Genomic DNA, 144,179 nt, shown 5'->3' on the forward strand with positions numbered 1-144,179 from the left:
TGCTTGCAAGAGAGGAAGAGGCATACAAGGGGTGGTGTGTAATTGTTCCAGGCTACTGGGATGTGCTTGTGAGGGTACTGACCCAGGGATCCCGGATGAGCCCCCCAAAATGTTACTCTTCTGCCAGTCAGAGTTAGCAGACGCCAGACTCAACCCTGAGGACGAGGTCATGGATGAGGTGGTACAGACAACAGGATCATCTGGTGCTGTGGGGAGCCAGAACCTCTTCTCGACCCCAGAGGGCTCAGTCCAGTCCCAGCCCTCCATCTCTGGCGTGCAGGATGCAGGAGAGGGGAGCTCTGGTAGGTGATCTTTTTTGAGTTGATACTGCTTGATCATATGAGGTAGAGCTTTTCTTTTCTTTGTTATATTCTACAAGTGGGTGAAGGGATAGAAATGTACAAGCTGTGTTTGCATGTGCTTCACATTCCCCTGTACAGCTAAGCAGTGCAGCGGAAAAGTGTGTTAATGCACACCGAGATTTCATGGGAATCCTCCAGAGAGATCTCAGAGAAACTTTCCTGGAGGTATTTGCCAATCCTCCACCAAAGGTTCCTTGACAGAGCTGCTTTGCTTCTTCCCGCATTGTAGGAAACTTTCCCATGCCAATCGGCAATCACTTATGCAGGGACCAAAGCAGCACACAGGCAGACAGCATATGGACCCAGTCTGAAGCCACTCGCATGGAGAAGATGCACCCTAGCATCAGTGTTTACTTTCAGGACTGAGATATTGTCTTCTATGACCCCCACCTATAGAAAATGGTGGTAGAATTTACAGTTTTGTCCCAGTTTTGCCTGCAGTGATCCCCTTACACAACCACAAGACCCTTTTCCCCATCTTAAACACCTCCCACAACACCCGAGCCGAACTCACCATGTTCAGGGCATTCGGTGAGCTGTGTGCTTGCCAGGAAACAGTGAGAAAGAGGTGTATTTTACTGAACGCTTGCGATAATGTAGCCCCAGCGGTGGACTTCCTGACTCTAAACAGATTTGCAAGCGACCGGTAGCAGTCTGGAGTTGCCAGTTTCCACGTGGTGATTGCCACGTGCTTTCTCCATTGAGAGGGCAGCTCTCATGTTGGTGTCCTTGCGCTGTAATGCTCGGGCAAGCTCTGCACACAGTTCCAGGAAGGTGGCTTTCTGCATCTGAAAATTCTGCACCCACTGCTTGTCATTCCAGACCTGCATAATGATGCGATTCCACCACTCAGTGCTTGTTTCCCACATCCGAATGCAGTGGTCCACCATATGCAGATGCTCTGTGAATGCCAAAAATAATCTGACATTGTTTCTTTCCATGGCACACTGCAGGTCAGGTGCCTCAAACTCCTGTTCAGATTGGGAGCTCATGATATACTGAGTGACCATCCGCGATGTGCTCATAACAGTGGAGACCAGCGCAGGATACAGGCTTTCAGACAGAGATGTTGGGTGCTTAGCAAACAGAGGCCTTTGAAAAATGCTGGAAACACAATGGGAAACCCATGGACTGATGGGAAGTAAAAAACTGCATCATGAGACATTGAGCCCACACCCATGAGGCATTGTGATCCACTCCAACTACCCACAACTCCCAGCTGCATAAGGTGGTGAGTTGCACAGTGGGATAGCCAGTGCTAGAGCACCAATTATGGACATGTTCTGCCGATAGAAGGAATGTTGTGTGAACAGGCACAAGTTCTGTGATTACAGTGCATTTTGATGGTCAGTGTAACGTGCTTTGACAAAACTCTGTAGTGTAGACAAGGCCTTAAAAGGTGCATGGATATACATGGGGACAGAGGGCAGGGCAAAAGCATGTGGACTAGAAGTCTACATAGAGGCCAGGGTGGCATTGTTTTTTGACAGACCTGGGAATAGTCCCTGAAATGCATCAATCAATCAGTCACTGTGGGTAAGTAAGAACATTTTGGAGGTGAAGGGGCAGAGGGAGGAAGGGTAAGACAGGAATCACTAGTATTTGGGGTGGGGGGTAGAGAGTAGGATGCTGATAGCAAAATGTTTTGCAGGCTGGACAAAAACATGCTAAGGCCAGCCCTGCTGGGGTTATGTATCTGTGCAGTTCATCTTATTGTTGCGTGCCATTTAATGAATTGGGAACACATCTGTGTTGTTTCCTATGAATATTGCATGAGATTCAGTGTCCTTGTTTGATTTAGTATTGCTGCCTGCCTGTCTGCATAGAGTTAAGTCAAAGGAGACTGTAAAGGAATTGTTAATACGGGGAAGGTATTTACCTGAGATAAGACAGAGATAAGACCACTTCAGTACATACCTTCAAAGCAGCTAATAAAACAATCCAGAGGGGTAGCCGTGTTAGTCTGTATACAGCAAAAACGAGAATCCTATAGCACCTTAAAGACTAACACATTTCTGTGGGCATAAGCTTTCGTGGGCTGCAACCCACTTTGTCAGATGCTTATGCCCATAGAAATGTGTTAGTCTTTAAGGTGCTACAGGACTCTGTTGTTTAAGAAAACAATGGGATCATGCCCCAGGGTACCTCTGTTGCTCCCCAGGTACTTCATTGTCTTTCACTCTTACATGGTCTCACAGTCATAAACACACACCAGGTGGATCTTCCATCAAGTGTGTTTATTCTTTCCTTATGAAGTATCACAGAGTAATACAGGCTTACAAGAAGATGAGGCTTCTCCCCCACCTCAGTCCAGCCTCACCCTTTCAGCTTTCCTTCTGAGCTGTCCCCTGCTTCTTGCTCCTTCTACTTATATCCTCGCAATTACATTGTTAGCCCAGTGATAACCACCCAGGTACTCATAAATCCCCCAATAGAAAGTGTTTAATTGCTCATAGCTGAGCCTGCAGCGTCTTCATGCTGCAGCAACAGCAATGATCAGGATGCTTACTCGTAGTACCCTGTCAGAGGCCATTACATGGAGATTCTACTTGCAGGCACCAGCAAAGCCTTGTTTTGTTAAGGCTAAAAGTCCAAAAGATTGAAAGGTGCTGACTAGTTAGAAAAGTGTCCCCAGCAGAAAGGGAGGGGGAAGAGGTCAGAGAGGCTGGCCAGGATGTGAAAGGCTGGTGAGGTAATATCTTTTATTGGACTAACTGCTACACAGAGCTCTTCTTCAGGTCTCAAAAAAACAAAACAAAACAAAACAAAAAAAAGCTGACTGACTGAGAAGGAGGGAGGAGACTGAAAGCAGTGTAGACTGTTTCTCCCAACTCAGAAACAGGAAATAAGCCAGACTTGTTTGAGCGGAGTATAGAGAGGCTAAGCGTCAGTAAGGGAATATGCATGTTGGAATCTTTGTATGCAGTGTTGTTGTACATGTGTTGGTCTCACAATGTTAGCAAGACAAGATGAGTGAGGTCATATCTTTTACTGGACCAACTTCTGTTGGTCAGAGAGACAAGCTTTTGATCTTACACAGAGCTGAAGAAGAGCTGACTTGAAGAAGAGCTCTGTGTAAGCTCGGAAGCTTGTCTCTCTCACCAACAGAAGTTGGTCCAGTGAAAGATATTACCTCACCCACCTTTTTTTTTTTTTTTGTAGGAATCTTTATGTTAAAATCCACTTCTCTAAGTGCTGTGTGCCTTTGGGGCAAAATGCTTTGTTTTGAAGAAGCTGTTTCTCTCTCACTGCAAACATGCTGCCAGAGGTGCCTGCAGGAAAACTTTTGCAGGTGCCAAATCCATTGGATCTGCTGAAAAATGCAGTTGGCAGCCTGGGGGGTGTAATCCGGAGACCAAGTCAGGGAGTGGTTGGATTGCAGGATCCCACCCCAAAAAAGTAGAGGCACTGGCCAGACAATAGAAAGGGGTGCACTCAAGGGACTGGAAAAGGCTGTCAGCAAAGGCAGTCTGCCCAGGGATTATGACAGCCTTTATTTATGTTGTATAATTCTGTGTAGGACTAAAATTGGCTAGACCGCTAAGTACTAGTTTCTGTTTTCGTCAGCTAGAGAACATGATGTTATGAACATTAGGCATGCATGAGATTTTCAGCATGCGGCTGGGTGTGCACAGAACTTCTGCGTGCTAAAGGACAGGTATTGGCAAATGTACTGGCCTATTTCAGAATTGCTTGGGGCTCATGTAAATTAGGCATGGTTCAGGAAAGAGCAAGCCAAGAGGTGCAGCTGGAGAGGGTTTTTCATCAGCTCTCCACGAGTACTGGGATACTCACTGCAGTCTAACACAGCAGCTACTGAGGTACCTTCTGTTATGTCCACAGTGTACACACAGATAAACTAGATAAGAACGTAAATCCTCTCACTGGAAGATTGCAATGTAACATTATTTTATTTCTTAGAATTCCAAAAGATAACACAGAAGAAACCAAAACCAGAGAGAGAGAAAACAGGTTGCTCCCTTAGATAGTGAGGCTCAATTCACCCCACCTTGCTTTAAGCTCATTCTTTCCAGACTGACTCTGCTCCAGTGCCACCAACCTCAAAGCTCGAGTAAAGCACATGTAAAAATTAGTCCAAAAATCATTCAATGGCACTTCACTTCAAAAAAGTCTGACTTTGCAGCAGCCAGTGGGGCTTTGTTCCCAGTGGCATATGCGCAGCATCTGCTGGCTAGAGGAGGTGGATTTGGTCCAGCTACACGTGCCTTGGTGGCTGCTCATTTGAAAGGCCACCAGATGGCAGCAAAGAGACAGGGACTAGGTATCATAGACTCATACTGAAAAGCTCCAGAGGGGTAGCCGTGTGAGTCTGTATACAGCAAAAACAACGAGAGTCCTGCAGCACCTTAAAGACTAACAAATTTAATTTCTGCAGGCATAAGCTTTCGTGGGCTGCAACCCACTTAGTCAGATGCAAGAAATAGAAATCAGATAGGGGGTATATATATACATCCAAGGGTAAGGAACAATAATGGGGAGGGTAGGTGTTAGCAAAGTCCATTCAGTTAGAGTAGATGAGGCCTATTCACAACCATTGATTAGAAGGTAAGAATGTGTGAACAGTAACAATTACTTCTTGTAATGAGAGAACCATTCCAAGTCCCTGTTCAGACCCAGTCTGATTGTGTCAAGTTTGTATATGAGTTCCAGCTCTGCAGTTTCTCCCTGAAGTCTATTTCTGAAGTTTTTTTGTTGAAGTATGGCAACTTTCAAGTCAGCTACAGCATGTCCTGGGAGGTTGAAGTGCTCTCCGACTGGTTTATGGATGTTACCATTTTTTATGTCTGATTTGTGTCCATTTATTCATTTGCGTAGTGACAGTCCGGTTTGGCCAATGCACATGGCAGAGGGGCATTGCTGGCACATGATGGCATATATTACATTAGTAGATGTGCAGGTGAATGAGCTCCTGATGGTGTGGTTGATGTGGTTAGGACCTGTGATGGTGTCACTAGAGTCGATGTGCAGGCAGAGCTGGCAACGGGGTTTGTTGCAGGAATAGGTTCCTGGGTTAGTGTTCTTGTTGTATGGTGTACGGTTGCTGTTGAGTATTTGCTTCAGGTTGGGGGGCTGTCTGTAAGCAAGGATAGGTCTGCCTCCCACTGCCTGAGCGAGTGAGGGATCATCTGCTAGGATAGGTTGTAGATCCTTAATGATGTGTTGGAGAGATTTTAGCTGGGGGCTGTAGGTGATGGCCAGTGGTGTTCTGTTGTTTTCTTTGTTGGGTCTGTCCTGTAGTAGATGACTTCTGGGTACCAGTCTGGCTCTGTCAATTTGTTTCTTCACCTCTCCAGGTGGGTATTGTAGTTTTAAGAATGTTTTATGGAGTTCCTGTAGGTGTTTGTCTCTGTCTGAGGGATCGGAGCAAATCCGGTTGTATCTTAGGGTTTGGCTGTAGACAATGGATCATGTAATGTGTCTAGGGTGGAAGCTGGAGACATGAAGATATGTATTGCAGTCAATTCGTTTTTGGTATAGGGTGGTGTTAGTGTGACCAGCCTTTATTTGTACTGTAGTGTCCAGGAAGTGGATTTCTTGTGTGGTGACCTGGAATCCTACTTTCTGGATGGACTCCTCCTGATGGTCGAAACAACAGACGAGACTTTTACAGAGTGTATCCGCCAACGTGCACAAGCTGATTGTAGACAAGCAACATCGCTTGCCCCATAACCTCAACCGTGCAGAACGCAACGCCATCCACAGCCTCAATAACAACTCTGACATTATAATCAAAGAGGCAGACAAAGGAGGTGCCATAGTCATCATGAATAGGTCGGATTACGAACAGGAGGCTGCCAGACAACTCTCCAACACCACATTCTACAAGTCACTACCGTCCAATCCCACTGAGGAATACCAAAAGAAACTACAACATCTACTTAAGAAACTCCCTAAAGAAACACAGGAACAAATCTACACAGTGTGACAGGGCCAGACCTATGGAAGGGTGCTGTAAGGCATATATATTAGCCCCAGGCTCCATAAAGCCCTATTCCCTGGGTAATCAAGCTGGGGTTAATTCAAGGCAATTGGGCCAATTAGGCCACCTGGGGCCTATCAAAGAAACCGCCCCAGTAGTTAAAAGCCTCCATTTCAGGCAGGCCAGGGCAGCTGAAAAGGGAGTTGCCTGCCGGAGCTGAAGAAGCAGAGCACAGCAGAGTAGAGCAGAGCAGAGCTGCCCTGCCTTGCCCTGCCCTGCCCTGCCCTGCCCTGCCCTATTGCAGCTGCAGAGCTTGGGACTATTGCCCGTTGCTGCCACTATTCCAGAGACTGAAAGGTTCCAGCCGGGGAAGGCAGAACAACCCTTCACACCAGTACCAGGGAGTGGGCCACAAGCAGTGGGGCCACGGACAGGTGACCCAGGGAAGGTAGTTGGTCTCAGGGACTAAGCAGTGTGAGACCACTCCTCGCAGGGTCCTAGGTCAGGGCCCGGGGTAGAGGACGGGACCGGGGCCCTCCCCCCCCGCTCCCCTCCCAGCCGCACCAGCGGCGTGGCCGAAAAAGCGCAGGACCCACAGGGTGGAATAGGCCCACCCCGCCACAACAGACACACCCCCTGAGCCCCAACCAGGGTTATTCTATCTGCTACCCAAGGTCCACAAACCTGGGAATCCTGGACGCCCCATCATCTCAGTCATTGGCACTCTCACAGCAGGACTGTCAGGCTATGTGGACTCTCTCCTCAGGCCCTATGCCACCAGCACCCCTAGCTATCTTCGTAATACCACTGACTTCCTGAGAAAACGACAATCCATCGGTGATCTCCCAGAAAACACCATCTTAGCCACTATGGATGTAGAAGCTCTCTACACCAACATTCCACACAAAGATGGACTACAAGCCATCAGGAACATTTTCCCTGATGATGATCTGGCACACCTGGTAGCTAAACTTTGTGACTTTGTCCTGACCCACAACTACTTCAGATTTGGAGACAATCTATACCTTCAAGTCAGTGGCACAGCTATAGGCACCCGCATGGCCCCACAGTATGCCAACATTTTTATGGCTGACCTAGAACACCACTTCCTCAAAACTCATCCCCAAGCACCTCTCCTTTACCTACGCTACATTGATGACAGTTTCATCATCTGGACCCACGTGAAAGTGTCCATCGAAGAATTCCACTGGCATTTCAATAATTTCCACCCCACCCCACCATCAACCTCAGCCTGGATCAGTCCACACAAGAAATCCACTTCCTGGACACTACAGTACAAATAAAGGATGGTCACATTAATACCACCTTATACTGAAAACCAACTGACCGCAATACATATCTTCATGCCTCCAGCTTCCACCCTGGACACATTGTGAATATCCAACCTAGACCTCCCTGACTACAACTTGAGACCATTGCTCCTAGTTCTGTTGTCTGCCACCACTGAGAACAGCCTCCCTGGAACCAGGTAGTTAAGGCTGCTATCAAATCCCCCCCCCCCCCCCTCTTCTCTTCTGCAGACTAAACAAGCCCAGTTCCCTCAGCCTCTCCTCATAAGTCCTGTGCTTCAACCCTCTAATCATTTTCATTGCCCTCCACTGGACTCTTTCCAGTTTGTCCACATCCTTTCTGTAGTGGGGGACCCAAAACTGGACACAATACTCCAGATGTGGCCTCACCAGTGCCGAATAGAGGGGAATAATCATTTACCTTGATCTGCTGGCAATGCTTCTACTAGAAACAACAGGACTCAAAGTAAAATCACCCAAATTTCTCCAAAAGAAAGTGATTTGTATTCCAAAAAATCGCCTGCTATCGATTCAAGTTTTTTTGGTCACCAAGGCCTTTCAAATGAAGTCCAGTTGGCTAAAAATCATGGCAACACTGCGCGGTGCTGCTCACACACTTTGCTATGGAAACTGTTAGCTTGCGTGCATGATGACTAGGAAACCTTGCACTCTTAAAAGTGATAGCTTGCAATTCCAGCACAGTCCTCAATACACCACACCTTGGTGCATATAGTGTTTGTTAATTTACATTGTCTCTGGCAGCTCATTATTATCACTCAGGTGTCCAGACCATTGATCTCAGAGATAGTTTTAGTCATGAGTCTGGGTCTCCTGCTGAATCAGACACTGCTCTCCTTCACCTTGGATAGCTGCCCTTTCTTCAACTGCCCTTTTAGTGTCTAGTTTGTCCTTTGCATGCAGGCAGAGGTCCCTCCTCCCCCTTCTTCTTGGTCTCCCTGGTCCTTCTGTGAATCTGACAGCTATTGGTTCCCTCATTTTTTCCCACTGAACAGGATTCATTTCTTGGGAATAGAATCACCTGGCACTTTGGCTTGTGCATCAACATTTCTTGAATGAGCAAATTCACCATTCAAATGTTTTACCTTTTTGAGATACAAGTTCTTTTGGCAGTAGAGTTATTCAAGATGTTTCTCTTACTGTTCATATATAGTTGGGGTCGGTCCTGTTTTGAGCAGGAGGTTGGACTACATGACCTTGTGAAGTCCCTTCTAATCCTAATCTTCTATGATTGTATTATTCAAATGTTTCTTTCCAAGTGGAAGGATTTTTTCTGTACTCTTCCTGCACGAGCTACACAAACTGATCACAATATTAAAGCCACTCAAAATCTCTTGATTTTTTTAATGCAGAAGTGAAGAAAGCACAATCTGTTTGCAGTACTAAGAATGCGAAAAGAATATTTTATAACTAATTTTTAAACATGTAGCTGAAATTTAAGGTTGAAAATCTGAAAATATTTTTTTTTGTGGCAAGTATAGTCAGATGCTGAATTGCGTGAGACATTTTTTTAAAAAGTGATAGCGCTAAGCTGTGTCAGGAAACAAATATGATGAAAGTTGGATACATTCTGCTCAAAATAAAAACCTAGAGAAAATATGGAGAATAATTTTTACCAAGATATTTGTTTTTAATTATTACCAATCATCCATGTACATTGCAAGATAATGCGACATTACAATAAAGGGTGACATTTTTATCAAGATGCAGAAACAGAAAATCCTGCTTAGGTCATCAATGGGGTTTGAATCCAGAACCTTCAGAGCTAAAAAACATGAGTTGAGCTAAAGGTAGATTCCTTAAGGAGCTTCTAAACCAGCTCTAGGGCTCAGCCTTTAGATGGAAACAAGCCCCACGCATGCTTATGACTGTTTAATAGAGTACCAAAGCAAGGTGAAACACCTTAAATGGGAAGAAGTAAAGGCCCCAAACTTGTCCTATATTTAAATTCCCAGATAAACTAAATTAAGATGGTGTTAGATGTTGGGAATACATATTAATCACTTCAGGGTAAAAATGTGATTTTTAAAGATTGTTTCCATATTTTCCCTCTCATGGTGGCTTGCCTTACTTCACCCTTATCAATCTAATTTTCATTTCATGAGGGAATGGTGACTCATAACACTGAAAAAAATTCCTAAGAATTAAAGCCAGAAGGCAAACTAAATCAGGCTGAACATCAGTAAAATGACAGATCTGGTGCACTCAGTGCAGTGAGTGATACAGACAGCCCTTTGGAGAGCAGTCATATAGTGAGCACATGTTGATGACTACACAAAGAACACAAAGGTGTGGTTGTCAAGAGCAATGAGAGGCAAAGGGAAGATAAAGTACAAGGCTGTGAAAATAAAATGACAAATAGCTACCAATCCTATATGTGCAGTCTCAACCCTCCTCCACTACCCACTGTGAAGTCTGGTGAGCTCCCCCTGCTGGCTCTCACAGCAGAAAACAAATTAATGAAGCACTAGGAATAATGTAACAAGATAACACATATTATTCCTGGAGTTTCACTAATGATACTAATGCAGGAAAAGACTATAAATAAACAGAGCTCAGTTGGCTTCTGCGCCAACAAAAATAAGAGAAATAAACGCTTGGTGGTTTTCATTAGATTGTTGTTTCTATATGTTTATTTTATTATGGAACAATTGTACAGTATCCAGAAGGATTATGGGATTTCATTAAGGCTATGATTTGATCACAGGGGTCACAGCAATTGTGAATTTGAATAACGTTCATGAAATCTTGGACATGGCTATGAAAGCACCTTTGACAGCCCCAAACTGAGTGGCGTTACGACCTGGAGAATTGGTCACAGTGCCACTCAGATAGATTTGGCCTGTTTGCCCCTCTGTCTCCATCTACAGTGGGGCAGACTAGCCAAATGTGAGTGGCACTGCAACCCATGCGCCAGTCTAATGCCTGGAGCTGCAGCCAGGCCCAGCCCTGCCGGACAGAAGCCACAGCTATGGGGTGAGTGCAGGGTTGGTTTGCTGTCCAACCCCATCCCTGGGCCTCCTCTTTTAGCACCCGGGTTATGCTCTTGTGTATGTTGATGTAATGAAGGATACATTATTTGGTGACCTTTCCATGACTATTTTTCCCACATCTCTGCCATAAAATTTAATAACATTTCTGTGCCAAAATCATAACTTTAGGTATAGGGCCCTACCAAATTCATGGTCCATTTTGGTCAATGTCATGGTCACAGGATTTTTTGAATAGTCAGTTTCATGGTTTCAGATGTTTACATCTGAAATGTCACCGTATTGTAACCGTGGAGGTCCCTACCCCAAAACGGAGTGGTTTGGGGGCGGGGTTACAAGCTATTGTACGGGAGTTATGGGATTGCCATCCTTACTTCTGCGCTGCTACTGGCAGGGGTGCAGCCTTCAGAGTTGGGCAGTCGGAAAGCAGTGCCCGCTGGCTGGGCACCAAGCTCTAAAGCCAGCGCCACCACCAACAGCAGCGCAGAAGTGAGGGTCGCAGGGTAGGGGGCAGGTTACCATATGTCCAGGTTTTCCAGGCAGCCTCCTACCTGGGTCGGGGGCTGAGAGCTGGAGCTGCAGCCTCCCGCCTGGGTGAGGGGCTGTCCCAGCCAGCAGCTGCAGAGATTCCTATAGCTGGAGGAGGTTCCCAAGCAGTCCCTGCAGGGGAAGAGGAAGTCCCGTCCCTCCCCAGCCTGGGCTGAAACTATCAGCTTCAGCCTGGCCCATAGTAGGAGCCCCCAGCTGGGGCACCCCCAACCTGTCCTTTCCCTACAATAGCCATATTTCACAGGGGAGATCAGATTTCATGGTCTGTGATGCGTTTTTCACAGGCATGAATTTGGTAGGGCCTGAGGCATAATATAATCTCTCTATCCCTGCGTTTCACTTACGAATAATTCATTTTTAATGTTATTCGTACTTTTAAATGGGAAAGGAAAATCTGTTTACTGTTCAGAATCTAACAGAGTAAAAAAAAAAAAAAAGGCAAAACTCTAAACTAGGTTCTCGTGATGGTTTGTGTTCATGGGGTGTGTTGCCTAGTGGTCAGGGCTTAAGCCCTTCAACAGTGCTTCAGTGAAAGTAAGTGTGATGCTGGCAGATCCAGTGCCAACTCAGGCCAGAACCCTAGGCCTCAACTAAACACTGACAAATGCATAGCTGGAAGGCAGTCTGGCTTGCCTGTGTGTTAGTATTGGTAAAATAGGTATTAGAGTTATAAAAATGTGTTTAGACTTTGTGAAATGATCATAAATTGCTGCATGTATTAATCTCACTTATAATATCTGTATCCCATGTTAGAAGATTATCTTAAGTGTTTGCATTGTAAACCTCTAACTGTGAAACTGACCAATAGTCAGGAAAGAATCATTACCAGGTGTGAAATATTAGTGTGCTGCAAGAGACGTTATATCTTGCCTAAGAAAGAAAGAAAGAAAGGCCCATAGACCCAGACAAACCATTGTGGAACATCAGAGGACAAAAGACTTCGTTGATTGCTCTCACCTATAGCCAGGAATAGGAGATGTGCATGTGGACTCATCCCATCACTTTGAATTCTGAGAGAAGGGAATAAAAATCCCCAACAAGAAGAAACTGTATCTTTATGGTTCTTGGACTCTGAGGGGCAAGGATTACTAAGAATAAGCAAAAGATCCCCAGTATTTGGTCTGGGTTAGCACTAAAGAAAATAAAGAGCCTGCTTATTACAGAAGCTTCTATTACTTTTTGGAACCTAAGATTGTGTGTGTATGTTTATTGGCTTTAATCTTGTAAATAACTCTCATTTCTTTTTCTCAGTGAATAAATCTTTAGTTAGTTTATTATAGGATTGGCTACAAATGTTGTCTTTGTTCTTAGGTGCAATTGACCTAGGGTAAGTGACTGGTCCTTTGGGACTGGGAGTAACCTGAATATTGTTGTGATTTTTTTTGTGTAAGGGACTATCTATTTTGAAGGCAAACTTGCCTGGGTGGCAAGATAGTTTGGAGTATCCAAAGGAACTATCTGTGACTCCATGGTTAGGATGTTGTAGTGCCTGATACTTGTTTGGTGAAATCTAAGCATGGAACTCAGTCAGTTTGGGTTTGTGTGTTGCTTCTTAACAGTATTCCCTGAGACTGGAACTCATGCTCGTGAGCCACTCCAGACAGCATGATAACAAGATATAAGATGGGTACAGTTTTTCTTGATACCAATCCTATAAGAACATAGGTGTGAACAATTTCCATATAGCTGACATGCAGCTTCTTTGTTTTACTTCATTGTAAATAAAACTTCATTGTAATTAGTTGAAATTATTTCAGTGTCTGTGTAAAATGCAAGTTTGACAAAGCCTCTTGCTTCACTAAATTCTGCAGGTACACCAACATTAAAATGAATGTCTAATAAGTAGAGCAGTCCTGTATTCCCATGTACTAGTGTGATCAAAACAGAGCGGGTCTAAGGAGAAAAGCTCTTTCCTTAGATTAAGAAGATATCATTTTAGAGCAAATCTACTGTAAAATGAGTACAAATGGAAGGAGGTCAATTTTGCTTCAGTGCTATTGGCTTCAGAATGTTACCTGTGCTTCACTGTGTTTGTCCCCTATTCTAGCAACACTAAAAATCATATATATATACAAAGAAAAGCCCCATGTAAATGTAACTGGATGCCAAAATATGTCCTACATAAACATGCCTAGCTAGACATCAGGTAGCTTACACTTCATTTACTGTAGTCCATATTTTTATCAGTTTAAGTACAAATTAGTTTATTATGTTAGAAATCGTTCTTTCTTGTGTAATTCAGTTGTTACCCAGTTATTAACTTGCAGCAATAATGAAAATTGAAATACACTGCAATTACTAGACTTTAATTTTGGGGTCTTAAATAATGAGTTATCATTTTGTTCAGACAGTGATTTAAGTGACTTGTTTTCATTTAAGTCAATGGAGGTTTTGCTATTGACTTTAATAGGAGCAAGATCAGGCTCTTTTCTGCATCAGAATTAAGCATCCTGCTCTAGCCTTCAAGATCCTACACAATTTAGCCTTCAGATCCCTCTTTTCATTTCCCTGCTTCCTTACCACTTAGTCATAGTTTGGATGGGGCAAACTTTCTCTCAATCTCATCTTCATGCTTTTGTCCCACAAAACCCCTTCTTCCTAGAACCTCACTGCTTACTAAGTTCATCATGCCTTCATTCTTACTTCCTTCATGTCCCTCCTTGAATTGCACTTGCTCTTTGGGCTTATCTACACACAGAATTTGCACTGACTTAATGTAAAGTGGCTTAAACGGCTGAAAGTTCCGTGGGGACTCTTTATTGAATTAAAACTGGTTATATCTGTTCCTTTAAAATGTAGGCCTTGCCTATATGGGTTGAGTTGCACTAGTTTAACTTAAATTTGATTTTTAAACTGATATAATTAAAATATTGCACACCCTCTGTGGACACTTATTTCAGTTTAGCTTAAAGCTGTTCCCAATCAAGCTACACCAAAAAAAGAGACTCTTATGCCAAAATAAGTGTGTCCACACAGAGGTTTGCACAAATTTAACTAATCCCACCTTTAATTAAACTGGTACATCCTTGTGTGTAGACCAGGCCTTTTACATTTTATCCTTGAGATAAATGTTAAATAGAAAAAGCAAAAGCAAAAACTTTGACAACCAACAAAATATAAAACGAGCATATGAAATACACAAATAATGGTATATATGCTAAACAGGCAGCCCTCGATACTACAATAAGTGCTTTATAAATGCCTGCAGCCATGTATAGAGAAATCTGCTGCTTATTCACTTGTTTTTTGTTGCATTCCTTCTCCCATTCTTTGCCTGTATGTTGTTGTATCATTAGTTTGTAAGCTGCTTGGGGCAGGAACCTTGTCTTTAGTCTTGTGTTTGTGGATGGCCTGGCCTCTATAACTAATACTCTACAATTATTAATTATTTCTATTATAAAATGAACTCATCTGGTGTTCACTGAAGAGTGAAATTCACTCCCATGCAGAGGGACCACACAAGGCCTACATTCTCCTTTCAGCTCTATTTTGAGGGGTTAAGTGGGACTTGTGTACTGCATCAATATGCTTTGTCAGGCCTGCCGACCAGGGTGGGGTGGGGCAAAGGAGGCAAGTGCCCATGGGACCAGCAATTTTAAGGGGGCCTGCTTATTTTAAAGGGGTCCAGGCCATGGGGTGAAAGCTTCCCCTCAGGGAGGCCAGCTCTCTGTCCCTTCTCGTCTGCCCTTGGCCCCTACCCAAAGTCCACCCCCACTCAGCCCCAGACCTCACTCTGCTTGCCACCACATCCCTCCCCTCCAGCCTACCTCCCCGCTTGGCCTCCCTGCAGCTGTGTCTCTCCCTTTTCCCTCCCCCCACCCCACTCAGCCCACCCCACTGCTGCTCACTGCATCCCTCCTCCCTTCCTCTCCACTCAGAACTCCAGCTGTCACTCAACACCTGGGAGAAAGGGGAGTGTGCAAGAGAGGAGGGGGACCAAGCGATGGGAGGGAGGGACCAGACGGTGAGAGGGCCAAGCGGGAGTGGGGGCAGGGCCTGGGGCAGACTGTGGGCAGGGCCATGGGCAGAAGAGGCGTGGTGGGACTGTTCTGCCCTGGGGCCTGGAATTCCTGGCGGTGGGCCTGGCCTGTCTTTGTGACTTGCACCTTGAAGTGAAGTTTAAATTTCAGGCTCTTTTGACTCGCTAGGCTATGCTCATTCCTCCAGACTCCAGTGCCTTCCACTTTGTTCCTAGTTTGTTGACATTCCATACACTCTTGCCCTTGGTTATGGAAAAAAATAAAAATGCCTAGGAAAAGTCCAAGCATTTTTACAAGGGATGGGTAATTTATGTAACGATCAGGTTTGTTTAGGATATATAAGAGTGATGGAAACCAGGAGTTCTAAAGTTATATCCTGTATTTTCTTGTCATAACACACTGTCATCGGTTTACATAAGGCTCTGACTAAACCATCTGTGTTTACATAAATGCTAAAAATACAGAACCTATTCAATTTATTGTATAAAACTTCACCTGATTCTGATAGAATTTTGCTTGTGTCACAATACGGCAATGGAACTGTTTATGATTCCTTCAACGAATTATGTAAATAGGTCACGATACAGAAGTGTGATGGGCTTTTTCTTAATATGGGAATTGTCCCTTTTTTTTCTCACAAGAATAATGATAAATAATTAGTCTAGACCATCTCTGGAATGGTGGGAGAAAACATAATATTTGCCCTCCTCGCATAAAACTTTATTGTTTTATAGGTGTGAGAGAGTTGCATTGTATAAATAATGATAATAATAATAATAATAAAAAACTGGGACTGAAGATTTGTACGTTTGATTCCCAGGTCTGATGAGGAGATGATGTGTGACTTTGAGCAAAATGGATATAACAATGATTAACTCAGCTCAAACTTTATCATAACAAAATTAAGAAGGTACACTGACTGGAGTTGTCACCAGCTTGCCCAATTTTGTCCATTTCACAACTATTGTGGAGAATACTCTTATGCAATTTGATTCAGAGTCTACATATGTTTCAAGGGACAATATCTAATAGTGCCAAGAGTGTCAATAATTTCCCAAGGGAAATATTGGAAGTCTCCTCTTGAGACATTCAAAACTAAATAGCATGAAATGATACTTTAGGGGACCAATCCTGTGCTGTGTAGGGGAGGCATGGATGGAACTAGATGATCTAAAATGTCTTTCCAAACCTTAACATTTATTATACTTTTCATCTTCATTGTTGGCAATGCCCTTCTGAAAGCCTATTAAGTGTCTCTTCTGCCCAGATTTTTTTTTTCATTTCCAATTATTTATTCCCTTTTGTTTCTATTGGAGCACTAGATTAAAGTGGCTTTCCTGTTTCCTTCCTTTTTAGTGAACCAGTATGGTCAAGAATGTCAGCATAAATCTGGGAATATGGTTTGTTTGTTAACTTGTGCACCCTCTGCTGGCTCTTCCATAACAGAGCACAAAGCACCATAGAGCCTTCATATTTAGTGACAATAATATGATGGATTTTAATACAAAAATCCATATTTTGAATATACAAGTTTCACCACCAGATTATGAATTATAAGGAAGATAAAATCTGAACTGATAGTGCCTTTAAAAAAAATAATACTTAATCATGTAATGAACTCAAGAAAATAATTGTTTGGTCATTTTATTCATTTCACAAAAAAAAGAAAAAACCCAAAAACCAACCAAAAAACCAGAAGGGTTTAATCATACAAGCCCTAAGTGTTTAAATAAAAATTTAATTTAGTCAGCATCCTGTTATCACTTGCTAGTTATCTACATGATTGTCCTACAAGTGACCCAATCTGTAGTGATGAAAGTCGCTTTGGCACTGCTGCTGCTTTCACTAAGCTAGTATGATCCATCTCCACTGAAGTCATTCAGAGTCTTTGATTCCAGGAGGTGTTGGATAATTCCCTTTAAGAGCAGCTTTCAAAAAAAAATAATGAAATCTTCTTTTTCTAGCCTGCATTATCAAAATGTATGAAGTTTTTGTCTCATGTAATTCTCAGGTTACTTTTGCAGTCAGAAGACAAAATGGAAGCTCTCCGGTAACAATACACCTAAATTTTCACAAACATTATCTAAACAGTAACTAACATAACAGAATAAGAGTCTGCTTCATATTTCCAGGATATGAATTACTTTGTTGTTATGGTTGCACATTTATTAAAATGTCTATTTTCTATCTATTATCAGTAATGAGCCTTTCAGCTCTAAACTGTGTCCAATCCAGATCAGCTTTTGCTTTCAAGTCCAGACATTGTCTGTAGTAAGCACTAATTATACCATCCAGTAACAGTTTTGTCCTCTGTGAAATGAATTAATGGTTTCAATCCAGTTCTCATGAATGGATGTCCACATTACCAACACTTCACTTTTCTAACTTAACTGTTTTTGTTTATTTTCCCCCACATTTTATAGGGAAGAACTATTTTTTTTCTAATTTGTCCCTTTAAAAAACAATTATGTTGTTGGTGTTGAACACAGAAAGAATAAAACAACACAAAGGGACAGTTTAGAATACAGCAGGACAAGTGTCAGGTATCAGCAAACAAAGTTACATTGAGGCACTATGCAATGGTAAAAAGGTAGAGGTAAACAAAAGAGAAATACACATGGTATGCATATATTAGAAGTAAGGATAGATAAACCTTATTTAATAAACAGATGAGTGGTAAATAGTAACCTTTAATGAAAGGAGACAAATAAAATACATTTTTAAAACCTTGAAATCACAGTGCTAAGTTTCTCCGGGTTTCTTGGTCTTCTGTATTCGACTAGCTGACATTTTCACATTCCTGAGGAGCACTATCTGTTCTGTTTGGAGAATCGGGTTCTTTCTAAGGGTAAGTATAGCTCTCTTGGCTACAAATAAACAGTATCTGTGTTTTTTGCTGTGATACAAAGCTGTTCTACATTATACCTTATCTGTTTTTTGTGAAACATGAAATGTTTTGACTCAGACACTATAATATGCCCTGTGATATCACCTGCTCCTGTTATACTGAGTTTGTACTGCTGTCTTAAGCACTTTCTCGTAATAACAGACCTTTCTGCTTTGCTAATGTTTTCTTTCACTCCATCCCCAAAGAAACACATACTGATGTGGGTTACACAGAGTATTCATTACTTAGAAAAACAGAGAGAGACATAAAAATGCTAAGAACCCAAATTCCTGGCAACTGCAGTTCTTCTCTAAGGAGTCGATTTGATCTCAAAGCCATTTTCTGTCCACCATGCCTCTTCTGCCCAGCAGGCATTAACAATGTCTTTATTTTCAGCAGCAGTCACACCACACCAGCACAAAAATAATTAGACTAAATTTAACCTCAGCACTGTTGTTACTAGAGAAGGGCTTAGGTGGCAAAAATCCAATTCCATATTATGAAGACCCCTAAATTCAGGACTATTAAGGAGTTTTGGTATAGCCCCTTGTAAACATAGGGGCTATTTGCAAAATGTTGATAAAGGTTCAGATTTTAAATCTCTCCAAACATCGGGTGTTTGACTCCAACATTTTGGTTCCAGCCCATCTCTAGTTGTAACTGTTTAATTTATGCAAAAATTGTCTCATTAGCTGTGTTGTAGCTAAGAAGCTTGCTAAAGGAGAACAGTGATTGATTTGGTTTACATTAATGAATGTGGCAAAAAAAAAAGTGTTGGAATATACAAAGATGCCCATCAGATTCAGGTACTTAAAAAAGAAAACTAGCCATACAAGAGGCTGAACTTAGTAAGCAGAAACCTCACCCTCAATCTGTTATACTTCGGGGAATTCTTATCTTTATACAATTTTAAAGTTTCTTGCTTTAATATTAACTTATATCCAAAAAATCTGAGACGGCTGCAAGACTCTCAGTGACTCAATCTGAAGTATCCCTATGGGCCAGCAGATTTATGCAGATATCTTTAGATATGACCTAACTAGAATCTACTGAATCAATGAAATCCCTTGAGACAAACCTAGGAAGGTTGATAAAAAATGGTTGGTACTACAGACTTTTTACACCCTCAAATATCACAGTGACTACGGGCTTGATACTGCACCATTGAAATCAATAGAAACTTTGTTACTGATTTCAATGAGTGTAGGATACACGTCCTCATTTACAGACAGCTGATAGCAAATTAAATCAGTGGCTTATGTAAACCCTCATTTCTATGGCTACGGCTACACCGATGGCGGCAAAGTTGCTGCCGTCAGATCGATTTCTCTGGATCGACTGAGCGGTCAGCGAAGACCCGCTCAGTTGATCCAAAAATCGACGTACTAAGATCACCTTCTCAAATGCTGCAGTGCCGTGAAGATGGCGCGCAGAAGAGAAGCGAGAAGTCGACGGGAGTTATGCAAGTTTTTTGCGTAGCTTGCATAACTCCCGTCGATTGCTGCTGAATCTCGGAGGTAAGTGTAGACAGGGTCAAAGACACAGACACCATCAGATAAATGAAGTAAAGCTTAACATTCAAGCTGGTAAAACATGCAGGTTGTTCTGTGCTACACAGCTCTTCTTCTTGGGAAGTGGAAAAATCTTCTGACCAAAATAAAACTTCTAGCAATTGTACAGCCCAGGATGACTGGATAGCAAGTGTGAGAAATTGGGAGAGAGGGTGGAGGGGTTATAGGCACCTATATAAGACAAAGCCCAAATATCAGGACTGTCCCTATAAAATCAGGACATCCAGTCATCCTAGTACAGCCAAGCATTACAAATGCTCATCAGTGAGAGTTCAGCATTCTGACAATCCTGGAAAATAGTATACATCCTTTTGTACCTGAAAGAGAAGCAGAAAGACAGCAGGTTAAAAAAGTAGCATTGTACACTGAGTTTATCCCATCCTCTTTAGTACAGAGCTTCTAAATCCACCTAAACTGTTGAATAGTGTTGTTTTCAAATGCTATAGAAGCGCAGCAGAAATTGAGCAGGCAAAGGTAGGTTTAAAATACAGTGAAGAATAAGGGAGAAGTTAGACAGGAAAGTACAGCCCAGGTGGAATTGTGGGATAGGATGGGAGGACTAAGAGCACCCCAGCTTGATTAGCCTGCATTCACACAGCAAAGTTGGTGGGTTGCCAGCTTAGGCTGAAGCGAAACCTATACCTGAAGTTCAAGCCTATACCCTCAGCCATGCCTGCTAGCCCAGGCTTAAAGCACTCTCAAGCCCAGAGCAGAGGTTTCTCTGTGTGGCTGGGAGGACGTTAAAGTGCAACACCTGGGCTAGGTGGGCAAACCCAACGTTGAAGACTTCCTCTTTGTGGGCCTGGGGGGCAGATAGTTCAATCTGTGGAGCATTTGATGTCTACCAATAAAGGAGCCGTTGTGGTGGGATTTTTTTGTGTGTGATGGGCTCTTGTCTAGGAAAAGGATGGAGACTGACAATTTATTTCAGAGTGGCCGCGCTAGATAGCTGTCCAGTGACAATGATTTTTGGTCACTATTAGCTTGTACCATTATTAGAAAAGATAATATAGAGGGGGGAAAGTACTCTCTTTCCTTGCTCCTTCTGTGAGATAGGTGGCATATTCAAAAGCATGTGGGTTTTTTTTCTGTTTTTAATTGGATTCTGCCTGCTATGTTCTCCAATGAAGTGGAACATGGATGCCTTCCAATAAATTCCTCTCCCATGCTGCCAGTTGGCCAAAAGCTGACACCAGCCATGTGGTAAAGCTGTGGTGTGACATTCAAAAGACCCATAAGAGCACTTCCACAGTAGCCCAGGAAGGACAGACAGGTTCTCCCACAACACACCGTGAATGAATTCGTAGAATGGCCCAATTCAATGTACTACTAAGAACTGTGGGTCATCCTGCTAGAAATCCAGCCTGGCTAGTTCAACACCATCGTGAACACAGCCACATGGGTCTGGCACAAGTAGGGCTTTGCAGTGGGAATGCTCCACTCATGCTAGGCTAGCCCAAGCTAACACTACAGTGAAGACATCCTAAAAGTGGCCCCTCCAGAACACAGTAAAAGCTCACTGGCAGAGCAGTCTAAGGAAGCTTGTCCCTTCTGTACCTTTTGTAGGACTTCAGTTTCCGGGGCTATCAATCCAGCATCTTTAGCAAGCATTAGCTTAATTTTCAATAAAGGAATATTATGTTCTAGTTTTGTTATCACTACCTAACTTTTGAATCTGATATTCCTGAACTGTTGCCAAATACCAGCTAATAATTGTGACTTTGGAAAATGGGGTCCAGAGTTAGCAAATACCAAACCTGAAGTGTGATTCTCTGTAACTTTATACAAACATCCCCTATCAAAAGCAGTACTGGGTGAATGAAGAACATCCAAGACGTTCTTACCATACTTGTACTGCTTCTCATTTGCATATATGAATGTAAGTGATAAACATGATAAGTAATGGTTACTAATAACTGAAAAACCTACATATAAAAATAATGGGACAAATAAAACCAAATCAAACAACCCACCACCACTACCACCATTCTAGCATAAACCCTCTGCTGGTACAAGTCTTCAAAATAAAGGGGTTTTCCAGCCTTTTGAAATGGGATGCTTACTACATTTTTATTTTCTTGATTTTTTCCTGAGCTGTTGCTTACTTCCATCAGAAAATTTTCACTAGAGAAATTCAAACTTATAATTGATGATTACCTTCTCTCATTCACAACTAAAGATGAAACAGGGAAATTGCTTTCTGAACCTCCTACTGAATTTGTGCATAATTTGTCAGACTTAGAGTCTTAAGCTAGTGACTGCTATTCAAAAAAAAAAAAAAAGTCACTACCACTCTGCATTTTGTAGAAAAACAATTTATTGTTTTTTAAAAAAGACTAGTAAAACATAGAGCTTGACCCAGTGTGGCCAGAATGTGAGGATGTGTGTAATGCTTCTTACAATTTGTCTTGCTGATACTGTTTTTTTAACAAAGTTGGTACATTTCAAAAATGGAGAAAATGCATACTCAAACTTTCCTCAAAAAGCCAAGCTCTTTATGAAATGCTTAAAAGAGAATCAGTTTGGGTGTGGCTAAAGCACAGGCATGCACTTTTGACAATCTAAACAATCTATGGACCACATCTTCACTACTGGCATTTTATAACGTTTCCAAGTGTACAGCTGTTTCAGCAGATGCCTGCAGATATGAGCTTGCCAGGATGCTACTGAAATTACACTGATGACTGGAAGCATGTAGCATTTTGTTCCAGATGGCTTTTAAATTCCAAGACTAGATATTCCCCTATATAGAGAATATTTTGCAATCTTATGGGCATGAATGCTTCACAAGATATTTGCAGGGTCTTAGTAAAGTCAAGATCATGACACCACAAGTCATGTGTACCATTAATAAAAATGTTTTAGACATGATGCCCCTGAAATGCCAAGTGATTACTCATGCGTATGATGAGATTTAAATCTCCAGCAGAGTATGCACCTGGGCAATTCCTACTGGTGGTTGACATCTTACCAAGAACCCTGTTAATCACTCATGATTTTTAGAAGCTTGAGATGATCTAGAAGCACACCTGGGTGCCATTTTTAGTGGCCTGCCACTCTCATCATGGAAATCAGAACTGGTTAAAGTGATCACCAGTGATGATACACAACTGCAAAATGCATTCCAAGTAACATAGCGCAATTACTTATCAGTAAGTCTCACATCAGTCTGTGACTTCCATGCAATGACAGGGGAACTTTCCAAAGCTGGAGGACTGATTACCATAGATAAATTATATTGTAGTTCCACAAAGATGACATATTGAAAAGGCTACATAAAGGACACTTTGGCCTCACCAAGTGACAAGAGTCCAAATTGCAGTGTGAAGGCCCAGCATAAGGCGTCATGCAAATATTGCAGAATGACCAGAAAGATACACTCCAAAAACCTCTTGTGCCCAAAGCCTTACCCATTAGGCCTTAGAAAAGAAGAGCACTAGGTCTGTCTAAAGAAAGTAACATACTTAACTATTAGCCATTAATTATTATTCTTGTAAAAATATATATTTTCTGTTCTTATTAGAACCAAGAGCTCACAGGGAAGTTAAAATACATCTTGTCTCATTTTGGCATCCAGACCGAATAGTCACTGATTGTAGGCCAGCGTTTGTCAGCTTTTAATTCTAACCTTTTGGGATATGGCGTCATTTCAAGCATATTACTTCCAGTTCCCATCATCCACTACTGGCAGATTGGAGAAGGGACCAGTACAGATAACTAAGAGAAATCTACAACAAAAAGACCTGTAACGAAGCAGAGTGGCCTCCCTCAGAGGCTGACACTGAGGGACCGACCCACACGATCTGGTGGGCACAGCACAACTCAGCCACCAGAAGCGCAGGGGCAGGACAGGAAGAGGAAATATAAAAGCCAGGCCCTGTAGCTCAGTCAGGGGAGAGCCGCTGGAGCAGGAGGACATCCCTTGCCCACTGCAAGAGGGGCCGGAATGGACACCAACTGGCCCAACTGCCTGACCTTTGAGGAATTACCAGGACTACCGCTTGCCGAGTACCCAGGGGAGACGGAGGACAACCCTCCACCATGAATAGACTGCAAAGCGGAGGGAGAAGCAGCCCAGGGGTGGCTGACCGCAGTTTGGCTGGGTTTCCTCCCAAATACCAGTTGGTGCATTTTGGCGGAAGCACTCCGCCACTGTGAGGGCCCTGGGTTGAGACCTGGTGGAGTAGGGTTGGGTTGGGTCCTCTACCCCCTTCCCTGTTGCTGACCTCAACCCCTGGGGTGGCAGCTGCCTTGTCCCCCCTTGCCTGAGTGCCTAAACTGTGCTGGTGCTCCCTCCTGGGGTGGTTCCTGAGCCAAGACTACAGAGGTGCTCAAACCCCTGCCTCAGGGCCTGGCCTGGGCTATAGACTGTTTGCTGCCCCACCTTACCCAATGGCTTGGGCTCAGACTCCTGGAGGGATTGCCTGGTTACCGACCAGTCCCCTAACTGTTGGCTGTCCTGCCCTGCCTGAAGGGCCCTAGACTGATGTAAGCTTCCCCTGCCTTTGTCTCCAGGGGCTTTACATACTGCAGATTACAAAGAGGCGTAGCATCCCTCTGAGACAGAAACCGAGGGATGACCCCAATCCGTTAGAGACCCTTTATTTGATTTGCTGACCTGTAGTCACTGGAGCAAATCCAACTTAATTACTTTTGGATCAACAAATCAAAATGATGCCAATGTTATAGGTAAATTTGGCCCTCCTTATGTAACGTGAAGCCAGATTTAAGAGATCTCAGGCTTTCTTCTTTAACAATTGGAATGCAGCCCCAAATTTACCCGTACTTTAACCAGGACATCAAATCTAGCTAAAACTGGATGAGAAAAAATATTGGAAACCACCAACACACAGAGATTCTACCTGATTAATACTGATCAAGGTAGTCATTACAGAGGAAAGAAATGGAATCTTATGCTGGTTCCAAAACCCAGTTGAATTGCCATATGATACTAATGTAAGTGGGGGAATGGTCCCGCTATTATGGGGAACTTTCCTGACTTACACACTACCCCGGTGGAACTGGTTAGCAAAAGAATCTGAGTCCTCGTTCCCGTTCTCTTTACCCAGAGACCTGCCTGACCTTGAAGACCCTCCCACCACCATCTTCCACTCTCCTGTATGGCGGAGTCCCTATAACCCAGACAAGACTGGGTCCAGGATCCTTCAGGGGCTCGACCCCCATCTTATCATGGTCACTTAGGACATGGGCTAGGGTGTCCCCACTCCAGGGTACTCTCTCCACATTGGATGTTTCTCTGACCCACTGATTGATGCATACAGTTCAAAGCAATACAATTTATTAAACAGTAATCAATAAAAAAAAAGGAAAAATTGAGAAAGATTAAAGGAAAACACTTAACACTGTCCAGTGGGCCCAGGGAAATCACACACAGCATCTCTGGGGTGTAAGGGACATTCACAGTCTGTTTCTCACATGTTGCAGGCCTTCTGCCCAGGCCCTGGCTGCGCTGCAGGAATGCAAATAGTCCGACACTTGCTCTGGTGGTGGCCCCATGCCCCCAGGCTCTAGGTGGCAAGTCCCTTCTTCCCAGCTTCGCCTCCCCCATCGGACTCACGATCCCTCCTCCAAGTCTGGCCTGCAGGGCCACTTTGCTGGTGGTGTCTTCCTGCACTGGGCCCTCTGCCCAGGGTCCTCCTCGCTTTCCCCAGTTGCTCATCGCACTGGCTCCAGAAAGCTCCAGTCCCGGCTCCCAGCTCCAGCTCCGCTCTGCTCCAGTGTGGCTGTGGTGCTACTCAGTTTGACTCTCTGGGTTTCTTTTCTGGCCTCTCTGCCACTGGCGACTGTGTTGTAGGGTGCTCTCAGCTCGGCCCGCTCTCTTCAGGCAGCTCCAGCCTGGACGGAGGACAGGAACCCCCTTTGGCTGTCTGCCCTGTCAATCAGGCTGACCTGGAGCCTTGGCATCTCCCCACTGGCCCTGGGGGCTGTCCGTCTCAGGGTCCTGATTTCTTATCGACCCTTCCCCTGTCCTTTGGTACTGAGAGATGGCCCACTAAGATGACCCACTAAGTTTCAATAAGGGGCCAACAGTCCCCTTACATTCAATGGTATTGAAACACACTCTTAGCAAAGGGAAATAGTCTTGTTGAGAACTGTCCTAAAACTAACAAACATGATTTTACACCTTTGCAACCTGACAATCCAAGTGAATCAACTGGACATAACTCACCTAATTGCTAGTAGATAATTAATTGTGGAACAATGGTGAAGCTGACAAAGTGTCTAGATCTAGCATTTGTTAAATAATAAAGTTATAGAAGACATTTCCTTTAAAATTTTAGCAGGAAGCTAGGCAGGAGTAGGACTAGGGAAGAGGCTCTAAAAAACAGAAGCTTTACAATGAAGCAGAGAGACGGACAGATATAGTCACTTTACGGATATTTTTCTTTTTTCTTGTTCAGTGCCAAGGAACATGACTCTTTCCGAATTCACTTTTGTCATATGACATATAGTGTGGCGGAAGTTCTAACATGCTGCCTGTGGCTGCCCTGTTAATGTTGAGGTTCTGCCTCCAAAGACTCTAAGTCCCCGTAATCAACACCTCATCTTGCTCTGGGCCTCAATAGAGAATTGTGTGCTGGGAGTTGTAGTCTCTTCCGCCTACAAATAAGTAGTAAAGAAGAGTGTATTTACACTCGGCTCCATTTTATTGAAATTAGATTTGGTCCTTGAGTTTCTGGTAAACTGCTGTTGCCAACGCCAATAAAATAGGCCTGACAAACTCAAAGTTACCCTTTAAGAACGTACTTTGGTTATTTGACTCTATCCCATTTGCTGATAAAAACATATAAATAGAAAATGACAACAGCAAAACTGTACACAGGCATTCCTGCAGCTTAAATCTAGGGCAGCACTGAAAAAGCTAAACCATACTTTTGTTCAGCTTAACATTTGCTGTCACATTTAAAAAAAAATACAACTAGAAGCTGTAAATAATACTAATTCAAATCTAAACATTCATCATGATGATACATAATTCAAAGAGTTAAAATAGATTCCGCAAAGTATTGTGTGTGCACGACAGGAATGGAGCTGAAGAATTATGTGTGTTGATTTGGGGCCTTACTTTGGAGAAGTGTGTGTGTGGTTTTGGGACCAACCTTTCTACAGATATGCATAAATATGCATTTTGAAAACATGAGCATAGACGATCATTCCTTTTATTCAAGAAGCTTTGGAAAATTTCTAAGGCTTGAGCTGATTAAAAAATGGTAATAAACTGTCTGGGTAGTGTGGGGGCCCCCAAGTCTCATTGTTGGGAATATAGGAGCTAGGTGCTGACCTGTCAAAGTCCTAGCCCCATTACACCTCTCTATTCTCCCCTGAGAAATGCTCCCCCTCTAGACCCACCCCAGCCCTGAAAGTCCTCAGCCTGTGATCTAGTTGGGGACTTGGAGGAAACTGCACATGCTGCCCACACACCACTCCCCAGTAATCCCCTGGCCATGCCTTAGGCGAAAACTAACACCTCCTCCTTGGACACCTGCTGCTGTAAGTCTAGGTCGGCCTGGTTGCTCATGAGGATCATGGGAAACTCATCATGGTCTTTGATCTGCAGGATCTGGGTGTGGAACTTGTTGATCTCATGAAAGCCACTGTGGTCATTGCTAGCACAGATGAGCGGGAACCTTCGCCTGTGCACACGTTCTGCTACTGCAGGACCCCAAATTCTCCTGCCCTGCCATGCCCAGGAAATCTATCTGTGTCAGGGTTCCTTTGATATTGAAAATCTTCATGTAGGAGTCCTCAATTGTGGGGTCATGGTCAGAGACGAAGTACAACTGGATGAACTCAGGACCTACTCTCCTCACTAGTCTGCCACAAACTGGATTTCTCCCTTTTAAGCTCCCTCCAATTCTGACATCTCTCACGTGGTGCCTGGGGTAGGGCCACCTGAGCCCATATTAGCTTGTTAACCCCGTATTAGCTTGTATTGCCCAGTGTGGGGATTGTATACCTTATCAGAGAGAGTTGTTACTGGGAGTGGTGTGTGTATGTGGAGGTGTTACTGGGAGTGGTGTTCTTGTGTACGGGGGTTGTTATGGGCAGTGGTGTGTGTATGCGGAGGTGTCACTGGGCATGGTGCATGTATAATGTTGTGTGTATGTTACAGAGTACCTTCCCTGAGGGAGGAGGCAAGGTGCTTATTGAGCAGGGTGTACATATTTTGCTGTGTAGTAGTCTCTCGTCTTTTCCCCTCGGGGAAATGGGAAAGGGTTTCCCCATGCATGTTACACTCAGTCCCCAGCCATGTCCTCAAAGCAGGTCAGTGTCTTGGAGACATCAGTCTGAGCTGGTTAGATCCCGTCCTGTCTACACCACACAGCTGCACAGGTCACTAGGGCCCCCCCCTTGGTGGGGGAGGGGTACACTTTACCAAGGCCCAGAGGCCCTGGCTGCAACCCCCATTTCAGAATTTGTTCATGGCTCATGAGATTGTCTGTATGGGACGAGGGGTTGTGGTAGGCGTGTGGGAGGGGGCCCGTGACAAGTTTGTACTGGGCCCGAAAACAGTATGCTTGGGCCCTGCAGGTCACTGAACCCCTCAGGGGCAGCGTGTGTGTGTGTGTGTGTGTGTGTGTGTGTGCGCGCGCGTGTGTTTGGGGAGCAGGAGCTGCTGAGCGCACCTCCCCCATGCACTGGGCTATGGCTGGGCCCTGCACCTTATCTCCCCCCTCCCCGCATGCCAATGAGAGCATGTGGGGGTCTGGAGGGGCTCTGTGTCCTGGCTGGGAGCCCCACACACGACAGCACCGCTGTCTCTCAGCCTCCCCCGCCCAATGAGTGGGAGGAGGAGGAGGACGGTTGCCGCCCATCCCCCACGCGCAGCGTCTCTCTCACACACGACCACCACACCACACCAGCCTCCCCGCCAGAAGAACCTGGACCCAGCGCATGCGCACTAGAGGAGCGGGGAGGTGATGTAATGGCCCAGCAGCCTACTCTCCCCTCCCCCAGCGCCTCGCCGTTCTCGAATCGCTCCACTCTCAACCCAACATCCGGGCTCCTCCGCACGCTGCGCCGGAGACGGCTGCACAAGCCGTAGTCGCAGCTATCCGGGCCCAGGCTTTACCACAGAGACAGGGAGCGCGCGCTCGCTCGCTCGCTCGCGCCCGTTGGCGAGGGGAAGGCAGGGAGGGAGCGCGCGCCGCACACAGCGGGGTGGGCGGGGACTACAGGGGAGAGCAGCGGCGGCGGCGGCTCGGGAGCGCGCGCGTGTGCCGCTCGGGGGAGCGGAGCGGGGTCTGTGTAGGGCTGCGCGCGAGTCGGCGGGCGGCAGCGCGAGCGAGCGAGCGAGCGGGGTGGGGGCAGCAGGACGGAGGAGGAAGAGGCGAGGGGGGGGGATGAGCGCTTGGTTCCCCCTGGCCAGAGAGCCGCTCTCCGCAGCCGCCTGTGAATGAACTGAGGCGAGGCCGCCGGCCCGCCCGCCGCCGGCCCCCCTGCCCTGCCCTGCCCAGCCCAGCCCAGCACCGCCGCGGATCCCCGCCTGTCCCGGCCCCCTCGGAGCGCAGAGCGCGGCCCTGCCCCTCCGCTCCGCTCCCCGGAGAGCCGGTGCCGTTGGCCGCTGCCGCGGGGTAAGTGGTGCTGCGCAGAGCGGGGCTCGAGTGGGGAGGCGGGCCGGGCGGGCCGAGCGGGAGGCGGCGGGGTGGAGTACGCTAGGGCGCTGAGGCAAGGGCCGCGCCGCCGCCGCCTGGGCCCCGGGGCCTGTAAACAAGCGGGGGCGGCCCGCGCGGAGTTACGGAGAGGGGCGGGAGGGGAGTGTGACCTCCCCCGGCGGAGGCGCCATCCCCGGCAGTGGGGGGTGGTGGAGCGGCCTCTGTGAGCCAGTCTGGCCCGACTCCCCTGCCTGGGATGCTGCCCTCAAGGGGCTGAAGGTGACCAGGGGCTTGTTCCCAGCGCTGCAGCGCCACATTGCGGGGTGGGGAAGAGCAGGGTGACAGCCCCCCTTCCGCTCCCCCAAGGGGGAGAGCGGCACAGGCCTGCTGCAGGTAATAACCCAGCAGCTCTCCTAGCTAGCCGAGGTCCATTAATAATGCTCATAAACAACCCCCCCGCCGCCGCTGCCGCCAAAGCACTTGGGGCACGGCACGATTAAGAAACAAATCTATTTATAAAGCACCCCACCCCACCAAGGGTCGCTCCCAGATAGTGATTTAATTTTTAAAGCAGCCGCCTCCTCTGGGCTCGCCTTCCTAGACGAATCATTGAAACACATTTCAAATTTGAATTAGATATTAGGGTCTTTAAACAATTTTGAGAACCAAAACAAAGGTTACATAGATGAAGCATGGGCTGTCACCTTTCCCATGTTAAGAGTGGGTGGGAGGGATAGGCCCCTTTTAAAACTATTCCCCATTGATGTACTTGGTAATCTTGGCTGGTTTTTGTTTTTTAAAATGTCAGAGATGTGGGCTGAGAATTTATTTTTTTTCCTGCAACTAACATAAAATGTATTAGCCAGAGATGTTTTTAGGATGTGCTGCAAATTAATAGTTTTGAAAGAACTGGTTTGATTAGCATTTCTTTGACATACATTCTGGTGAACAATAAGAGCCCCTCAACTTTGCTGTCCTGCGTATGAGGGACTCGTTTTAGGGTTGATGTGGCCTTTGTCAAGTTAGAAAGCCTGTTGCTTGTTGAGAATCACTGTTGTGATAACATTACGGTTAGGGCTCAGTATTTCATACAAAGGAGTTATTCTTTGAAGCAGATGCCTATCTTGAAAGGAAAGACATTGAAGGCAGTAAGGCTTGAAGTTCCACACCCCATTTACCAGTGGTGAGGGGAAAAATTTCCTTGGCTTGTGTGGGACCTTAGTCACCAATGTTTTCAGAATTTAAACTTTCATTTAAAAATAAGATTTTAGATCTTACGACTGAGAGAAGAGAGGACCTTCCAAATGTGAACCAGTGCCGTATTTTTTAGGTCTTCAGACAAATTGTTCCAGTGCCTCTGCGGCTGCTGCTCCAGGCTTTGCCAAATGCTAGTAATGTGAAACTGATTGAGACCTTGCCTACACTAACACTTAACACGACAAAACTTTTGTTGCTAGGGATGTGGAAAAAACCCATAAATTTTGCTGACATAAGAACTAGTGTGGACAGCGCTATGTTGGTGGAAGACACTCCCACGACATAGCCACCGCCGTTTGTTGGGTGGTAAAATTATGTCAGTGGGAGGGCTCTCCTGTTGACAAAATGCGGCTGCACAAATGCTCTTACACTGGCACAGGAGTACCGATATAGCTGTGCCGCTATAAGATTCAAGTGCAGACTAGCCCTAACAAGTTTCACTGCTGTTAGAACCCTGGGAAGCAACTATCAAGAATTGTGTCAGTTTCACACAGCTCTTTGTCAGTTTCACACTATTCCTCCTGCCTGGGAAAACTAGGAACAGCAGCAGAGGCAAGAACTGGAGAGAGATTCAGAGGAAAGAGGAGTGAGAAAATGGGGTTTAAGTGGAGATGTATAAAAGCAGAGACCCTTCTTTCAGCTCCTGCTCCCTTTCAGCAGCTTGGGGGTGGTGGTGTAGGAGCTTCATATTTAGTATCCGCTTCTGCCTGTCAGCATCCATAAAGAAGAAAAGCATTTTGGTTTTGCCCCTGAATTTCACTTACTCTGTGGGGTCTTCTCTCACCTCCCCTCTTGTATCCAAGGCCTAGTCTGCACTCAGTTTTGTTGGCATAGTTAGCGGAATATGGGAAAAAATCATATCCCTAGCCAGCACAGTTGTGCTGGCAAAAGTCCTAGTGTGGATGCAGTTAGACTGGCCACACAAAAAGTCCTTTTGCTAGTATAGCTTATTTTGTTGTTTTGTTGGGGAACTCTTTTGCTGGTATAAGATACTTCTGGCATATTGCTATACTGGCAAACCCTTTCCAGTGTAGACAAGACCTAAGTCTTACTAATAGGTTAGTCCCGTGAAAAGATTGTCTGGTAAATTTTAGCTCTTGACTGTCATTATTCAGTGCTTTTTAAAAAAAGTGAATATATGGAAAACTTAAGTAGTTACTGAGCTTTCTATGAGGAGGTTTGTAAAGATGTTTCAGTGAAAAACTCAAGAGGGAGAATGGAGATATCAAGGGATTGGTTGAAGTTAACATGTCTAAACAGGCATTCGCTTGATAGTTTGCAAATGCCTTTACAGTAATATACTATATAAAGCATTTTTTTCTGTGAAATCAAGCCGGTTCTTTCTTAGCTAGAGTATAGTTTAAACAAAGTTAAACTGAGTAATGTTCTTGCCGAGATCAGCCTTTTAAAAACTGGCTCCAAAATACTTCTTAAAGATTTCAGTTGGGCGCAGTTTAATTTGTAAACTTATGCAATTTGTATGTTGTAGACTGCAGCTGTCAATAAAGGAGATCTTATTTCATTTTGCCATTTTAGTGGAATTCAGATTATTTGCATCTGCTTCCCAAAGTTGACTTAAATATAAACTTTTTATGTAACTATAATAACAATGATTAATCATTTTGCAGTATCTTAAATGTCAGAATTAGGCCTATTCTAATATGACATAAGATATTTGGGGTTTATCAGCTCAGCAAAAATTGTATAAGAATTGGGCAAAACAAAGGTGTGTGCAACTATTAAATAAGTAAGACATGGAGAAGTGGAGAGATGTCATAAAATAATTAGATAAAAGTTATGTGCCTTCTAACATCTTGGGAAGTATAGTTTTTTTGCAACTGAATATACAGTATTTGTAACAAATGTTCAGAAATGAGGGTAAGGGTCAGAAGTGCTATGTGTCCTAATTGAGGGTCTTTAACAATTTTGTATTATTGGACAGCTGTGGTGCTCAGTTGAAAGAGTCTCTGCCTCAAGTAGTATTCAGTCCAAAAAATAATTCCAAAATTTCTCATCCAGTAAACTGGCAATGTACATCCTTGTTTCAGCAGATATTTATAACTTACTTAACATTTATTTTATCAAGTCCCTTATCTATTGTTTTTTACAGTTCGCTGATGTATAGAAACCTGTTATTCTAACATGTTTTAGTGTTTTATCAGATCTTTACTAAAAAGGACTTTTTCTCTCTGTTTTTTGGTTAAGTCAATAATAGTTTTTAGCGGGCATTTAAATTAGTTGTTGAAATCTTCAGTGGAAAAGCACTTTATAAGTTCCTTCTAGTAGTATTAAAGGGAAACTCAGGTTTTGTAAAAATAAGCTTTTACCAAAACTAAACTTAGAGTCAAATTTGAACAAAGACAGTAGAAATATTTTCTTGAAAGATGAGAAAATAATAATTCTAATGAAAGAGTTTTTAATCAAATAAGTATTCCCATGTGTTTACAAGAAACATTGCAGGGTTTTTCTAATGAAAGAAGATCTGAAAATGAAATTTAATAAGATCTTAGTATAAACAAAGGCCATGTCTATACTGACGGCGGCAAATTCGCTGCCACCAGATCGATCTTTCTGAATTGATTGAGCGTTCAGTGTAGACCCACTCAGTCGATCAGGAAGTCGACGCTGGTAAACCACCCCTCAAGTAGTGTAGCGCTGCGTAGACGGGAATGCTGTTCCTGTCGGCACAGCGCAGTGTAGACAGTGCACAGAAGAGAAGCAGAGCAGTCGACATGAGTTACGCAAGCTACTCTGTGTAGTTTGTGTAACTCCCGTTGACTGCCGCCGAATCTCCAGGTAAGCGTAGACCAGGTCAAAAGGAACATTGACGAGTCTAGTTTCAGTGTTGGAGTTTAGAGAAATGCCAAAATTATTCAAATAGAGTGAAAAGTAAATTTGACTCTTAATTTTCAGTTTAACTTAAAGGTGTTAACAATATAGGTAAGGGGGGGGTCTTGAGTTCTAAAAATGATTTTTAAGCTAACTGTTAAAATAGTGTAGTTTTAGTTATAAAACCCAGGAAATTCAAATGTAAAGTGCTGTTACATTCTGATAAGCAAGTATTGCTTCTGTCCAGCAAAGCATATAAGCATGTGCTTAACTTTAATCATGTGAGAAATCCTGTTGACTTCTATTGAATTAGTCACATTCACAAAGTTAATTATGTATTTAAGTGCTTTACTACATTGAGACCTAGCCCTGGTCTACACTTACCTGGAGATTCAGCGGCAGTCGACAGGAGTTACGCAAACTACGCAGAGTAGCTTGCGTAACTCACGTCGACTGCTTTGCTTCCCTTCTGCGCACTGTCTACACTGCGCTGTGCCATCGACGCAGCGCTACACCACTTGAGGGGGTGGTTTACCAGCATCGATTTCCTGATCGATTGAGTGGGTCTACACTGACCGCTCAATCGATCCAGAAAGATCAATCTGGCAGCGGCAAACTTGCCGCCGTCAGTATAGACATGGACCTAGAAGATAACATATGCTTCCATGTTTGTGTCTCAGTGACTTCTGTGTTAGAAAGGAAAGATGGCTTTTTAAAAAATTGTTGATTCTGCAAATTCAATCTGGAATCTGAGGTCAAGTTGGCTCATGAATAATAATATTTAATAGAGATTAGTTAATATATCTGTATACTTATGAGACAGAAAAGAAACTATCTCATGTTCCGGTAGCTGAATTGGCTGTATATTGCTAACAGGAGTCAAAAGTAAGTGAGCTCTGAAATATGTGCAAGGAGAAGTTCATAACTACATTTTTGTACATTTTTAATTCTTGTAGAGCTTACTGTTCTGGGCACAAGCTGCAAATGTGGGCTCTTATGTCTGCCTTTTCACTGCTGGACCAGTGTATAGCTTGTAGAGTGCACAACACTGTTATTAGAATGGTGTTACTCTTGAGGCTATGGAGAAAGAGTTAGAATTTTTTTATTTCAGTATTTTAAATTTAGTTAATATAAAGTCTAAAGATGTGTAAAAGAACCAAAAGCCACAAACCAAATTTAAAGGTGATCTTCAAAAGTTTTTAAAAGGATTTTTGGGATAGTTTTTCTGATTTATAGAGAAGGCCTGAAATATTTTTTTTTTTTTTTTTTTTTTTTAAAGCTTGTATTTTTATTTCAGAAATATCAGGAACCGTGCATTCTTCCCTAGTTTTGCCAGCTGGATTGTGGGTGTCAGAGATTTTGGGATATATATTACTGTCACACATTAATTGAAGAGAACAGGGGTCTGGTATCTTTAACAAAAATATTACTTTTCCAAAAGATTAGTCATTGCACTTAAACAGTTTTCAGCTCTCAATTGCTGAACTTTCACTCCTAGTTCTTGTGTTGTCTTCAAGGTTAGACATGCCCTGAATTTCTAATGTAAAAACAAGTAGAAAGAATATAATGAAAGCCTTCTTTAGATGCCATAAAGAAGCCAAAAAGGGCATATACCCAATCATTTTCCTTCTGCAGGTTGCCTTTAAAAAGAGAATGTAACTTGACCAAAAAAAAAAAAAAACCAACTAAATTTCAAGATTATTACATCTCAGAAGTTTGCCAGTGAAGCTTTCCCAAGATCCTGTGGCTCATTGATGACTTCTTCAGAGCCATAACAGTATGTCCTAGCAAAACAGTACGCTCTTTGTCCACATATTTGGAGTAATAAGTTAAAAAGTAAGGTTATGAATGGAAAATCCTTAGGCTTTGTTATGAAAGTAACTGCAGCTCACCTGTGGGAGTGTATGTAAGCTTGAGTCTTAAAAAATAAGCCCCAAATAGCAATATTTAAGTTAAGTACTTTACCAGTTTTTTTCAAGTATTGTGGGTAGTGGGCCTCTCCGTGAGTCCACTTTTCCCTGTTTTTATCTCACTACCGCTTTCCTGAAGGTTCCACTTCAGATGTTAATACTTGGGACTGGTCAGAAACCAAAGGGGAGTCCTGTCAACATTGTCACTCAACGGAAAATGCCATTGTTCAGCTAGGCAGTGTTCTTTATTGCACTACCACTGGGCCAAATGAACTAGTCCCTGTTGTGGGATAATTACTGTAAACATTTATATATAAAAATAATCAAAGCAGTTAATGGATCAGAAAACTATCTGAAAGCAGAAAATGTTGTGCTCATACAGAAATATGGGTCAAACTGTGGAGGGGGAGGAAACAGTGGTTGCACTATCCTCTAGTTCTGACTATAATCCCAAAGTAACGGTTAATTCTGTTAATATCAGTAAAAGAGTTAAATTTGACAACTGAATTTTCTTCAGCTGGCTTCGGCATCAATACACTACTGAAAGTAGTAGAGCACAGTTCACACCTAATTTAGAGGTAGTGTTTCGGTCTATCTCTGCAGACTCTGGAAGACAGTATTCCATATGTCAGATTCAGGTAATCTTCGCAACCTTAAAGGCTATACACAGTTATTAGTGTAATGAAAGCTTAAATTCTTCAGAAACTGATAGGGCCACAAAAAGTTTAGTTACTGACCAGTAATTTTGGGTGGATTGAGCATTGTCTGTACACAATCATATACGTGGCATATTCTCTGTCCTCTGTGCCCCCTACTTCCGGCACAGTCTTTATTCATCTCATAGGTTATCTCTTTCAGGTGCTATTGCTCCTCTTGCCCCAAGTAGGTGGTGTATCTTAATGGGGCCCTGTATCCCATAGCAGTTCTGATCTATGTGAAGGTGTTCATCTGATATGTAAATGAGAAGTTCATTCATAATATACACAACTTGATTGAGCAGGAAGTTCAGATCCTTGTACGAAGAAATCAGTCCCTCTAGTCATTGTCCATACATTTAATTTTGAAAAAGTAGAAAAAAGGTAGACTGCATTACATCACTTAATAATATTAGGCATGTATATTTAATCAACTGAGAACCACTATGATTATACTTTTAAAACATCTGTAAGAAGAAATAGATTTATAATTTACAGATGAGATTTCAGAGGGCACAGCGTATTGTACTTCAAATAAAATATTTTGTGCTCTATTTTATTTCAGAATTCCTTCTTGTTCTGAAACCTTTTGGTTCAAAAGACTACTTATGCTGCATTTAAAATTCCCCAGAAGTTGGGGGTGGGGAGATTAGCTTATAATTGAAAATTTACAAACTGTTTGTCAATTAATTGTCATTGCTGCAGTATTTACTTACACATGTGTAACACAATTATGTAACTGTTTAATGTGGTGTTATAGTATGATTTGATCACATTTCATTGCATATGCAAACTCTCCTTGTAAACAAACTTATACAAGCAACATATATAAACTTATATTAAAAAGATAAATGAAAGATTAAGGAAAGGGCAGTAGCTGCCAAGAAAAGTTATCAATGATAATAGGCACATATAGGCTGCATTCTTTTTTTTTTTTTTTTGGTTCAGGCTACTCACACTACATTTCCTGCCTACATCATCTACCCCCCACATACAGTTTTTGTGCTACTGAACTTGCATTCTTTTCTCTCAATATTCTGCTGTTCTTGCCTCATAAAGGGACAGGTCAGTCATAAGTTTAGTGAGAAATAAATAATGACTTAGTTGATTTTTTGTAAGAAAGGTGTGGGTCTTCTGAAAGAGTTAAGTTGGGGAAAGATTAATTGCTATTCTCACAGGTGAGGAAGGGTTTTTCACATGTAAACCTTTATGTGGTTGTAAATAAATAGACTAATGGGGTGCAGAGGCTGGCACCACTCACAGAATGGATAGTGGTGCAGTCTGATAGACCCATCATTAGAACTTTGCACAGATAAAAACAGTACATTCAGCAGATTACCGTTCTTATAGATTGTATGTCTTGGGTCATATTACATTATATGGCTAATGTTCTGAGACTAGTTTTTTGCTGAGAACTTTCTTTATCAATGTTTGAGGCACTTTGATACTAGGCAGGTGAATACCATAGGAAAAAACTATAAATAGGTTCTGTTGGCACAGAGTGTTTGGGCCCATACCAAGAAAATAGCAACCCTAACTTTCCTTTAAAGAGAGAGGACAAGGGAAAATTGAAGGAAAGCATCATTTAAACTGTGCAACAAACCACTTATTTCACAACGTGTCCTCCACAGTACAGAAAACTTCTGTGTTGCAAGATAGCAGAACCCATTAAGCCATTAAGGTTACTGTTTGTTCTAATCTGTGCTAAAACCAAACCATATATTAGCCATGTTAAAGACTACCATCTTGTAACTGGGACCAACAGCATGGCAAATTTCTGAACCCCTACCAATAAATGAGCAACTGCAAGTATTATTTCACCTTGTTTAAGGTAAAGTTCTATGAGGAAGGCTGGGTTATAGCTCTTAGCATTCTTAACTACCAGCCATACCTAACTCAGAGGCTATCAGTGGGCCTGAGTCCCCAAATTTGGAGACCCAGAATTGATAAGCCCATACTGACCCCCTTTTCTCTCCACAAAGAGTCATACTCCAAATGCCAGTGTAACTTAAGACTATTTAACTGAAATATTGAGGAGCACAGATCATCAGCAGCTAGATCTCTAAAAAGGTCTATAGGAAAATTATTTTGTATATCAGCCAGGAAATTAAACTACAGCTTTGAAAAGAGTCTATTAAAATAGCATGTGGGACTCCGTGTTTTTCTCAGTTAATTCTGTATCAGATTTGATAAGTTCATAAATAAATTAAAACAAATTCTAACTACCAGTGCCTCAAATCTAGCCAAGGATTTGAAAATCAATCTCTGTACTTCCTGGTTTGTACGCCAGTAATAAAGCTATTTAGTATTAGAACTTGGTTAACAACTCTAATGCCCAAAAAGAATCCAGCTCACTCTCCGATAGAGTAAAAAGTAGACAAAACTTGTAGTAGTCAGCAAAGTAAGCAGATAGACTGAATGCACAGAGAATAGATCTGCAGAATGTGAAATCTTTTTTTGTCACTTTTACCGTTGCTTCACTTAGGGAGGAGAGGGAGAATGGATCCTTCCTTCCTCTGAATGAGGTTTGGGTGAAAAACAGCTTTAAAAGAAAAAAATAAATAAAGCAACAATGTCTACTGTTTTAAAATGGAAATAGAGGAATCATGGTGGAGTGGTCTTTAAGAAGGTGCCTGAAGACCTGGAATCTGCCATTTCTAGCAAGGACATCCAAGACATTGTTTCCTTCAATCTTTTGACTTAATATTTACGGTTGAAATTCAAGAAGCTAGCACTGCAGGGGTGGAAAAATATAAACAGAAGAAGAATGATTTGAGTTAGGATGCAGGATCTGTGTTCGATTCTTGAGCTTTGTCACAGGCTTCCTGCGTGCCTTTGGGCAAATCACTTCAGCCAGGCTTATGGTAGGAGCACTTTGTCAGCATAGCTATAACAGTATACTATTCCAGCAAAGAGCTCATAGTGTGGATGCAATTTATTGTGGCAAAATTGCTTTTGCTGGTATAGCTTATTCTACACCATCACCCCCATCTTTTCTGGTGCAAAATAAGTTATGCAGGCAAAAGTGCAGTTTTGCTGGTATAACTGGGTCTACAGTAATGACTTTATCAGTCAGGGATCAGACCTCATCATACTCTGACAAGCATAGCTTTGCTGCAAAAATTTGTATAGCAGACTTGGTCCTAATCTGGCTATAACTCATTTTCCATCTGTACAAGGGGGAGAATACTTCCTTTATCCCAAATGCTATCTGTCTTGTCTACTTTAGATCATAAGTTCTTTATGGCATGCATTGTCTTTTACTATAATGCCTAGTATAATTACAGGGTCCTGATTTTGGTTGTAGCTGTGTAGATGTTACTATTAATAAAGTAGATTCCTGATGCCTGCATCTTTTTTCAACCTTTAATATTTTTGAAAGAGTAAGAAAACCTTGATAAATGACGGAAACTAACCAACAAAGTGATGCAGAACTATAAAGTATGACAAGTCAGTATGGTAATGTTGCACACTTGTTAAAATTTCAAACAGGCACTTTCATGCTTTCTCCTGTGGTGCCCCTCACACTTGGGAGGATCTCCCTGTAACCATCCACAAAGCAACCTCATTATCATCGTTCAAAACCCTCCTTAAAACGTCTTTCCTGTGATGCCTACAAAAAAATTGAAAAGTTAGGCTGCTGTGTGCCAAGACCACTGACTATCATGCTGACCAATATTTTCTCTTGTGTTCTTATATTCCCCCATCTGTCTGTCTAGCCATCTCTTGTCATTTTGTTCTGTTTGTATGGTACCTAGCAAAACGGGGTCCTGGTTTATGACTAGGGCTCCTAGGTATTACAATGATACAAATAGTAACTAATAATATACACTCATAAAGTCAACAGAGCAGTTGCTTATTTGACCAAGGTTATAGTGATCCCAGAAGGAGACAGTTTCTTTCTGCTATTGAACAGCTAGTAAAATGAAAGGAACTTCACAAATAAATGTTCAGGTTACACCATCCTGTCTTCTAATTGCTGCAATAACCACTTGCTTTGCTAGAGTAACCGTACTCTGACACAGGTCAAATCAGCTATATTTTTTTCATTGAGACTTAGTATGTATGCTTGCTGAAGTTCATGTCAAGGGTGGTGGTTTCCAGTACATTAATGTAGAAGCAGCCGTTTGTTTTCTATATGGAAAGTAGATACCACTTGCAACAAATTCAACTAAATTAATAGAAACAAGGTTTTTTAGGAGGAAGAAATTGAAATTTTCTTCTGTAATTTTTACTAATAAATATCTATCATTCTTTAAATGCCAGAAGAGATTCCTAAGATTTCAGAGGATCAGACAGTTCTTTTATGGATCCTACCACCAAATCAAGTTGAAATGAGCTACTTGCACAGAAAAACAATTAAGGTAAAACACAGTTCATCTTCTAATACCAGTAGGAACCCAGCATGACTATTAAATCTCCCTCAAAGGTCACCTCTGGGGCAGAAAGGGAGTCCTTTGACGGGACAAAATATCCTATGGTCCAGCTGCCTACTCTGGGAGTTCCTACTCCGGTAGATTTGACTGCGATTGTCGAATCATCACGTTATGCTAGGTAAATAGCCACGTGCTTTTGTTAATGACTGTGTGAAACAAAATAACTTGCCAAGTTGGGGGGTAGGGCAAGAGAAGAAAATGTTTATTTTCATATAATTTAGATGGATGAAGAAGCAATTCATGCCTTTTTATACCCTTTTCCTTCAGTGTAGTTGTCATAAGCTTGCCTCTTCAGGTAGTCGACTCTCTGTTCTTTCTTTTTTCCTGTTTCTATTGGCTTTTTGTTTTGCCCTATCCTGTTATCCTTTATTCACTGTCCTGGTCTTGGTAGTGCTTTTTCCATGCTAACTCTGCTTCCTATGACCTTAGTTCCCTGACTTCTTTGATGCTGCCATTGCACTTTCTTCACTCAGCTTTCCTGTCCTCCTTACCACCTCTTCCCATTGCTCCTGCCACAGATTCTTCTGGTTTCAGGATTTCATCTCTTTCCCTGTTTGGGGGCATTATCACAAACATTTTTGCTGTTTTGAATATCAGTAGAAAGGAAAAGATTATCTCCACATGGTCACCTGTTTTACACACTGACTGGTCATCACAGCCAAGCTGATGCTAAAAACGAAAACCAGTTCCTTGTTTGTTTCCTGATAAATGCCACAGAAAAGAAGAAATGAATGATTTGCTTGTCCCTCACATTACTTTGTGGGATATATGCTCTGGCTTATATAAGCGATTTGCAGCACATACTAGCATTCAGGGTAGAGATGATAGGGCTAATCATATATGCACACTCCAACACTGGGCATAATCCTACTTGGTGAAATTTTCAAGGAAACTGTGGCATGAGGACAGGTTTAGTTCAAGCATTGAGTCAGATGTGTCAGTTAGCACCTAGAACTTAAGTGCAGATCAGATAAGCAGCTTGTCTCTAAGAGAGGAACAATGTTTAAAAAGACTAATTAAAAACAATTTCCTGTTTCGACAACCAGATATGAGATTCAGGTTTTCTTTGGACAAGACTTAAAAAACTCCTAGCCTGTGACTGAATTTCTTCAGACAAATGGGCCTCCTATAACAGGAATACATGGATATAAATCAGTAAGGGATACTGAGTAGAATTTATAAGAACCCCTGATCGCTTCATACGTTCCCCTATGTCAACAGATAAAACAAAGAGCAATACAATCTATTTCTTGTCTCATAGATCAGGATGCAGTAGACGATTGCTGTTTGCTTGACTGGCAAGATTTAGGGGAACAAATGATGGGGCAAAGAAATTTTATGAATTCTTCTGAGGTGTCCATGGCTGTCCATGGTCCAAATTAGTAACAACCCTGTTTTTTTGTGCTAGTTTGTTTTGTGCAGTGCTATTGCATCCTGCCTTAGGAGGTCTCACACGTTGATACCTTGGCTTGTTAATTATTGTTTTGGCTTTTCTGGACCATTTGCAATATTCTCTACAGTTCCGTGTGCTGCCTGCCTGCACATTGCAACTTGAATTTTGTACATATTTTTTCAGTTGTGGAATATTGTCCTTTCAGTTGACTTCTGTGAAGGAAGGAAGGAAACACAGCACTTCAGAGTCATGGCTCATGGATGAATACAATAGCCTCATCTTTGCCTTGGAATCATAGACGATTAGGTTTGGAAGGGACCTCAGGAGGTCATCTAGTCCAACCCCCTGCTCAAAGCAGGACAAACACATGAGGTATTACAGCTTGAGCTAAACCTCCATGTCAGGTCTTTCTCAAAATGTTACCAGAATTTTATACTTTGATTAAAACACCTCATATCCTTCCTGAAATCATAAACATGAGACAGGCTCCACTTCTGCAGAAAGTTCCTTCATGAAGTAGGAACTAAATGGAAGTTAAAGGCTGAAGTGGTGACAAGGGAAGCTCCATCCTAGTTAGAATTAGAACTTAGTTCTATAGACACTTGCAAAATACACATTTTCCAGCTTTGTTATCTATTTATGGCAATGTATTATCAATTTATCTTTTTTATCAATAAATACAGCATTTATATAGCAAGAGCATTGCCAAGAAGTGTTTTGGTACTAGATACCCTTCCAAAGAAAAGTTGTGCATGCTTCACATTTCACGCTGCCATTGGTCTCAGGGCAGTGGTACCTTCTTTCTGTTCAAAATCTGCCCAAATAAATTAGACATTAGAAGAATCATAAAATCTACATAACCAGAGTGCACTACTTCTTTCCTAACTGTAGGAAAAATAACAGGGATCTGTCAGTCTTAGGAATTTTGGATACTATGGTAGGATGTGTAGACCAGTGGTTCCCAACCTTTTTGGCTCGAGGGCCACAAATATCATTTTTATAATCCTGAAGGGCCACCAATCTATCAACTCTTAAAAAATTTATTGACGTATACACCATTAGGGACTACAAATCTCTACATCTTCAAAGTAAACATTTTGATGCTACTGTGTTCATTTTTACATTCACTATTTTACACCTACAAATTACTCACAGTATGTCACACACTCTCAGACAAAGCACTAGTGTAGATGAGTGACTGTCACTACACACTGAAGGACATGGTCTGGCAGCTAAGTCAAAGTGGGAGGTCTGCTAAGTGCAGGCCAAAATGTAAGGCACTGATATTTAGAGTCCTGCCCCTCCCCAAGCATGGTAGGTCCTGGCTGCTCCACCAGCAGTGTCCCCCACCTCACTGCAGGCAGATGGCAGGAGTTCAACGAGGAGACTGCCTCTTTGCTGATCTCCCTCCTCCTGGCTGCAGCAAGGACCCCAGGGACTTTGCTGTGCTCCCTGCAACAGCCCAGGGGAGGGGAGTGCTGATCTTTTATCCCCTTGGCTGTAGCAAGGATCCTGCACTGGTCTTGTAGCCCTGTGGCAACAAGCTCTGCCTGAGTCCTTAGGCGGCGGCTCCCTTCTGCAGTCAGCAGGAGGGGAGTGGCAGGCCAGGCCACTTTGAAAGACCCCGTGGGCCACTTTTGGCCCCTGGACCAGCGGTTGGAAACCACTGGTGTAGACCATCTTGAGGTAGGCAGGGATAATACAATGACTGGAGAGAGGATTGCAGTTTCCTGCTGTCAGTGCTGGGTAGCAGGGCTCGGTCAAGGGTGGAGAAATAATCCTGCAAGCAACTACTTTATATAAGAGCATTGTGATGTGGAGAGTCAGGGGCTGTGTGCCCATGAGTCAGAGAGGAGTCACATCTAGAAAGGTGACTGAAGAAAAAGGAGGGCCTTCTTTCTCTGGAACTTGGCTGAATTGAGCCATGTTTTGAACCTACTTTAAAGTAAGCCATACTCTGCTTTTACTTAGAACTTTGGCAAAGGGGAAGTCTTGTGGTTTTTTTCTTTTTAAAGATGAGGGTGGATAAAAATAGAAATGTTTTTTATCATAAACCTTCATCCCCTGGATTTTTAAAAATTTATATTGAATACAGATTTATTTTTAAAAAATAGACGTAAAATTAAATTTAAAAATGACAACCTATGTTAAGGCCTAAACCACTTATATTTGTCATTTAAATTAAATACAAAAATTAAGCAATAAATGTTTGCCGTAAGTGCTAAACCATATTTAGACAGCAGTAGCCACTTCCACAGGTGCAGATAGAATATTTTTTTCCAGTGTATTCAACTTATTTCAATGATTAGTCTATTCAGAGTTGAGAAACCAATTTTCGTTTTCAACTCCCGAAAAGTTTATTTTCCCCTTCTAATCTATGAGTAAAAACTAGGTGTGAGAGTGTTAGATCTACTAGTTCTGAAATCTTGAATGACATAGTGACCAGAAACCATCAGTTCAATTCACTGACTGCAGATCATGCTTCCTTTGTTTAATAAATCAGTTAGTTTTTAAATGCAAAACATATTTTGATAAACTTTTATGTGTGCATCATTTTAAGTTAGTATTTCATTTTTTGTATTAAATAAAACTTTGAAGTTTTAATTGAATTTGAATTTCCATTCAAATAGTTTGACAGAGGATAATCACAAGTAAAGATTAATCATTATGTTGTAAATAAGAAATGCATCAGCCACCATTTTTGTAACATAATAAAAATGTAAACATTGAGAATCTGAATAAATATAAATTAAGCTATATAATTCCTTAAATAAATGTGTATAGATATAATGTATCCTTCTGTTTAGCAAAAAGGAGCACCAAATTTAGTATAAAGGCTATATTGAGTTGCAAATCAACATATTTTAATGGTTGCCCACTAATGAGAATCAACCTTTCTTTAGAAAAATAACTAAAAAGTACAAAAGCAAAACATGATTGAAATCAATTATTTAAATGGTTTTGATTTAAATCAATGTACCCTGTCTGGGCGGGGAGGCCTGCTGGTGGAGACTGTTGGCCCTTAGGATTGTAAAAATGATAACTATGTCCCTTGAGCCAGAAGGGTTGGGAGCCACTGAGCTTAGAGACTGATATTTGAATGATTAGTGGGATGTGCTGGGAAATACAATGTGGGTGGTAGAAACAGCAAAGTATGGTCAATATCTGGTGAGAAAATTACAGCTTTCTTTCTACCTCACTCCACTCCCCCGCAAAAAAGGCCTTTTGATCTTTTTTATGGTTGGAAGTGGAGAGAATCTCTGCTTCTTTAACCCTCCTCCAGATCTTTTTTTGAATTGTTGTTGTCTTCTTCTCTGCTAGCCCTCTGTAAATAGCTGGTCTGCCTCTGTTCATAAGACTTCCCAGATCAGTCAAATGAAGCTAATGTGACTTCTTGATTTAGTTTTTCCCCCATAGGGTTCTGAGTAGCAGTAGTCATACTGGCCCAGAGTCCTGTATATTTCAGACTATGCACTATGTGGGGAAACTAGGAGTGACAGCAGAGGCACTGTAGCTTTGTTTGCAGACTCAGAAAGAGAGCGAGTGCTTTGCCTGAATTTAAAGCTGTTTTGCAAACATAAGGCATAGAAATTTATTTTATTTTTAAATTAAAGCTGAAATTCTGCAGAAATTGAAGGCTTAGCACCTTGGTCCCATGTGAAAGGTTTCTAACTGCAAATCTGTTATTTTTAAAGCTCAGTTTAGAGCAGAAGTGAAGAACTTCCCTGTTTACTAAAATTTTATGTAGAGTGGCATTGTCATTAATCAAACTTCCACAAAAATGTGATACATCATATGTGCCTTCATCTAATACACCCTTCCGATTGAGGCTGCTTTATGTTGTAAGGCTCTGGATAACTAAATTTCCTAAGATGAGTTCCACAATCACATTGTGATGGTTATCATCCAGTCTGAGTACATTCAGTGCTACTTTAGATTTTGAAAATGTATTAACTAACACATGCAAACGTCTCACCTTTAAATTTTGGTTTAGACAAGGTAGCAAGAGTTTTGACAATACTAACTAGACTGGAGTGGAGGGTAGATACACTACTTCAAAAATTAACTGAACAGTTTTCTGTTGAGGATTGCTACAATTGTATATGGTCAGCCTGTCTTAATAAAAGGTCTTATGTAGTCAACGATATTGTCCTTTCAAAAAGTATACAAATAAAGTTAATGAAAGAGGAAATACCAAGTTAAAAAGCACATGTCTGAAAGTTGTGTGCCTGTTTCTGTTGAAAGTTAACTCCTAAGACTTTTGTTTAAAGATTAGAAGGAAAAAATCTGGTTTGTGTAGTTTGCATTTGTCAAGCACTTAGTATAATCAGTTTTACTCTGTTCTCTGTGTATTTGCTTTCCCTTTTTGTGCAAGTGGTTTGCACAGTAGCAAAGGTTGAGAAATACTTTACAAAACATGTAATGTGAATATAAAATAAGAATTTGGCAGGGCAATTTCAAGTCTTGAATTAAATCTTGAAATGATTGAATTGATTAAATTCCTTAATTTTTTAAATCCTTTTTTACTATTGAAGTTCATTCCAAAACATTCAAGGAATGTTATAGTGGAATAAATGGGCTGTAGTCTGCTAGAAAATAATTCCATTTTTGAATTATTGTAACGCTGTATAAATCACTGGTGTTTAGGTCAGTATATGATTTCAGTGGGATGTTATAGCTGGAGAGAGAAATGCATTAAATCAAGACAGGATGGATTGATTTAAATCAAGGCGATTTAAAACACCAAGAGAAAATCATTGATTTAAATCAAGTTTCTCACTGATACTTCTTCACATATTTCTTAAACAATGGTACAAATCTCATCACTAAAACATGTTAATTTACAACGCAGTACAGCATTTTACAACATCTAGGAGGGTATACTTTGTGTAATTTTTTAGAAAACTTGATTTTTATTAATTTAGGAAATAGTACATAGTGCTCCTTACCTGTGTCAAGCTGCAGCAGCAATTCATTAGGAATGGTAAGAATTAAATCACGCACACAAACACAGTAGCACTTATATTTTATTAAACTAAATCTTAAATGTTACATAAATGTTTCACATTTGCAATTGCAGCAGTCTCCTGAGTTACTGGCTGATGGCTGTCCTTAAATTTTTTTTTTGGTTAATTTTCAAATTTTATTAACTCTAACAGGCAAGTCATCACAATGCTAAACGTACGCTGTCCTTAAAACTTCTACAACTAGCTCTCATCTTCCCCAGTCCCACTGTCATTTTTATTCATGGACTGAAACAAATACGAGTTTTCTTCCTTTTCAACTCCCAGTCGATTTCTTAGCTTTGAGTGAATAATACCAAACGATGAAAATATTCTCTCTGTGCCTGCAGAGGAAGCTACTGCTGTGAAAAGTTGGCTTAGCAACTGAAGGAACTCTGTTTCAAGGTGCCTGGCTAATGATTTCCACCAATTCAGGGGAATGACTTTGTTCAAAACATCATCAGTAAACATACTGTTTAAATGGTTCCGCTCCAGCCCTGAAATTTATTATGATTGGCATAACTGAGGTTTGATTTTGAGATGCCCATGCCATGGCAGCATCATCTTCTTCAGAAGTTAGGCATCTACCTTTTTATATCTGGGGTCGAGAATGTTCGCAAGAAAATAAGATGGAGTTAGTGCTTGATCCATTTGCTTCTTTATTGCCTGCAGTTTAACTTTCTGATGAGGTATTTCTTTCTTCAATGTCTCTTGAAGTGCCTTCCAAATTTTGACAACATCAGCAATGCAGCAACAATTTCTCTGAAGTTTGTTTAAGGCTGTGGATATAGGCTTCAGTATACTGAGCATATCCTCCATATTCCTCTTTAATCCATTGTTAGATACTTTGGATGAGATACTTCCATCTATTTTTATCACGATTTTCTTCACAAAGTTTTATGAGAATAGGCCAGTTCTTAATAAATTGTTCAAAACAATCAACCACAGAATTCCATCGAACATCTTGAGGAAGAATTAGTTTGGATCCTCCTGCTATCTTCAGTGAAGCTGAAGCAAAATAGTTGTTATGGAAGTATTTTGCAACTTCAACAACATTTTCTTTTATTCCTGGAGAAGACGTACTTTGGCTAAAAGATGCATTAAATGGGCACTGTAGCCATATGTTGTTGAGCATCCTTTCGTTTCTTTTTCTAAGTATCTTCTCATCTTTGCGACGTTTGAAGAATTGTCTATAACAAAACTGTACATGTGACAGTTGAATTTTTATTCACAGTTTATTACAGCTTTCACTGCCACTTCTTTTAAATATTCTGTTGTGTAGGCATTTCCCGATGTATCTATTGTTTCTGAAAGATATGCAACCCCATCTTCTATTGTCACACAGGCACATATCACTGGATCATTGTGTACATTGCTCCATCCATCAAGTTTTAAACTGGCAAATTTTCCCTCAGTATTTCTTGCATACTGTTCAATTTCCTTCTCATACGCTGTATGTAGCAACCTTCCACCAATGTCTGCTCTACCAGGTGGGTGTAGCCTCGTCATAAGGGCTCAGCCATATCAGTGAAGTGTTTGTTGTTAACAATGTGAAAAGGAGAATTTGTGGCATAAATAAACCGAGCAATCTTTTCATATATAGTGTCTTTTTGGTGTTTGCTGGTCCTTACTACAAACCCATCCATGGTGGTGGTTTTACTGGATGATTGAAATTTTTTGCTTGCTACTGATACTTTCTTGTCTGAAATAGGTTTTAGTAGCAGCACTGCTGCTAAAAGTACCAATGGATGACTTTGAAGTTGTTGCAGATAGTCACAGTCAGTCTCTTATGCTTAAATGGAATCCTGAAACAAAATTAAAAAAATGATTTTGAATAGTTATTCTTCTCAGTTCTTCTCACTCTATTATTCAGTTAATCATTTACATTTTTTTCAGCAAGGGTGCAGATCTGATTCCAAATTCTCAAAAAAGCTAAGACTGATTCAGTTGTTCCACATTGTTCTTCAGACATATCCACATCTTCATCCACATAATTTTCTCCCAATAAGCAGTTTTCATTATGATGTTTCATTCTTGAAACTAGGCCCTGCATCTACTTCTTGCACTGCTTACGTTTGACATATTTTCTTTTTTTATCCAGGGAAGGAATTTCTTCAGAATATTCCCAGATAAGGTTTCTTATGTCCAGAAGCCATGACAGTTTTTCTGTAGCAGAAGTGTGGGAGAATATAGGAAGCTGTGTGTGTTCTGAATAAAGTCTTCCCTTTTTCTTTCCAGTCCACTGCACTGTTCCTTTCTACTCTGCCTCCATCCTTTGTCTCTGTCTTTTAAGACAGTGTCTTAACTAACTCCTCTGCCTTGCTTGGCCCAGCTCTACCACCACATAATCACAGAACAACAGCAATCCTATCGAGCCGGTGTCTTTCTTTGCATATGTGACTTTAGTCTGCTGAGAAACAGAAACTAAAAACCCAGAACTTTCGAGAAGCAAGAGCTGGTAGTTAGGCTGGACAGACTAGAGCCATTAATTCATTTTTATAAGATGGTAAGTGTAGGTTTAGCATGTTTGTAATGAGATTTAATTGCAACTAATTTTTCTAAACAAGAGAGAAATTTAGTATTTAATAGATGATTTTTTTAAAAAAATTAAAAAATTGGATTTTGATTTATTTTTTAAAAAAATCATTGATTTTTATCCCCCCTGAATCAAGATGGTATACTTTCTATAGCAATTGTGGCATGACCCTTTTTATGTGTAGTATTTTGTATATGCTTTTAAGACATCGATAACAGTATGTATAATGTGTGCTATAGCTACATTTATGGGAATAGTTTTTTAATTGACTATTGTGTTTAAATACATAATATTATGATAATGTAGTTTTAGCTATATTTCTTATTAAATAATAGAGAACAAAGATGCACTTTGACTACTGCATATCCAAATAAATTCAGTGTATTTTTACAAATGCATGTACTTATGCAATATTTCGTTCATAGGCAGCATATACATATATTTGAATGTGTTATCACTTTCAGATCAAATGTAAATACTTTGAGAATATAACAGCCATAGTGGGTCAAAACAGTAGTCTGTCTAGCCCAGCATCCTGTCTTCTGTCAGTGGCCAATGCTTCAGAGGAAATGAATAAAACAGACAATCATCGAGTGATCCATCCCCTGTCATTCACTCCCAGCTTCTGACAGTCAGAAGCTAAGGATATGTAGGGTATGGAGTTGCATCCTTGACCATCTTGGCTAATAGCCATTGATGGTCCTATTTTCCATGTACTTACCTAATTCTTTTTTTGGAGCCAGTTATAGTTTTGACCTTAATAACATCCCCTGGAAATTAGTTCCACAGGTTGACTATGCATTGTGTGAAGAAGTACTTCCTTTTGTTTGCTTTGAATCTGCTGCGTATTAATTTGATTGCGTGACCCCTGGTTCTTGTGTTCTTGTGAAGGAATAAATAACACTTCCTTATTCATTTTCTCCAAACCATTTGTGATTTTATAAACCTCTGTCATAGTCCTTTCCGTAGTCTCTTTTCCAAGATGAGAAGTCCCGGTCTTTTTAATCTCTCCTCATATTGAAGCTGTTCCATACCCTTAATCATTTTTGCTGCCCTTCTCTATCTTTTCTGAGATGGGGCGACCAATGCTGCATGCAGTATTCAGGGTATGGGTGTACTGTGGATTTATGTAGTGGCATTATGATATTTTCTACCTTATCTAGCCCTTTCCTAATGGTTCCTAATATTCTGTTAGCTTTTTGACTGCTGCTGCACATTGAGTGGCTTTTTTCAGAGAACTATCCATAATGACTCCAAGATCTTTCTTGAGTGGTATCAGCTTAGACCTTATCTCTATTTTGTATGTATAGTTGGAATTACATGCATTTCTTTGCATTTATCAACATTGAATTTTATCTGCCATTTTGTTGTCCAGACACCCAGTTTTGTGAGATCCCTTTGTAACTTTTCGCAGTCTATAAAGATAAGCTTTGGACTTACCTTGAGTAATTTTGTATTGTCTGCACATTTTGTCACTTCACTGTTTATTCCTTCCTCTCAGGCTGTGGGTGCTTGAGTGTGCATGTTTTGCTTCCAAAGGCATAAAGGGGGAGAAGTAATCTGGAAAGTTACCAGGAGTAATTTGTTACTTAGAGATATTTAATGATCTGCTGGAATAAAATGTTGCTGTCATCTTTAATACAGTATGGATCAGTTCCTTCATATTACCCCTTGAAAACAACACATATAAATGGAATGTTCTGCCAGTGTAGCATCCTCGTTTGGGCCTGGGGCACACTGTAGTTGGGAACTCTTTCCTGATCAGTTTTATGCTTAGCCTATCAATCATCAGATGGAATAGGACTTTGCAACTTTTTTTCTTTAGCATCATGACAGCTTGCACAGTCCAAATTGTGCAAAACTTCTGAACATGTAAAATTTGACTTGATCTGGGTGATTTAATGACTTCACAGTTACACTGGCAGGGATTAAAAGGGCAGGTTGGATGGCTAGGGTCTGAGAGTACAGAACAGTCAAGATAGACCAGTGAGTTTACTCTGTTTAAAAGTATAATCTTTGTTCTTTAGGTACAAGTATGCCTGGTTCTCTGCACCCACATAAGATTGAAAAAGGAAATATTAATAAAATTTGCCTACTGTATATATGAAATGTGAATTTCTAATACTTGTAATTTTATTTCCAAACAGATTTCTTCAAACATATCAAAGGCAATTTTCCTAATTGAAGTATAAATACACAGAAAGTTTGAAGTATTAAATAAATCTGGACCACAAAATAGACATTTGAGACATTAGTTTCTGTAAAAAAGTAACCAAAAGTCTCAGATGTTTATGGTAGTTAAAATAGTTTGAATGGTGGCTTCTGTCATACTTATTTTCACTACTAGTGTTTTGATGAAAACCACGGACACTAATATAGTGTAAACCCTTCTTCATGCATGGTTACAGCTTAAATATTTACAAAAATATACAAAGTACACTCAATTAGTAGTGAGGTCCTTTCTTAAATCAACAAAAGCAACAAGGCAGTTCAAAATTAAGGCTGATGTAGTTAACTCATTTTTTTTTTTGTATAGTGAGCAAAAGGACCAAAGTCAACCATAAATCTGAATTTCCCATCTTCATTTGTCTTACCTTAGTAGTATTGAAGTAACATTTTCTGTATTTAATAGTTTCTAGTAACACGTTTAAAGGTTACTTGTTTTGTAGAAATAGCTTAACAACAATATTCTTTTTTCCTTAGAACTGAAGGAACGAGTCATCATGGGAGCATTTTTAGACAAGCCAAAGATGGAGAAGCATAATGCCCAAGGGCAGGGTAATGGGCTGCGTTATGGGCTAAGTAGTATGCAAGGTTGGCGAGTTGAGATGGAGGATGCACATACAGCTGTTATTGGTTTGCCAAATGGACTTGATGGATGGTCATTTTTTGCTGTATATGATGGGCATGCTGGATCCCAGGTTGCCAAATACTGCTGTGAGCATTTATTAGATCACATCACAAGCAACCAGGATTTTAAAGGGTCTGATGGACCACCCTCTGTGGAAAGTGTAAAGAGTGGAATCAGAACAGGTTTTCTGCAAATTGATGAACATATGAGAGTAATTTCTGAGAAGAAACATGGTGCAGATAGAAGTGGGTCAACAGCGGTGGGTGTCATGATTTCTCCCCAACACACCTACTTCATCAACTGTGGAGACTCAAGAGGTTTACTTTGTAGAAACAGGAAGGTTCACTTCTTCACACAAGATCACAAACCAAGTAATCCACTGGAGAAAGAGCGTATACAGAATGCAGGTGGTTCCGTAATGATTCAACGTGTGAATGGCTCTCTTGCTGTGTCTAGAGCACTTGGGGACTTTGATTACAAATGTGTCCATGGGAAAGGCCCTACAGAGCAGCTTGTCTCACCTGAGCCTGAAGTTTATGAAATTGAGAGATCAGAAGAAGATGATCAGTTTATCATACTGGCTTGTGATGGTATCTGGGATGTTATGGGAAATGAAGAGCTCTGTGACTTTGTAAGATCCAGACTTGAAGTCACTGATGACCTTGAGAAAGTTTGCAATGAGATAGTCGACACCTGCTTGTACAAGGTAGCCAGAATTTTAAGAGGAGAAACCTATTATATTTTCAGTACAGTAGTAGGAGTTGCTCTTATCAACAAAATGAAAATAAATTTGTCAGTTAAGATCTATAGAGTTGCTGAAGTTTAGTTTCTTTATAATTTTGCACCAATAACTATTTGATACAATCATTCCACTATTGAGCCACTTACAAGAATGCTATTGGGGATATAATTAGGAGCAGCAAATAGTAAGTCAGGGCACATGGGTTTCAATAATGGGTCTCCTTATTTGGTCAGGAGTTTAAATCATGTAAAGAGATGATGTGCTGTATGGCAGATTGGTTAGCAGTTTTGAACAATGACCAAAGGAAATAAAACTGCCCTTTTTCTGCTTCCCAGTGTAAGAAAAAATGGATTTTAAAACATTTGTTGGAAATATCAGGTCTTATCTCACTTTTCGCATGGAGATTGAATTACTTGAGAACTGGTGGTATTGGTATGAGTGGAAAATTCAGTAACTGAGGAGAAATTTATCTATTTCTAAGATTAAAAAAAGGAAATGAAGAAAAAGCAGTTTTTATATCTTACAAAGAAGTAAATAAAGGGCACAAACAATTTTATTTTTTCCTTTTCTGTCTTTGGGAAATGTAATATTACTGGCTGAATCATGCCAAAACCATTGCAAAATGACTGAATTTTGATTTCTAAAATTAAGAACTTCCGTTAAGTGCTGAAATCTTTGATCTGATTTTTTAAATGTTCGTTACATAATTTTGTTTCTGCTTAAAAAAATCTTTTTTGGTACAGTTACTTACAAATTATTTCTTTGTTATAGCTTTTAGATGCCCAAGGGTCCAACTAATTATATCTGCTCAAGAAGACTGGCATAATTTTTACTTAACAAATATGCAATAAGTCAGAGTTTGTATGTTTCTGTAAACAAAGTGAAAGGTTTTTCTGTTGTTCAGTAGGACAGACTGAACATTAAGTTAAAATGTTGCAATTTGTTTTAACTTTCCCTAGACAAGCATTTAATCCTATTTATAAAACAACTTTGATATGCAAGTTGTAAATAAAGGCAAGAGAGCATCCTTAGTATTGGCACCATTTTCCAAAGCGGTATGAAACAATGACCATGTTAACTGTGTAATAGTTTTCTAGCGACAAGGTGGGTGAGAGAGCATCTTTTATTGGACCAACTTGTTTCGGTGAGGGAGACCGGAAAAAGCTCTGGAGTTTGAGGGCTTGTCTCTCTCACCAACAGAAGTTGGTCCAGTAAAAGTTATTACCTTACCCATCTTGTCTCGCTAATATCTTGGGACCAACACAGCTATGAGAACATGCATAAAATAGTTTTCTAACATTTTAAAAAGTTGAACTTCATACACTGTCAATTTTTCACTTATAATTTCAGCTGCGTTAATCTGGAAAATGTAAATACCACAGGACAGTACTGCTTTTCAATAGCTTGTGGTTTAGGCAACAGTCTTGCAAATAATTGCACCCATGCTTATCTTTACTCACCATGAGTAGTCTCTTTGGATTCTTTGGGACTGCTTCTGTTTAAAGTTCAGCATCTATGCAAATCTTTGCAGAATAGGGCTATTAACAATTGGAAAATCATTTGAATCAGATATTTAGTACTTTTTTCCTGCAAAGCATGGTTGTACAGTACTGCATTAAAGTATTTTCTTAAAGTTGTGCTTACTTTGCTCACTTGTATTCTAAAAGTTTGCCCAGTGAGGAATATTTCTATGTGCAAATGAAAATGTGTATGTCATATACACTAGTTCCTCTTAATGATTGGTCACTAGGCCTACTGTAAGGAACTGTCATATATAGAAAATGCACATTTGATACTAGCAATATTTTTAAATGTTGAAGTTGGTGATTTTTTTTGTTTTGCTTTATAAATGGCTTCAGATATCTTAAATGTTCCTATTTAAGCGTTTACTATATCTTCAACTTATTGTTTGGAGGGAAAGGTTACATAATAATAATTAAACAGGCTGGAAACACGTTTTATAAATCTCAATAATAAATCTCCCATATTGCTAATTTTGCAAATAATGTCAGCATTCAGCAAGACAGGAGTCATCAACTATAGGCTCATTGTAAACATCAATCATGAAAAATAGTTGATAAAGTGTATTTAAAAGCTTGTTTGTACTGAATGATAGTCAGTATGCAGACTTCTTGAACAGTGTTATTTGCAAATGATAGCATTTTTTGTTTCATGGTATGATGGAAGAAAGTGTTCTAATTTCATGGTTAGCAAAAAACATTTTAATCTGTAAACTGCTTTGATATGGACTTGGGATAAAATCCGAGTGTGTGTTACTCATTGGATACAGGATATTGTCTCAGCTGTTTTGTTTTGTTTTTTCCTCTCCACCAGGGAAGTCGAGACAACATGAGTGTGATTTTGATCTGTTTTCCAAATGCACCAAAGGTATTGCCGGAGGCGGTGAAGAGAGAGGCAGAGTTGGACAAGTACCTGGAAAGCAGAGTAGAAGGTGGATCATTTAAAAAAAAATAAGTAGCTTTGTTTCTAAACAGTCCCCCAAACAACTAAACTCTAGCACATCTAGGCTTTTTATTACACCTGTAAGTGCCCTTGGACATTTAGGCTACGTTTGGAGCTAGGAGGTGTGATTCTCAGCTTGCCTAGACGTGCTTGTTCTAGCACTCATTGAGCAGCGCTCTAAAAATAGTAGTGTAGCCGCTGTAGCATGGACTGCATTGAGCAGCAGCACAGGCGAGGCATGCCAAGTACAAAACCTCCTGGAGCCTGAGATACGTAGGTGGGACAGATAGCCCTTGCTGTCACTCACTGCTGCCCTTGTCTCTGTGGCAACAATACTGGTTGTTTGGTTTTTTTTTTTTTGGTTTTTTTTTTGAGCTAACACGAGTATGTTTAAATGAGCTGGGAATCACACCCTTAGCTCTTAAGTGTAGATGTAACCTGCATGTACATCTTTGAAAAAGGTACTCCTGTATTCCTTTGGATGTATGTTGTATGTCATGACAAAATACTAAAATAGAAATTTGCAGAAGCTTATGGCCCTGGAGATTCTATTTAGGGTGGCAAAGGAAAGTAATCTACTTATGCTCAAAGTTCTTGATGGGTCCAATTCTGATTTCTGGCATGTGTAATTAAGTGAAATCTGGCAGCATATTTATTAAGATGGTATTGTGAGTGCCATTTTTTGGTAAAGCTATGTACAGTTAAATGATTGGCCCTAATAAGTATGTTGTATGATAATTTAAGGGTCATAGCAATGTTACTGTTACCAAAATATGATATGCTAATATGTTTATATTTATGAGTACAAGCATATCAATATTTCTGCTCTAGCTAAAACTTAAACATTCATACTGAACTGAAACTGGGCATATAACATATCATTCTGCCAGTAGTGTTTTAAAAAGCAAATTATATTTAAATTTGTTTTAAATTTTAAAAGGGTAAGAGAAGGGGAACAGTTGTTTCAGGCACTTTGTGCCATATAACTAGAAATGTGTTGACTTAAAACATAATTTAATTTTTTTTGTAATCTGGACTACAGTGCCTTTGGGTATTAAAAACTGAAGCAGAGATTGGGGTTTCAGAAGTGGTTACCACAGATGTGCTCAAATCTCCTAACTATTACATTTCCTAAATATCTAAAACACTTACTTACTATACACATGCAGTTTAGTGCATAGATGAAATTAATATTTTTTTAAAATGGAAACACTTTGGAGGATATAGATTTTAATTACTCAGTTATGAATCTATCATGTTAATATGCAGACTAAAGATGCCTAATAACATGCATTGGCATGATATGCAGAGCTCTTACAGTTGTCATATCAATGTTTGATTATAGAAATGCCTCATGCACTTTTTTCCCTTTAACTGTGTGAAGCTAACAACAAAAATCTGTTTAATTTTGAAGATTTGACTTAAATTGAATATACACTGGTTTTAGAGTTTAAGGCTGTATCTCCTTTAACTGACCCTATTGGCCTATGCATATTACAGTAGATGGAATGGGAACATCACATCCAGATGTTGCTGAATGAAGAGTATTAGAACTGCATAAGGTTATGGTTTAGGGAACAATGATTTGTTTGATTGTTGAGTTTTTGTATTTTTAGAAATACCACATTTTAAGGGTAAAGTGAAACTTCGTGTGTGTGTGTGTGTGTGTGTGTGTCTAAATGTACATGATATAAAGCACTTTAATCTTAATTCAATGGAATAAAGTGTGGACACATTTAGAAAATACATTGCTGCTTCCACTTTAGAGTCCACACTTTATTTTAAAATTATTTTCCTTGGACTTAAACATCTATTCCCTTTGATAATGCACACAGAAATAGTATTTACACTTTTAAAAATAAGCAAAAGATGAACCTTATAGCAATTTATATCAACATTTCATAGTTTCTGAATTTACAGCCCTCACTAGCATGAGTGAAATTTGTAGGACTATATGTGAGAGAGGGAAGCTCAAGCCACAAAGGCACTTTATTACATTAAACTTAACCATATTTATGCAATTAAAATAAGATTGTTTCATGCTGGAAACATAATATACAGTATTGTTTACTGAAGGGGGACTAATATGGCCATTGCTGAAACTTCAACACTGTGCTGAATAATCTTACTGCTGTTATCTTGAAATGCCTTAGTAATAATGCCGTGCTTAAGATTTTAAAAGCTTCAGTTTCAGTTGAAGAAATTGGTAAATGTAAAGAAATTCTGAAAGCAGTTTTTACCAATCTGTAATGTCTAATTTAGAAAATTAAAATCCAATGAAATGGAAATTTTGTGAATGAGCACTGTAGTACATAGCAGTGATATAATAGAATATGCAGTTTGATACGCAAACATAGTCTAAGTAATGAGGTTAGTTTATATTTTAATGTACATTTTTTCTTGTTGACCAGTTACATAAAAGAATTTTTCTTCATCCCAAAATGTTCAGTAAAATCTTTCTATTTTCATATTAACGTTTGTTGAACTTACTGCTGTAAAGAAGAAGGCCCTGTATTGATAGCCATTTTGAACAACAAAAGGAAATAAAAAAAACCTGGCTGATGCAGGATGTTTTCTACTCTCCCCCTTATGCTGGACTATCCTTCACTCCCTTAACCTATTTTCTTGCATCAATGTTGAGACGTTTCTGAGTCTTGCATTTACAGCTGAAAATGTCTAACAGGAGGTGAAGTAAGCGTGGCAAAGCATCTTTGTGCCATCCCTTTCCAATAAATCAGTGTTGCTTCTAAAAGGTTTTGAGGACTTGTTGGCTGGAAAAGATTAATCAATCATTCCCAGATGTATTACTCTAGTTGCACTATTCCTCCAGTTACTGAGCTGGTTTGACTCTTTTTTTCTATTTTTAAATTAACATTCCTAAAGCTCTTTGCCTCATTCTTTAAAATAAATTTTGTATCATATACATACTTAACACAGTGACAGATCTGGTTATTAGATGTATATAATCCACAAAATTAACTGAAATGGATAGTTTTGAATTAACGGGCCATTTTCCAGCAAAACCTGAAACGTTCGATTTTAAGAATTTTATATGAAATTCCTATTCAAAATAGGAAATAAGTAGATACATTTTGTATTCTTTATTTTTAGTGTAAATACATTTTTCCACTGTCTTAAATGGTGAAAATGTTGACAGTTTAAAATAGGTTTAAGAGAAAGGGATGCAAGATGCATTGAAATAAAAGAGAATTTAATAATTAAAAAAAAACAAACGGATTGGTTCCATTTGTTGTCATCAGTGTTCTTTAAGACTGTTGTATCTATAGGTCTATCCAAGTATTAATGTATTCATTTAGTGGTGACTGTATGTTAAATGTACTGCAGCTTTAGGTTGTGAAACTGTCGTTTTAGGCAAACTATAAATCCCTTTATTTTTGTACAGCAGAACTTTAGCTTTAGAATGATGTAGAATATATTAGATGTTGAAGATTACACAATAAAGGAATTTGGCAAACCAAATCTGAGATCTTTGCTTTTTATTCAGATTAAAGAGTCTTAGAATTCTTTTTACTAAATGCTAGATGGTAAAATATGAATTTTGGCCATAGTTCTTGAGAAAGTGGCACATTTTGAGTTTTGAGATGTTTGCCTACAATGTGTGGTGTCACATGTTGGAATTCTTTCCTACCTTAAAATGTAGGATTAAACAGTTAATGATTTGTATGGCAAATTTTGAAACTTGGTTATTTTACTGCAAGTAAGGACATGTCAGTGTTTCCAGTGTAAATTACTTGCATAGAAGTTGGCTGCAAATTGGGCTAAAACTTTTTGCATAGAAGGTTGCAGCCCAGAAAACCTGTTCTGTGCACACAAATCATTTAATGAATTTGTACTGATTTTTGTTTAATAGGAAAGTATACTGGTTTTAGACACTCTAGTGTGCCTTTAACTCACCAATATGAGTTAAAAATGGTATATGATACATCTTGATTATTTTTTTCAGAATTTATAGTAAAAAGACAAGTTGCCAAAATAGTAAAATTGGAAGTGGGTAACTCCATGTGTTCAAACTAGTTTTTTCAGATAAATTTTGGAAAGATTTTACTACATGCAGAATACTTAACTGTGCATGCACATTATTGTACACATGCCATGACATCCTCTTGGAGATCAACAGCTCCAAGCTGTTGTTTATCTAATAAAATATCCTTCTTAAATAATGTCTTTGAAGGAGTTTCCAGTATATTGAGAAATTTATATACATTGAAATGTCGTGGGATAATTGACAGTTCTCATTTACCTTGTAACATTTTTAAATGGATTTCACAAAACTGGATGAGGCCTGATTTTTTTTTTCCCCAAAGGTGATAAGAACTTTCAGCTGCAGGTGTGAATGTTCAGCACTTCAGAAGATGAGGCTTAAGAATTTTAGCTATCTGTAACTTTATTCTTAACACACTGCTGTGGCTACTGTAGAGATTCTCTCATCTGATTAGGAAGTGGCTTGGGTCTGTTGTATGTAAAATCACCCACTGTTGAAATATCCCTTTGGTGAGTTAAGGATGGAGTTGTATTTAAACTCTGACATTCTTGACTCTTGGCAGTTTATGCATAATGATTTTTAATGTTTTTATGTTAATATTGTGCAACCTGGTATAACTATGTAAAGCATATTATAAACACAATATCTAACCTTGTTTCTTCAAAATATATTTTCTACCATGGCGATAATCATTTAACATCCATTCAAATAATAAAACGGACATTAAAACCCAGCTTTTGCACAGGATGTTTCATTGGCAAAAAAACAATAATTATGTTTTAGTGAAGCCTGTTTAGAACTACCTACTTTGTTTACCTATTAAGATACCTTTTATGTAATATACTAATCAAAATGATGATTGAAATTTTGGAAGTATAGAACTATGTGAAGAACAGATCTTTGTTGGTATTTTTGATCAAATGCACAACAGCTTTTTACAGGATATACTGGCTTTTTTGTTATGGCACCAAAGATTACACACAGTGTCCAACATGGTAAATGCTATCTTTTAAAATGTTAAACTTCCTTTTGATAAAACTGAGTGTTTCAATCTTTTCAAGTTAAATTTGGACTGCACTTACAAAAAAAGTACTTCTGATTCCCAGAGATCATAAAGAAGCAGGGTGAAGGAGTACCAGACTTAGTCCACGTGATGCGTACGTTAGCAACTGAGAGCATCCCAAACCTCCCGCCAGGGGGTGAATTGGCAAGCAAGTGAGTCTCTGTTAGTGTAAATGTGCTTTTGGTCTAAATTAAGAGACTTTTTGTAAGGCCACTCTTAAAAATAAATACATTAATAAAAATAAAGTTTATGGGTACCAAAGGGCATTGTCCATTCTCAACTAACATTTTTTTTACATTTTGGTCTGTTTTAAGTTTGGAAAGAAATTAATGCAGAAGACCACGATTGACTGTGGTTGATAGTTTCTAAAATGAAAAATATGTGAATGTCAAACTAGTTGCAGAAAGAATGGACTGCTTTTAAGGGTGGCCTCTGTTGTAGCTTTAAAATGTTTACTGCTTTTACTTCTACTTTTTAAAATGTAAGGGAAATGTAATGCATATAATGGTTCATTTTGAAATGTAGTTTATGTACTTGCCAGTGATTACCTGATGCATTTAATGCTTCACTTGGCAGCTTTCTTTGCTTTTGCTTTTTTTGTTAAATTTATACCTATTTTCTAGAATTATAAATTTTTACCTTCAGGATTCTCTCCTGTGTGTTCATGAGCGCGCATGTGGGTGTATGTATATGTGTAATAATTTTGGAAACCAATAGTTATGGCTCATTGGTTTTGTTTTAAAGAAATATCTGAAATACCTGAAATCTACTGTGTAACTGAGCATATACTTGTTTACTCTGAGGTGCAGGCATTTGGCTAGCTACTGAACAAATGCAATAATAGCTTAGGGCCCAGATTCAAGAAACCATTCCCTGTACAGGGACAGCACTTAAAGCATCTGCTCAAGTCACAGTGAAGTCAGTGGGATTTAAAAATGTGCTTAACTTTTAAATGTGTTCTTAAGTAAGTTACTGAACTGGGCCTTAATGTAACTCAAATTGAAAATCTATCTATTTGAAAATTGTCTACTTGTAACATGTGAGATAATTACGTCTGAAAGGATAGAGAGAGAGATCTGTTTTTCAGTTTGTGCGTGGAATATCACTTTTTGATAGTCAGTTTTGCTGTTTCCCTTGTCTACGTGAGACTTTTCAAACAGGAAGAGGGGGAAGAAGACGACATTAATTTTTTTAAAAAGCGAAAAATGTTATGGTAAATCCACACATTTTTCAAGGGAAATCAGGGATATTGGAAGTACCTGAAACGACTTATAAAACTTTTATAAAAATTGAGTAGATATCAAAACGATAATATCCATTTAAGATGGAGTTCTGAAAAAGTCCTTGGTGTGATTTGGTGTGTTGCACTGCCATTTTCTTTTAAAGGAAATATTTTCCTCAATTTTTTTATTATGAAACATTTTTAGAATGTGGATAATTTAGAATATTTTACTGATTAAATGTCAGGTTTATTATATGATTGCATAGCTAGCTGCTTTCTCTTTGAAAATACATTTGACAAGCAGAGAAACTTTTCAAAGACAGCATTATTATTAGGACATTTTTATCATGCTGAAGTTAATTATTAAAATTGGAAGCAAAAAGTTTGATTTAAAAAGGTAGGGCTGAAATTTTTTACAATGGAGTCCAACAACACCCTAAAACAGTATTACTTTCTCTTCAAAAATTGAACATCTTTTAGAACTCTAGACAGTAGGATGTTTGGAAATGAACAGGCAATTGATGCAGACTGTTACCCATGGCCATATAATCGATCCCTTTAATTCTACCTTATTTACACTGCCCACAGGTTACTAGGTGATTCTTGGAAGTGGATGTGCTGACTAGGACCTTTCTCATTCCCTTGTCCCTTTTTGCTTTTTTCCATCTACCATGGATCTCCCCTGCTTATTTCTCACCCAAAGCCCCTCATTCCAAAACTAGATGCACCAGCCTGCAACCCTGCTAGCTACCCAACATAGCTCCTCCAAGATTTTGGCCCCTTTCAATTTTACCTTATTTCCTGCACTACCCCTGAACAATATGCCTGGAGTCAGTAATAAGTCAATTCATATTTAAGTTTTTGGTTTTTTTTAAATTAAAACGGCTCATTATGTGTGTAGCCAGGACTGCAATCATAGGAAACAGAAAGAGAAGGCTACATTCTGTCACTTTCAGGCATGAAGATGTGTGCAGAGCACTTATCCATCTGACCCTATAATATAGAGTAAGAACCAAGGCATTCTTCAGCTTTGTCCCACCATCCCCTATTCAATCCCCTGCCCTTAAACACCTCCTTTCCCCGAAAACTGCCACCCAGAAGAAAAAAGTCTTCCCAGACTCTTAATTGTCCTTAGACCTTCATTCTCCCAGCTCTTGCTTGCTAAGGAAGGCAAGCTGTCCTCTTTCCACTAGCATGTCACTGTTTTTAGTATTGTTGCTCTAATTGTTGCTAGTATTGTTTGCTCAAGCCTTTTGGGAGAGATTATAAGAATTAAAAGTTCAAATATGAACAAAACGTATATTTTCAATACACTATAAACTCATTTGCTGATTTTTACCAAACTCTCCAGGAATGCATCTTTATTAGGGGTGAGATGTGCTATTCCAAACTTCCATTTTCAGTTAAGATTGGTTTCTTTTGGAGGATAATTGTAAAAGGGAATTGAAAATTAGGCATGTAGTGGGAAGCTGCTGCTGTTCCATAAAAAAGAAATACCCTAACAAGATATACAATATTAACTAATTTAAACCAAACCAAGAACACAGCTTTCATTAAGGCGCGCACAGAAAAAATGTATTCAGAAAATACAGATACAGTGCTCTCTTGTGAAAAATATTATCTTTGTACATCAATGGTGTATTATTCACTGCCACCATATCCAGCAAGCACCCAAATGCATGTTGTTTATGCTGCTCACCACTCTGTAACCTCCTTGTTTTATTACTTCAGAGACAAAATGTGGGCATGCCCCTGACATACATCAGGAGCAGATAGTCTAATTTAAAAGTCTCATATGCAAATATGTAATTTTCCATTCTGTTGGCAAAACCCTTAGTGGAGTGTAGTTTTTTAAACTACCTGTTCCTTAATCCAAAAGAGAGCACTGCATAAACTGTATGGAAACATAAACTTTACTTGCAACAAACTTAAGTTATATAAATTTAGAAATCTTTTAACCATTTTTAGGGTTTTGCATTTTAGTAAGTGATGACTGCATTTAGGAAATGTCTGACTTAATTTTTAAAAAATCCTAAATGTTTTGTTTTCTGCTTTGGTTTAGACGGAGTGTGATTGAAGCTGTTTATAACAGACTGAACCCCTATAGAAATGATGATGCTGTAAGTACTTTCTTTCTCTCATCCTTTCCCTGCTATTTTCTGAAATCTTTTAACCTGTTTGTGCAGACCCTACTGCACCTCTTTGAAGGGGGAGGGATTCTTTTTCCAAAAGTGTGTTTTGTAGACTGTGCTCTGTGAGTTCTCTTCCTCCTTTTCCTCATCTTAACCTACAGAACTATCATTTGTTCTTATCCTCTATCAGTTAGTTCAAAACTTGGAAGTCTGATTGTATTCTTTGTCTTCATTTCTACACACCGAAGTGCCAGATGCCACCACTGATTTGAGAAATCTAATTTTATTTGGTTCATCCCTGATGCCACAGAGATAGTGGGAAATCCCGTGTTAAAATACTGTTTTATGAAATCTTAATTCTCCAAATTACAGGCAAAAGTTATTGTAACTTTCTGCTGGCTACATATTTAGTAGTTTAATAGTTGCTATGACTAGCATATTTACAAATCTAGTTCAGCTAACGTGATTTTCTGATCACTGGATTATATTATTCTGTGACTTCCTTAATTTATTTTTCACAGTGAAAATTGAATAAAGACAATTCTAAAACAGGAGCAGTAATTCCATTTACAACTGAATCACTTTGTGGGAGCAACTTTCAATCCTTGGGAGAACTCTCTCTCATAAAGAAGGCAGTTATTTTTTAATGTTTCTGACAACTAATATAGTTAATGTGCTTTTTTAAATGAACAAAAAATTTATATAAGTGAAATGTGGTTTGTAAATGCTTTGGCATAACAGAAGCTGCACACTTGGTCTAAAATTTTATTTGCTACAATTTGCAGTGAGCTTCTTTTATTCCTGTCTCCTCCCATTTCTAAGAAACTGACCCATATCTACAATTGACATGGAATTATCCCTACATTCTGAATGTGGGGATGATATACAGCCATTCATTGTATAACTCTTCTGCAAATGTACAGTATGCAAATCTCTATACTCTAAGGATCATTGGTAGTCAGAGTACAAGAATTTGCATATTACTTAGTCAGTAAGTAAATTTCTGTGCTTTGACTTGGTGCTGACTTAATTCTTTATCCATGTGTTCATGACAAACATGGCCATCTCAGATTCCCAGCCTGCTTGTCCTAGTCCTTTCTACCTTCTGCTATCCACTACTTGTAGTCCCATACATTACTCTTGCAAAGCATACATTTTAAAAGTGATTAATTTATTTTAATTCTTCTCCCTCATGACCACTCTTATCTCAGATCCTGAAAAGAGAGAAAATCCTATTAAATTCTGCTTAACAACTGAATAAGAAATACAGGCTCTGCATCAGCTTCACCAGTCTGAAGTAGTTATAAGTGGCATTGCTCAGACATACTTTAAACAACAGCCTCTTTTCTCTTAAAGTGATGCCTCTGTCTGATACTGAAAACACAGTCTTGCTGACAGCTTCTGTTCAGCAAAACTGATGGGCATTCCAGCATTCCTCATTCAACTTTTTTCTGTTAAAATCTTTGTGCAGAGGGGAAAGAGGATGAAAAAATAAGGCACAGGGAGGGAAAGAAGAACAGGAGGGCTGATAAAACCTAATTTGTTACAAGAACATACCAAGACACACACACAAACTATGTTAAAATGGAGTTAAGGCTGATAGTTTGTTTTAATAACTTAAAGGTAACAGTGTAGTACAGGGATCTTGTAATTATCCAAGAACCAACTATTGCAAATCCAGACAATTCAGAGTTAAGACTACACTTAAAACAAACTTAAACATAGTAAAGTATGGAAATGCACAGTTAAGACACCCAAACAACCTTGACTCTTCCCTCTAGTGATGCCATGTGGTGACCAATTTGACTATAATCAAGCCATTTTAGTGTTTGTGGTTCCAGATTAAACTAAATTGATTTTTAATAATGCTGTTTTTGCAGTATTTCCCCCTTCATTGTGTCATTAAAAGGGGAGAATTAAAGTTGCTTTGGATGCCCTAACTGTGTATTTTCCATACCTTAACATGTTTATATTTCTTTTAAATTTAGTCTTCACTCTGAATAAATTACTTATTGTGTGACTTGGAGTCTAAGCCTTCCTTACACAAGAGGGTTGAGAAGGCAATCAGATTAGATGGAACATAATTAAGAATAACTTGAAGTGCGCTCCCTGTGTCCAAATAGATACATTTAATGTACTGTCTCTTTAGGTTACTCTTGTAATGTTTTTGAATGTGCTGGTTTTGAAGTTAATGATTATTTAGAAGAGTTTTAAACATTTATGAAAGAATAAAGTATATTCTACTTTAGACCAGGTTTTAAAAAACAACTTTAGTGCTAGCTAATATTTACTGAATTAAAATAGCTTAATAAATATACATTTTTTTTGCATGTTGTTAGATACTAGTAAATTACACTGTTCCCAGAATGAAACTTTTCATGAAAGGGGAAAAAAAGACTCCTACAATTATCCATATTTTTACCCTTTTCAGTCTGGATTATCCAGAAACTGCTGTACTTTTGGGCAGTCCAGACTTTAAAGGGTTCCTTCTTTTTTTCTCTATTAAGGACGCTGCATCAGCTGATGATATGTGGTAAAACTGCCCATCTAGCTGTGGAGTTTACATTCATCCTCTAGTTGAAAGTGCGGCCCAACCTCAATGGCCCTTCTTAACATCCATCCTCAACCTTATTTAAAGAAGGGAATATGATGTGTTGGTGAGAGTGACTACACCAGAAAACTACAGCAGTACAACATCTAGCCCAGGAACTGATGATTTTTTTTTGTAAAACAGACTTCTGTAAACGTGATTTCAAACCATAGTTCATGTTGTAAATCAGACTCCAGCAATTTATGTTGTATGATTTTGTTTTTGTAAAGTGCAATTGTCCTTGTACAAAATGCTCATATTTAATTATGAACTGCTTTAAATCACTATAAAGGTTAGAAGAAATGTTTGGCTTGTTGTGTGATGCAACAAATATATATAGCCCTTTAAATTCATGTTGTGGTTTTGGATTGCAAGGAGCAGCAGCCTAGCCAGCTAGACGCTCAAGAGGTGCACAAAACTGTAAAAATTACTTTTTATTTTATATAAAACTGAACATTCGGACAATTTATCCCAACTGTAGTGTATGAATTTGCTTGGCAGTGGGAAAAATCACTATAAACATACTGCTCGTTCTCCAACAAACCTATCTTTTAATGTTTTCTGTTGCTATTTACTATGGTCCCCGTCCTGTTGCCATTTGAATCAAAGAAAGTTTTGGCTGTGACTTCAGTGGAAGAAGTATCATGCTCTATAATACAGTGCAATCACAAGTATATCAATTTTCGGGTTAGAAGTCCTTGATTCTTTGCATCTCTTTTTTACAAACCCTTACCTGAAACTACTAATCAGTTGAGCAAGAGGGAGCAACTTTCTACGTACAGTAGGATTCTGCAGCATTTTTACTATCCTGATTGGCTAAGTCTGCTGCTGTTCCAAGTAAAATATTCTGAATTCCATTTTATCAATAAAGCTTGATTTAACAAACCAGAAATTTAATCATATATGTGTAATTCCTCTTTTTTCCTGCCTTTTGAAATTCTGTGCCATTGTAAATGAGATTTCACATGTGGAAAAATATTTTTAATAATTGGTAGCCCATTTTTAAAATTTTTAGAATTCTGACTGTTGCCCCAGGCTTAGACAGACGCTGGAGGATGTAGTGGGTTTAATCAGTTACTCTGTTTTTACATGGGTTTATTACAGGCTTTTTGTTTTTCACTGAGATGAGCATCAGTTTGAATTTGCCTACTGTTCAATGAAAATACATTTGTCAAAGCCTGACAATCTTAACATTTTATAGTATGTGTTTTTAATTGACCCACTTATTTAGAATGAGAAACTAGTGGTTAAACAGTATTTGTGATTTGAAATACAATGTTGACAATATTTAACTGTTGGTCATTAAAATTAAATTTTAATTAAAAAATGTAATATAAACTAAATTGACTAAGCTTAACTTTCTCCCATTGAACATACAAAAAGTAAGTTTTCAAATCAGTCGTGTTTGCAAAACTATTGTTTTGTGCACCTTGTATTCTTGTCTTCTTAGGTTGAGGATATTGTGTTTGTTATTAATATGTAGTTTATTTTAATCATTCAGTAGGCAGATTCCCCAAAAGGAAAATCAATAAAATATAAGTAGCTTGTAACACTTACCACAACTAAACAAAAAATCAAAGTTTGATGTAAAATTACTTTTTGATAGGAAAATGTAGTACAATATGTTTTGCTATATTTGTCTTTTCCCTAACTTTGAAATATACATATTTGTATATATAGCCTTAAAACTAATGCAAAGTTAGGGAACTTTGAACAGTGAAAAAGTAACTTATAGTGTCTCAGAATTAAGTATAGTATATACCAGCAAAATCTTTCTTTTATCCCTATTGTTTATGTGGGGTGCTTAAACGTAACTTCATTGTATTCAGTTTGTAATCTGTTCAAGCATGAATGAAGAAACCCTAAGCACTATTTGTATTTATAAATTTATAGCAATTTTTGGTTAAAGAACCAAGTCCTTACCTACCTACAAATAAATGCTTAAAATGTCTAATTTTGTTGTAGAGTGCAAAACTATAATAATGTCATAAGTTATAGCTTCGCACGCACCTAATTAACAAATGTATTTAATACAACACAGTATACTAGTACAGAAAGCTAAACTTATTTTAGGACTAGGCAGATAAAGTTCTGTTCTGTTTACTTTTCTACATAGACTAAAGTTTAGTTCTGGAAACTGCAAAACCTTGAACTGGACTGTGGAAACTTTGAGACCTAAAATCTTTAAAAATCACAAGCAAAATTGTGGTGGAAAGCCATATTTCAAATATAATCACTTAAAATGTGTCATAATGACATGCAGTGTACTAAAAGCATTTTCATATAAAGAGGCCCTTCCTAAAAAATATAAAGAACATAATTCTTCTGCTATTGCTACCAGCGCTGTAACTAGGTATGGGGGTAAAGGAGGAATGTCTATTGCAATTCTTTCTTTTTTTCTGCCTTATGTTCAGCGCTTTTCTGTGGTCAGAGCACTGAATCTATTGTATGTGCATAAACACTGCCATTCTAGGTACAGATTTTGATTATAAAAATACATGTATTTAGTACATAAAAAACATTCTAGCAAAGGACTAGCTGTTCTTTTCATGAATCTGCCAAAAAAAAAAAAAAATTAAAAAGGCACTTTTGCACCTTGGTGCATTTCCTTTTTGCACCAGTTAAACTTTTTTTTATTAATGCTAAAAACATTAGCACCTCAGGGGCAAGGCAGCAGAACTTTTGAAGTATTGTGTGCTATTTATTTCCCTTGGGAAAAGATTCCTGTGTGACAAAAATACAAACAATGTGCTGTTCAAAAATGTATTTTGAATACATGTTCAAATAGGATGGTCCCAATTTGCTTGTTTTTAAAAAGAAATGACATTTTGTAAAGCTATTTTGCTTCATATGCCATGCAAGCTTCTGTGTTTTTCTTTATATTTGACAGCTTCACTGGTTTCAGTTTCTGTGAATATTGTTATAGTCAGATTAAATGTTTCACTGATCATTTTGGGAAAATATTTGTACTGCTTTATGGATAACACTGTTTCAAATAATCCTAAACTACTCTCACTAATTCAGCATTGGGATGTATTTTATTCAAGGTGGAATTTTAAAATGTGTATTAACTTTTAAAATCTGTGTCAAATTTATTAAATGCAATTGCATTTTAATAAATTGGGCACTGTTTTGCAATTTACACTGCATGAGAGACCCCTGCATCCAGAGTCCTGTGAAGTCTGGGTGTAGGCCTCTGCCCAGGCATTGTAAACTGCAAAACTAGGGCTTTTACAGTCGGCTAGCTGTGGTGCTACTCAGTCAGTAGCACTATAGAGAGCTTGTCACTTTGCCATCATTCAGTTTCATCCTTCAGCAGAAGTCAGAATCAAAGAAAATAATTTCATCTGCATGTCTTTATAGTGTGCTGAATTGGTGGTAATCCCAGGACAGTCCACCTTAACAGCAAGATGTCCGAAGAATATTAACCAGTAGTTCAGTAACTACAACCCTCCCTTGATGATGATTATTTTTCTAACCTACTTAACATCTTGTGGTTATGGATATTGACTGACTTGAGTGTCAGAACTACGTACTGCAAAGTTAATGCATCCTGAATTGCAATTAAAATATGAATAAAAAAGTTACTAGTCATTTTGCTCAGTCCAAGAATTTGAAAATTCATAAGGTAATTCAACAAACAGAAATAAGGGATATAGCATTTATTGCAATTGTTATCCTCCGGCTGGTGCCATCTTAACTAAACTAAACTTTTGGCTGTTAATTTGAATAGGATGGACAACAAGGCAACATATATGGCTGGAATACTGGTGTTAATCATTTAAAAAAATGTTTTAGGACCAAATCTTTCCTAATAAGGGAGTATAAAAAGACCTTTGCTTGCAGATCTCTTTATATAATTGATTTTTTAAAATAAGCATTTTGCTTCGGTATTAAACATTCATTTTTTTGTTAAACCACTATAGAATAGAAATTTCTTTAGTCTTACATGGGAGTGTCACACTGACAAAAATCAGATTATTTTGCTTCTGATAGCACTGTACAAACATGAAGGCGTAGTTCCTGTCCTGAAGGGCCGACAAGATGGCTGCCATCATCTGGAGACTCAGAAGTGTCAGCTGTAATTGAACTTTATTCCCAAATACATCAGTATTCATTCATGCTGACAAATGCTTCTTACTTTAAGAACCTTTAGACTTACGTTTTGGGTTTTTTTTCAAATTAGATAATACTTTATGTTCAGATGGTTTAATATATTTGAATACTATGAATTGGTGTGAAAGTTTAAACCTTTAATTTAGAGCATGATGTATAACATTAGGCAGCTGAGTAGTAGTATACAACTTTTACTCTACACTATAATAAATATTTTGCTGATGACTTCCTTCATGGGAAATAGAAACCTGCGGTACATTATTTACAATATGTAGGTAAAGAGAGAGCTGCAGTGGACAACTCAAATGGAATGGAATGGTCCAATTTGCTGCAAGACTTCACTTCATTAGATGTGAAAAAGATGTTTTTACACACCTGTTGTAGCTCCTTGTTAGTGCCTAAAGGTGCATATTCATAGTTGTTGGATCCTTATACTGTTGGCTCGAATTAAGTCATTTTTTGATTAGATGGACACTCAACACTGAAAATAAATTGGTGTTGTGAGACATGCTCATACCATGTGAATCTTCTGAATGCTGTGCTGAGCAAAATGAATGCCATCTCTTATGTGAACTGCAAAGCCAACATGAAAATTGATTGAAACTTAGCAGTATATGCTGACCAGACTACAGGAGAAAATTCAACTCAGAAATCTGACCCTGCAATGAACTGCATGGGAGGTCCCCTGCCCTGTTATGGAGCCCTTCTGAAGTCGGTGGAGGCTCTGTACAGGCACAGGAGTATAGCTGCTGTGGCTCATTGCAGGACTGCTTAAGTCTACTTTAATGAAATTGCCTTCCTGTATTGTCAGTGCACTGTAATAATGATTTCAGAGCCCTGAGCCATGGCAATTGCTGTCATAGCAACTCTTAAGAAGCCATAGTAATTTAAAAAAAAAAAAAAAAAAAGTTCCCTTTCCTGTCTCTGGTGCACCAGTTCACTGGACATGCCAGAATGCACCTGTTTTTGTGATCTGTCAAGGGTACTGTGCTTATACTGTTTATTCCACTTCAAAAATATACTTTTTCAGCAAAGTCTATCAACCTGGTCAATTCTTGAAAATCAAATGAAAAATTGCACTGTCCTGTGATCCTCTGATAATTTTTTGTCTGCTTAGATTATAAACTTGAGAGCAGGGTCCATTTTACCTCTGGGTAGCACTGAGTGCATTGGAGCTTGACAAATATTTGTGATATGACTCGCATTAAAGCCAGAGTGAAGAAAATTAAACTAAAATGTAATTATTTGCTGAAGGAATCCACAATCTATTATTGGGTGATGTCTCCAGAATATCTCTGGGTTTAACTTAATTTTTGTTTTAGCTTTGCAGTACACTTTTAATGCACCATTAAGTGCTTACCCTTCATATGTGGTCATTGTTTTAAGATCCTTACTCTCCCAACCTAAAGGATTCATCCTGTTTTTCTCATGTTTATTAACTTCTCTCAATCTTAATATTTAAGGAGTTTGTATTTATAAAATTTTTCTTTTCTGGGGGCATGGGGACAGTAATTCACATTAAAATATGGTTCTGCTCTGAAAAATGATTAATATTGTGATATTGATATGATTACATCTGTTATCACATCCTATGAGTGAGCATATCTATTCAATTTACAAGTAGTAATGTTTTGAGTTCTATTCCTGCAAATTCCTAAAGTCCCTGGAATCTGAAAGGCAAGTTCGGTTCTTTCTGTGTCATTCCTCACAACAATAAAGATTCTGACTTCAGAACTTTGGGCCTAATCCTTCAAGCACTACTACATGCATGGTCAGAGTTTTAAAAATTATTTAGATGCCTAGTGGGATTTTCAAAAGCACCTAAGTGTCTAACTCCCTTTGAAAGCAGTGGGAGTTATGTACCTATCTGCCTCTTTAGGTGCCTAAGTATCTTTAAAAATATGGCCCATAGTGCTTACCCTTATAATTGGCCAGTAGTTCTAGTCATGCTAGCAAGACTATGCAGGGTAGTACGTTTTTTTTTATAGGACTGGGTCTTAAGTTCTCAATTTTGTTGATGATGCATGAGCTGGAATACGAGTCTGCTTGCTCTCCATAGCTATTGGGCCTAAAGAGCTGACAGTCATACAGTGTTTTTTGTTTTTAACTATAGTCAACAAAGTAAATAGACAGGACTCTGAATATACACAAGGAGTGGGTCAACTGAGTACACAATCACTTTTTAGAGCAGAAGCATGTTTTAAGAAAATTACAAGACTTCCCATTTAATTTAAAGGAACACTGCCAGGTCAAAAATCATGTTATATTTTCTTATCTCTCTCAATAGTTTTAGATTAGATTTAAAACTGAAGATCTTAATTTCACTATTAATGCTGACTTCCCTTTTTGCATTTCAACTTAGTTTGTACAATGAAAATATAATAGTCATTTCATTTTCACTTTCTGATTCTCAGGCACTAGCACCACACTGCAATATTTCACTTGCAGAAACTGCAGAGGAAAGTTTAAATGCTACGGCCCCAATCCTGCAAATATTCATGCATGTATTTAACTTTAGGCACTGTGAGTAGTCCCATTGAAGTTGATGGAACTATAATTTCAGCATGTAAAGTTGAGTGTGTGTGTGTTTGTGGGATTGGAGTCTTAATTTATATTTTCACTGGAATTAATAAACAAAAAGTAATTTTATTCATCTTTGGTTTTGAAAATTTTTTCAAGCCTAAATAGCCTCACTGTGTTCTTTTAAAGAGAACAAAGATGATGGTGTTAAAACAAGATATTTTCATAGAAAATTAAGGACAGCAATTTCTTATATAACTTTCAAACTTCTAATTCAGCTATTTTTCTTCAAAGCTTTGAATGAGCACAGTTTAAGAAATGGTTTCTCTGTTTATTATGCAGCTTTTTATCTAAAGCTTGAAGAAGGGGTTAAATCAGGTGTAAATTTCTGGGACGGGTTTGGTTACTCCTGCCCCAAAATACCTGAACCAGTTTCTTACATGGGGGTTGGAGTTAACACAATTTCCATGTCCAGCGATGGACCTGCGGAATACTCTGACATTGAGGGAAACTTACATTTTTAAGGAAATTAGCGTTCTTGCTGACAGTGTGATACCAAGATGCAATCTACTGTGATTTGAAACTTGCAGAATATTAAACTGGAAAATCGATATTTACAGTAGAGACACCAGTACATCCAGTGTTGCTATAAGTGAAACGTTACCACACATCTTTTTGGCAAGTATTTACCACCATAGGGTAACCACTTGATTCTGGAAGTCAGGATTTTCTCGGATACATTTCATTGCTAGCATGGTTCACTGTGACCTTGGGTACCAAATGTTAAATTTGGATTTATTAACCTGATCTGTTGACTCACTTTAACTTTTTGGTGCCAGGAATCTAGTGCTTACTGTAAGTGCTAAAACAACCTAATGGCTAGTGGTACAAAATGCCCTGTAGTTCAGTGCCTGGAAATCCCAACCACCCATGCCAAAAGGTTCATGCGAGAGAAAAGGCTTTCTCCAAAAATGTATTCTCCCTTATCTAGGGCAAAACGAATACCAATTTATTTTCAAGAGGGTGAAACCTTTATTCTGATTTATAGAACTGGCTGCTTGATAAATCAATTAGATCAGAATTTTTTGCATCTATCTTGGTGCTAAGGCCATGTAGAAACATACTGAATTAGAGAGTTTTTCCCCATCCTCCTCAGACAAGTGAATCCACATGGTATCATAAGACAATTTCATTTGTAGTGACATGCTGTGCCTGTCTTTTTTTAGAAAGCTCATAATCTACTCTTTATATACATATATATATTTTTTGTGGAAGTGTAACTTTTTCATTGATAACCTGTATAAATGTGTGTTGTGAATGGAGAGATTTAAGCTTGAAAAGCATGTTTGCAAAATACACAGCCTCATTATTAAATTTATAAATTTAACAGAGTAATATACAAGAGCAAAACTATTTTCCTTAAGTAGAATGTATAACAATATATAATAAATTATTATCCACAGTAATTCACCCACTATTTACAGTTTTACGCAATTCAAACTGTTTACAGAAAGTTCAATAAATGTATTTTTTGTACTATGTACAGATTCCTGGTCCCAAAGAAAATGTGTGAATTTAGTTTGAGATTGTTTTTTTTTTTTTTTTTTTTTTTTTTTTTTTTTTTTTTTTTTGAGTCAGTTGAACAAATTGCATTAAGCCTGTTAATGGTGAACAATTGTGGTTGGGGGTGGAAATAAGAAATATTTCTGAATGATGCCACTGAATAAACAGGCAATTACCTAATGTGTGTATTTGACTGGTATGGTATAAAACCTCCTCACTTCTATATTTTTTGTTATTAAATTAGAAACTCCTACATCAGACCTCAATTAAATGTTACAATTCAAGTCTATTTTATTAAAATGGAATATTGTGCTTTTTTTGCTTATTCATTGTTGATACTAAAACAAAACAAAACCTGACTCCCCAGTTTATCAGTTTTCTCTTCCTGGGTACAGTTGTTTTATGATAAAACAATTTGTATTTGGCTGTGACTATAGTATTGATTCAAAATAAGAATACCTAGATTTTCAAAAGAGCATTTGGATTTGGATGCCTGACTCCCTTAGGCTCTTCTGAAACTCCCAGCCCTGATACTTAGGACCATTGGAAATAAGTGGCATGGAAATTCTGCTGCATTTTAGCATGAATTTGAGTCATTATTGCAATAGAACTTAGAGGTGCCAACTGAGATTTGGGCCCCATTATGCTTGGCTCAGAGTGAGAGACAGTCCTTGCCTGAAAGAGCTTGATGTCTAATGCCCTGATTCTATAAAGATTTAGGCTATGTCTTTACTGACGGTGGCAAATTCACTGCCGTCAGATCGACTTCTCTGGATCGACTGAGCGGTCAGTGAAGACCCGCTCAGTCGATTCAGAAATCGACTTATGAAGACCACCTTCTCAAGTGGCGTAGCACTGCATCGACGGGAGCGCGGTTCCTGTCAGCACTATGCAGTGAAGACGGCGCGCAGAACAGAAGCAGAGAAGTCGACGGGAGTTATGCAACTTTTCTATGTAGCTTGCGTAACTCCGGTCCACTGCTGCCGAATCTCCGAGGTGAGTGAAGACAAGCCTTTAGGAATGTGTGTAAATCTCTGCAAGCCCTGAGATCTAAATCGACAAGATACTCAAAGGGCGAAAGAATGGGGAATTGAGGCACAGGGAGATTATGGAACCTCGTCCGAGTCACAGAGTTAAACCTAAATATCCTGAGTCCTAATACAACGCCTTAAGAAGAAGACTATTCTGCAGAATTTAGAGATGACCTGGAAAGGGGGGAAATGAGTTTTACCTACTTTGGTCCTTTATGATTTTGAAAAACAAAGTCAGTTTGTTCCTTACATTAACAATTCAGGTGTTGTCTTCCCTGGAAGTCTTTATGAACAAGTGGAGAACTGGTATGATTCTGACCTCAATTCCTATGTAAATGAAGACAGATTAAATGGTGGATGTGTTTTTTTATCTTCTGATTAATTCAAAGCTGTCTTCCTTAAAGATTCATCACCCCCATTAGGGGTTGAGAATTGTCAGTGTTCCTGAGACCACTGGGTTGTCTAGCAAAACAAGGGAGTATTATTTCTAAGGGTTTTTTAAAATTATTTTATGGGGGTAAGGAGGTCAAGCCCCTTTTATGCATCAAAGTGAAGGGGGGCAAAGAAAAAAAAAATTTTTTTTTTCTTTTGCTGGTTACTGCTAAGATTTTTTTTAAATGCTTTTAGCCTTTCTGGTTGGGAAGATTTTTCTGAATGTCACTGGATCAATGTGTACTTCCTCAGACTAGAACTACTGAAACAACATCTGGGTAGCACCTCAAAGGAGTGTATTAAATTCTTGAAGCATAATATTGACCTTAATGTCAACTTATGTATTCCGTTGCTGATCATTTTATTGGAAATATTCAGCTGATGTGCATTGTCCAATATGGCTGGATTCAATTGAAAAGACATTTACACGAGCTAATTTAAAGGATGCAAATTGCTAAATGTTCTGTCAAATAATTAATTGACTTAACACAAGATGAAAATATTAAGTATGTGAGATTGGAGGATTTAGGGGAATGACAGGAATTTTCTAAAGACAAATTTTTATTTATAACTATTTATATACATAACTTTAGGCTCCAATGCTGCAAACACTTACACACATGAGGAACCCTGGGAACTGAATGAACTCAGTGGCACAGCTCACATTTGTCTGCATGATCAGGAGCTTATTAAAAAACAGTTTATTAGCATTCATATTTGAGTGAATTTATTTAGTATTTAGTATTAAAAATATTGATTTGCCTGAAGATTTCCTAAAATCTCTGCTGAAATCAGGAGGAAGAGCTTTGCCAGAACTTGGCAAAATTTTCCACACTGATAAGTCATGAACCAGAGCTTTTGCAGAAATGATAGATTTTTCTTTCTGAAGAATGGGCCACTCTTCTTATTTGTTTATACCCTTATTTTTAAGAACACCATTATGCTATGCATTCAAATTTTACAGGTTTTAAAGGTAGCAAACAAGGTAAAGCTCTTTTTTTGAGTCAACACTTGAGGACTTGACCAATCGAGAGTTCTAGAGGTTTGTTAGAATATATATATATAAATCAATTAATGTTGGATTTTTTTAAGAACTAAAATAAGTGGTTATAAGTATCTCCTCTCTTAAGCAGTGAGGGTGTTACAGGTGGTCAAACTTCTCTGCCTTATGCTGTTGACCTTTTCTAGGCTGTATGCTAGGGAAGTCTTGTCTCATCAAAGCTTTGACTGGAGGTGTTGATCCTGTATAAGGAACTCTAGGTTTTTTACCCTTCCCCTTATTCTGGAACACTTTATTTCAAGATTCATTGCTGGTTCACCAACAGCAGCCGTAACTGTTGTTCTTGGCAAGAACAACACACTCTTCTAAGTTGGCATTTATCTTGCACAAATACACTTGGGCTCACATTTTAAGGATACTTGGGTATTGCTGCAATCAATGTTGCTATGCTTAACTGAATTAGAATCCTAAATCTCATTTTCCAAAGGGATTTAGGCACTTCAGAGTCTAAATTCCATCAACAGCTGATGGACAGGCACAGCAACATCTAAATAGCTTTAAAACGTGGGCCTGAAAATGATATATCTATATAAAAGTATGTGGCCCTTCAAAAATATTGTCAATATTTCTAATTTTTTAAATTTACCTAAATTTCCATCCAGGGGAGGTCTAGAGCCTCTTTAAAAATTAAGTGCATGGGCTGATCTCCATATGTTTCTTAATCACATTTCATGTATTTCCTAGTTTGTGTAGATTGCTTAAAATTCAACTGCAGTGATTTTTGTAAAAGCCCAGCAGAAATTATATAACCTCTTAAAGTAGTACTATTTCCTTCATTGTGTCACCTTATCATTAATAAGACCTACTAAAGATCAGATGGGTTACTCTTGTCTAAGAAATTTAAAGGGACACAGTAATCTTAAAAATCACACTGATCTGAAAATGTTTTACCCACCATTACAAGTATCACTTAAGATTACAACTGAAGAAATATTTTTCTGTGTATTTTGTTTACTTTGTGCGTTTGACATTTTCACTATTTTCACACATGAGGCTCCAGTGTTACAAAAACTTGTACACATGCTTAAGTTTAAGCTTATGACTTGTCCAATTGACATCTGTGGGACTCCTCACCTGCTTAAAATTAAGCTCATGTATACATTGTCACAGTTTTTGCTATCGTCAGTTTCCCCCTATTGGTTCTATGTGCCTTTTTCCAAAAGAACAGGGAAGATAAACAATAGAAAAATGTGATTGTAGAATCATGTTCATTGGCTGGGGAACACAAGGGCAGGTATAGTTCTTCCAGTATATGTCCTTATAGGTGTATGCAAGCCCGTGCACTATAAGCCAGAGACTGTAAAAGTAACGTCCACAGGTCTGCACCTATGCAGAGCACCTTGTGTTCCTATATAAGGACATATAAGGTGGTGTGGACCCATCACCCCTCAGTTGCTTCTCAACCATCTGCTGCTTGAGATGGAGCATTTTTGGTGGTTCTCAGCTTCTCACCTTTTGTCACTTGTGAATCTTATTTTTTTAAATTTTCTCAAGTTTTTATTTCATGATTTATTTTTTTCCTAATTTCATCTCTGCTTTGAAAGGAGTGAGGGGTTCTGGCTGCCTTATTTTATTGCTTTGGCACTTTGTATTGTGCTGGAAACCCCGGGGCTGAAGTCCTGCCAGACCTGCTGCAGATCTTTTTCCATAGTGATGGAGGCTGTAGTGGTCTCTGGTGTCTTGGAGACACCCATGTCCTGTGGAACCGTCAGATCTGCTTGAGGTTCAAGGTCAGGTCTCAAAAGGAGGAACAGAGTAGGCTGAACACTTCCTAGCTCCAGTGGGTCCACTCCCCCCTGCCTCTCATGCATCAGCCTCAACATCTAAGGCTGCTCCAGTGACTGCTGGAGCCCCAGCAGCTGCTCCTGAGATGAAGATAGTGAAGAAAAAGCCTCTTCTTCTTTGAGTGCTTGCTCATGTCCATTCCACTATAGGTGAGTGCATGCCTCCATGCACGGTTCCCGGAAACTTTTTCCCCTTAGCAGATCCCATAGGGCCGGCTCTGGCGCCCCATGGAGCCCTGCGCATATGTCACGGTATATGAGGTGCTGCCGGCCCTACGCCCCCTCAGTTCCTTCTTTCCTCCCATGACAGTTGCTGGAACTCAGCAAGTACTATTCCCCTTGTTTGAACTTGTTATTCTAAGTTAATTTTAGTTAAGTAGTTAAGTGTTTTTTACGGTAGTTAGAGATAAGGCAAGTCCCTGCGGAGACTTTGAGCGGTTGGGCTGTGCCCCAGTTGCTGGGATTCAAGCCACGTGCCTTCTGCGGGAAGGCCTTTCCGCTCAGCCACCCCCATGACCGCTGCCTTAAGTGCTTGGGGGAATCACACAGACAAGAAAAGTGTAAGATCTGCAGGGCTTTTAAACCGTGGACACAGAAGGACCGGGAAATCTGGTTGAAAGCCCTGCTGATAGAGGCAGCACTCCGCCCGGCGTCCGAGCCGGTCTGCTCCACCTTGGCACCAAGCGTGACCTTGGTACAGAGCGCACTGCTGGCACTGGCCTTGATTTGGCACCACGCAACAACGCCGGCACCGAAAAGGAAGCAGCAGCACATGGAGTGTGGACACTCCCCTGTGCCGTTGGTATGGGCAGAGTCAAGTATGGAGATGCACCGGTCCCAGCCATTTGAGTCTTCTCCAGTGCCTGCATCTCCAGTTAGGGAGCCTCCCCCAACTCCTGGGAGTGGGAGAGTGCCCCTGCTGACGCCATCGACACCGGAGACTTTTCAGGTGGCAAGAGCCTTGTCGACCTTGCCTATGCCACCTCCGCCCCCCCGTCAAGGTAGAAGGGACTGGTGTCACGAGGGAAACCCACATAGGGTCCCCTTGTAGGGCGGTGGAGATCCCTGGGACAGGGAGGAAGATCTCCCACCAGACGGTCTCTGAGGGTAGAGCAGAGCCGCTCCCCCACCAGTTGCTCCAGGTCAGTGTTGTTGAGCTGACCTGCCCCAGCACAGGACATGGAATCTCCCTCTTGGCGCTGATGTCACTCCCCAGCACCGGAAGCAGCGCATGCCAGGAGGCGGCACTGGTCAAGGTCTGCCAGGTGGCGCTCGGACAGCTCCAGTTCCAGATCCCTGGCACCGAGGAGTTCCCCTGCACCGAGGCAGCGCAGAACCTGGTCACCGTCGAAGGACCCGGCATCGAGGAGTTTGCCGGCACCGAAGCGGTGCAGAATCCAGTCGCCATTGAAGGACCCGGCACCAGGCAGTCCACGACACGGAATCCAGTCACCAGAGTCTAGCTCGGCACTGAAGAGTTCGGAGCCCCACCGACTTTGGTCACCAAAGGTGTCTGCAGAGCCGCAAGGCAAGCAGCACCAGAAATCATTGGTACTGAGACGACGCTCCAATACCTCTAGCTCTTCGGCGCACACCTCCATTCGTTGGCACCGTTCACGGCGATGGAGGCAGTCCTCATCACCCTTCAGGTCGGAGGCGTCAAGAGGGCGGTCCCCGGCACGGAAGGGCGCCCGGGAATGAGGATGGACATGGCACCACCGGTCCAGTGGCTCGGGGTTTCCCAGGGGGGACAATCATCGGGAGAGCTGACACCCCACAAAGTATCACAGCCTGTGGCGCTGTCAGCCCCGGTTTGGCCCCAGGTTCAATGGCCGCAACAATGGCCTTATTGGGCCCTTTGGGCTATCCAGATGGGGCCGGGGCCCCAATCCCTTATGTCATCGGGGGTGCAGTTTGTGCCTCTGGCACAGGAGAAGGCCCATAGACACCACTCCTTGGATGAGGGATTGGATCCCATGGAGGGACCCTCAATGAGTCCAACACTCCGCCACGAGGGAGCACACCCGCAGGACGCGCCTCGGCAGTCTTCTTCCTCCTCACCAGACGAGGCAGTCTCCCTGGACCACTCGGCGCCACTGGAGGATTTCAGGGTGCACCAGGAGCTGCTCAAGAGGGTGGCCTCCAACTTGGGTCTGGAGGTGAAGGAGTTAGAAGATGCTGAAGATAGCCTCTTTAACGTGCTGCCGGCGGCTGCCCCAGCCAGAGTGGCCCTCCCAGTCCACGAAACGGTCCTTAAGATTGTAAAGGCACTGTGGCAAACCCCTTTCTTGGTTGCCCCTACGTCAAGGGTGGCTGAGAAAAAATATGTCCTGGCCAAAGGGTTTGAGTATTTGTTCACTCACCCCGCCCCGGGAACCCTGGTGGTAAACGCGGCTAACCAGCAAGACAGGCAAGGTCAGCCAGGGTCCACTCCCAAAAACAAAGACAATAAGAAGCTGGACTTGTTTGGGAGAAAGGTTTATTCCACGGCAAACCTGCAGTTCAGGATTGCCAACCATCAGGGCCTCCTGGGTAGATACAATTTCAACCTGTGGGACTCTCTCAGGCGGTTCACTGAGGCTGTGCCCCAGGACTAGGCTGCAGACTTTAGCACCATCCTGGAGGAAGGAACCACAGTAGCTAAGGCAGCGCTCCAGACGTCCTGTGACACTGCTGACTTGGCAGGCAGGGCTATAGTCTCCGCCATCTGTATGCGAACGTGCTCATGGCTGCAGTCCTCGGGCCTGTCCCAGGAGGTGCAGCAGTCTATTCAGGACCTCCCCTTCGATGTGTCAGCCCTATTCTCCGACCAGACCGATGCGAAGTTGCACGGTCTGAAGGACTCCAGGCCATGCTTTGCTCCCTGGGCCTGTACAAGCTCCAGTTTTCCAGGCGTCAGTCATGGCCCCAGGCACAGCAGCAGCCAAGGCCCCCACCTAGGCCTTTCCAACCCTATAGGAATAGAGATAGGAATAGGGGGTTCAGAAGAAGAAATCAGCTCCCCAACAAGGGCCCCCCAGGAGGTTGGGCAACCAGAGGAGACAATTTTGATGGTGCGCCCGAGGGTGGCACCCCGACTGCTCTCCTGGATCCGCCCCACCCCTTTGTGAACATGTTAAGGCTCTTCTATCCAAATGGGCAAAGATCACCTTGGGATAGTCTCAGGGGGCTATGCCCTACAGTTTACATCTACCGCCCCAACAATCCTCCCCCCCGTCCCTCTTCAGGGACTCCTCTCACGAGCAACCCCTTTTTCAGGAGGTGGACACCCTCCTCAACATAGGAGCGGTGGAAATGGTCCCCCAAAGCGGAAGGAGTTTTATTCGTGGTACTTCCTCATCCCCAAGGCGAAGGGGGGTCTGAGACTCATATTAGACCAGCATCGTCTAAACAAATATGTCAAACGCTTCAGGTTTTGCATGGTCTCTCTAGCCTCCATAATCCCTTCCCTGGGTCCAGGAGACTGGTATGCCGCCCTCGACCTTAAGGATGCATACTTTCATGTGTCTATCCTCCCCAGCCACAGACGCTTCCTCTGCTTCATGGTGGCCGGCTCCCACTACCAATTTACAGCTCAGCCCTTTGGCCTATCTTCGGCTCCAATGGTGTTCACCAAATGAATGGTGATAGTGACTGCCTACCTGAGATGAAAGTGTGTGCAAATTTTTCCTTACCTGGATGATGGGCTGATCGGGACAGGTCCAGGTCCAAAGTGCAGGAGAGCGTGACCCTCACTTGCTCAATGTGCAGCAGGCTGGGACTCCTCAGAAACGAGCAGAAGTCCACACTAACCCCAGTGCAATACATAGAATTCATTGGGGCCACCCTGGACGCTTCCCAGGCCAGAGCCTTCCTGCCTCAGCCACGTTTCGAGGCGATGGTCTCTATCAACTCCCAGCTGCACCGATGCCCCACAACAACAACCAGGTACTGCCTACAGCTGTTAGGCTACATGGCGGCCTGAACGTACGTAGTGAGACTAGCTTGCCTGAGGCTCAGACCGCTTCAGGCATGGTTGGCCTCGGTATATGTGCCAAGCAGACACCCATTGAACCGGGTGGTCACAGTTCCCCTGCCCCTCTTAGCCTCCCTAAACTGGTGGCAGACTCCTAGGGCAGTGATGAAGGGTGTTCCGTTTAGGGAACTGGTCCCATTGGTCACCCTAATTTCCGATGCTTTGGATATAAGATGGGGAGCCCACATCAGCACCAACATAGGCACTCAGGGGCTCTGGTCAGGGGAGGAGAGTGCCTGCACATCAATGTGAAGGAGCTGAGGGACATTCACCTAGCGTGCAAGGTGTTCCTCCGATTCCTTACAGGTAGAATGGTGCAGGTGCTGATGGACAACACCACAGACATGTTTTACATAAACAGGCAGGGGGGAGTGCGCCCCTCAGCCTTCTGCGAGGAAGCTACCCGTCTGTGGGACTTTGCTGTGAGGCACAACTTCCACTTGACTGCATCTCACCTACCGGGAGTGAGGAACGACGAGGCGGATCGCCTCAGCAGGTCGTTTCTACCCCACCACGATTGGTCGTTGCAACCAGAGGTGGTGGCTATGATCTGCTAGAAGTGGGGCATTCCCCAACTGGACCTATTTGCATTGGCCTGGAACACAAAGTGTCCGAGGTTCTGCTCGCTCCAGGGTTGCGAGACTGGCTCGATTTCCGATGCGTTCCTCATGGACTGGATGGAGACCCTCATATACACGTTTCCACCCATTCTACTCCTGCCCAAGGTCCTGCTGAATATAAAGAGGGACAGGGCAGACGTTATACTCATCGCTCCGGCCTGGCCGAGACAGCACTGGTTCAGCATGCTGCTGGACCTTTTGATCACCCCACCCCTGGAGCTCCCGAAGCGGCACGACCTTGGTGCCATGGTCCCTGTTGCACCTGGGCTGGACTCCCTGCACCTCACGGCCTGGAGGCCCTGTGGTTGACGGAGGGAGAGAGAGCGCCTGCTCGGTGACCTGCTGGACAGCAGGAATCCTTCTACACAGGTTGTATATCGGGCTTAGTGGAAATGGTTTACCTCTTCGGTGGAGTTTCGGGGCATTCCGCCCAGCCTCTCGCTTATACAGGCGATCCTGGAGTACCTGCTCCAGCTAAAGCTTCAGGGTCTGGCGCAGGCCTCGCTGAAGGTTAACCTGGCGGCCATTTTGGTTTTCTGTCTGCCGCTAGAGGGGAGATCGCTGTTCTCCCATCCCATGTTGGTCAGGTTCCTTAAGGGGTTGGAGAGGCTTTATCCGCAAGTCCGTGACCTGATGCCTCCCTGGGATCTCAACCTGGTCCTCTCGAGACTCACGGGGCCCTCTTTTGAACCCATGGCTTCATGCCCGCTACTCATGCTTTCATGGAAGGTAGCCTTCCTGGTGGCCATTACCTCAGCTACGAGGGTCTCTGAGATTAGGGTCTTGACCTTGGAGCCGCCTTATATAATATTTTATAAGGATAAGATGCAGTTGAGGCTGCATCCAGCCTTCCTGCCCAAGGTGGTTTCCCAGTTTCATTGTAATCAAATATTTTTCTCCCCGTTTTTTCCCAAACCGCACTGTTCAGAGGAGGAGAGGAGATGGCATTCGCTGGACGTGAGACGAGCCCTGGCCTTTTACATCGAGTGTACAAAGCCGTTCCAGAAATCGAGGCAACTCTTCATTGCAGTGGCTGACCGGATGAAAGGCTCACCTGTCTCCACCCAGTGCATCTCCTCGTGGATTACATCATGCATCAAGTTCTGCTATGAACGTTCGAGGGTGCCACTTCTGGGAACCATCACAGCGCACGCACCCAGAGCGGAAGCCTCGTCTATGGCCTTCCTGGAGAGAGTGCCGCTGCAGGACATGTGCAAAGCTGCCACCTGGTCGTCGGTGCATACCTTCATGTCCCACTACGCCATCATCCAGCAGGCAAGAGATGACGCAGAATTCGGCAGAGTGGTGCTGAGGGCAGCTCACCGGTAACTCCGACCCACCTCCAAGGTATTGCTTGTTAGTCATTTATAGTGGAATGGACATCAGCAAGCACTCAAAGAAGAAAACAAGGTTACTTACCAGTAACGGATGGTCTTCGAAATGTGTTGCTCATGTCCATTCCGCAATCCACCCCCTGTACCTGCCACCGGAATTGGCAGAAAGAAGGGACTGAGGGGGCGTAGGGCTGGCGGCGCCTCATATACCACAGCATGTGCGTGGGGCCCCAGGGGGTGCTGGAGCTGGCCCTATGGCATGTGCTAAGGGGAAAAAGGTTTCGGGAACCGTGCATGGAGGCGTGCACACACCTATAGTGGAATGGACATGAGTAACACATCTCAAAGAACATCAGTTACTGGTAAGTAACCTTGTTTTTTCCCTACTAGGAAATCTGAGAAAAGAGGTAAGACTCACCTTACATGAGACTCCCAGGGTACCCACAAAGGGCACTGCTGAGACCCCGGCTGAACTTGGTACCAAGGCCTCAGAACCGTCTAAGATGCCTTCATTAGATAAACCTTGTAGTAGGCAACACAGGGAAGCACTCACCTTGGTACCAGTCAACATCTCTTGGCACCAAGATGCACCAAGGACTTCTACTCACACACTGGTATAATTGTCCACAACTTCAGCGCTCTGAGCTCAGAGACGTCGTCCCACCAATTCTCCAGTACCTGGTGCAGTCTCCAGCGTGGCACCAATCCCTATTCTAGGCCCTGGTACCAATTCAGGCTTCAATTTCAGGCTACCGTAGCTCTCCATTGCCCTCCAGCTTTTTGTCCTCCCTCTCCTAAGGAGCTCTGCAAGAGCCCTTTTTCCAGTACTGCTCTGACAGTTGCATCCTGAACCTTCCAGCATCAGCCCAAGACTGCATCCCCTAGCCACAAGGCCCCCCCCCCACTTAATGATCTGGACAAAGGGGTGAACACTGAGGTGGCAAAGTTTGCAGACAATTCAAAATTACTCAAGATAATTAAGTCCAAATCAGACTGCAAAGAGTTGCAAAGGGATCACACAAAATTAGATGACGGCAACAAAACGGCAGATGAAATTCAATGTTGATAAATACGAAGTAATGCACACTGGAAAACTTAATCCGAACATTACACATAAAATGTGGAGTCTAAATTAGCCGTTACCACTCAAGAAAAAGATCTTGGAGTCATTGTGGATAGTTCTCTGAAAACATCCACTCAATGTGCAGTGGCAGTCAAAAAAGCTAACAGAATGCTGGCAGTCATTAGGAAAGGGATACAGAATGAGACAGAACATATTGTATTGCCTCTATATAAATCCATGGTATGCCTGCATCTTGAATACTGAATGCAGATCTGGTCACCCTATCTCAAAAAACATATATTGGAATTGGAAAAAGTACAGAAAAGGGCAACAAAAATGATTTGGAGTATGGAAAACCTTCCATATGAAGCGAGATTAATAAAATGTGGGCTTTTCAGCTTGGAAAAAAAGACAATTAAAGGGAGATATGATAGAAGTCTACGAAATCATGGCTGATGTGGAGAAAGTAAATAAGGAAGTGTTATTTACTCTTTATAACAAAAACTAGGGGTCACCAAATGAAATTAATAGGTAGCAGGTTTAAAACGAACAAAAGGAAGTATTTTTTCACACAACAAACAGTCAACCTGTGGAACTCCTTGCTAGAGGATGTTGCGAAGGCCAAGACTATAATGAGGTGCGAAAAGAACTAGATAAGTTCATAGAAGATAGGTGCATCAAAGGCTATTAGCCAGAATGGGCAGGGATTGCTGTTTGTTAGACACTGGGAATGGGTGATCAGATGGATCACTTGATTACCTGTTCTGTTCATTCCTCTGAAGCACCTGGCATTGGCCACTGTTGGAAGACAGGAAACTGGACTAGATGGATTATTGGTCTGACCCAGTATGGCCATTCTTATATTCTAAAATATTTGATATTTTAATGCCAAAGAAATTAAACACTACTCTTATTTATCAGATTAAGACATGATTTAGAAATAAATGTAATTAAGGTCTGGCTTTAGAAAGTGCCATGCACTGGGTGGTCAAAAATGTTATGGGGTTATGAAGGACCAAACTAGGCTCATTTACTGGGGAAAGTTTTGTGCATGTTTATGGTTGCATTGCTTGCAAGTGAATCATTGGTCTACATGATTAAGTTTTCTTGTTTGTCAGAAAGGAAGTATATAGACATATAAAGGCAAAGCATACAGTGACTTCATTCACTTTGCTTAAACCTCTGGGGTGGGGGGTGGGGAGATGGAGAGGATGGTGCGACAGGGAAGGTGGAGGAGGAAGAGCAGCGAGTGGTGCGGTCTCGGGGAGAAGAGATGGGGCAAGGGCAAGAGGTAGGATGGGGGGAGGCTCCAGCGCTTCTGCTGTAGTGTCTCATAGGGGCCCACAAATAAGTTTGGCACTGGGGTTGATCTGTCCCTAAAGAAAGGTAACAGAGGCTCCACTGGGATAGTGATTGGGGTCTGCTGCAGACACCCAGGATCCGATGTGGATAGAGACATGTTTAATATTTTCAATAAAATAAATTCTCCTGGGAATTGTGTGATTATGGGAGACTTTAATTTCCCATATATAAATTGGAGGACAAGTACTACTAATAATGGTTAGGCCCAGATATTCTAAGATGCAATAGGCGACAGATTTCTTCACCAAGTCATCATCGAACCAACAAGAGGTGATGTCATCATAGAGTTAGTACAGGTAAGTAGTAAGTAGTTAAGAGAACCTCATAGAAGAACTGGTTGTAGAGGACATGCTTGGTTTGAGTGGTCCTGAGTTAATTCAATTTAAACTAAATGAAAGGATAAAGAATAATAGATCTGCAGCTAGACTCCTTGATTTCAAAAGGGCAAACTTAAAAAAATTACAGGAATTAATTAGGGAAGTGAATTGGACTGATGAACTCAAGGATCTGAATGTGGTGGAGTCAAATTTGCAGAAACTATCTGAAGCCTGTATCCCAAGCAAAGTGGAAAATTTGTAAGGAAGGGTTGCAGTTGAGCAAGCATCTCAAACAGTTGATTAAGAAAAAGCAGAAAGCCTACAAGGAGTAGAAGATGGAAGGGATCAGCAAGGAAAGCTACCTCTTGGAGGCCAGAAAGTGTCAGGAAAAAGTGAGAGTTGTCAAAAGCCAAGCAGAGTTGGACCTTACAAAGGAAATTCTTTAGCCATATAAATAAAAAAAAATCAAGGAAAGAAGAAATGAGACTGCTAAGCATTGAGGATGCAGTTGAGATTAAAGATAATCTAGGTATGGCCCAACAGTTAAATGAATACTTTGCCTCGGTTTTTAATCAAGGTAATGAGGAACTTGGAGACAGTGGCAGGCTGGCTAATGGGAATGAGCATATGGAGGTAGAAGTTACCATATCCGAGGTGGAAGGCAAACTCAAACAGCTGAATGCATTGGTTTGCAAAGTGTTTTTATGGGGTCACCAGGGCTGAAAGCTCCAGCCCGGAGTTTTGTGGGCAGTGGGGAGGGGGCTGATTTGTGTTCATCAGTATAAACTCACCCCTCCCATTAGGTGCATGTTTATTTTTATTTTTTACTGCTAGATATAAAGATTGTATTGTGATTGACTTGTGAATTAAAATATTTAGTGGCTACTTTTTGTAGATATGGCCTTGTAATGCATTTTTTATTTAAAATACTGACTATTCCAGGTAATGCAGTGCACTGGGATCATGTAGGAATTTTTCTTGTCAGAAGGGGGGTCGTGATGTAATGAAGTTTGAGAACTGCTGCCTTAATGGGACCATATCAGGTGACCTGGATATAACCTCCATCCCAGAATATTAAAGGAATTGGCACATGAAATTGCAAGCTCAATAGCAAGGAATTTTAATGAATCCGTAAACTTGGGGGTCATACTCTCTGACTGGAGAATTGCAAATATAGTACCTATTTTTAGGAAAGGAAAAAAAATGATCGGGAAACTACAGGCCTGTTAGTTTGATTTCAGTTGTATGCTAGGTTTTAGAACAAACTTTGGAAGAGAAAGTAGTTAAAATCATAGAGGTAAACGGTAACTGGGATAAAATACATGTTTTACAAAAGGTAGATTGTGCCAGACCAACCTGATCTCTTTGGAAGATAACAGATTTTCTAGACAAAGGAAATGCAGTAAATCTAATGTACCTGGATTTCAGTAAGACATTTGATACAGTTCCATGGGGGAAGTTATTAGTAAAATTGGAGAAGATGGGGATTAACATGAGAATTGAAAGGTGGGTAAGGAATTGGTTAAAGGGGAGACAAAAATGTGCCATGCTAAAAGGTGAACTGTCAGACTGGAGAGGGTTACTAGTGCAGTTCCTCAGGGATTGATCTTGGAACCAATCTTAGTTAATATTTTCATTAATGAATTTGCCACAAAAAGTGGCACTGTGCTAATAAAATATGTGGATGACACACAGTTGGGAGGCATTGCCAATACTGAGAAAGACCGGAATACCATACAAGAAGATTTGGATGACCTTGAAAACTGGAGTAACAGAAATGGGATAAAATGTAATAGTGCTAAGTGCCAGGCCATGCACTTAAGGACTAACGAAGAATTTTTGCAGTAAACTGGTGACTTACCAATTGGAAGTGACAGAAAAGGACAAAGACATGGGTGTATTGGTCAGTGACAGGATGACTGTGAGCCACCAATGTGATGCAGCTGTAAAAATGGCTAATGCAATCCTAGGATGCGTCAGGAGAGATATTTCCAGTAGAGATAGGGAAGTGTTATTACCATCATACAAGGCACTGGTGAGACCTCATCTGGACTATTGTGTGCAATTCTGGTCTTTCATATTTAAGAAAGATAAAGTCTAACTAGAACAGGTGCAGAGAAGGGTTACTAGAACGATCAGAAGAATGGAGACCCTACCTTACTAGAGGAAACTTAAGGCGCTTGGCTTGTTTAACTGAACAAAACTAAACCTGAGGGGAGATGTGATTGCTCTCTGTAAATACATCAGAGGGATAAACACCAGGGAGGGAGAGGAGTTATTTAAGGGTCCATACTGGCACAAGAACAAATGGATATAAAATGGCCAACAATAAATTTAGGCTAGAAATTAGACAAACCATCAGAGGGGTGAAGTTCTAGAACAGCCTTCCTAGGGGAGTTGTGGGGACAAACACCTGTTTCAAAACTGAATTCGATAAATTTATGGAGAACTAACTGATCGCCATATTTAGGGGTGGGAAGGAATTCCTTCCCCCTCCCCCCCAGTCAGATTGGCAGAATCCATGGGGGTTTTCTGCTTCCCTCTGCACCATGAGGCATGGGTCATTTGCTGCTTTGAGCTAGAGTAAATGTTGGATACTCTGTAACTTGTAGTCTTTAAATTGTGATTTGAGGACTTCAGTAACTTGGCCAGAGGTTATGGACCTATTGCAGAAGTGGGTGGGTGAGGTTCTGTGGCCTGCAATCTGCATGAGGTCAGACTAGATGAACATGATGGTACCTTCTGGCCTTAAAGTCTATACACCTCTAAATGCTAGATCTGAGAAAGGCACTTGCCTTCTATCTTGACAGAACTAAGAGCTTTAGGGTTTCTCCCAGACTATTTGTATCATTTCCATAAAGGATGAAGGGACAGGCAATTTCCATTCAAAGACTGTCAAAGTAGGTTTCCGGCTGTATTTTGACTTGTTATGAAGCTGCTGGGATACAGCCCTCTCACAGGATGACAGCACACTCCATTAGGTCTGAGTCCATTTCTATAGTCCTCCTGCAGGTTGTTCTCATAGCAGAAGTCTGCAGCTCGGTAACTTGGTCCTCCGTTCACATGTTTGCCAAGCATTCTGCCATCTAACCTGCTACCAGGTCTGATACTGCCTTTGGTAATGCAGTCCTCTGAACTATCTTGGATCTGCCTCGTCAGCACCCACTTCCATGTTGATATTGCTTGGGAGTCATCTACATTGGAGAATCCATAGGGACATAAACTCAAAGAAGAAGAGGTTACTTACTGTACACTAACTTCAGTTCTTTGTGATGTTTTGTCCCTAAGGGGTGCTCCACCTTCCTTTCCCTCTGCTTTGGAGTCTCTGGATTTGCAGTTGAGAAGGAGCTGAGTGGCAGTGGGTCTGCTCCTCTTTATATGTCCTTGTATGGGAGCATGAGATACTGCTCTATGCTTGCATGGGCCCATGACATTGCTTTTACAGTCTCCAGTTGAGTGTGCACAGGCATGCACACATCCTATGGTGGAGCACCATAGTGACAAAACATCTCAAGTTACTGTACAAACAACTAACTTCTCCTTCTGGGGACTACTTTTGACTATTTTAAAAAAATTATCTGGTTTTCAAGTTGGCTATGAGCCTTTAAGGTCCTTGCTAAGTCTAAGTCTACAAGGCTACGCTAATGCAAACTAGGGTTGTTACAGTATGTTACATGGGGTTCAGCTTGGGACTGGGGTACTGCTGAGCCTCCTTATCCTTGTGGCTTGAGCTGACCTCCAATCATGCTTCTGCTGATGATACACAGTTTCCCCAACATGACAACAGGTGGCACCACATGCCCAACTGAATTATATGAGTGCTCTGCCTTAGCCACACATCAATCCACCAAAGAGTAAGGTGATCGCCAATAACCCGCCACCACAGTTCCCAAGACCTGCACCACAGGAATCTACTCCCAAAATTATATTAATAAGTATGCTTCCCCCTCAATGTGGGGAAGACATGCACCAGTTTTGTTAATCTGAGTACAGATTGCATGAACGTGTCACTCAAAAACACACTGGTTAAGATAAAACATTAACCAAGTTTATCAAATACAGAAAAATAGATTTTAAGTGATTTAAGTTGTAGGCAGAAGAGACTAGAAGAAGTTACCAAAGAAATAAAAATAAGAATGCAATCTAAATTCTAACAGGATTCTAGAATCTAGAAATGTCTCACCCTGAGAGATAGTACCAGCAGGCTACATATTTTCAATTCACAGGGAGAGATTGCTTTGCCTATCTGGGAACCCCTTCCCCAGTCCAAAGTTCTTTGTCTTTCAGCTGTTTCTTCTGGTATTGAGTTGTGGGGGAATGAAGACAAGTGATAATGTCACTCCCCTTCTATTACAGTCTGTTCCAGCCTCCTGGAACAATCGATGCTCATGAGCTGGATGGTTGTTCTCATTGGTCAGTCAGTATTCCATTATGTATGTGCTCCTCTTTGTGAAGCTCCACTGAAAACAATCCCTGTTAGTGGAATCTATCCTTGAATGGGTGAGAAATAGCCATCAGTGCTGTCTGGCCACTCCATTGTTGTGTGGAAAGGCTGTTTGTGGGATTTTCTTGCCTTGCAACAGGTTCTAGTAGTATATTCAACAATATTTCTTAACTTCACAAACTGTGGTAGCACATACAGCTCACCAGGATATTAATTTTCAGCAGATCAAGACATTTAAAATAATACCATACCTTGTACAGAACATATAACAATTTCATGACATTGGTGAATAAGGGGTTTTGGGGGTGTTGTTCTCAGACACAAAGCGTCACACAGGTACCTTTTATTTCATGCCTGCAGTGTCCACATGGGAAGTTAAAGCACAGTACACAACTGTGCACTGTTATTCACACCACTGTAGTCTGCACTGCAGGTCCATCTAGGCAAGCCCTAAATGTCCCTTGACCATATATTGGGCAATTTTAGAGTGTAATCAGAAACCTAATATTTCTTCTTTATTGAGTCCCAGACCAGTACTCCCTCTGATACTGATGTGACCCCCCCCCAAAAAAAAAGCAAAAAAAATTCCAACCCAACATATTTTAACTCAACCATTAATAAATGAGAATCTCATGATTTAAAATAGCTTTGCATTACTGTCTAGAAAACATGGCATTTAAAAAAACTGAACACTAGTTTTGTTGTACATTTTTTGAACCAAGTTGTGAATATAGCCCTTAAGATCAAAGTTCCTGAAAATTTAAAAGCTTTTAGAAGCTTCTTGTATTATTACCCATTCTTTCATCTTTACCATCAGTGACTTTTTAACACAAACAAGAATTTTGTGCATGTTTCAATCCTAGAAAAGCTATAGCACTTTGATATCATAGTACCTAAAATGCCAGTCTTCACCTATAATAGTTTAGTCTTGCAAAGACTCACAGAGCTAGCAGACTCAGCAAATGACTGTGAGCTAAGAATGTTGGAGTTTCTCTGAGTCCGTTATTCTGGTGGGATTTATTTTTTCAAACAACTCTTGGTGGTGGCGTCTTTCCCCATTTGTAAAGTACTAGGGATAATACTTATATCTGCCAGAGTGTTCTGAGTCTTAATTAATGTATGTAGGCAAGGGGATAGGTAAGGGAGAATGACACATTGTGGACAAATCAAAGTCCTTTCCCAACATCTCCTTTGCCATCAAAACTAGACCAGAACATTTGATGGTTGTCTTCCTAATTGAACAACCGGGGAAACCATCATTTGAAAAGCGCAAATAACTTTGCTCTCAGTCTGTGGTTATGCCACATGTATTCTAACCATAAAATCTTTAACTGAACTAGATACATATATATTTAAGCAGCTTATTTTAAGGAATACGTACACACAAGGGTAAAAAGGAGACATTGACCATAAGGCTAATTTGATCTCTGGTCTGAAAAAGAAAATAAATAGCTATGCCATTTCGCAATTACTAGTTTGTGGTTTATCATTTGTACTTCTAGCCAAAGAAGACCTTAAGATAAGAGAGACCATGTGGTCTAACCCTTTAGGCCAGCTGTCTATTTTGCCATATATTTCAGTGAGCAGTTGTAGATCTTGAAGCACATATGCCTTGTTTTTTATATTGTGATCCATCGCACAGCTGGAAGTACATTTTTTTAAAAGCATCATCTTTATGCTGATCTCATGACAATAAGCTCCTGAAGAAAACAAAGCTCATCTTTTCATTTATGTGCCTGTTTGAGGAAGAATAGTTTACTGGATAGTACTGTTTCTATAAGACCTCCCTCTTGCCATAACAAGAGATCTCAGGACAGAAATCCTTACAATTACCAACTCAATCAGAGAAGTTTTAAATGTTTTCTTTTTGATACACATAGATAGGGTCATTGACTACGTTCAGCTGTAGGGCTCCTGTAATCAATTTTCAAAGCAGTCTGAGGTCATTGCCTCCCACACCCTCAGGCATTCCAAGGATTTGTAGTTTGTGTGCTCTGACCTGAATTCTTCCCCCTCCCCCCCCGCCATTCCAATATTTTGAGATAACTGCAGTGCCTTGTCCTTGTGCAAGTGGGTAGACTGGTGTATAGATCTGATTTATTTTTTATATGATTTCATGGCGGATTCCACACATTCAATTGACGAGTCCTGCACTTCCACTGTCTGACCTTCCACATTACTTACCTGACTCACAGGCCTGAAGGAATTTGGCAATCCAGAGAGGTAATTTGATGCCTCTGTGTGATCTGACCTTGCATTTAGGGCAAGGACTTATTCACAGAAGTGCCAGGGATCAGACCCTTACTTTCTAAGAGTGACAGAACTGAAATGTCCTAAATAAAGTGCTTAGCCTTTTACTATGATAAAAGGAGATGATGTACCATTTAAGATATTTAAGGACAGCTAAGATAATATCAATGATGTTAAATCTGCCAGTTTGTAACTGTTAGAAATCATAATCCAGATATGTGGAGCAGGAAAGAGGCAAAGAAGTGATGTCACAGTCTCCACTTTTGTATCCTCAGTCCATGTGCTTGGAAAGTTACTGGCACAGACATAGAATCTTGGATCACATGTCTTTACATGCCATCACTGAGTCATAGGGCATCCATTGTCTCAGTACCTTACAAGACATCTTCAGGAGAGGTTCACTGAAGAGTTGATTCTCCTTAATGGGCCATCAACACATGACTGGCTAGTCTCTGTGTAAATCTGCTTTGTGGATGTTACCCAGGAACACAACACATTTCAGATACAAACATATAGCAAATATTCATAACTTCAGATACAATGATGATATAAGGATTTAAACAGGATAATAATACTTAGCAGCTCATAACATTTCCACTGATACCTTACAAGGCATACTTTGTATAAGATTTATTACAATTGTGCAACAGTAATGATACACCAGTGATTACACCTTAGTGTAAACATGGTCATCTTTCTTTCTATACAGCGTCACAATGTGCATATCTTGTTAATTCTTTCGATATTTTGAAAGCTAGCATATTAAATTAACACGTGTAGAAAGTGTCCAGACTGATGATTTAGGTGGAGTTCAGAAATTGAGATGTTAATTTTTAAAATACCCAATTTGGCAGATTGGCTGATTCAGGAGAAAATGTCAGGTGTTAGCTTTGTATAAAACACAGTTCAGATTCTGTCAAAAATAGAGGAATAAGATTTTCAGAAGTACCTAAGTGACTTAGGAGCCTAAGTCTCATTTTCAAAAGTGATTTTGGTGCTTAAGTATCAATGAAAGTCCTTAGTCACTTGAGTACTTTGAAAATCTGAATCAGTAATTTCTCAACTAACCAACTCATTCCCTTTCTTTTCAGAAATCAGTAATGAAGGACTCATCTAAATATGAACTATTACAAGTTAAAAAATGCTCTGGGGATTGAAATGGAATTGTAGTCCAGGTTATGAATATAAATTTGAATTTCATATGAAGTCCCAGTGGTTGCAGACAATAGAGTCAAAGGCAATAATAGGTCTAGGACATTTTCAGGCAGGCGCCAAATGGCAAATTTCCTTGCAATAAACTCTAGATTATTTATGGCACAGATTGCCTGTAGGGTTGGCTGTCACATTGGACATTTTCTGACCCTCTTCTCTCACTGTATCAGACAATTGTCTGCCTGTTTTCAGAGTGGATCTCAGTTAGTGAAAAGTATGTGATAGTTTGTATGATGGCTCCATCCGTTTTAGATTTCCTTCAATGGCCAGAAATCCTATTGGTTGGTGGGGACTAGAGGAAACTGAGGGCCACATTCTGTACCCCGTCAAACCTCGATAAGATGCTCTAGATGGCACATGGGGCTGTACTGGAGTTGGTCACGTAGACAGAAGAAGAATTCTCCTGGCTCAGCTCTATGCTGTCCCTGCAAGCCCAGCCATGGGGGTAGGAAGGGATGGCTTGAGGGCATAGCACTAAGAGATGCCGGACTGGGCTGTCACCTGCTAGCCAGCCCAGTATGGTTTCCTGTAAATCTGAGCGACCCAGAATCTGTAAGATGCAAAGGTGGTGCCATGCATCTTGTAGAACTTCTACTAAAAGTACATAGGCTCAACAACTGGACTCACTCTCTGCACCTCTCTTATGTGTCTTCCCTTACACAGAGGGAATTGTTACCAGATGGAATACCAGTGAGGACAGAAACAAGAGGTCTCAAAGATCGAGAAGCTACTGAAGTAGGAAAAAATTCCTTCTTGAAGATTGCAATGCTAAGCTGGGAACATAAAATGGCAGGGAAACACAAAAGCCAGTACAACTGTGGTCTGAATATGCAGAGACATCATGTTTTCTGCCGAGGACAAGATAATCAATTGCTGAAAGAAACCACTGGAAAATAATATATAACGTTAGCAGAGGTACATATGTATAACGGAGAGATTCATGAATGTTGCACATGTGTAAAAAGTATAACATTCTTTAGAGCATGCACCTGCCTTCAGGAGCTTGCTGGGGCGACAGGACAGGAAACAAAATGCACATGTTCGAGGGAGTGCTGGTTGGTGCAGACGCACTGAAGTGCTGCAAGCACAAATGGATCTGCTAAACCATTTGCTCCTGTCTAGTGCTTTTCTCTAGTGTAGACGGGCCTCAAGAGCAATGAGGAGAAATTGAGCAAAAGAAAATTTAAGCTAAATATCAGGAAGAATTTAAGAGTGATTGTCTAGTCTGACAAACTCTTTAATTTGTGGGCTGCTCTACCTCAGGATATGCCACAAGCCTCATCACTTGAATCATTTAAAATTGGATAGACAAAACATAAGTCCATAATGGAGGGGCTGTTTTGTATTTGGCAGAAGGTTGGACAAGATAATCTTAATAAAAATTAGATAAGGAAAGATCTATGAGTCTACAATATTAGCCAAGTAATCTATCAACCTGGCATTCTAGTGGTGAGACAGGTAAGCTGGGGAATCTCACTGAAATTCCAGAAAGCATTTAAAATGTGGATCCACTCTGAAAAGAGATTTAGTTTGTTGTTAATAATAATAAAAGGCAGTGATGAGTTCCATGTTTGTATCACTGCTTCTGATTCTGTATCACATTAGCTCAGTTACACATAAAAGGCTGACGTTGCCTAACTGTCAGTATTGTCACCTCAACCTGGGAAGCTGAGTCAGTACTGTGTTCTTTCTTTCTTTTGCATCACTGCAAGTAACAAAAGTTCCACAGACCAGAATCTGCCCTCAGTTGCACTTGAGCAGCCTGATTAGCATTGAACCCCACCACACCATTTCTAGACTTAACTGTGAGAATGAAACCATACTGTAAGTGGAACCAGCTCTCCTCTGAACTGAACTGTGCTTATTCACACTTTGTAAACTCTGGGAATCAGCAGAACCACCAGGCAAAGTCTGTACCATAGGCAGTTGCTGAAACCTTGAAGATTGACTAATGACACTGACTCTTGGTCATTTTGGAAACCACACAGACAGAAGCAAGGAAAACTGGCTTGTTATCTAGGGCTTGTTATTCCTTTTAGTATCTTGTCCAGTGGCTCATGTTGCTTTGATTAGCTGGTCTTTCTCTGACATTGCTACTCTAAGCGTTAGTGGCTCAAGAATTCTCTCTAAAGTTCCATTTTGAACTGGAAAAATAGTGTAGCATCCAATTGTCTAATATCTTGATCATGGAAGCATGTATTCCAACTTGGTGCTTAAAAGGAGTCATTTTTAATCTCTTCCAGCAGAAGGAAACTGATGGGCTTTAGAGATGGAGCCCAGTGTCATATATTCAGATGATAGGTTGCAGGGCTGCTACTAGCAAGTCAGGCTCCTGTACCTGATATGGACTGGCTACAGAGCCCTCTTCTCAGAAAAATACGCCAGAGATGTGTCTTCCATAAGGTCCTTTAATGTACTGCCGAATCTGTCTGAAGTTAGCCTCAGAAAGGTATGCTACACACAGCGCCACCTAGTGGCTGAACTATCAAATACAGTTTAGCATGCCATTACATCTCCCCCTTTAAGTTCTACACTCCTACTATTTAGAAAATTGACATTATCACACTATCCTGAAAGTTCAGTACAGCTCAATCTGTCAAGTGTCTCTGAATTGTTTCTAATTACATGACCTGAAAGCATAACCATCTTGTTGTCCATTAGTTGCAACAACTGTTTCTAGTTGGTTTGGAATCTTTGAGGCGTTGTCTTCTTGTTCTGCATCTGCAGAGTTTGCTCCATTGATTGTTCTTCTTCGAGAGTTTGCTCATGTGCATTCCATTGTAGGTGTGTGCACGCCTCCATGCATGGTTACTGGAACTTTTTTCCCCTTAGCAGACCCCATAGGGCCGCCTCTAGCGCCCCCTGGTGCCCCACGCACATGCCACGGTGTATGAGGCGCTGCCAGCCCTACGCCCTCTCAGTTCCTTCTTTCTGACTGTGGCGGTTGCTGGAACTACTTTTGCTTGCATCACAAGTGCTTAATTCCCCTTGTTTTGAACTTTGGTTGTTTGTTGTTTGTGTTAATGAGGTAGTTAGGTTAAGTAACTGTTGATAGTGGTAGTTAGACACTTAGAGTAGTCCCGGCTGGGATTTTGCCGAGACCGGGGTATGCCCTGGTCACCAGGCTTCAAACTGTGTGCCTCCTGCGGGAAGGTTTGCCTGCTAAATGACCCCCATGATAGCTGCCTGAAGTGCCTGGGGGAAACCCATCGTAAGAAGAAGTGCAAGATCTGCAAGTCTTTCAGCCTTCGGACTCAGAAAGACAGAGAAATCCGCTTGAAAGCCTTGCTTATAGAGGAAGTGCTTCGACCGGCCTCCGAGCCAGCCCGCTCCGCCTCGGTACCAAGTGTGGCATCGGTGCAGAGTGCACCATTGGTACCGGCCCCAACTCGGCATCAGGTCGCATCTCCGGTGCAGAAGAAGAGGCAGAAGCAGGGCTTGGAGCATGGACAGTCCCCCCACACCATCTAAGCAGGTGGGGTCAGTGGTCCCAGTTTGTGGCAAAATTCTTATTAGACCCTAATAATAATAATAATTCTTGTACTTTGTATTATTGAATTTTGATGCCTCCCAGCTTTGTATCATCAGCAATGTCATTAGCACACACCTACTTTTTGTGCCAAGATCATTAATAAAAATATTGAGGACTATTCCGAACTGCACCGGAGCTGGACCATGGAGACCCGCTCACCGGAGCCAGCGTCTCCAGCCAGGGAGTCACCCCTGACTCCTGGGAGGGGGAGAGCCCCTCTGCACCTACCAGTGCCGTTGACACCAGAGGCCTTTCAGGCGGCAAGAGCCTTGCTGGCCTTGCCCACTCTGCCTCCGCCCTGACCTCCACCAAGAGAGAAGGGGCCAGTGTTGCAGGGGAAGCCCGCAATGGGACCCCCTGAGTGGCTCAGTAGATCCCTGGTGTGGGGAGGAAGGCCTCCGTCTGGCCGATCACCTAGGGTGGAGCAGCTGGTACAGCGTTGATCCCCTAGAAGTCGCTCCAGGTCGCGATTGCTGGAGCGCCCTACATTGAGGTGGGGAATGAAGTCACCCTCCCGAAGCCGGTCACGATCTCCAGCAGCGGGAGAAGTCCACCCCAGGAGGCAGCACCGGTTGGGGTCGTCTGTGGGGCACCGTTCCCCAGACGAAATTCACCGTTCACGCTTTCCGGCACCGAAGAGTTCGCCCACACCGAGGTGGCACCAAACCTGATCGCCAGAGACTGACTCGGCACCAAGAAGCAAGCGGCACCGCAAGTCCTTAGTACCTAGACAAGGCTCCAGATGTTCCAGTTTGTCGGAGCACGATTCCACGCGCTGACACCGATCGCGGTGCTGATGTTGGACCTTGTTGTCGTCGAGATCATTGATGTCAAGAGGATGATCTCTGGAGTGGCAGAGCACCCGCAGATCGGGACACCGCTTTCTCCCCCCCCCCCCCCGGCTCGGTACCGCACATGGTACATTTTTACAGATTCTGGCATTTGCAACAAATTACAAGACTTAACACTGGCATAAGCATTGACAGCAAAATCATGTTTAGTTAACACAGGCTTTCTTTTTGTAAGGTTTACTATGGAGGTGGTAACGTTATTCAATTTTTTACAAACAGTTGAAAGGGTTCAGTTAGCTCAATAGTGGGTTCTTGGTGCATAATCTATGCCCCTCTTATGTGATCTTCAAGCTCTTTTTAAACTGTGACACATATTCCTCAGTTACTACACATTGATGGCAGTTTCTATCATGAGGCTGCTTTTTCCCTGTAGGGAATTCTCTGTATAGCAAGCCCTCATGCATGAAAAATCTGCCTGCTCCTCCTGCTGGGACTAGGTTTTGGGCCCCCACTCTGGCCCCCTCCAAAGAAACATCCACTTGTTGAGCTCTAACAAATTCCTTCTGAATTTCACTCAAATTCAAAGTTCCTCCCAGGCACATCCAACCCACTTTCAGCTGTCCACACCCGAGAGGAGTTTTCCTTGCTAACAGCTATGGGTGGATCTTTCTCCCTCCTGTTGGGCAGGTAATTTGCACAATCCCCACACACACTAGCTAGATCACTAGTTTCCACATTCTTAACTGTTATCCATTTCAGGTCTGGACTTGGTTTTAAAGAGATATCAACCATTTTCACTAGCATTTCATAAACAGGATTCTGATGTTCTTCAGTTGCCCACATCATTGTCTCCCCACTGTAATGATTAAGCATAGCCATTTGGTTACAGGGCTGTTTAAGCTTCCATATGATTTTCACTTCATCTGGAGCCTTCTCCAAGATATCCAAACTGGACCTTTCTAAAACAAAGTCAGTGAATCCATCCACATTTGAAAAACTCTGGCAGTTAGAAACTGAACCAAGTCTCTCAACATGTAAACTGTTGCTTGCCACAGGCAGTGATTCATTCAGAGCCAATTTAATCAATTTGCTTTCACACCCTACTGTTGCAGAAAACTGCTTGCAAAAGCTATCAGGAGGTTTAATCCTTCAGGAGCAGTTTTAGGCAACAAACCACTTTCCACAGAAATTTCCTTTTTCTCTTCAGCTAGAGGTTGTTTTAAAGACACATTTCCCTGAGCCCTAACAGACCCTTTTTGGGTTTCAGTTAAGTCCAGGACCAAATCTGAGACCACTGGCCCCCCCTCAATTAGCATAAGCGGAGAGACACACCCCGTCTGTTCTACAGACAATATACTGGAGACCAATTTCCCCCCATCAGATAAACTGCTATTCTCACCAGACAAATGCTTTGAGCTTTCCTCCCCTTTGCCCCAGCCCTTATGGCTGTATTCAGACAAACTTCTGGAGACCTGGGTAGCTTCCCCCATGGGCAAGTCACTACCCCCAACAGACACAGGTTTAGGAACACCTTCTTCCTGGGTCTTCAACTCTCCCCCAGCAGATAAACTGCTATCTGTAACACTCAAACAATTTGAGATTTCTTCCCCTTTGTCCCAGCCCACATGGCTGTTCCCAGACAAACTTTTGGGGATCAGGGTAGCTTCCCCCATGGGCAAGTCACTACCCCCAACAGACACAGACTTAGGAACCTTTCCTTCCTGGGTCTCAGTTGAATCCAGGACCACTTCTGGTATACCAACTGACAAATCCTCTACCAGCATAAGCTGAACAGTACTTCCTGCCTGCTTCACAGACAGTACACTGGAGATCACCTCTCCCCCAGCAGATAAACTGCTATTTTTACCAGACAAATGCTTTGAACTTTCCTCCCCCTTGCCCCAGCCCTCATGGCTATTCACAGACAAACTCCGGGAGAGTGGGAAGGCTTCCTTAATAGGCAAAACGCCATTCCCAACAGACAAGCATTTGGAGACAGTTTTTCCCTCAGTAGATAAACTGCTTTTCTGAACATACAAGCTGCTATTTCCCACAATCCCCAAGCTAGAGACACTTTCTTCCTTGTCACAGCATACCTGGCTAAATACAGACAACTGCTCACATTCATGCATCCCCCCTTCACAAATTTCCCCATTGATTACTGGTAATACGGGAGACTTACATTTATACTCCCTCTGGGATTGGATGACATTAACCTGGTTATATATATTTGCCATATCAGCATCAAACATATCAAAATCGCTATAAACTGGAAAGACTTCCTCCCACTGGCTGTTTAGAGAAGCTGGGCTTCCAGAAGGATACAGTCTCTGCTTTTTCAGGGTCTGGAGTTGGAGTCTGGCTTTTTTCATCCCCTTTTGATGAGCTGCTTCTTTAGCAGCCATCAGCTCCTTTTCCAGGATTTGGATTTGCAGTCTAGCTTTTCTCATTCCCTTTTGATGAGCTTCCATCCGTCTCTGATGAACTTTTTCTTCCAATTCATCCATCCTTTGGCATCTGGAAATTCTTGCCTCGGACTCTGGTCTCAGCTTCCTGAGTTCCTCCTCAGAGTTTCTTTTTATTTCAGCCCTTTCTCTCATACTGCAGATGCCATTTCTCTCTCCAGGCTTGGAACTCAATTGCTTTATCTGATTGTGAATCACTCATTCTGACTAACTGTAATCTTTAACACTCTCAATATCAAATTTTTAAAATTTGGAGTAGCGTGAGGTTCTGATCCAAAACAAAATGTTCTGGTTCTGTGGATCCTGTTAAGACTATGCCACTGTGACCCTTCCGTGCCCAGGGCAGCCACCTGAAAATGCCAGGGTCAGGGCAAGCTGTAAAAAGGGAGCAGATTCTCCCAGCACTGGTGGGTGGCACTGAAGCCAAACTTCCCAACCAGCCACAAACTGTGCTTCTGATTCCCCCAAACCAGTTATCAAGAAGCCAGTACACTAATACACACAGCCCTCTTCACTGCATTCCAGTTTCCGGCTCCCAATCAGCCAGTAGGTCCAGTAAAGAGACCAGTTGTTTAAACTCTATGCTGTTTACTAAAACGCTTCCTCCTGACCCCAAAGGGACAGCCACAGCACCAGATCAATATGAGTTTGGATCTTACCCAAAATACCACGCTGCCAGCCAATCCTTTAGTAACTAAAACTAAAGGTTTATTATAAAACAAAAGAAACAGACTATGAGAGAAATGTTAAAGGATTAGAGCAATCTGATACATGCAAATGATTTGAAAGTCCATATACATCAGGTTTCTAGAAGAATTGTGGAGTTTGCAGGCTTGTACAGTTCCTCTGGCATACATCTAATATCTGGATGGGTCTTAGTCCTTCAGTTCAGTTGCAAGTGAATTGATCCAGAGGCAGCTATGTGTCTGTAGCTGAACAGGAACAAAAGACAAAATGGATTCCCCAGGCCTCTGCCTTATATACCTCCTGGCCCTGGCCATGCTGTTTGTGGAGTTTTACAGGAATCAAAATGGAGTCCGAAGTCACATGGGCAAATCCTGGTGACTCATTTGGTGATGCTGGCTTCTTCCCCTGGGCCCCTTGCACCTGGGAATGTCTTAATGGGCCATTAAACTGGCTATTGTTTCGCAGCCATCCTGTTTGGGGTGTGTCCCAGCCAGCACAATTTGAAATACAGATATTTCAAATATATCCATAACTTCCATTTCACATATAACATATGAACATAAACATTATCATCTTACTTAGCACATTATAGCCTTCCTAACAGTACCTGACATGGCATATCCCACATGGATTATGGAGATTTTGACACACTGATGTCACACAACAGAATAAATGCCCCCCCCCCCCTCCTTTAAGCCAGCCAGCGTGACACCCCCAACGCGAGTCTGGTGTAGAAGGGAGTATCAGAGCTCCTGAATACACCTCAAGGGCCCCCCTTATCCAGCCAGCGTGACACGTTGGCATAGTCTCGGCGGGCTATGCCCTCCAGTTTACTTCTACTCCTCCCAATAACCCTCCCTCTCTGTCCCTCTTCAAGGATCCCTCTCATGAGCAACTCCTCATTCAAGAGGTAGAGACCCTTCTCAGCCTGGAGGCAGTGGAAAAGGTCCCACCGGACATGACAGGAAGAGGGTTCTACTTGGGGTACTTCCTCATTCCCAAAGCAAAAGGGGGTCTACAGCCCATTCTAGACCTGCACCATCTCAACAAATATCTCAAGAGACTCACGTTTTGCATGGTCTCTCTAGCTTCCATAATCCCATCCCTGGATCCAGGAGACTGGTATGCTGCCCTTGATCTCAAGGACGCATATTTTTCATATCTCTATTCTCCCCAGCCACAGACGCTTCCTTTGCTTCATGGTGGCTGGCTCCCACTACCAGTTTATAGCTTTGCCCTTTGGCCTGTCCTCCGCCCCAAGGATGTTTACGAAATGCATGGCGGTGGTGGCTGCGCACCTGAGATGCAAGGGGGTCCAAATTTTCCCCTATCTGGACGATTGGCTAATCAGAGGCAGATCCAGATCCCAGGTTTAGGACAGTGTGAGCCTGACATTTGCTGCCTGCTGCCGGCTGAGCCTGATAAACAAGCAAAAGTCCACGTTAACTCCCGTGCAGCAGATAGAATTCATCAGCGCGATCCTGGACACCTCCCAAGCCAGAGCCTTCCTGCCCCAGCTGCGCTTTGAGGCAATGTCCTCCATTATTGCTCACCTGCATCAATACCATCAATATGCCTGCATCAATGTCATAAGACAGCCAGACATTGTCTACAGTATGGCGGCCTGCACCTACGTGGTGAGGCTGGCTCACCTGAAGCTCAGGCCGCTGAAATCATGGCTCACCTCAGTTTACATTCTGAGCAGGCACCTTCTGGATCGGGTGGTCACAGTCACCCCCCCCCCCAGGTCCTAGCCTCCCTAGACTGGTAGAGGATCCCTTGGGCAGTGTTAGGGGGTGTTCCGTTCAAAGAGCTAGTCCCTTGGGTTACCCTGATATTGGATGCCTCCGACATAGGGTGGGGGCCCCATATCAGCACTGACCTCAGCACACAAGGGGTCTGGTCGAGGGAAGAGAGACACCTACAGAGCAAAGTGAAAGAACTGGGGGCCATTCGCCTGGCATGCAGAGTATTCCTCCACTTTATTGTGGGCAAGGTGGTACAGGTGCTGACAGACAATACAGCAGCCATGTACTACATCGACAGGCAGGGGGAGCCCGTTCTTCAGCCCTATGCAGGGAAGCTATCTATCCGTGGGACTTTGTGGTGAGGCACCATTGTCACATGATAGCTTCTCACCTCCCGGGGGTGAGGAACGATGAGGTGAACCGCCTCAGCAGGTTGCTCTTACCCCACCACAATTAATTGCTACACCCAGAGGTGGTCTCTATGATCTTCTGGAGGTGGGGCTCTCACCAGGCGGACCTGTTCGCATTAGCATGGAACAAGAAGTGCCTGCAGTTCTGTTCTCTCCGTGGTTGAGAGGCCAGGTCAATTTCCAACACCTTCCTACTGCAGTGGTTGGGGAACTTCATATACACATTCCTGCCCATTCCCTTCCTGCACAGAGTCCTGCTGAAAATCAAGAGGGACAAGGCAGACGTTATCTTGATCGCTCCAGCCTGGCCGCGCCAGCACTGGTTCAGCATGCTGCCGGACCTCTCGATCGTGCCTCCTCTGGAACTTCCAAGATGGCACGATCTCCTGTCCCAGGATCATGGTCGCCTGCTGCACCTGGACCTGGACTCCTTACACCTCATGACATGGAGGCTTTGTGGCTGAGCATGGACAAGTGAGCCTGTTCAGCGCAAGTCCAGCAAGTCCTGCTGGGTAGCAGGAAGCCTTCCACGCAGGTCGTGTATCGGGCTAAGTGGAAGCAGTTTACCTGCTGGGCAGAGTCCCGGGGTATCCTGCCTAGTCTCTCACCAGTACAGGCGATCCTGGAGTACTTGCTACAGCTAAAGATCCAGGGACTGGCTGTGGCCTCCCTGAAGGTCCACCTAGTGGCTATATCAGCCTTCCATCAGCTGCAGGAGGGGAGTTTGCTTTTCTCCCACCCGATGACGGTTAGAGCCTCTCCACCCGTTTCAGAAACCTATCCACAGGTCCGTGACCTGGTGCCTCCCTGGGACCTCAACCTGGTACTCTCATGACTCCCGGAGCCCCTCTTTGAACTCATGGCTTCATACCCTCTGCTCCTACTTTCTTGGAAGGTGGACTTCCTGATGGCCATTACCTTGGCAAGGATGGTCTCCGAGATTAGGGAGCTGACCTCGGAACACCTCCATATTATATTCTACAAAGATAACATTCAGTTGAGGCCGCCCCCTGGCCTTCCTGCCCAAGGTGGTTTCCCAATTTCATTATAATCAAGATATTTTTCTCCCCGTGTTTTTTCCCAAACCTCACAGTTCAGATGAGGATAGAAGGTGGCACTCACTAGACGGAAGACAGGCCCTGGCTTTCTACATCAGGCGCACGAAGCCATTCCGGAGATCGACACAGCTCTTCGTCACGTTGACTGACTGGATGAAAGGCTCACCTGTCTCCGCCCAGCACATCTCCTTGTGGATAACTTGCTGCATCAAGTTCTGCTATGAACAGGCGATGGTGACGCTTCTAGGAACCATCACAATGCACTCAACCAGAGCTCAAGTCTCATCTACAGCCTTCCTAGCGAGAGTGCCCATGCAGAACATGTGCAGAGCTGCCACCTGGTCGCCTGTACATACTTTCATGTCCCTATGTCATCATCCAGCAGGCACGGGAAGACGCGGGCTTCGGCAGAGCAGTGCTGCAGGCAGCTCATGTGTAACTCCAGCCCACCTCCAAGGTATTGCTTGAGTCACCTACAATGGAATGGACATGAGCAAGCACTCGAAGAAGAAAAGATGGTTACTTACCAGTAACTGCTGTTCTTTGAGATGTGTGCTCATGTCCATTCCATGACCACCCCCTGTCCCCCCTGTCGGAGTTGGCGGAAAGAAGGGAGTGAGGGGCCGTAGGGCCAACAGTGCCTCATATACCGCAGCATGTGCGTGGAGTTCCAGGGGGTGCTGGAGCTGGCCCTATGGGGTCTGCTAAGGAGAAAAATGTTCTGGTAACTGTGTGCAGAGGCGTGCACACACCTACAATGGAATGGACATGAGCAACACATCTCGAAGAACAGCAGTTACTGGTAAGTAACCATCTTTTCTTTCTGAGGAACAAACTGTTAACAGTTTCTGTTCAACACTCCACTGTCAGTCTTAATCACATATGATCTGGGTGCTGAATTCTTTTTCTTTACGACAGCTAGAGTTGGCCATCCCTTTTCTCCATCTAGTTTGATACAAACATAGTCACAAGGTTCTTGAGCCAGCATTTCTCTGAGTGAGATCTTTTATAAAAGCATTTGTAAGCTCTTTTTGCCTTTTCTCTGAGTTGGCTATTATCATCATGTCTGGCCACTTTGGAGATAGATTCTTTTCTGAAGTTGGACAAATAGTTCAAAGTTGTCTTTCTATCAGGATTTGTACTGGTCTGTAGCTCAGAAGAGCAAGGAATGGATTGTATTGCTGTAGAATTTTCTTAGCTGTCTCCATTCTCTTGTAGGTAATGTGGCTGCTAGTAATATGATCAACATCATATTTTATCTGGAGTGATTTAAATTTTGCTGTAGTGAATTGTGGTCTGTTGTCAATCACTAATTGTTCTGGGATACCGAAATGAGCAAAAGTACACTTCAGTTTCTCTGTAGCTCTGCAACATGTTATGTCTTTCAAGTACATTATATCTATATACCTAGAAAAATAGTCCACTATTACCAGGTAATGATGTCCTCTGAATTTACATAAATCTTCAGCGAGTCTCTTCCAAGGTCTGTCTGGTAGAGGTGTTTGTATCCTGTATGGTTCATCATTGTTTCAAAGTTTACTTGTACTGGATCTCCTTTCAAAAGTCCAATATCATTAAATACTCCTTTGAGTTCTTCAACCTTTTTCACTAGGCCCATCATGGCTACCACTCTACAGATGAGAAGGTTGTTGGTCTGTGGTTCTTTGATCACATGCAGTGTGAATGCAGAGCTTTTGTCTTTGTAAATTGTTTCTGGGGTGAATTGGCCCATGCAATTCAGAATACCTCCAAAGCTAGTCTGATCTGTGTCAAGTGACATCAGCTCTGGGCGGGGTTGAAGGTTATTGTAAATCCTGTCTAAAATGACTGTGATGTCTGCTTCTGAGTCAATTTTAAAGCCAATAGTCTTTTCATGAATATTCAGTTCCACTCTCCAGGCAGGCTTTGTCACATGATAGATCCCAGAAACAATGGCTATTGATTCTCTGTAATATTAATTAGTTCTCTCACTGCCTTAGTGCAGCAAATAGTTACAAAATGTCTATATTTTGTGCATTTATTATGTATTTCACATTTAGCGAGACACATGTCTTGAGCTATGAAATTTTCTGCATCTTGTACATTTATTCTGAAAGGCTGTGTAGTTTGCCTGGAATTTCCTTATAGCCTTAAGGCTTTTATGGTAATAACTTTCAGTATGCAGGCTGCTTCTGTTTACAACTTCTAAACAGCCAATTTATTTCAGCCAATTTATTCAAAGCTCTTATAAGCGATTCAACATTTGATCTTGGTTCCTGAATTCTTTGGTGAAAACATCCTCTTTCATAAATCGTATTTCTCTGAAGTATGACGTATGCATCAAACAGAGCCAGAATCATTTCATAATCATCTTTGTGAATGTCTTCAGTAAAGTCAAAAGATTTAAAGATATATTCTGCCTGCTTTCCCATAGCATACATTGAATATGATACCTGAATATCTCCAGTTTCCTTATGGATTTTTGTAGCAATTTGAAATCTTGCAAAATACTGCTGCCTGTCTGACCATTGTGAAAGTTAGTAAAAGCTGAAGTTCTTTGGAGCACTGAAGAGTGGCATGTTAATGAGATCAATCCTGCAACCTTTGTTACTTTGTTCCTTCTGTCCGCAACCTTTGTTGCTGATTTTCTTCTGTTTCTGTTCTCCTCTGGCATTAGTTTACTTCTGCCACTATGTCATGTACACCCTATACATAGTAGATTACAGGAGCTGCTACTAGCAGGTCAGGCTCCTGTATCAGATATTGACTGGCTACAGAGCCTTTCTCTCAGAGAGATACACCATCTTCCATAAGATCCTTTAATGTGCTGCCAGATCTGGCTGAGGTTAGTTTAAATAAGGTTGTTACACACTGCTCCACCTAGTGGCTGAAGGGCTACAATACAATTTAGCATTTTGGTTCATGCAATATTTCTGAAAGACTAATTTTAATTTCAGCAGACATAAGCTTTCGTGAGCTTCGCTCACTTCCTCAGATGCAATTGGTAGAAATGATACAGCAAATAGGTAACATATATAGGAGGCAACATATACATATCCAAGGGCATAGATAACAATGGGGTAGGTGGATAAAAGCCGGGTACTTGAGGCCTAATGACAACCATTGAGTAGGAGATGAGAATGGGTGATCAGAGCAAATTACTTCTTGTAATGAGATAGCCATTCCAAATCCCTGTTGCTGTACTTCTCCAACAAAACTTCAAAAACAGACGTCAAAGAGAAACTACTGAGTTAGAAATTATCTGCAAACTTGACACATTCAAACTGGGTTTAAACAGGGATTTGGAATGGCTATCTCATTACAAGAAGTAATTTGCTCTGATCACCCATTCTCACCTCCTACTCAATGGTTGTCATTAGGCCTCAAGTACCCGGCTTTTATCCACCTACCCCATTGTTATCTATGCCCTTGGATATGTATATGCTGCCTCCTATATATGTTACCTATTTGCTGTATTATTTCTACCAACTGCATCTGAGGAAGTGAGCTGAAGCTCACGAAAGCTTATGCCTGCTGAAATTAAAGTTGTTAGTCTTTAAAGTGCTACAGAACTCTCGTTGTTTTTGCTGTATACAGACTAACACGGGTACCCCTCTGGAACTCTTCAGCAATATTTCTGAAAAGCCTCCCTTGGAATGGCCTTTCTTTAACTTCTTAGCTGAGCCAGAAATGCAAAGCTAATGGTAGTCTAGTGAACCTGGAAGTTGAGTCCATCTGGCTTGATCAGAATCACATCCCTTGTATCTCCAGTATGCTCCAAACCAGGAGTTTGCTGGGTGAAGTTCAGACATATTAGGTTATTTCTTAATAGGAAAGAAAAAGTAGACATTATCTAGGTCTGGTCAGATTGTTATCAAATGAACTCTAGGAAGGAGGTCCTTTCTTTATAGCTCCATTTTATCATAAGCCAGCAAAAAGTTCCAACAATCCATAATGTGTTATGCAAAGTTGGCATTTTCCCAAGAGAGGACGGATGGTCCAAAGGTAAAGGCCCTAGCTTGTGACTTAGAAGACCTACGATCAAGTTCTGGCTCTGACACTGACACTGACTTCCTGTGTGATCTTGGACAAGTCACTTAGTCTCTCTGTGCCTCAATTCCCCTTCAGTTAAATAGGGATAATAGCACTTTGTATTATCCAGGCATATTGGGGGGATAAATATGTTTAAAATTGCAAGGCGTTCATAACACAGTATAGGGGGCCATATATGTACCTAAGATAGATAGAAACCAGATTTGGGACTTATGCAATGGCTTCTTTTGGGGGAAAGTTCTCAGGTTTGTCCATGAACTTGAAATGCCTTCGAAGTCTAAGCGCAGAGCTATGTTTCTCCCTGCACTGCCCTAGTCTCCTCTGCTGTGGGGCAAGAAGCAGGTGAAGAATGAGTAAAACAGCTGAGAGAGTATTTGTGGCATGGCCTGGGGAAAAAGACCTTTACAAAGAAACAAGCAAAAACCAATGGGTAGCTTAGTGTTAAACGGGGCCACAATTTCCCTGGTAGGTCAGTTTCCAGCATCCATTGTATGAGAGCTATTTGGAGGAAAGCCGGACTTTGCCTTTTAAATATTGTGTTATATTTCTTAACAGTTTAAAAAGTCTTGTCCCTGCAAGAAACATATATTCTAGTAGCTGTCAAATAATGTTGCTGGACTTATTTCAAATGCCCTAGAAGAGAAGTTTCCCTCGCTTCATAGCCCAGATAGGGGATTGCTTCCTAAACGGCTTGGAGTAATAATAAATACCACAGTAAAATGACAGCATGTCTGGAATCCAGCCATTAACAATAGTCTCAGTGAGTGCAAAAAGCCCCTGCACAGATGGCTCTGGCTTCTTCCAGGTGTCTTGTGATCTTTGCTGACAGCTGCAGGTTTAAGGTAGGGGAGACCCTTTCTTGCTCCACAGAGGGAGCCAAGCTGCTCACACCTTACAAAATGAGATCTACCCTACTGCCGTGTAACTGGCGTGGTTTACGTATAGGACTTACGAGATTGTGTGCTGATTTGTGCAGGATTTAATTTGACAGTGGCCCCCTTGATAAGTTACAGCTTATGCATATGGAACATATTTTTTAAATGATGTAATGTCTCTGTATGAAATACATGTACCCACTTTCTCCTCCACTCTCCAAAAGCAGAGGAAACTGGGGGTGGAACGCATGGCATTTGCTTTTCTCTTGAATACGGCTCCTATCAGTTTTTTGTAAAGCAAATGTCAGGTTATTTGAGCCTAGAAGGCTATCACCCCAGATGTTGGGCCTTTCCATTATGAGTCAGGAAAGCGAAAAGTGGCTTTTCTGGATGAGCGTGCTAAATGTACTGGGTTTGCCTATCTTGGAAAGCATGACTGATAGTGCATTGAGCATCAAATGACAGAGGGAGTTCTGGTTTCAGCTGAATATCATGATGAACTTTAACATAAAAATATTTTGTTTTCATTGTCATCATTTTCATCCTCTGGACTAGATGTAATATTCTGAATCAAGTTTGCTGTTCAGTGGATAATATACCCCAGAAATAAGGTCTGTATAGTTCCTTTGCGAGCTGCTGAACAGAAGTTTAAGACTTGCCATACTAGATCAGACCAGTGGTCTGTCCGGTTCAGTATCCTACTGTCAGCAATGGACGATGACTCATGCTTCAGAGAAAAATGACCCCACCTTTCCCATAAAGCACCTGTCCAGTAGCACTATGCTCTACAGGTGGAGGGTGAAGGTGATGCTTTCCTCACTTGTGTGTTGGTCAGCTGATGAATAGAAGCAGGAAATTTCATTCTTAGTAAGTATAACTGTTATCAAGGGACTCAGCCCCCTTCTTTAGGACAGAGGGCAACTTAAAAACCACCCGCTTGTGGTTGGCAACTATAACAATCCATCACCTTAAAACTGAAAATCTACCTGAATTTTTTTAACCTACCATTTTAGAAATAATACCCATGATTCCTGTAACTGAAAGAGATCAGAGGAAAATGCATTTGTCTATATATCCAGTGTATTTACATTATAGATTGGGCAGCACTTTGTATATAGTCAGTTTCACTGTTTCCCTTATATAGCAATATAGTCAATTTCCCCTGTTCTTTGTATAAGTCCTTCACAGAGAAAGAGGGAAGAGAAGATTCATTTAGAATGGGGAAATGGGGCTGCAAAACCACAACAATTGGCAGGGGACTCAGAAACAACTGCTATCCTGGATATTTTTTAATTGACTAGCTTTCAAATTGATTGTATGCCTTCAAATCTCATTCTTCCTTCGGCTGAGTAAGATTACTGACATTTCAAAAGAAAATAATTCTCTGATGACCTTAGCTGATTTCTCTTTTCCCCTCTCATTGGCTGTATGGCTTACTCACTGTGCTCCCAGTCAGAGAAATCCATTGCATATCACCTGGCCACTATATTCTTGTCCCTCCAAGAGTACTGTCTTACAAGACTTGCTGTAAAATCAAACCTAGTTTTATATCTAATTACTTTTCAACAGAGACTTTATATGGCCGGTCTCATCCAGGAGTGACTGTTCATGGTGGATAAATATAAGGCTTATGATGGCAAGGGTGAGATGCTAATGGCACTAATATAATCTTAGCCTTGGTAGTGAAGCATCCAGAGTGTGCCCAGTCCTGTACATGACCCAAAATAAAGACAATCCATGCTGCAGAGAGCTGACAGTCTAAGCCCTGGTGCTGTAAGTGGAATTGCATAGGTGGAGCTTCATGGCCCTGGGGAGCCCCACTGACTTTAATGGGGCAGTGCACAGGGGCAAAGGTCTGCCCAAGTAGACTGAGACATAAAGGCTGAAGTGGTGAAGAAGGGAAACCCAGAGTAAAGATATCCTTGGCAATATCTGTATGAAGGATCCCATCTTGTGGAGCCTGTGGAAGAAGTGAGTGCTGCGGGGGGATCTGGAGACAGGGTGGGGGGGAATGGCATGTCAGACTGGATTGGGGAGACCATTTGATACATAGGGACAGCACGGTAAAAGGCATTGAGGCAGGAGTGGAAGAAGGAGAGTAGCTCCTTTGACATTTTCCAAAGCACCTAATGACTTAGGAGCCTCAGTCTCTTGGAAAGTCAAGGGCCTAAGGCCGTGTCTACACTACAAAGTTTTCCCAAAGCAAGTTATCTTGGCATACAGCCCCTGCCGTTAGCATATCACCTGTGTGCATGCACACTTGGCTCTTGCTGTGCATACTCATCAGGAGTGCATGTGCTGATGCAGAGTGCATTGCACCACGGGTAGGTATCCCCGTGAACTACCTGCCATCATTCAGCACACTATCTTTTGGATAGTTCTGGCAATGCATAGTGGGGCAGAAACGAGTCGCACAGGGGTGACTGGGAGCAAGGTGTCAGCTGCTCACAGTGCAATGTTCTCCATCCCATAATATCATTTCTAGCCCATATTTTTTGTGCCTAACTTTCCATTTCCCATGAACCTGCGCTGTACTTTTTTCCATCTGCCATATCTCACAGAAGCATGGAGCGTGCACAGCTCTGCATTGTTGTCATGAGTGTTGCAAGCACAGGGATGCACAATCCTCCATTATTTGCGGAACCACAAGAAGAACTGTAGGGAACATGAGGATTCCTTGGAGGACAGATTGCTGTGGGACACGGCCTGGACCAATTCAAGAGCAGTTGTAGACACAGAGCAGTTGTAGACAGTGGAGCACCGCTTCTGGGCCAGAGAAGCGAGCGCTGACCAGTGAGATCACATCGTAATGCAGGCTTGGGATGACACGCAGCGGTTGCAGAACTTTCAAATACGCAAGGCCTGTGATTCTCCGCAATGTGCAGGACATAGTGGATGGCTTTGCAGCTATGGGATCCCTGGACTGCAGTGGGGCGACAGATGGCACACACATCCCTATGTTGGACCCAGAGCACCTTGCCATGGAGTACCTCAACAGAAAGGACTACTTTTCCATGTTTATGCAAGCACTGGTGGATCACCAGGGATGCTTCACTGCCATCAACTTTGGCTGGTCAGGGAAGGTGCATGGCAAACACATGAAGACCACAGAACTGTTCAGAAGGCTAGAAGCAGGGACCGTCTTTCCCGACCGGAGGGTTACCATTGGCGATGTTGATGTGACAGTAGTGATCCTGGGGAACCCAACCTACCCCTTGCTCCCCTGGCTCATGGAGCTGTACATGTGCCACCTCACCAGCACCAAGGAGCAGTTCAACTTGTGGCTCAGCAGATACAGAAAGGCAGTTGAATGTGCCTTTGGTATATTGAAAGGTCTTGTTTATTCACCAAATTGGATCTCAGGGTGAAAAATATCCCACTGGTTTTAACTGCCTGTTTTGTCCTGCATAATATCCGTGAAGCAATGGGGGAGAACTTCCAGTGAATTCTAGAAATCAGATGTAAAAGGACCCGAACCATAGCCGCAGAAAGCTCAGGCGTTGCCAGTCATCTTTCTTTCTGTTCTACCCCTCGCCATATTTTAACCTTTCCCGTTTCGAGGTCTGACTAGGAGCAATGGGATAAAATTTTCAACAGGGAAAACGTAGGCTAAAGCTCAAGAAAATACTCCCGGACAGTGTGACATATTAGTTAGGAAATGGACTATTCTCCCAAGGAAAGTGGCAGAAACCCCACGGCTTGAGATGTTCAAATCTAGGACAACACAGTAGTAAGTGCTGTAGGACATAAACCCCAGATGACCTGGCAGGTATTTTTCATCTCTAATTTCTGTGGTTATTTTTTTACTGAGTGTCTGTGTTATCTTTTTTCAGTAAAGAATAAAACCAACCACCAGAGACATTGTCTTAACTGTACCTCTTATCTTCTTAGTTGTTTCCTTAATGTACCCGTGGCCTGGGGCTTGCTAATGCATCAGAACAAATCAAAGAAGGAAACTGCAAATTGGGAGAACCCAAGCCCTCAGCTCCCTCTCATTATTGGTATCGTTCTTTATTTGTATTACAGTAGTGGTCATGGATGGATCAGTTGCCTGCTGTCTGAGTCACTGTTCAAACACAGAACAAAAAGATGGCACCTGCCCCAGATGGAAGCAACAAACAGACAGGGGCAGCGCAATGAGATGACTCCTGTCAGCATGGGAAGCAGTGGTCGCAGTGCATCATTTGTGAAACCAGTGCCAAGAGATTCATGTTCTCACGATGCTGCCACTTCAGTGCGTGATCCTGAGTAGTGCTGAGGGGGGCCACTGTTCCTGGGGAAGTCAGTGGGAGTTGCGGGTGCTCTGTCAAAGAAGAACAGGCCCATGCAATTTAAATAAAGTAAGGCTGGAGATCTTTTTTTAGGAAAATGCTAATCCAGTTGAATACATGCCTTTGGCATTAAGGAGCTTGCTGGCTAATTTCTTTCATTAATTTAAACTGTAAATGACACCAGTAGCATTTAGCAAAAATAGCTACACAAAACCCTACAATTACAGCAATTGGCCACTGCCGTGTGGATTTGTTTTCTACTGCCGCTGTCACATTCATGCTTTTAATATGACACAAGCCTTCTGTCACTGGAGACCCTGCAATCAATTCTGTACAGTCACCTGGGCTTTGGAGCAGAGAGCACTAATACCCTTTGTTAGCTGGGTAAATTCTATTTCCCTTCCATTGTACTGCGCTCCTTGTCAATGTAACATTACACCCAGGGTAGGAGACTTTTACAAAGGAACTTTAGTGAAGGCTGGCAAATTACAATTCATGTGCTTGTGAATGGTAAAGTCCCAAGGGATGGGTGGAAGCAATGCACCTGGTGTGAATAATTATGTGCTCGAAATGGGGGGAAAGGCTGAAGGCAACCTAAATACCAGGTGATTGTTCTGAATTGCAATGGAAGAACTTTTGATGCAGGAGGAACAAATGTGCTGCTCAGGCGTCTACATTTGATGGAACAATTAATCTTTTCCTTTTCTTCCTCATTCTTCTTTCCTTTACATTCTTTGCCCTGGTTCCCAGATCAACACCTGGCGGCCAGGGCTGTATTAGGAATGAAACCCCATGGAGGCTTATTTTGACCAAAGTTGTATTTTGAGCAGCCTGGTCCTTTGTTTCTCAAACTCATCTATGAGCGGCAAAGCAAAACCCCTTGACTGATTGACCTAGGAATTTTAATGTACTACAAGTCATTTAAGCTGAGCTTTCTGAAATCAGCAGCTACTGTGCTGCAGTCACTAATGTGATGAGCTATGGTGGTAGTCCTTGACTTAAATCTTGCTTCATTCAGCTTACCTGTTTTTCATGATTATTACTGGATTGAAGCCCTAAAACAGTGATCATCTTTCAAATTACGTTGGCTTGCTCATACAGCTGCAGCAGAAAGCAGAGAGTGACCAAAGCAGATCAGTTTTAAAAAACTGTGTAAACGTAACATAAAACCATACCAATCAATGTTACAGAAGAATAGCCACAATAATGTTAAAGAGAAAAAGGCAAGGTGAATTTGGACCGTGTTTTTAGGAATGTGTGGGAGTACGCATTATGAATGTTAATGTTTTATATGTGGAATAAAGCTGATTCCCAGCCACATTTCTGCAGCCGGCTGCTTCGGGCATGTTATAAAATGTCACAAAATGGGCCAGAACCTCATCTATGACTAGCAATATTTAGCACAGCTAAGATGGAAGGAGCATAGATACCCTTCATGCTCCCTCAATCCGGGACATTCAGCAATGAGCCAACACCCCCTCCCTCCGAAGGTTGCGCTAAACTACCCCAGATGCAAACAGCCTCAGGCAACATATACAGCAGCTGAGCATTACAGGGGAACTCCAGCCACTCACCCATCTCCCCCCCAGGATGTTGGTGGGAAAGCAGGAGCAAAGGAGTTGCTACAGTGTTCTGTGCCATCTGAGGCTCCTCCATGCAAGAGAGAGCAGCTGGAGGCCAGATATGCTAGGCTCAGGGGGATTCGAGAGGCTATAAAAATAAAAAACTCAATAATAATGTGGGATCTCAACTATCCCCATATTGACTGGATACATGTCACCTCAGGACAGGATGCAGAGAGAAAGTTTCTCGATACTTTAAATGACTATTTCTTGGAGCAGCTAGTCCTGGAACCCACAAGAGGAGAGACAATTCTTGATTTAGTCCTAACTGGAGCACAGGATCTGGTCCAAGAGGTGAATATATCTGAACCGCTTGGTAATAGTGACCATAATATAATAAAATTTAACATCCCTGTGAGGGGAGGAAAACACCAAAGCAGCCCACCATGGTAGCAATTAATTTCAGAAAGGGAAATTACACAGAAATGAGGAAGATCGTTAAACAGAAATTAAAAGGTACAGTGCCAAAAATTAAATCCCTGCAAACTGCATGGAAATTTTTAAAAGACACAAGACTAGAAGCTCAATTTAAATGTATACCCCAAATTAAAAAACACAGTAAGAGAACCAAAAGAGTGGCTAAACAAGAAACAAGTAAAAGAAGCCATTAGAGCCAAAAAGGCATTCTTTAAAAAGCAGAAGTTAAATCCTATTGAGGAAAATAGAAAGGAGCATAAACTCTGGTGAGCGAAGTGTAAAAATATAATTAGGAAGGCCAAAAAAGAATTTGAAGAACAACTAGCCGAAGACTAAAAAAATAGCAGCAAAAAGTTTTTAAAGTACATCAGAAGTGAGAAGCTGGCTCAACAACCAGTGGGGCCACCACATGATCAAGATGATAAAGGAGCACTCAAGGAAGATAAGGTCGCTGCACAGAAACTAAATGAATTCTTTGCATCAATCCTCACTGTTGAGGTTGTGGGGGAAATTTTAAATCAGCTTCTGTACCAGATGATTGGAGGATAGCTAAAGTGAGGCCAATTTTTATAAAAGGCTCCAGAGGCGATCCCAGCAATTACAGGCCAGTAAGCCTAACTTCAGTACCAGGCAAATTGGTTAAAACTGTATTAAAGAACAGAATTATCAAGCAGACAGATTAACATGATTTGTTGGGGAAGAGTCAACATGTTTTTTGTAAAGGGAAATCAAGCCTCACCAATCTACTAGAATTCTTTGAGGGAGTCAACAAACATGTGGACAAAGGTGATCCAGTGGGTATAGTATACTTGGACTTTCAAAAAGCCTTTGACAAGGTCCCTCACCAAACGCTCTTAAGTAAAATAATTTGTCATGGGATAAGGGGGTATGTTCACTCCTGGATCAGTAACTAGTTAAAAAAGATTGGAAATAAAGGATAGGAATAAATGGTCAGTTTTCAGAATGGAGAGAGATAAATAGTGGTGTCCCCCAGGGGTCTGTACTGAGCTCAGTACTCTTCAACATATTCATATCATAAATGATCTGGAAAAAGGGGTAAACAGGGAAGTGGCAAAATTTGCAGATGATATGAAACTACTCAAGATGGTTAACTCCAAAGCAGATTGTGAAGAGTTACAGAGATCTCACAATACTAGGTAACTGGGGAACAAAATGGCAGCTGAAATTCGATGATGATAAATGCAAAGTAATACACACTGGAAAACACAATCCCAACTATACATATAAAATGATGGGGTCTAAATTAGATATTGCAGTCATTGTGGATAGTTCTCTGAAAACATCCACTCAATGTGCAGTGGCAGTCAAAAAAAGCTAACAGAATGTTGGGAATCATTAGGAAAGGGATAGATAATAAGACAGAAAATATCATATTGCCTCTATATAAATCCATGGTATGCCCAGATCTTGAATATTGCCAGCAGATATGGTCATCCCATCTCAAAAATATATATTGGAATTGGAAAAGGTACAGCAAAGGGCAACAAAAATTATTTGGGGTATGGAACAGCTTCCATGTGAGGAGAGATTAATAAAACTGGGACTTTTCATCTTACAAAAGAGACAACTAAGGCGGGATACGATAAAGGTCTATAAAATCATGACTGGTGTGGAGAAAGTGAACAAGGAAGTGTTCTTTATTCCTCCTCATAACACATGAACTAATGGTCACCAAATAAAATTAATAGGCAGCAGGTTTAAAATGAACAAAAGGAAGTATTTCTTCACACAATGCACACTCAACCTGTGGAACTTATTGCCAGAGGAAGTTGTGAGGCCATGGCTATAACAGGGTTCAAAAAAGAACTAAATAAGTTCATGGAAGACAGGCCTATTAGTGGCTATTAGCAGGGATGAAAAACCATCCTCTGAAGTGTCCCTAGCCTCTGTTTTCCAGAAGCTGGGAATGGGCGACAGAGGATGGATCACTTGATAATTACCTGTTCTCTTCATTCCCTCTGAAGCACCTGGCATTGGCCACTGTTGGAAGACAGGATATTGAGCTAGATGAACCATTGGTCTGACCCAGGATGGCCTTTCTTATGTTCTTAACATGCATTGAAGAGGCAATGCTGATGGCAGATGGCAACTCAGTCCATGCGTAAAGGTAATCATTTGCAGAGTAATTATAACTGGTTAAACCTGGGAAATTCAAACTCTGAAATATAGGTTTTGCTTTTCACCCAACACTCCTCTCTTTGATGAGCTGCTTATTTTCTCTGCTCTTAAAAAAAAAATCACTGTAACTCAAGAAAAAAATCAGGATAACAGTAAAAATTGGTTGTAAGTTAACATTGTGAGTGAAACGCTGAAGTCAATGGCAAATTCCCACTGACTTCAATGGAGCCAGGGTTTCCTATGTTTTTAAACTAACTTGTTGAGGATTTTCTTTTTTTTTATTTGTTTTTGTTTTTCAAAATTATTTCCATTAGAAAAATAAATTCCTAGAGGATCTAGTTTATTTTGCAATATAATGAAGGCTGATAGTATTTTTTATACAGCAAAGAATCACAGGGCCAGATACTCAGGTGATGTAAATGAAATTGGCAGAGCTGCCCTGCTTTACTCTAGCTGATGAATTGGCACACAGCACTAACACATCGTGTGACTCTGTATGTAAAAGATGAACAAAGTGGATTGTGTATCTGATTCACAACAGGATCCAATAATTAATTTAGCCATTATATGTGATCCACCTTTACATCCCACAATAGAACTTAAATTAAAATTCCCATCCCTAAATTGTCCATTTTATTGCTTTAAATGGTTAATAAGTTTGGGACTCAAGGAAGGTCGGTGAGACACTGACAATTCTACCTTCACAATGTTATTTAGTTCTTGTCATGATTTGTTTCTTTGTGCAGCCATTCAGTTAGGCTAATGCAGCCACACAGCACCTAGCATGGTTTTCCCTAGGGCTGGGGATCTAATGTCAGGAGGGTACGATCCAATTCACATTGAGATGGATACATTAAATATTTTTACTTGGGGTCTTGTCAAGAAAAGCCGACCTGCCTGCTGTCAAGTGCACTGAGAGCGCCCCAGCCCATAAAAGTGGCTTTATGTGCTCATTGATACAGAATAGATTGTCACTAAACCTCTGAGGCACTGTTGTCAAGGTCAACACTACTGATCTTTTTTAACAACAATGGGAGGGGGAGAGTATGTCAAAATATGACCTTTAAAAAACCTCGTCTTTGGAGGATCAAAATATTTTTATAGTGCAAAAAGGTTGTTATGTATTTTATTACCTATGGGCGTCTCCCATCCTTCCTTGCTAAGAAACTGGCAGTTTTTTCACAGTGTAGCAGCAAAATAGCTCAAGAAATCATTTAGTGGTGGCAAGATAATGTTATAATTAATAACATTCAAGAGAACACTAATTTGGAGAGTTCCCACAAAGACATTTAACAAATGTTTAGGATATAAGTAAATTTTTCCAGCTGTCTGATTTCTAGTAATATTTATTTATGTATTTATTTATTTGCATTACTTTAACACTGGGGAGTCCTACCTGTAAACCAGCACCCCACTGTGTTAGGCACTGGACTAACACACAACAAAAAGACAGTCCCTGCCCCAAAGAGCTTAGAATGTAAGTGTAAGACAAGAGACAACAGATGGATTCAGACTAATGGGGGAAATACAAGGAAACAATGAGACAATAAGGGCCACATAATCGGCTGTGGTCTCTGCCCACCAGCAGCATTTCAATAGCATTTTTCATCCAAGACTCTCAGAGCACATAGTTAGCTCATGTAGTTGCATGATCTTATTACTGCTAACCTCATCCTTCCTTTCTATCCCCCCCCTTCCTATTGTTTGTTACTCTCACTTGTTGTACCACCTGGTTTTAAATCAGGGTGTGTCTACACTGCTGGGGCTGCAGGGATCGATGTAGTGGGATCGATTGAGCAGGCTGTGGAGACCCGTTCAATCGATCCCAGAAGTGCTTTCTGGTCAATGCCATTAATCCACACCCCCCGCCCTCCCGAAAGGAGTAAGGCTGTGTTGACCGGAGGATGTCTCCTGTCGACGCAGCGCAGTGAAGATGCCGCGGTACGGCAACATAAGTACGTCGATGGGAGATATGCAAGCTACATTACATAGCCACTGCAACTGTCCCTTAGTGTTAGCTATTCGATTCACAGTGCGGGGCAAAGGACACATTAGCAGGGGACACCAGGACAAACTCTGACTCTGAAGAAATATGCCAATGAATCTTGAATGATGTCAGTTCACAGCTCATCAATATGCCTCAAACCTGTTCTGAGGGGGCCGCCTATTGGGTGAAAGGAATTTATTTGCCAAATCCACTTATTCTTTAGCTCTTCTGCCGAGCCTGACAAAAGGATGCTAGTTTTGATAAAGACACGTGGACTAAACCAACAACTCATTTCATAGGCCACCAAAGAGCGCTCAGACAGGAACGGAGGAATTGCCATACTGGGTTAGGCCCAAGGTCCATTGAGTCCTGCATCCTGTCCTTGATGGTGGCTGGTACCAAATGCTCCAGAGGAAGGGATAAGACACACACACCTGCAGTAGGAAGATGTGGAATAAACTTTCCCTCCCATAGGTCTCATCCTGGTCTCTAATAGTTAGAGATTAATTTGCTGCCTGAAGCACAAGATCATTAAGAACCAGGCTCAAATCTGAACCTGTAGTAATGAATGCCCCTTCCCATGCAAAATTCACATGCAACATGGTGGGGACTCCTGCGGAGCCACCACCTGCTATATACCATGTCCAGCTAGGCCAGGGTTTCACTGCAGTTGTGCCTCATCATGCTCTGCTTATGGATTTTTTTACTGCACCACCAATTAAGAAGGCCCCTCCTCCCCCACAGAGGTAGTTCCTGTGGCAAGCAGAGGTAGCGCAGATCTTAGGAACATTTGCACATGCAGGAAGTGTGGCTTTCAATGGGCTAAAATTCAGTCAAATCAAAACCAGTTTTCACTAGCACACTCAAAAGCACATCTCCTACATGAGGATTATCTGCCTACCAGATTTCATAGAGTCATAGATTTTTTAAAGCCAGAAGGAACTATTATGATAGCTAGTCTGACCTACCTAATAGAGAGCACAGCAATTTCTGTATCAAGCCCACAACTTCTGTTTCACCTATAGTACATATTTTAGGACACCTACTGTTGACTTAAAGTTACAGAGAATCCACCACAACCCTAAGTAAATTGTTCCAGTGGTCAATTATGCTCGCTGTTAAAAAAAGGGCACCTTATTTCAACTCTCTAACCGAAATGTTATAGTGCTACAGGTGTTGCAAAAGAATGATGCATTTAAAAACAAACACAAAAAAGAGAATGGCCAGAAATGCATTTTTTCAACACCCTTGTTGCCCAGAAAGAGTTGAACCATTTTCATTCAAACTTTTTAAAAAAAAAAATCCACCCAGGGACATCTCTGAGACCTGAAAAATTCAGCTTGCTAAACTCTGAAGTTTCAGAAAAGGCTGAACATCTGAAATGAGGGGCTAGAGTGGAACACTCCTTTGGCAACCTTAATCATAGCTGTTGCTAATGTTCTAGTTATTATATAGTATCCTCCAGGGATGCTCCAGGGGTTTTACTATCTTCCTTTAAAAAAACAAAGAAGGCATGGTTAGAGCCCTACACAGGCTGGCAATGTCCATTTAAAGACCCATTCAATTCTGTTTTAACGGTGGAAGGGTACATGCAGAATGACTGTAAACGCCTCGCTGGACGTCATTAGTTCCTGAACCTTTTCACAGTGAGATTATTTGCAAGCAAGCTGTTGCCATGTCCAAACAGCCCTGGTTTCGGTAATGACTATCCTGGGGCCTTCGTCATCCTTTCTAATTTTGAATTAGCTGCTACATATGGATGAGGCTCCTTGAGGCATGTGGACATATAATCACTTATCAGGGCAAACTTGAGCCCTCAAGTTACTTGGCCCGTGTGTAAAATTCACACTGCGCAGTAGTGGCTGTTAGGGGATGCAGCCTTCACCAGATTCCTGAGGACAGGGGGAATCCAGGGATGCCGCTGTGACTGATTTCTGCTGCGCTGGGTTCACAGGAGAAAGGGGGCTTGGCTGGAGCGGAGACAAGCGTTCCATCCACCCACTGTTTCAAGCACGTGTTACGGCCGCATGTCATCTATCTGCCAGCAGAAAGGATGGGGGGTGACTGGCTGGGGAATAACTTTGAGGGAGTGAGTAAGAGAAGACAGAGACTCTTACCCTGCAGTGAAGGCAGCAATTCCTCCACTTCCTTCTGTGTGCACAAATATCCCGCCTCTGCCTCCCACACAGGGTTGTGGATTGGGTGTAACCGATTGGGGGGCGCCCCTTCGGCCTCGGCTGGAGGCCACACCGCTTTGTAGTCTGCGGTATGGAAAGCCCCCAGAGACAAAGGCAGGGGAGGCTCATGTCAGCCTAGGGGCCCGGCCTGTCAGGCAAGGCAGGACAGACAACAGTTAGGGGGCTGGTCGGTAACCAGGCAGCCCCTCCAAAGTCGATAAGCCCAGGCCGTCGGGCAGGGCAGGTCAGTCAACAGCTAGGGGCTGGCCTGTAGCCAGGCAGTCTCTCCAGGCATCTGTGAGCCCAGGCCCTAGGGCAGGGTGGGGCAGCAAACAGTCTGTAGTCCCCAGCCCTATGGCAAGGTGCGGCGGGCAAAGGGGGTCAAGCACCAGCACAATCTAGGGCTCACAGGCAATGGGGTCGAGTACCAGCGAGGCTTCACAAACTCGGGTGAGGCTGCCATGATGGCGGTGGGATGATGGGGGGAGGGGAAGGGGACGCCGGCCCTCCCGACCGCACCGTGTCCCAGCCCAGAGCCCTAATAGTGGCAGAGCATTCCATCCGTGGGTCAGCCGGGCTCCAGCTGAAACTCGCCGCCCGGTGCTCAGGTGCGAGCACAGCCGTACCATGGTCAGCTATCCCGGGGCTGCTTCCTCCACTCCCTTCACAATGTACCTGCCGCCAAGCAGTTTCATGGGTCTCCTCAGGCTACGTCGCCGGGGCAGTCCCAGCAGCTCCTTGGCATCTGGGTTGTCAAGCAGTTCCAGCGGGTCGGGCAGTTCCTCGCCAGGCTCCCCCTCAAAAAGCGGACAGGAGACGTCCTCCTCTGCTGGCGGCTCTCCCTCGACTGAGCTACAGGGCCTGACTTTTATATTTTCTCTTCCTGTCCCATCCCTGTACTTCTGGTGGGTGGGTTGTGCCGTACCTGGTTCTGCCCACCGTGATGTGGGTCGTCCCCTCAGCATCAGCCTTGGAGGGTGGCCATGCCGCTTTGTGACACTGGACTTCTGCTGCTTAACAGCCACAATGTACATGCCCGATTGCATAGGCCTTTTGCATCCGGTTCAGCCACTGACTCGGACAAAGCATCAGAATGTGGCCCAGAGAGCACTGCAGCCTCATAACAGCTACACTATAGTGGAGGCTGAGGTTCTCTTCCATTCTAATCCTCCATCCTGCTTTCAGTGACTTATAACTTCTCTTCAAATAATTACTTGTGGCACTAAGATTTCTCAGGTTTGGCCTTGTCCCAAAAAGTGAAGGAAGGCTGATCTTGTGGTCAACACGCTGGATTGGAGCTTAAGAGAGCTATGTTAAATTCCTGGTTCTGCCATAGATTTCCTATCTCGTCTTGTGAAAAATGAGGATGATCATATTTATTTTCTCCTACTTCTTGTCTGTCTTATTCTCTGTTCAGAGCTGAAGTTCTTTGGGGCATGGACTGTCTCTCAGTGCCTGTATGGAAAACATCTAAACCTAATCTCTTTAGGGCTACTGTAATACAAATCGTATTTAATAATATTTTGAAAGCTCAAGAAATTTCAGTTTTTGTGTTTTGCCTGCTTTGAGTTATATGAACATGAAAAATGGTGTTTTTCAGTACTTAAATCTGTATTCTTTCTTTTCTTTTCTTCCTTTCAGAACTCAGAAAATCAACCGACCACATAGCATAACATTATCTAATAAAAATGTTCCTGAAATCCATGCACTTAATTTTTTAAAAATGTACCTACAATGACATGCCAGAGTTTAATTGAATCAGTAAGTTCTGCTGATGTCCTGAACCAGGAAAGCGCTAGACATTTATAAATGTCAGCAGAAGTCCAAGATGAAATTCCAACATTGGTATTTTCTTCAGGACCTTCATTACTATTTATTATCCATGTACATGCTCAGGCATAGATTTGAAAGTATAAATATGCTGAGGAAATTTCTGTGGACAGCAGAAATATGGTTTAGAATATATATATCCATGAGGCAAGAGGAACATATGATGCACAGGAAACATTAAACAGAGGCTTTTCCTACAAAATCATCTTTCTTATATGCTCTAGTTCAGTTTATACTTCAGCCATCAGCAGCAGGGCCCTGGCAGAGGCCAGGAGAAATTACATTACTTTACATTACATTTACATTATTTTCCCTGATGTATTTAGATCAGGGTGATAAATTAATCATGACTCATGGTCTGATTCACAAAAATTTATCGCCTGGTTTACACTCCTGCATTTGCAGAATTTAAATGTACTGCACTAAACCTGGGACACTCAGCAGATTTTCTATTCACTGAACCCATCGTGTGCCAAGTGCTTCCTTCCTTTCAGCGAACACAGGGCCAATACTAACCAGGAATATAGTGCCCTAGGCAGAGATCCAGAGGCAGGGAGAGAGGAACATTGTCTTATGAAGATGGCTTTAATGGGTAGAGCCTGCCTTGTAATGGAAATTGTTGGCATGAAACTCACTTCCTGGCTTGAACACTTGCTAATAAAAACCAGCTGAGAAAACATCCCCACATTCACAGAATTAAGTTTCTGATCCTGCCAGGTGCTGAGAGCCTCCTGGGAGGTGTGTGGACTCAAGGAGTGTTGAAGACATGCAACATCTTCCAAGAAAACATTAGCAGCTTACCAAATCAAACTTGAAGGTTGTTAAGGGTCTTGTTGTTGGCTTTTCTAAGGTGCCAAAAGAGTTAGGAGCATAGATCTCAGAATGAGACTGGGACTTGTGCACCTAATTCACTTTGGTGCTTTTGAAAATCCCACACTATGGTCTTAATAACACTCAACACTTGGCTTCCTCCTCAAGCTTACTTTGATATAATTAAAATCCTTGCTTTGGAAAAGAAATCAAATACGCACACTCACCCGCCACACATACCTACTATCCTGAGGACCTGATCCAAAGTCCAGTGAAATCAATGGGAGTCTTTCCATGAACATCATTAGGCTTTAGATCAGAGCTTTCAACACTAAAACTTCAGTCAGCAGTGCTGGTCATACAATAATTTTATCCATTGTTATTCTAAGTAGCGAGCAGAATAATGTGGTGTATAAAGCCTATTAATTATATGATTGACTAGAACAGTCCCTTAGAAGACTTTCAGGGTACCTATTTGAAAATCCTTTTTGCCCCACTGAATCAAGACACAAGACTGTGCACTCTGTTTATAGACAGTGGAACTGTGCATCCTATTTCCCTATTTCATGTCTGAAGATCTGTGTATTTGCACATACAAATCTCCGTGGCCAGTTATTCTAGTAGCCAGATATTTCCTGCACAGCTAGTTAATCAGGGCATGTTCAAAGATTTGCATTAAGCACTTTCCTCTTGGCTTTTGAAGCTAAAATTGCATTGCCTTTTTTGCCTGCCACATTTTATTGCAAACTCATTTCTAGTCTGATGTCCACTATCACCTGTAGCTCTCCACAGAGTCACTGTTTCCAAGTTTCCCCCCAATTTATATTTATCTTTTGGGTATCTATCCCTGGGTGTATATTCTCTGGCACTTTTCCAAGATGCATCTTTATTTCTATTCACATTCCCAGCTTCTCTAGGTCTCTCAGTATTATTTGCATTCACCCCTGTGCAAAGAATTAACACAAGTCACATGCACCATTTGAAGTGCCACTTAAGCCATCAGGACTCACGTGGCACACAGATTAGTGCTGACTTGAGGATCTGGAATAAATACATCTTTCTCTTATCCCATCAGCTGGTGTCAGGTCATTGAGCAATCATCCGCTATATTACTCTGTCCAAGGCAACACTAAGGTCCACCTGCTTACCAACATTGATGAAATCCATCCATTGCTTCCCTGGCTTTCCTTGGGGTCTCTTTTCTACCACCCTCTCCTGCCATGCGATATTCATCATCAGGTGCCCTTCATTCATCCTCTTCACGTGTTTGAACCAGTGAAGTTGTGCTTCCTGGATTCTGTCAGTCACATTATGGACTATGACTTCTGTCCGAATACTCTCATTTCAAAATCTCTCTCTCCGTGTAACTCCTCTTATGGTGTGAAGACATCTCACCTCAAACACGTATAGGCATTGAACCTGCCAGTTCTTTATCACTCATGCTTCTGCACCATATAGCATTGTGAGCTGCACCATTGTTCTATACAGTTGGGCTTTTAATCTCAGTGGTTTGTGCTTTTCATACACAACTCCTGCAATGTCATTCCACACTCTACCAGCATTACCCAATCTGGACTGTATCTCACATAAAAGCTCGCCACTTTCCATAACCCAGCCACCAAGGTAGTTGGACTAATCAGTCTGGCTTAGTCTCACTTCATTAATCTCTATGTCTAGTTTTCCTGTGGCACCTCTACTGACTTCAGTCTTAGTCATGCTCATTTTCATCCCATGCCTGCGTAGCTGGTCATACCACTGGTAGACTACTTCCTCTAGGTGTTTTGAAGATGTCCTTATTGCTAGGTTATCTGCATATAGAAGCTTCTTACCTTTTCCCATTGGGATCTTCCAGCTGACATAGTCAATGTAGATATTGTTTGATATTGCAGACAGCTTCATAAGCAATTACATATTTGGTAGTGACCATGTGTGTTGTTTGCATATTGTTCAACTGTATCAGGTGTTAAGGGAGTATATAATAGAAATGGGAGCTGCCCATTTAAAAACAGAGGGACACTTGATGGAGCGTGTGCTGGCAGGAACCCGTGAGCAGCGTGTTTGTTTTGAGAGCTCTGATGATAGCTTCAGAGTGGGGAAGATCCAACCTATAGGAAGCTCCATAAAAGAAGGCCCAAATTAAAATAATAAAGTTACCCTTCATGGAAGCATAGTCTGATCTGGAACGGATCACACTGGCCTGCTGCACAGGGGTGAATTTCACCCTGGTATTTACAACTGCTTTCAGTTTAGCATCACTCGTGAATTTCATTAACATGCCCTCCACTCCCACTTCTAGATCATTCAGCAAGAAGTTAAATATAACTATAGAAAACAACAATCTCTTGGATACACTGTTAGAAACATGTCCCTAACCTGAAACACTGCATGAAACTGGAGCGACGGAGTGAGTGAGATAGAAAGGATGGCAAAGAGAAAGCAGACTTGCCAACCCCAGGTGTTCATAACTCATGAGTCAGGACACACAAAATCATTAGATTTTTTTTAATTATACATTTTGGGTTCTTTTTATTTGCCTTTTGGTTTCTGAGCCTGTAGGATATACTTTGATTACATTTTCCAGCTTTTCTCTGCAACACTGAAAGCTAAAGAAACCTAGCATTTCAAAAATCCGAAAGCTGAGATTCTTACTGAATCACATGATTCCAGCTGCTGGGGCTTTCAGAAAAACATCAAATATCACACGACTCAATGCATTTGAGAGTTGGCCACTCTGGAAAATATAGGTCTGTGGAGAATTATGACAACTAAGGCCCGGATCCTGCAAAGTCTAATGCAAACGCTTAACTTCATGTAGTCTGAGGAGTCCCACTGGATTTATGTATTGCTGGCTGGGGCTGTGAAAGGGTTCTGCTTCCTGGAGTGAGTGTCTAGTACTGCTACAGCCTCCTTGATCTGCTGACATTTAAAGAGTAGGGATTTATGAATATGATATTATTATCTGAGGTATTATCTGAGGTACACAGATCAATGGTATTGGTGAACAACGTCAGGGATGGAACCTTGAAGACGCGTGCAAGTGAAAAAAGTTGTTAGGGAAGCAGGATTCAGACCAGAGTGCTGAAGATTCTGGTTTCCTGTTTGACGGCAAACGTAACTGAATTTATATCCCCCTTCAGCCATGCCAAAGTGTTCGGGGTGCTGTACAATAGCAGAGAAACAAATCCAAAATAAAATACATACAATAGATTATTGCTCTTAAAATATAACACACGGGGATTCAGTTCAAAAGGGAGAAGGCTGGAAGGGAAGAAATATTAGGCCAAAACTACCTGTCTGTGAAACACTGAAAGAAAGCATCTAGCCAGATGTTTTTCAGTGGAGAAGGGCCCAAATGAGATGGATTTTGAGGAGCACATAGTCCTCGGTCAGCTTCAGCTGTGGTGGGGAGATGCTTTCAGGGGGAGTGGGCAAGAGCAGACTACCACCAGGACAGTGCTCAAGGTTGGCTGTACCCAGAGGCCACCCCAGAACTGGCTTCAAAAGCCACCACAGCTTAAAGATGTAGGGCCTGATGCTCATTTATACTAAATGGCCCTTTAAGAGCCCTTACACCCATTCTAAACCCTCTTTAAACTGGTTGGTTTCTTACCGTAAATGAGAATAAGGCCCAAAAGCAGGGCCAGATTCATCCTGTGACCCTGCTTCTGCATCATGACCCATCCTATCCCATGGCCCCCTCTTCTCCCAGACAGGAAGGGGCAGCAGCATGGGAACCCCATTCACTCAGGAACATCACTGGGTCTTTTCTCCTTCCCTGTGCCCAAAAGGTAGGGATAGCAACAAATGGCCCCTAGTGCTGTCACCCTGACTTTTGGCATACCTGGGTGAGTGGGTGGGCTGTATTCTGCACTCTTTGTCTTCTGCCACACACTGGTGGGGTGCAGCTTGTTGGGGACCCCCCCCCCCCTCAAAAAAAGTTGGTCATGGATTTGACACCTATAGTGTATAGGAAAAAGGAGTAGTATTCCTTTATATAACTTATAAACCCTTTAGTGGTGCTCACTGTCCCCTATATTTTAGACATTGCCATAGTATGTACGTAACTAGGCCTTGCATGCTTGTGTATATTTAGTACACAGGGTAATTTGGGACCCAGCTGGGCCAGTGTGATTTCATCTTTTTGTTGTGAAAAGAGCAAAAAGGAAACAACACCCTGTTTAGATACCTAGGGAAGATCACACACTTCAGGTTTGTTCTTTCAGGCTGGCTGCAGACTCAGGCAGACAGTACTGCGTCAGTGACGCTTGGGTCATATTTTCAAGGTTTTCTTCTTAAATATGAGAGTTAGAGTTTTGCACTTTTTCTTTAAGTGACAGCTTGATTCTGGTCTAATCACATGACCCAGGAGTCGGGGACCGAAGCATGAGCCTGTAGTGCCCATGCCTTAATTTAACCCTGCCCAATGGGATACTATCTGCAGGTTCCATGGGGCAAGAGAGATTCATTGGCTCCTCACTCAGGTTTTTCTTCCTTTTCCTGGCAGGTGTTGCCATGGATTGGGGAGAATGGGCCGAGTGTGTCTAAGGCTTAACTTCCCTAGAGCGGGCTGCCCTATTTGGTATCTACAAGACACTTGAGAAGGATGACGTGACTGATAGTATCCACAGAGATGTGGAGATTCTCTGTTGATCTGTACAGCAGCACTTGCAACGTGAGCCACAACTGAAATCTGGAGTTGGTGTCGAGAAAAGGAGCATCAAAGATGGGTTCAATGGAGGTGGGAAAGGCAAAGGGATTGACTGATACCAGGACACAGGTGGTCACTGGAGAACACAGAGCCTTGGTCATGGCAGCAGTGGCCTCATACATAGTTTAATTCTTCGGTTAGATAGATATTGCAAACTCCTTCCAGGACTCAGTGAGGGAAAGGGAGGGAGGAAAAAGCATTCGGTGGTAGAGTAGGCAACCAGGGGATCTCAGCACCCTCAGCAACAAGTGCGAGGAGAAGCTGCATCTTAGCTGTCATGTGTGTGTCAGGGAGTTTGCACGCTATTCCAGCCAGGCACTGGCTTCTGTGGGTGTGGAAGGAACACCACATTGATGTCACACTGGTTACCACTCACGAGAGCATGGACACACCTTTATGGTGACAGCATCTTGACCTTTGCCTAGTTACATAGGGGTGAGATGCAGTAATGTAGCAAATAATACCACTGTATTTTACAGACACTTTTTTCCCCACACATGATGATAGTATTTAACCTTTCAGATGCCGATACCTTCTGTTTTTTTAATGGTTTAACATGTGGTTTGGGATTGCACTGAAAGACATTTGTAGCAGTCCTAAAACCTTAGGCTTGTTTCTAATCTCACCTCTGATGTAAGAGTAATTCTGCTGAGGACACCGGAGTTACAGCAGCCTAAAACTAGCCTGAGTGCAGAATCAGGTCCCTAAGATCTAAAATAAAATTAGAAGGGCCAAATCTCCAAGTGGTGTAAGCATACATAGCTCCATCATCTTCAGATAAACCACTGAATTACACCAGTGCAACTAGGTAATGTTTTAGCCATGTCAGTCCCAGGATATTAGCGTGACAAGGTGGGTGAGGTAATATCTTTTATTGGACAATCTGCTGTTGGAGAAATACAAAGCTGTCGAGCTCTATGTAGCACAAAAGCTTGTCTCTTTCACAACAGAAGTTGGTCCAATAAAAATATTACCTCACCTACCTTGTCTCTCTAACTTTATTAATGTAATCTTTTACATTATGAATTGGTGGCAAAGTACAATGATTATTCTGACTATTATTACAACTTTGCCAAGGCTGCTAGTGGTTTTACACAAGATAGACAATTGTGAACTGACCCTGGGCTTACTGAGAATATCTTAATTCTAAGAATGCACCTAAGAGGTAAATGATGTTAATGCTTTAGTAAGGCTTGCTAATAACCAGCATGAGATCTGGCAGGTTTCCACCAGGATACAAAGTTCCCATGTTTATTTTTTATAGGGTAAATGGAAATGTATTGTAATCTGGACGTGTTAGCTTGTCTTGAATTGTAGTAAGTGCAAATATATAAAATAAAGAGTTGTAAATAGAGCAGATGCAGCCAGTAAAGAGATCATGGTACATCAGACATGCTACTTTATTCAAATCAGCAAGTCCCATTACAGCAATGTTTTCTGTCATACTTTTCCTTCTTTGCTTTGTTAGATCTCCATGTCTCATGCACAAGACTGTTTCATGTGGTGTTAGGAATTCTGGCTCAGTGGGAGGTACTATCAGCATCAGTTATTTCCATTTCAACTGAGCTGCTGTGATAGTCAGGCAATTACACTAGATTTTTGAATGTCTGATGTGCGGCGCAATCCAGATTATGAAAACTGAAATACCTAAAAGTTATTTCTCCCAGCTTTTACTTTCATGCTGAAACATGCAGCATAATTCTTCCTTGGATTTTATATTTAACTATGCATAGAGGAAATGTATTCATAGAATCATAGAATCATAGAATATTAGAGTTGGAAGGGACCTCAGGAGGTCATCTAGTCCAACCCCCTGCTCAAAGCAGGACTAACCTCTGCTATATCATCCCAACCAGGGCTTTGTCAAGCAGCTTAAAAACCTCTAAGGATGGAGATTCCACCACCTCCCTAGGTAACCCATTCCAGTGCTTCACCACCCTCCTAGTAAAAAACTTTTTCCTAATGTCCAACCTAGACCTCCCTCCCTGCAACTTGAGACCGTTGCTCCTTGTTCTGTCATCTGCCACCACCGAGAACAGCCTAGCCCCATCCTCCCTAGAACCCCCTTTCAGGTAGTTAAAGGCCGCTATCAAATCCCCCTCACTCTTCTCTTTTGCAGACTAAACAAGCCCAGTTCCCTCAGCCTCTCCTCATAAGTCCTGTGCTCCAGCCCCCTAATCATTTTTGTTGCCCTCCGCTGGACTCTCTCCAACTTGTCCACATCCTTTTTGTATTGGGGGGCCCAAAACTGGACACAATATTCTAAATGCGGCCTCACCAATGCCGAATAGAGGGGAATAATCACTTCCCGTGACCTGCTAGCAATGCCCCTCCTAATGCAGCCCAATATGCCATTAGCCTTCTTGACAACCAGGGCACACTGCTGACTCATATCCAGCTTTTTATCCACTGTTACCCCCAGGTCCTTTTCTGCAGAGCTGCTGCCCAACTCGTCGGTCCCCAGTCTATAGCTGTGCATGGGATTCTTTCTTCCTAAGTGGAGGACTCTGCACTTTTCTTTGTTGAACCTCATTAGATTTCTTTTGGCCCAATCCTCCAGTTTGTTTAGGTCACTCTGTATCCTATCCCTACCTTGCAGGGTATCTACCACTCCCCCCAGCTTAGTGTCGTCCGCAAACTTGCTGAGGGTGCAATCTACCCCATCCTCCAGATCATTAATAAAGATGTTGAACAAAACCGGCCCCAGGACCGACCCCTGGGGAACTCCGCTTGTGATCGGTTGCCAGCTAGACATGGAGCCATTGATCACTACTCGTTGAGCCCTATGCTCTAGCCAGTTCACTAGCCAGTTCACTATTGTCTCAATGAAGTTATGGTCCTTAGCAGGATCTTTTGCATAAGGTAAGAACCAGGAAGCAAAACCAAGAAAGGGCAAATGTCATATAATTAGAGGCAAGATTTTCAAAAGGAACTAATGATTTGGGGTGCCTCAACTTCTCAGATGGCTAAATTGAGACACTTTAAAGAGGCCTGATTTTAGACTGAGTGGGGACCTGTGATGGGGTGTACCAGGCTCAGAGGCCCCTTGCTGGAGACCTCAGAGTCCTACCACATCCTGTCCCAGAAAGGAGCAGTGGAGTTAAGTCCTTCAAGGAGCCTAGAGAGACTGCGCAGGAAGCAGCCAATCAGGGAAAGACTTCAGAGAGCAGCCAATCAAAGGGTCGTATAAAAGAAGCTGCAGTACTAGAGTCAGTCAGTTTCTTGCTGGAGCCAAAGGAATGCAGCTGGTGCTCCTGGCTGACTGAAGGGAGCCGTAGTACCATGGACAGCTCAGTTGCTGGCAGGCGACTGGGAAAGCAAGAAGGTGCTCCTAGCTGGCTGCTGAGACTGAGTTCAAGATTGCTCTGAGGTAAGGGTGAAACATTTGTGAAGGTGCTGGGACTGTGGGGAGTTGCCCAGGAAACTGTAGCAGCAGAGTGAAGAGGACACAGTGGTATGTGGCTGCTGTTCATAGGGTCTCTTGACTGGGACCTGGAGTAGTGGGTGGGCCTGGGTCTTGGATATTAAATCCTATAGGAGGGTTTTAAACAACTTATAGTAAAGGTACCATTTAAAATAAATTTGATAGGTTTTTAGAATTTCATAGAGTCCTTTAAAATGCCTCTTGGTTTAATGCTTATTGAACTCTATCAGACTTTTCATAAGAATGGGATGAAAACAAACTGGGAGGAAGAAGGAGGCAATTTCATTATTGCCCAGTTTGTGAAAAGTGACATTTGTTAGTTTCACAATGAATTTTTTGTTTTTTTCCAGAGGAGTGAGGCAAATTTTTTTCAGCTGCCTTTTTTGTCTTAGCAAACACTCCTGCTAATGTTCAAACCAGTCCAAAAGGTTGCTTTTGTCAGCAAAGTGGCGATAGCAAAAATGGTGGCACGGTAAAAATTATAAAATGTCATATTAAAAAAAAATTAAACTGATTTGAATTGGGTTAAAAGTCAATGAGAGAGTCACAGGAATCAACATCTTTCTGCTGCCTAACATTGTGTGCAGACATGCAATATGTGATGACTCAAAATATTTCAGGTTTTGCCTGAATTACAAAGTGGAACTTGATCACTTTGAACAGCTCTGCATAGCAGGCGTAGATGAAGATTGGCTTCCTCAACTACAGACTTAAAATCTAGAAATAACAAATCCTTTTATCCATGTGTTTTCTCTTAGGTATATAATTAGGCTAATATTGTCCTCTAAACAGATTTTTGTAAGTAAAATAGTGCTCTTTTTTGTAGTTATGATTGGCCTAGGCCTGCTTTGCTCTATGATAAATGAGGAACTTGTGACATTAAGGTTAAACTCGTGATTTAATAGCTGAACCATATTTCAGAGCTGTATTTTTCTCGTTAAATATTAACTTAAATTATTTGCAAAGGAGCTGCATATCTTATTAAATTCACTGCTACTGCAACTATCAGCTGAATGTGAGTGAAATTGGTATTATGTGTAATCAACATAACTGTATTTAATAAAGGGATCTTAGCAAACTTGAAAACCAAACACTAGGGGGCACCAACACCTTTTGTTAGGAGTACACCAATATAGAAGAACATGGTGAAGCTGAGCTGAAAAATTACCTCATGGTACTATATTGAAGGCTGGCTTTTCTACAAAGAGCAGACCTCAACTGTTGGCAGCATGTTTAATGTGTGTCTTTCTCCGATTCCTGTGTGCATAATAAAAAAATAAATAACCCCATGAATCTAGTGCAATTTACTGATGGCATGAGTGGAAACACTGAGGGTGTGAAACGCTACGTTTGAGGACTGAGATTTTGCTGAATGAGTGTGGAGGTTATGTGTTTAAGCACTGAAAAACTAGGGAATGACCACGGTCAGGCTGCAGCCAGCACTTCATCTCTGCCGTCCTGTGGGTACACATCAGGCTGCTGCTGCTGCTTCGCCTTCACCTTGTCCCGTCAACCGGAGTTGGTGGCTCTTGTTCTTCGGCTCCAAGTCTTCTCGTCAAGTGCATCTTCCAAGCTGACACCCGCCTTCTTCATGCCCTCCTTCAGCATCTCCAACCACCTCTTTCTAGGTCTTCCTCATGGTCTTTGTCCCATGACTACTGGTTCTTGTATTCTCTGGCCAACATATCCCCTCATCTCATCTCATGTGACCCAGCCATCTCCATCGATATTCCCTTAGCCTCCCTCCTTTCCCCTCCTTCCACAACATCCAATCACAGAAAAGCTAACTGCACCATGGCTCAGAACATTTCATTGTGCAGCCTATCTGCTCTTGTTTTACCAGCAGCCACCTGAGCATTCCCATTTCAGCAGCATGAAGTAGTTCTCTCTTCCTCATTGGCCTGCATTCTGACCCATACATCATAGCTGGCCGAATCATGACCTTATACACTTTGCTCTTTAGTTTACTTGTCCTATGCTTGTCTCAGGGATTTAATGGGAATTCTCTCCATTTATGCCCAGCATTCGTCATGCAGCTCCTAACATCTGCATCCACAAGCCTATCATGGCTCACTGAAATGAGGTATTTGCACAGACTTTAGCTCTATACCATCTAGTTCTACTAGCTTCTTAATGTCCCTCTCAATGAAGCATCACATGTATTCTGTCTTTCGTCAGCTGATTTATAAGCCATTTTCTTCTAATGCAGCCCTCCATCATTCTAGATCCCTTTCCAGTTCATATTTATCTTCATGGCACAACATAATGTCATTGGTGACAAGCAGGCTTCATGGAGCCTCTATCCTAATCTACTGCATCAAGGTGTTCATTGCAGTCACAAATTGGAATGGTCTTAAGGCTGGTCCTTGATGTAGACCTACCCTCACACTGAATGAGTGACTATAGCCACAGCAGTGTCTTGCTGCTTTTGTGCTATCCTCATACATGTCCATGACTATCTGAACATGTTTCCAGCAGCTCACATGACTCCAGGCACCACCACCACCAATTCTCTGTGAACAGGGTATTGGAACAATTTTTATAGTGGGAGTGTTGAAAGCCATTGAACAAAACTGTAAACCCTAAATATGATGGAAATCTCTTCAAGCCAGAGGGTGCTGCCACACTCAGCACCCCTCATTCCAACACCTCTGCCTGGGAACTTTGGCATAAGCCTTCTCTAAATCCACAAACACCAGATGCAATTCTTTGCATTTCTTCTGCAATATCTGGGCTGCAAATACAGTATCTGTTGTTGACTTTTCTGCATAAACCTGAATTGATTGATGCTTGCTTCATGCTCCATCTCCTCCTGAAGTCTTTTCTTGATTCTTAAATGCTCCTAAAGATTTATCATGGTGGAGGTGGGCTTGAGGATGAGCTCTCACACTCTAGAAAATGCCTCGGGTGGCTGGCATGATATATCATCTATAACAGCCAAACTCCTACCACTTGCCTTCTTGTGACTGAGGTTGTGACCCCAAGCAGGCCTGTATTCACACCCTACATACTGTTATAATAATCTTGGTACAAAATAAGCCTTGTGAGGTGTTATTTGAAAACTAATAATTCACTGATCATTAATGTTCATGCATGATGTATGTTTGTGGTGTATAACAAGTTATCGATATATGCTGGAATTATTAAAGTATGTCTGCCAACTCCCCCTGATATGCCTGGTTTAAACAGGTCTGCCCTAGACAAAGGAATGTGTTTGCTTCTCTGTCTCTGCCTGATGACCAGACTAGTCAATGAACATCCATTTTTACATATTCGCTATAAGCAGGGTCTGAATGAGCTCTCCCCTGACATCTGGTGCTAGTGATCAGCTTGCGGGGAAGGAGGAGAGATTTCGGGAACAGACCATGTTTGCATAGACACACCTGCTGTGCCTTGGTGTGCAGCACGGTGGATCTGCTCTGACAAAGTAATCAATTTTACAGTTCACTTTAGTATTGAGCACAGGGGTAATTAAATGTTATCCTTATTGTATGAATAAAGAGGAGCAGGACTGTGCCCAGCCTCCCTGCATGAGGAGGTCATCCTAAACTGAACCTCACTCACTAAGTAAAGGGTAGGGAAGCCAAATTGCAGTGAGGTAGAAAGAGGGAGGGTGGGGACAGGTGGTCTTACTGGATGGTGTTGGTGCTGCCCAAAGAGTCCTAAACATCATGCGAGTCTTTCCTCTTCAGTGTTTAGAGAAAGAGCTGATTAGACTCCCTGTTTTGCTAGGTCACTAGACGTGAAATCCCTGATAACCAGGGGCTGAGCCTTCGACCTGGTGTGGAACAGCGGTGCAGTGAAAGAGAATGCACAGCCTGCACTGGCAGTGAGGTTCCCAACTCCCTGCTGAAATCACTGAGAGCTGGGTTAAGTGGTAGAACCTCAGGACGTGACATTGCAGCAGAGAAACAGCAGTACTAGAGATGGGGGGGAGCTGAACCTGACCAGATATCCTGATTTTTATAGGGACTGTCCCAATATTTGGGGATTTTTTCTTATATAGGCACCTATTACATCCCACCACTGGTCCCAATTTTTCACACTTGCTATCTGGCCAGATTACGTGATAAGCAATTGAATCAACTGATTGTATACAGTATTACTGCATAATAAATGTACAGAGTAAGGTCTTTTCTGAAAGCCTATGACACATTGGTGGTTAGTACCATTGTGGAAAGTATTAACTCTATGTATTAACACTATGTGAGGAAATAGTACGCTTTAAAGTCTGTGCCCAAACAGGAAGAAACAGCCTCCTCCTGCCCCCCGCAGACAGGAGGGCAGGCAGAAGCTACCTGTCTCTAATGAAATTAATCAAGGTATGACCAGAAACAATGGAAGCTCCATTAACACAGAAATCAGCAGGGGCATGGAAAGCCCACAGAGAGGGAAAAATTAGCATGAGGTCATCCTACCTCTTGAAACAAGGTAATTGAATTTTGGAAGATTATATGCAAAGACAGAAGCCATCTTTTTCATCTGTCATGAAACAGACACAAAGGAACGCTTAAGGAACACAAAGAGCTCTTGCAAGCTGAAAAAGATGTCCTTCAACCCAAGGGGGGGGGGAGGTTGAAGTCTCTGGGAACTGAATGTAGGTGAGAAACCTGCTTAGGCAAAGATCTTTCACCTAGGAAGACAAGGGAAGCCAGCATCTTGTACTCTTGTGGAAGATCCTGACTGAAGGAAAGTCAGCCATGGTAGGGAAGAAGTTTCTCTTACTGGTCATTCTATCTTGAACAAAGCCTGTACTTTGCTAGATTCTGTTTTAGACCAGATGTCCCCAAACTGTGGGGCAAGCCCCCATTGGGGTTTGCAGAGGAACATTTGGGGGGCACAGCAAGGGCTGGGCCAGCCCCCATGGGTGGTGGGAAGGGAACACCACCTTGCCCCAAGCTGTGCTCCAGCCCCACCCCCCAGCCCAGCCCCCGGCTCTGCTCCTGGCCTCAGCCTTGGCCCCTGGGCCCCGATGGCTGTGGCCCCCAGCTGCTGTTCCCTGCTTGGCCCCTCTCCCAGCCATGGTCCCCAGTCCCAACTGTGGCCCCGCTCCCAGCCTCAGTTGCGGGGGAGAGGGGTGGGAAGGCATATAGAGAGGTAAGGGGGGTATGATCTAAAAAGTTTGTGGACCACTGTTTTTACACTTTTAAATGTGGGTTCTTTTCCACTTTTATTTACTTGGATTCCTTTTACTTGGCATCACTTAGCCTAGTGGTTCCCAACCTGTGGCCCAGGGACCAAAAGTAGGCCACGGGGCTTTCAAAGTGGACCCGCAGCTCCCCTCCTGCTGGCTGTAGAAGGGAGCCGCTGCCTAAGGACCCAGGTGGAGTGTGTTTCCACAGGGCTAAAAAACCGGTGCAGGCTGATGGAGTCCCTTACAGAGCCAGAGGGAGGGGAGATCAGCCCTTCCCATCCCCAGCTCCAGTGGAGAGCAAAGTGCTCTGCCTGGGTCCATAGGTGCTGGGGTCCATGCTGGAGCCAGAGGGAGGGGAGCACTGATCTTCTGTCCCCTGGCTGCAGAAGGGAGCCATTGCCTAAGGACCCAGGTGGAGCACACAGGGCTATGGGATGCATGCAGTTTCCTTGCTGCAGCCAGGGGGACGTGAGATCAGCGAGGTGGCAGCCTCCTCGCTGAACTCCTTCCATCTGGCTGCAGTGGGGGCAAGGGGAGGGTGCTTCTTGCAGAGGCAGGTGCCCTTCATGGTTGTAATAACGATATCTGTGGCCCTCAAGCCAAAGAGGTTGGGAACCCCTGACTTAGCCTATGTCCTATTGTTAATAACTTTTTTATTTTTACTAGAAGCCAACTCAGTGGTGTGTCTAAATGGAAGGGTGTATTTACCCCAGGTAAGTTAATAGCTGTGATGTGTTTATGTGTCTTCAGAGAAATGAGGGTCATTTGTTCCTCTAAACTGTCCAGGAGAGGACTGGCCCATTAGAGCCCACTGCTTTGGGAAAATTCGGGACCAGGAGAGGGTTGGGATCACCTTGCTGGTCGTAACCAAGGCTGGTGGAAGCCAGAGTGTGGACTGGCTGCTGAAGTCCGTGCTGCTGAACCAGGGCTGTTTAGCACACAGACGTTCAGGGCATGACCTACATGTTTGTTGCTGACTGTGAATCTCTCAGGCAAGGAGTTACAGTAGCAGAGCATTGTGAGGCAGTCAAGGCTGCCGGGTAAGAGGTGGCATCCCAGAACCATGTCAGAGAGGTTCTCCACTGGAAGTGGGGTTATGAAAGGCAGATATCTGGTGCCCTAGATATCTGGTGCCCTAGAACCAGATTGCAGCTATGGCAGGAGAAAGGACTCCAGTTTCAAACCAAGAATGTCTGGCCTGCCCAGCTGGCTTGTAAAAATTGTGCCAATCACACATGGTCTATGGGCCTTCATATTCAAAGACCATATCAGTACAATGCTAAGGCATTCCCCAGAAATGATGCTTGACGGCTTTGACAGCTGTAGAAAATGGGAAAAGTCTACCGCATTCTGAGTGCATGCAGCCAAATAAGCTAGCCCAAGAACTGTTTGGTTTCCCTAAATGTGGGAACAATGACAGGAAAATCAAAAGAAATGACTGAGATGCTGAAAAGGAGAGTGCATCTTGTCTGTATACACAAGACAAAATGGAAGCGGTTGAAATCCATGAACATCAGAGTTACATTATCTTGTATCACAGCTCAGTAGCAAGGAGGATTAGAGTAGGAATAATTGTATCAGACATACCTACAGGATAAGGTAGTGGACATACAAAGGAAAAGTGAATGGTGCTGAAAGTTAGAATCTCACTGAGCAGAGAAAAAATAGTCTTCTTTGAGTGATTGCTCATGTCCATTCCACTATAGGTGAGTGCACGCCACCATGCACAGTTCCTGGAACTTTTTTCTCCTTAGCAGACCCCGTAGGGCTGGCTCTGGTGCCCCCTGGAGTCCTGCGCGCATGCCACGGTATATGAGGCGCTGCCGGCTCTACGACCCCTCAGTTCCTTCTTTCCGCCCGTGATGGTTGCTGGAACTAGCCTTGCTCTCTGCAAGTTCTATTCCCCTTGTTTGAACTTGTTTAATATTCGAAGTAGTTTAGTTTGTTTTAAGTAGTGTTAAGTGTAGTTAGATAAGAAGTCCCTGGTTGTATATCGGGCTAAGTGGAAACAGTTTACCTCTTGGGTAGAGTCCCAGGGCATCCCACCCAGCCGCTTGCCTGTGCAGGCGATCCTGCAGTACCTGCTTCAGCTAAAGCTCCCGGGTCTGGCGCTGGCCTCGCTGAAGGTTCACCTGGCGGCCATTTCGGCCTTCCATCAGCCGCTAGAGGGGAGATCGCTGTTCTCCCATCCCATGTCGGTCAGGCTCCTTAAGGGGGTGGAGAGGCTTTATCCGCAGGTCCGCGACCCGGTGCCTCCCTGGGATCTCAACCTGGTCCTCTCAAGACTCACGGGGGTCCCCCCTTTGAACCCATGGCTTCATGCCCTCTGCTCATGCTTTCATGGAAGGTAGCCTTCCTGGTGGCCATTACCTCAGCTAGGAGAGTCTCTGAAATTAGGGCCTTGACCTCGGAGCCCCCTTACACAGTATTCTATAAGGATAAGGTGCAGTTGAGGCTGCATCCAGCCTTCCTGCCCAAGGTGGTTTCCCAGTTTCATTGTAACCAAGAAATTTTTCTCCCAGTGTTTTTTCCCAAACTGCATGGTTCGGAGGAGGAGAGGAAATAGCATTCGCTGGATGTGAGACAAGCCCTGGCCTTCTACATTGAACGTACAAAGCCATTCTGGAAATCGATGCAGCTCTTCATTGCAGTGGCTGACCAGATGAAAGGCTCACCTGTCTCCACCCAGTGCATCTCCTCGTGGATTACATCGTGCATTAAGTTCTGCTACGAGCAGGCGAGGGTGCCGCTTATGGGAACCATCACAGCGCACTCAACCAGAGCTCAATCCTCGTCTATGGCCTTCTTGGAGATAGTATCCCTGAAGGACATCTGCAAAGCTGCCACCTGGTCATCGGTGCATACCTTCACGTCCCACTATGCCATCGTGCAGCAGGCAAGAGGATGCAGGATTCGGCAGAGCTGTGCTGACGGCAGCTCACCGGTAACTCCTACCCACCTCCAAGGTATTGCTTGTTAGTCACTTATAGTGGAATGGACATGAGCAAGCTCTCCAAGAAGAAAACAGGGTTACTTACCAGTAACTGATGTTCTTCGAGATGTGGTGCTCATGTCCATTCCACAACCCACCCCCCATCCCCGCTGCCGGAGTTGGCAGAAAGAAGGGACTGAGGGGGCATAGGGCCGGCGGTGCCTCATATACTGTGGCATGTGCACAGGACTCCAGGAGGCACCAGAGCTGGCCCTACGGGGTCTGCTAAGGGGAAAAAAGTTCCAGGAACCATGCACGGTGGTGTGCACTCACCTATAGTGGAATGGACATGAGCAACACATCTCGAAGAACATCAGTTACTGGTAAGTAACCTTGTTTTTCATGTTATATGCTGGTATGTGCTGTAGATTGGTTGTATGATTGGAGAGGAAGGAATTCCTGCTGGTGCTGCACCGAGTGATTAGTGAAGTACTGTAGTCTGAGTACTTGATTGGTAGAACCACTCAACAGATGTGGGAGAATGCAGGGAAGGCTGCAAAGATTGGCACCCAGGATGGAGTTTTGAAACCAGAAATGAAGCTGGTTAGGATACCTTAGAGGTAGCCAGAGATCAAGGCCTGATTGTTGCCAATACATACTTTGTAAAGAAGGAGCACTTAATTATAGACAAGAGCCATGCCAACAGGTACCAGATTACTTCCTGACAAGAGGAAGAGATCTAAAAGTAGTGATATATATAATCATATCATATAGTGATATATCAATCATATATATGATATCATATAGTGATTCCAGGAGAGCAGATTGCAGAGCAACATAGATTGATGCATACATCCATTACAAGTAGGCTACAGTCTCTTATTACGTGATCACCTACTATTTCTCAAGTCATATGATGCATAATGTCATTCAGTACAGTTAACTATTTACACATGCACTTGGGGAGAACACACCCATAAGTAGGAGCCAGGACCCCAGGTTCCAAGATCTGAAAGACCCCAGTCTCCCACATAATTTAAGTGTCATGTCAATTTTACACTGACAATTAACGCCCTAAATAACAATAACTCTGCTGGTAAACATCTCTGGCCCACAGGGTTCTGTAGTATAATCCAGCCTGACCTCTGTAGGTTTGACAGGTCTCCACTTACCTGCCTGGTCCTACTCCTGCTGATTTATTTGATGCCAATCAGGACTTATCCACCTCTGATTTAACTGCACTAAGTAGAGTGGATCAGAGCAATATCACAGCTGCTTTTATACAGGCTTGATTTCCCCCCATTGCTAAGCTGCTACCATGCTGATTTTATCTGCTTTGTGTGCTCATAATATAAATAGGCTGAAGCTGCTGGTGGGTCATTTCCTGAGAAGGGTCCTCTGATTTGGGACTCTCTCTCTCCTCCTGTTAGCTGTTAGCATTCCAGGCATCTTTTTTCTTTCTTTCTTTTTTTTTTTTTTCCCCTCAAGCTGTTGAGGAGGAGGTGGGTTGCAGTGGAGATAAAACAAGCAAAGAACTGCCCATAGTTATTATTTAATTCAGGAGATCAGCACCCAAGCATGGCCTGGGCACTTTGGCTATATATATATATATGAAAGAGAAACAGGAAGGATTGAGTTGTGAAATGTATGTGAAAGC

The 144,179-nt window shown here is 42.1% G+C and overlaps 1 protein-coding gene across 4 annotated transcripts; it reads left to right on the forward strand.

Annotated features, from left to right (window-relative positions):
* The first annotated feature begins 214 nt into the window (after positions 1-214).
* On the forward strand, positions 215-74,838 carry PPM1A (protein phosphatase, Mg2+/Mn2+ dependent 1A). Of its 4 annotated transcripts, XM_067554897.1 has the most exons (7): positions 28,845-29,204; positions 40,183-40,280; positions 51,988-52,841; positions 55,212-55,329; positions 60,450-60,558; positions 63,691-63,748; positions 66,268-74,838. In XM_067554897.1, the coding sequence occupies exons 3-7, from the start codon at positions 52,008-52,010 to the stop codon at positions 66,295-66,297; spliced, it is 1,149 nt and encodes a 382-aa protein (XP_067410998.1). In that variant the 5' UTR covers positions 28,845-29,204; positions 40,183-40,280; positions 51,988-52,007; the 3' UTR covers positions 66,298-74,838. The 4 variants fall into 4 exon arrangements, with proteins under 4 accessions (XP_067410999.1, XP_067410998.1, XP_067410997.1 ...); XM_067554898.1 differs by lacking the exons at positions 28,845-29,204; positions 40,183-40,280 and adding an exon at positions 215-302; XM_067554896.1 differs by lacking the exon at positions 40,183-40,280.
* The last annotated feature ends 69,341 nt before the right edge of the window (positions 74,839-144,179 follow it).

The sequence above is a fragment of the Emydura macquarii genome, unplaced genomic scaffold (assembly GCF_026122565.2).
Source record: "Emydura macquarii macquarii isolate MOO-44397 ecotype Brisbane River unplaced genomic scaffold, CSIRO-AGI_Emac_v2 contig_1551, whole genome shotgun sequence".
NCBI classification, from domain to species: Eukaryota; Metazoa; Chordata; order Testudines; family Chelidae; genus Emydura; species Emydura macquarii.

What these genes read in the sequence shown, in the direction of transcription:
- PPM1A (XM_067554895.1), top strand. An exon ending in TCGACACCTGCTTGTACAAG is followed by an intron (nt 52,842 to 55,211) that starts GTAGCCAGAATT and finishes CCTCTCCACCAG; the next exon opens with GGAAGTCGAGACAACATGAG. An exon ending in CCTGGAAAGCAGAGTAGAAG is followed by an intron (nt 55,330 to 60,449) that starts GTGGATCATTTA and finishes TCTGATTCCCAG; the next exon opens with AGATCATAAAGAAGCAGGGT.